Source organism: Meriones unguiculatus, chromosome 8, assembly GCF_030254825.1.
Source record: "Meriones unguiculatus strain TT.TT164.6M chromosome 8, Bangor_MerUng_6.1, whole genome shotgun sequence".
Taxonomy (NCBI): Eukaryota; Metazoa; Chordata; class Mammalia; order Rodentia; family Muridae; genus Meriones; species Meriones unguiculatus.
Genome location: NC_083356.1, coordinates 25,863,878 through 26,003,814, shown reverse-complemented (window position 1 = coordinate 26,003,814; position 139,937 = coordinate 25,863,878). Strand labels below are relative to the sequence as shown.

Below are 139,937 nucleotides of genomic sequence, written 5' to 3'. Positions count from 1 at the left end.
CCTGACCTGTACCCCAACATGTGTATGCCTACAATGGGATCACACGTGTACAGAAGGGAGGGAGGTTACTTGCGTAGCCAGTTCCTTGTTGGAATCAAGGAAGAACCAGCTGCTGCTGGCTTTGTCCTGGAGGCCAGAGCTCTGACCTTAGGTGTGCTGCAGACTTGGCTACCCTCCTAAAGCTGCAGGAGACGGGTAGCCTCAAGACAAGAGGATCACTTAGAAACCCATCCATTTGGCATTGGAGTCCTCCAACTGGAGCCCCGTACCACCAGCTTCCCACCCAACACTGTGAAGAGAGCTTGGGGTGGCTTGAGGGAGACCCCAGCTACAATATCATCATGATGACAGCTAAGTGGCCTATGAAGTCTTAGCTCTGATATGACCAGTTGGTCCCACTGCCCAGCCCAGCCTGGCCTGAGGTAAGCACTGGCCGCCCTTGTTTTGTGTTGCTGTGCAACTGTGGGTGCTTGCTCCTCTTGCTGGGCCTCAGCTCCAAGCAGGAGGAGCACATACCTGAGAGCAGAATGGGAAGGTGCTTCCAAGGAGCCTGGCATTGTGGTAAGTGCCATACAGGGTTGGCTGTCAGGTTTCATGACCTGCCCACCCCCATTTCATCCCACAGCCCTACAGTTTTTTGTTGTCGTTGTTTTCCTGAGGGTCCATCTCCCATCCATGCCATGATGGCAGTGTGGGGCCTTTCCATCTACAAGGTGGGCTAGGGCCTTCTATGTCTCATCCTGAATGACAGAGAGAAGAAAGCCTCCAGATAGCCTCATGGTGTCACCTCCGCATTCCTTCACATTTTGCCCTGCAGCACCAGGCTCCAATCTAGCTGTCCCTTCACTCACTTGTCAGGTATCTGCAAGCCACCATCAGAGCCCTAATCTCTCCTTAAGCAGACGCTGCAATGAGGGCTATGTTGCACATACCCAGACGTGAGCCCTCTGTGTCTCAGGCAAAAGGACTGGGACCCTAAATCTCCAGAATAAAAAAAATAACAGAAAGAAAGAAAGAAAGAAGAAGAAAAGCAAAAAAGGAAGAAACAAGCTGTTTTGTTTTGCTCCATCATAAATGGCAAAGAACAGGTGCAGACTGCCAGCCAAGGAGAGCACAAGGATCAGGGCTGAGGACCGAACACCCCCCCCCCCCCCCGCCAAACCGACACCCTGCCATGATGTCTGCCTCAAGTCTGCTCAGCAGCCTCCCTCTGCACCACCCCCATGACAGTGGGCCAGCACCGGGGCGGGAGGCGTTGGGGAGTATTGACGGTATTGGGTGATCGTTGCTGTATTTATAGGGTTTGGAGGGGATAAAAATAAAGTGAGGAGGAGCCCGCTGAGTCACAGCAGCATTCGCAGTGTGGTCTCTGCTTTTCGCCTGATGCCGAGCCTTGTCCAGGATGTGTGAGAGTGCAGGAGAAGAGGACCTGCTGTTGGACCTGCTGTTGCATCCAGGCAGCGATGTGTTCCTTGGGCACCCATAGCAAGCACTCCACCAAGCCCAGAGCCAGGTCTCCACAGCCACAACGTCTTCTTCTCAGATTCAAGGTCTGTGTCAATGGAAAGCCTCATGAGATGGGGTTTAGTAAGTGAGCAGGCTCAGTACCCAGTGTGACCAGGGTTGGGGCTCAGTGTATGACCATGTGTGGTCAGGGTGAAGGCTTAGCTTAATCCATGAGTAGGAGACACTGCTGCCACACGGAACCCCACGTGGGATGGTTGCCCGGGTTCTGCTCTCAGAGCCTGCCTGGCCTTGAAATGTCTATCCCCTCCCCCACAGTGTGCCTAGGCTTTCGTGTCACCATCAAGAACCTGTGCCGTCAGCGAATGTGTCTTACCCTCTCAGGCCTTCCTGCTGTGTTTCCCCCATATAGCCCTGCTCTCTTCCTGTACCTGGAACTGCCCAGTGGATCCAGCTAAGCTGAGCCTCTCTACTAAAACTGCCTTCTAGGAGTGCAGTTTCCTGCTTCTGGTCCCAATCCTGTCTCTTCCCTGGCCTCGGGGTTTAAGGTGTTTTCATAGGAACTACTGATCCCCATTAGGCTAAGGAATCTCTTCCCAGCAGCTGCAAGTGTTCCCAGCTCACAATCATAGTGGATCCTCACTGCATTTGACCTGTGATGAAAGGAACCCACTTGCTATCCACAGGACGACCCCACCCCAGGACTGCTAGTGTCTTAAGCCTGCCCCAAGGGACCCCAGATGACAGGGCTATCCCAGGTTCTCAGGATCCTCTCAGGTTGGCAGAGACCTCAGGACCCCAGAACTAGCCTTTCAGTGTCTTCCTCTGCCTTTTCAGCATTCCCAGTGAGCAACCAGTAAACTATGCCCTCAGCACTTGCCTCCTGATGGGAGCCCCTTTTTCCTGCTGGGCCCTGATACTCTCTAACCTGGTCAGGCTTCCAAGAGACCTCACTACTGAGGCAAACAATATGATGCCAATGTAAAGATGCTTGATGCTTAACAAGCTGAGTTCAGTCCTTGGGACTGAACCCATGTAAAGGTGGACAGAGAGAAGTGAGGTCACAAAGTTGTCTTCTGACCCCCACCCATGCACCTGGAACACACACCCCTCCCCTGCACAATAAAAGAGAACACTACTGTTTTTTTGCAATTTTCTGTAAGACAATTATCACTTTAAAATAAGAAGAAAAGGCGAACAAAAGTCGTAGAAAGACACTTTACCAAAAGGGATACTAGTGTGATATTTGACACCATCAGTCATTAAGGCCTCAAGATTTCAGCCACAATCAGTAACCATCTAACACGTTTAGAAAAGGTAAAGTGAAAACAGCCAAGCTGTAGGCTCCCACACTCCCATGGGAAAGCAACCTGGCCTAGTCACTCTGGGTGGCCTGGTGGTTCCTCACCAAGTTAGATTGCAGTGCCCAGGAATCCCATTTGAGGCACTTTTCTGCATGAAGTGACATCTGTGTTCACAGAAACTCACCCAGGGACCTTCACAGAACCTTCATCTGCAATAGCTTGAGCTCAGAATTGCCAGCACCTCTATGCAGGTGGGTGGCTGAGCCGATGTCAGCACATCTGTGCCATGCACCAGTGTAGAAAGTACATCAGTGACAGAGAAGCATGAGCAAGATGGTGGCTTTCAGTGGAACAGGAAGCCATCTCAGAAGGTGGCCCTCCCCACCTTCCTTTGGTCTGACAGGCTCAGAGTAATGAACCTAGCCCAGAAGAACAAAGGAGTAGCTTTGTTTCTGTCAGGCAGGTCTGGGAAAGTGAGTGGCAGGGAAGGTTGGAGTGACAGAGGTCTTCACTGTCCTAAATATACTCATCATTATACATAAAAGTATGAGGAGATGATAGAACCCCATGTTAGCGTTTGAATGTGAGATGTCCCTCAGAAAGGTTCATGTTGATGGTTTGGTCCCCAGGTGTTGGTGCTGTTGAGAGCTGGCTGGATCAAAAATTGCTAACCTAGTAAGAGGTTAACCCGTCAGAAAAGGGACAAAGAGATCCAGTGACTACCTCAAGTCCATCTTCTGGATCCTGAAGTAAGATGAGAATTTAAATAGAGAACGAAGGATGTGAACCTCTGAGCATCTAAGCAGGCAAGGTATGGTCCTGCCCACCACTGACCCATCATTTTCTGAGCTTCAGCCTCATCCTGTCGGTTGGCCTGACAAGTAATTAGAACTGTTATATCTCTTCCCAGGAAACAAGTTCCTGTCCTATTAGCACCCTTCCCTTCTCAGCAGAGATTTCTGGGGAAATTCCCATTTCTTTGGGGTACATTGCTTTAATAATCTAATAGTCACATTGAGAGACACAAGTGTCTCTTTCAAGCATCTTCATTTCTAACAAGTTGGGCATAGTGACACACACCTTTAATCACAGCACTTGGGAGACAGGCAGATCTCTGTGCATATTCCGTGCATTTGAATGCACAGTCATGTCTACATAGGGAGACCTTGCCTCAAAACAAACAAAACCCAGAATATCTTCATTTCTGCCGTGTCACTTAGAGATAGATGAACCATTAAGTGGACCATTATGGGGTGATGCCTTTGAGGGACATATTTTGTCCCTGGTCCCTTCCTGTCTGTCTGTGTCTGTCTGCCTTGCCTGCCCCCCACCTCCTGCCTACCATGAGGTGATCAGTTTGCTCCAACACACACCCACACACACACATGCACTGCCATCACCACCGTGATGCTCTGTCATGGAAGCAGCACACACTGAAGCCTCCGTAAGCAGAATCCTTCCAGCCTCAAGTTATTTTCTATTGGTTACAGCTATGAAAAAGTTGTAACAAGGCCCACAAGGGAATCAAATTGTTCAGCTGCCAGAGTTGATGGCCCCAGACCAGGAAAGCCCCCAAAGCCCAAGAAACCTCCTTAGAGGTGCTGGGGAAGCCCTGGGGTTGTCATTGTTATAATCCCATAGGTGTTGACACTACATGGCCCTACGGTGCTGCTCTCAGCCTTCACCTCTGCACCCTCCCAGGTTACCCTGGCTCCTCTATGATCATGAGACTGGATTACCTCCCAAGGATTCTAACCCACACACACCTTAAGGTGAATGTCATCAGGCCTCCCAGGTGGAGGGGGCAGCCAGAGTATGGCAGCATCTGACTGGTGTTTGAACCTAGTATTGGCCTAGTATCGTATCTCTCCTCTCCTAAGCCAGTCCTCCGCCCACCATCTACTCTGACCACATCAGAGTACTGTGGATGCTCAGGGTCACTGAGGAAGCTTGGGGTTGTTGTAGACACTTGGGCTAGGGGGTCACTGTGGGAGGTCACAGAAAGCTGGGGAAGGGCCAGGGAGATTGGTGGGAGCTAGAAACCAACGCAGAGGTCCCTCCATCACTGGGGGTGGCTTTTTGTTCATGGGGAAGCTCCTGTCTGCGGGAGGCCAGGTGTAGAAGGCTAACTAGGTTGTGCTAAAATCCCTCAGGTGCTAGAGTCAGAGACTTGCTAATTAGTTAATGACACTTGAGCACCACCTTCGTGGCCAGTGAGTGTGAATGGCCCTGCTGCTTCCAGGGATCTGGGGCAGTACCCAGGGATCTAGGGCGAGACAAAAGGCAGAAGTCTGCAGTGTGGGTGACCACAGGCTGGGGACAGAGGGCAAGATTTAGCAGTGTGGAGGGCCACAGGCTGGGGGATAAGAGGGGCTGTTCCTGTTCCTTCCTGTTGGTTTTATAGCCACCTGGCAGGCAGCTGGGCCATCCTGCATGCTTTGTGCTCCCTGTCTGCTGCAGGCCACTGTCCCCTCCTCTGAACAATCTGCCTTGCACCGCAATTGAAAGTCAGCTGACAGATCTGCTAGGCACAGCCTGGGTCAAACACAGATTCTTCCCACCCTGGTGCTCTCTGCCTGCTGCTCCTGTCCAGAGCATCTGCCTTGACTATGGGCGTCTAGAGTGACTCAGAGAGTTCACAGTGACCGTGAATACCCACAGTACCCCTGAGTTTTCCCTGAGTGGCACTGACTTGCAGAGAATCCAAGCCCATGCTTCTTCAGTGACCCTGAGCACCCACTGTGCCCATGACCTCCTCCAACCTCAACTATCTTCAGTGACCCCAAGTGTCTATAACAATTCCAAACATCCACAGTGACCTTGAGCTTTCTCAGTGGTCCTGAGTGTTCATCTTCAGTGAACCCAAACATCCACAGTGACCCCAAGAATCCACAGTGACTGTCAGCATCCTCAGCGTTAGTTCCACATCCCCCTGTCCCTGAGCTTCTCACTGTCCTCTGCCCCACATGTAAGCTCATCTTCAACCAGACTGTGTTGACATAAATGGAAGATGTTTGGGTCACCCCAGAAGCTGCCACTCTTAGCAGACACTAGAGTGGGGTGCTGAGACCCAGCTGCAAGTTGAAGACATCCACTAAGGCCTCCCTGTCTTGCAGCAAAAACTGTTCAAACTCACTACCTGGAGGCTCTCCTTGTCAGGGGCAGAATTGGGCAAGAAACTTGTAGAATGAATACATTGCCTCCCAGCCTCCCTTGCAGCTGACCAGTGAAAATGGGAAGTAAGCTTGAAGAACAGCATGAACCTTTTCTATTCCCTGCTGCTTCCTTATGGTCAAAGGAGAAACTGGACAGCTGGAGCTCCAGAAGTCTTGTTGAACCAGGAGGCACAAGACACAGGATGAGTAAAGACCACGGCCTGCTGGGGAAAGACAAGGACACTGACAGAAGTCATTTTGCTCCAAGAAGAGAGCCATCATGCAGACAAGTCAAACCGTGAAGATAGTACAGAGCCAGGAGAGACCCCAAGCAACAGAGTCAGAGATCTGACAGGATTCATCGCCTGAAGGCTACAGCAGCCTGGTCAGTCTGTTTTCAGAGCCAGTCTTCTCCCTTGGTGGCGAGCTTCCTTGCTCTGGGTTTCTGTCACAGGCCGAACACACGTGTTGTGAAGTATGCCTTGCCCTGTGGTCCTGTCATCATGTGAGGGACCTCGGGAGGGAAAAGAGCCTGGACACACAGAGATGACAGAGGAGATAGGCTAAGTGGATGACAGCGGGGGCTTCCATGTCATTGGGGCAAGGTTTGGCCAGGCAGGTCGTGGGCGTGTCCTCAGTCCTGGGACAGAACTGAGCACCTGGCGGCCCCAGAGTCCCAAGCTGGTGTACCTTACTCCTCCCCTTTTGCCCAATTTAATAGGCTCAGGTGGCTGCTTACTTGTTTCTATTCTGGAGCTGTGAGTGACAGAGTGTGGCCCTTATAATCCTTGGGACTACTTCCATAATCTTGCCTCCAGCCTCTCTGTATATACACATGCTAAGTTCACACACAAAGGATGCCCAGACCCATGGTACATAATGCATATCAATGTGCATCTGTATGACCCATGTGTACACTATAGGCATGACATGTGTTTATGCACACATACATACGTGCCCATGTGGTCTACACACACCCAAACACACATTTATGTGCTCATCTACAGTAGGGTTCATGTACACTCATGAGTGGCACATAACTGTGAATGTTCATGTGTGATCCCACATGTGATATACACACACACACACAGGGTGCATGTGAAGCCACATGGCTGAAAAAGGTACTTTTATTTGCCTACTTCAGTTGGTATCTGGAAGGCTTATTGCCTTTGTCTACTAGCCTAGGCCTAGTCCTGGAAGCTTCTAGACTCCATACAAACTAACCTAGGCCTAGAATGTTTTCAGCCTCTGAGACTTACTGCTGAATACGCTCACTCTTTCGTGTTCTCACTGAGCCCTGGGCTGGCTGGTTCAACTCAGCAGTTCTGGCTCAGACTCTTCTGCCAAATGACTTATTCAAACTGGCTTTTCTCTCAGCCTCTGAATTGCTCTGCTTGGCCTCAGACTAATGCCAACAATCTGCTCTAATCTCCTGGCTCCTTCTAAGTCTCTGGCTCATTCTGTCTTCACCTGTGTCTAGCTTGTTCTCTCACTCAACCTCTATCTGTAAAATTCTCCCAGTAAAACTGCCTCTTCTCTCTCACTCTCTGCATTGCCCCTCAAGTGGCTTCCCTTTCCTCTCTCTTCTCCTGAGAGTTTGGCATATTCTATTCTGTCAAATCTGTCTTTGATTCATCACTTTTTCTACCCCTCAAACATCACTTTCAAAAATGAGTGCTTCCTTCTACAAACTAACTTTACCTTCTTTGTTTGGAATTAAACACCATGCCTGGAGCTAAGCTTTTCTTGACCTGAAACTTGCTCTACATCAGGCTGGCTTGCCTCTGTCTCCTGGATTGAAGGCGTGTTTGCATTCCAACCAGATCACACAGACCTAGAAGGTCTTTGGATGTGATCTCTTGCCAGAACAGCCATGTTCTGAATTAAAATTCCTCCATACATGGCAGTACAAGCTTCTCTAGAAATTCATTAGAGACTAAAGCTCTGGGGCTAGGAGCATGAGATGAGTGAGAGCTCAGGTAGATGGATGGAGACTAGCTGAACGGAGAGGGAGAGGAGAGTTTAAGGCCTGCAGCAAAGGCCCTCTATCCTGCTTTGGTCTCCAGCCACCATTCTAACTCAACTTTTCTGCCTCCCTTTCAGGCTCTAGGAAGACCAGAGGTCATTTGATGTGCATGAGGGTGATTAGGGGTGTATCCTCAGTTCAGAGTGCTATCCAGCCCTCACCCCACCCACTTCTGAGGAGTTGCCCTTCTCCTGAGTTGGATTCTGACCCAAGACATCCAGACTCCTGAGCTGATGTGTCAAGGTAGACCACAGGCATTCCTGGGACCTTACAATAGCCTAACTGTCTTGTCCAAGTCCTGGAGACTCTGATGTGGTAATCTGTCAGGAACTTGATTACCTGTCTGTCTCTAAAAGAGATCAGATGGCTCCTTCTGGAGCCCAGGGGGACTCAGCCCCTATGTAGATCTCTTGAAAAGACCTCTCTAATGAAAACCAGATCCATCTTGATCAGGTTATTTACCAGGTACCCTACTACTTAGATCACATGACAACTGAGGGAAATCAGTTGTGCTGGGTGGGGAATGAGGATTAAAGCAAGCAGTCTCAGCTCGGCCTAAAAGAACAGAATGTTCAGGTTTCCACGGCTGCCCTTCCTCCACGGCCATAGACAGGGGATGAAAATGGGTGAATCCGGCCTCATGTCCTGTTCTCTTTTTCTTTGTAGAAGGTGGCCTTTCCCACCTTCTAAGGGTTGGAGAGCTGGTGCTCTTCACGCCATCTAAATCTGGGGCCCACAGGTCTCCACCGCTACAGGAACTAAAGAGGTCAGCCCAGGGGGGCCCAGTTATACAAGCTGAGCCCCAGATCCTGACCCACATTTCCTCCCTGTCCCCTCCAGGTTCTGCAGGGAGTGCAAGCAGGCAGGGTGAGATGCTGGGCTTGCAGGGAATGTGTGGGTGTGTGAGGCTGTGCGTTTTGTACACGGGGGCACACACAGTCGCTGGCATGCTGTCCTTAGAGGTTTTATCCTTCCTACCAGGTTCCTGGTGCTCTGGGCACAACATAAATTCCCCCGACATCCTCCACACATCACCCACCCTCTTTCGTTCCCCCTAAACTCCCCACCTCACTTCCCTCCTGAATCAGCCTGCCACATCCCCACCACCCACAGATCCTTGTATTCATCCCCAAACGGGACTTACTGAGAGTGAGACCTTAAGGGAAGAGATGCCCAGAGAATTGTGGGGATCAGCCCGGCCTCTGACCTTGAAGGGTTACAACGAGAACCGGACAGACAGCGTGGCGTAGTGACACTTCCCACAGCTGCATGCCCTGGATGTATGTCTATGCCTGATCACTATAACTTCCTCACCGCGGCTGGATACTTCCCAACAGCCCAGCCACCTTCACTTTTCTTTAATTGTCCAGCTGGAATCAGGGAAACACCAGAGCTGAAGTCTGTCACCATCAAGCAACAGGACCCCGTGGCATCGCCATCTCTGCCCGCCTCCATGTATTCTTATGGCCTCCATGAGCATCACAGGCTCAAACTCATCTGCCTGCAGCTGGCCTGGAAGCTCTTGGGACCTACGATGGCCCTGCCTAGGGAGGGGCTTGGCCTCCCAGCTCCAGGGATGCCAGTGGGCATATTGTCCCCACCCCAGGCTGCACAGGCTGGCTCATGAGCATCTAGCAACTTCTTGCTAATTCTCTAAATAAATAGTAATGGGAGCTGCTCAGGATAGCTGAGTTGGCCTTGTGGGCTGTTTATTTGTTTTTGTTTTTTTTTTTTTTCTTCTTTGCTATGAATTTCTTCTCTCCCCCCCCCCCAAACTGGCACGGTGTGGAGAATTCATAATTCGGTCCCCCCTGCTCCTTTTTGGCTCTACTCTGCTGCTTAATTATCTAATTTGTAATATTCCATCTACCCTTCCTTTCTTCTTCCTCCAAACATCCCAACCTGTTAAGATAAATATGTGTTTTTAATTTCAAGGTGCCTAATTCAGTCTGGCAGACAGCAGTCCCTGCTCTCCAATAGGCCCCTCTGGGTGTGAGTTGCAACACCCATCTCCAGACCCACTCTCCTTCTGCTGTTCTGCCAGTGGACACAGGCAGAGAGAAGCCTGAGGCACGGACCTGAGGCAGATGGTCTCTGTCCTGAGCCCTGGACCCCAGCTGGTCTGTCCTTTCTTTCCTTCCTGTATCTAGGTTCTGGTTTGTGTAGGCAGAAAGCACTTCCCATTAATTACCAAAGCTCTATAGCAGAGTGATCAGGCAATTCAGGTAATAGAACGTCCTCCTAACCCCCTTGTTTTCCCCAAAAGGGTGGACGCAGGGAACTGTCCCTCGTGCTATCCCAGAGGTCACTGCTGACAGCCACATCTCCCTTAGAGACCATGTCCCTCCTGCCACAGACAGATACACACACACACACACACACACCACACCACACCACACTATCCTTGGACTGGACATGAGCTCTAATAGACAGGCTGGAGAATTGAAGTCCCAGGCCTGCCACCCAGCCTACTTAGGGACTAAGATACCTGTAGGGACGAGGGAAGCAGAATCTCTCATTCTGTGCCACCTGGGCAAGCCTGGCTCTGAAACCCTGAGAAGGCTTCTCTAGGGGAGTCTTGGGACTCCACCTGCCATGCTCCTGCACAAACCCTTATGCCCAGCATGTCAGAGAACCTCCATATAAATGAGAGGTAGATGAGAATATGGTGCTGTGAGTTCTAGGGAGCAAGACAGATGTGGAACCTAGCAAAACAAATTCGTCCATTCTCAGTGTGCCACATACGATAATTTACTGTGTTTATGGAAGAATTGGTAAAGTTGACCATGCAAGAATGACATTCAGGGGCTGAGCTGGGTGAAAGAATTGGTATGCATTCTTACAGTGGATTACCATTCAGCCACAAGAATGAGTAAGCACAGAGCCAAAACTTTGCTGGAAATTGTCTTCCTACAAAGCAGATACTAGAAAAGCCTCATGTGGAAGGAGTGTGATCTGCAAACACACTATGACAGTGATTCTCAGGAACCCTAAGACTTCTCCTCGTGCTGTTCTGACTGAGATGCAGCTTAAGGAAGGTGCAACGAAGGAGGCAAGGAATGTCCCAAAGCCTTAGTCAAAGGCAGCAGGAAGAGAGACCTGAACACGGTAAATCCTGAGGCTGGATTAGAAAGTGAGAGGTGGGCTATGCAACCCACTTGCTTTTCAGTAGAGTTGAAATGTTATGTAAACTTCAAAAGAAAACTTGTACTCAGTGATCCGGAGTTGTGAGAATTTCTTCTCTGGAGAGACACAAATCCCTCCTTATAAGATTCCAACAAGAAACGAAAGAACAATTCCACCCAAATTTACCCTTGAGTTACTGGGCTCACTTACCAAATATGGGTGAGAGGACACTTGCAGATGCATGGGTGATGATAAAGCAGCAGCTATGGAGAGTCTTCACCCAGCATGGATGATGGCTTCCTCATAGCCACATCGATGGAACCCCTTCTCGATTAACTTCCCCTAGCCTAAATACTCGAAAGCCTCCACAGACTCAGGCCACCTACAGGTTGGGGAGAATTGCATACAAATAACTTAGAAGAACAACTGGAAATTGAGGTGAGGGTCCAATTGGACCCCACTTTCTTCTATGAGGTTTGCTGACAGCCCATAAGTCCGATGGGAACAGACCCTTGGCAAGGAGGCACATCTTCACGGTCTGGTGAAGACAGTGGCTATTTCATCTGGAGGACCATATCCTGTAACGCCCAGCATGCACCTGAGCCTTGGCGAGTGGATATATACAGTTGCCCTGAAGAAGAAGTTCCTGAGATCCTAAGAAGTCTTACCACCCAGTAGTGGGAAATCCGAAAGGTCATCTTCCTGGGTTTGGTGCAAATGACTCAGGCAGATGGTACCCAGGGATGTCCCATCTCTCCATCACAGCCCCTTGAAAGGACAACAGCCTTGTTTTGCTCCTTGTGCTACTGAGCCTCTGACTGCTCATAGAACTTGGGTACCTCAGCCTCAACAAGATCCTGCTGCATCCAGAGCTCCCTTTCTGGGAACCATAGGCTAAGGTAGGCCCCATTTGGGCCATACGGAGATGGAAAGCATTCAAGACACATAAGGTATAGTGCGTGTGCAGGACCGTGTAGGGCAGGAGAAGACTTGTATGATCCAAGCCATCCTCCCACCTGCATAAGGATTTGTGTACATATATGAATGCATGTGAGCTGTTGTGTGCACCTTTGCATGCTTGTACATATGAACGTCCCTGAATCTAGGCTGTGGGAGTTTCAGCTCAGAGTGGGCCAAGTGCAGGCAGATAGCCATAGGCTCTAAGGACCTGTGGAACCCAGCTCAGCTGCTTGGGCTCAGTTTTAGTTGAGAATGGAGAGAAATGGAAGGCCTTGGCTCTGCGCCATGGCTGTGGAACAGTGGACGGTGGCTGCAGAGCAGTGGAGGGTCTAAGGGTTTGGGTGAAGTGGCTAATCCCTGTCTACTTATATCTTTTCTCATCTATGTGCCAGCTTCTCTACAGTTGCTAAATCAGATGACCTGGACCAGCTCTTTGTCAAGGACTGTGATAAATGCAGAAGTAAGTGCACTCCTGACCAGCTAGGGGACTGCCAAGGGCTTGCAGGGCCTAGTACTGAGCGGGGGTCCTTCAGACTGTGGAAGAATATGGTCTTAGTATGGGTTTCTGTTGCTGTGAAGAGACCCCATGCCCATGGAAACTCTTATAAAGGGAAACATTTAATTGGGGCTGGCTTAAGTTTCAGCGGTTTAGTCCATTATCATCATGGTGGGAAGCAGGGAAGCATTCAGGCAGACATGGTGCTGGAGAAGGAGCTGAGAATTCTACATCTTGATCCACAGGTAGCAGGGAAAGAACTGTGTGCCACTGAGCCTGGGCTAAAACATCTGAGGCATCAGACCCTTCCCCATAGAGGCACACCTACTCCAACAAGGCCACACCTACTCCAGCAATACACCTCCTAATAGTGCCACTCCCTATGAGTCACACATTTAAACACATGAGCCTATGGGGCGATTCCTATTCAAACTACCACAAATATGCTGAGATGGCCACAAGCAGACTGACAAAGGCATTAAAAAGGCATCTCTGTAAGCAGGTAGAAGATCATCAGATTCCTGGCTCATTCAAACCAGGAAGGGCCATTGTTTTAACATTCTCAAGACCAATGTCATCATCCCCACTACTTTCACCACCACCACCACTGTAGCCATGACTATCACTACTATCTATCACCACTATCACAATCAAAACTACCACCATCACCACTATCACCACACTATCACCATGACCACCACCTTCATCACCACACTGTCACCATGCCCACTACCATTATCACTCTCAGCGTCACCACAAACACCGCCATCACCACCACCATTACCATCATCATTACCATCACTAACATCATCACTTCTACCACCATGACCACCACCACCACCACCACCACCACCACCACCACCACCACCAATGTTCCCCAGAAAACTATGGACAGAGAACTGCACAGACTCCCTGGAGGTCTGTATTGGCAGCTTGATGTAGAGCAGTGACTCTCAATCTTCCTAATGCTGCAATCCTTTAATACAGCTCCTCATGTTGTGGTGACCCCCAATCATTAAGTTATTATATGCCATTTCATACCTGTAATTTTGCTACCCTTATGAATTGTGGTGCAAATATCTGATCGTTGACCCCTGTGGGGGGGTCAAGACCCATGGCTTGACAAGAACTACTCTAGAAGAACATGAGAGGCTCGCTTGGCTAGCTGATCCCCATATGACCTTGTGCACAGATCTGTTACTTCTGAACCCCAGTTTCTCTACTTTTAAGAGGAAATTATGCTCCCCAACCCCTCTCTACTTCCCATGTTCTGATAGTGGAATAACTGGAATTGTTTGAATGTGTTCTGTGAGTTCTAAAGTGGGGTGCCAAGGCTCTGGCTTTTCGCTGCTCCCAGTGAGGACCTTTCCCAGCCACATCTTTCCTCAACCCCTCCTAGCACTTACACCATTGTGGGACTTGGGAGGCTGTGGTTCCAGGAATCAACCTCTGAACCTGGAAGATTCTGCCTTTGACTGGAATGAAAACAGTATGCAAATGAACATGCAAATTCTCTGAGTGCTTTGAGAGATCAACAAAGTTCTTTGGAATGGGCTGCCCTGCCTTTGGTAGAATGTGTTGTGAGGGACTGGGTTGGAGATGTCGTAGGAGGAAATAAAGGGCACTTGGACTATCAGCTGTCTTCACAGATGTCCGAGCTGCTCTTCATTGTCTCTAGTGTACCCTCCTCCTCCTCTTCCTCCTCTCCTCCCACCTCTCTCCTCACCCAGTTCCACCCTTTCCCCCCTCCCATCTCCTTCCCTTCTTAATGTCCTCAAAGGTCTTGTATTATCTACACTAGGGGAAGCTCTGCCTGCCACTTTATTATTCCACCCATGGTCCCACTTCACAGCCCCACCTCCAACTTTAAAGTCATGGAGATATAGAGGCCAGACCACACTTTTCACAATGAAAAGGAACCTTCCTCCCGAAGGTACTATGCCAAGACATGGAGACACAGGAAGAGGGAAGAGGGTGGCTTGCCCTGGAGGAACACATGATGGGAAAGATTTTTAGATGGGCAAGGACTGGTGCCTGTGGCCTCTCTGGGGCCTACACTTGTAAAAACTGTTATACTGTCATATGGACCAGTTTCAGTAGGCTAATCAACCTTGCCGGCCCCAACCCATGGCGATCACTGATCTTTGCACTGTCTTCCAGTTTGCCCTTTTCCATAATGTCGAAAGGTTAAGATTGCATGCACAGTCTGCAACCTTTTCCGCTGGCTTCCTTCACCCAGCAACATACATGCAAAGTTCTTCCAGGTCTTCTTCTGGCTTCACAGTCCTTTCTCTGTGTTGAATACTATTCCGTTATCTCCATACGGCATCATCTGCTCACTTGCCTGCTGCAGGACGCCTTGGTAGCTTCCAAGTTTGAGTCATTATGGTTAAAGCCGCTAGAAACATCCATGTCCAGGTCAGTGTGAATGTAAGTTCCCAAGTCCTGTGGGTATATGCCAAGGATCATGGCTGCTGGGTAGTAAGAAGGATCAGTTCCGTAGCAAACTGCCAGCTCTTCATAGTAGTTTTTCAGTTCTGCATTGTCACCAATGTCAGCTGAGGTTCTCGGTGACCCACATCCTGGACAGCATTCGGTGGCACAGTTCCCAAAGGTGTACTTTCTCACAGGTTCATGGTCTTCCCTTCCTCAGCTTCAGTTTGCATTTCCCAAGGACACTGACTTGAGACTGACACCCCCTAAATCCCCCAAACCATTTTTTAAGGCCAGGTCTCCAAGTACCTTCCACTGATCTGCAACTTGCTGTGTAGACCAGGCCATGAAAACTCATGGCCATCCTCCTGAGCCTGACTTCCTAGTGATGTTCTTTTGTTTTTTTGTTTTTGTTGTTTGTTTGTTTTGCTTATTTTTCAGCTGTATGTCTTTTTAGCATGGTGCACCTCTGTGTTATTGCTCATTTTTAAAATGCTTTCTTACTCTTGAGTTTGAGTTGGCTATGCCACCCTTATTTCTCCAGCAGAGCTAATTGAAGAAGATGTCTTTTCTCCCAAGTCTGTGACTTTCTTCATTCTCTCTTAACCCTGTGCCTTTTGCAGAAGAATTTTAATTTTTTTTTCACAATTTATTTTATTTGATTATTCTGGGTTACATAAGACCATTTTCATGCAACCATGGGATGAACTCTGAGCCCATTTCTCCAGTAGCCTGCTCCCCTCCCCTGTGTACACCTCCTCCTTCCCTTTAAGATCTTTGTTCCCAGATTTTGCTTCTACTTTCATGTCATCTATACATATGTGATTTTTATGAATCTATAAAGTAATACACACAAATGAGAGAAGACACGGGTCTCTGAGACCAACTTTGTTCATTTGCTATTGTCTCCAGGTGCATCTCATTTCCTACAAACAGCGTAACGTCCTTCTCCTCTGGCTTCAGTGAAGTCCCCTGTATGTATGGACCCCGTTTTTAATGCATTCCTCTGCTGACAGACGGCTAGGCTGGTTCCACAATTAGGCTGTTGTGTTCAGCACTGCAACCAACACTGACATGCAAGTGTCTCTGTGACAGGTTGCCTCATAGGCCTTTGGGGAGATGCCCAGGGCGGTATCACTGAGTCACACAGTAGATCTACTTTTCATTCCTTTAGGAACCTCCAAGCTGATCTCCGTAGTAGCTAGACAGTTTTGCCTTCCCACCAGCCATATATAAGGCTTCCCTTTTGTTCAAATATGTGCCAGCATTAGTGGTTATTTGTTTTCTTGATGCCTGTCATTCTTACAGGAGTGAGACTGACTCTCAATGTAGTTTAAATCTGCTATTCTCTAATGGCTATTGAGGGCAAGCTTTTTTTTTCATATATTTATTGGTTATTTGTAGTTCATCTTTGGAGAATCATCTGCTCATGTCATTAGAACATTTATTGTATGGATTTTTAGGGTTTAGGTTTTTGAGTTCTTTGTATATTATGGATATTAATCCCCAGGCAGATGTATAACTAGCAAATATCTTCTCTCACTTTGTAGGCAGTTTCCTTACTTGATTTCCTTTGCTGGTAGAAGCTTTCTAATGTCATGAGGTCCCATTTGTCATTTGTTGGCATTGCCTAGGTGACTGCACTCCTGTTCAGAAAGTGCTGTCTCCAAATTTGGGATCTCATATTTTCTCCTGGCTCCTCCAACGACTGTGTTTCTGTTTGTTTGTTTGTTTGTTTGGTTGGTTGGTTGGTTGGTTCATTTTGGTTTTGAGATAGGGTCTCTCTTTGTAGCCTAGGCTATCCTGGAACTCACTATGTAGACAATGCTGGCTTTGAACTCATAGAGCCTCCTAAGTGCTGGGATTAAAGGTGATGCACGCCATTGCTGCACAATGGGGGCTCTGACAGTAACTGCTCTAGCAGGTGAGTGGCCCCCACAGGCTTATGCGTTGAAGGTGGCGTTCAAAGGTGTGGCTTCGAAGAAGTGACTGGGTAGTGAGGATTCCAGCCTCAGCCATACCCTAGATGTTTTATCGCTGTGGAAAGCAAACAAAAAACAAAACCGAAAAACCTGACACAGTTTAAGAGAGACGCAGATTTACTCTGGCTGTTGGCTCATACTGTCATGGCGGAGCTAAACAACCAACATCATGGTAGGGAGGGCATGATGGAACTGAGCAACCTTCACCTCAGGGGCCGGGAAGCTGCGACAGAGAACCCCCAATATCCCCGGTGCACCCGGCTATCTCCTAGGTGCCTCTCAATCCAATCAAGTTGAAGATCAATGGTCATCATCATCATAGCTGGGTTGGTAATCGAAAGGGCTTCTGGGAGGTAGCGGAAGCTGCAGGAGGTGGGGCCTAGGTAGAAGCAGGTCACTGAATTAAACATGTGTGTCCTTGGCATGATGCTCTTGGGTGTTCCTGTTCTCTGCTGCCACCAGGGAGCAGCTTCCCTACAGTGTATGATGCTCTGCCTCACCTTGCATCAAAGCTCCGAGGCTGGCCAGCCAGGACCTGGACTCTCTGAAATCATCAGCCAAACAAATTTCTTCTGCTTCCAGATGGGTTCTGTGGGCATTCTGACATGGTGACACAAAGTTGGCAGACATTAATTGTACAAGTCACCTTTGCCTACTGGGCAGAGGTGTCAACACCATTTCTGGAAGACTCAATCTGAATTTCCAGATACCAAACTTCTGGCAGCTCAACCCTTTTGCCAAGCACCTTCTTGTTCTAGAGTGGGGAGGTATTTCTGGTCCTTCTGGCCTCCTGCAACGAGGGGGTAGCTTACACCTGGTTGACTGTTTAACCAGAATGCTCACCTATGGGTTGAATCATGTTTGACCCAGTCAAAGGAGTAACTAACTCTCTTGGGAGATGGGCCACCTGTGGCCATGTGCCCACTTATAACCAATGAGATTGTTAGGCAGAAGCTCTGTGTTAATCTCTGGGGCAACACACACACACACACACACACACACACACACACACACACACATTGGAGGACTCAGGCCGTAGAACCTTGTTGCCTCACAGTTCTGGGGATGGGATGTCCAGTTAAGTTTCTGATTGTGCTGCCGAGCTGCAGGGGAGAGTCTGTCCCATACCCTTCTCCCTCCTATTGATCTTTTTGGAGAGCCTCAGCTTGCAGACACCCCAGTTCAGTGTTTGTTCCATCTGCTCTCGGACTTTCCAGAGCCCACCTGCTTTTTTTGCTTCAGTGCAAACTCACTCTCTCTACCCCTTTTCAAAGTAAGGTCATGTCCTTGGGGCCCTCTGCATCTGCCTCTCTACATCTGCCTGCTGCAGGCCTGTCCTTCCAGGCTCTGCACTCCTCTGACTCTGACCCTAAGAAACAAGAGCTGTACACACAGAAGACCCTTCACCTTCATTACTGTGTTCTAGAGGTGGTTCTTTGTGTTTCTTAAAGAAATGTCAGTTATTCGAATCTTAGGTCCTCCTACCCTGCATCTAATGAGCAGAAGAGGGTAGAGGGTTGCCAGCAAGGGAAAGGATGGGAGTCTAAAGTTGGGTTCACATCCACGTAGGGGAACTTCATCCAAGCTGTGCCTTTTCAGGGAAGTATCAGGATCATTGGTACATGGAGGGGCCCTGGTGAGGACCCAGGCTGCCTCAACCCAAGCCAGCTTGGGGGGAGAGGGGTGACATAGACGGGAACAGATGACCACAGGTCTTATGAGGGAAAGGACTGCCTGCAAGGGCTGAAGTGGAGGCGCACTTGTCTAGCCCAGGAAGTGCCCTACACCCGTCCTCTCCAAGATGGCTCTGGGGCCCCAGCCTCACAAGGTCACATCCCCAAAGCCTTATGCCTGAGGCTTTTGTCAGAAAAGCCCTGGGGTAGAAATTGTGCCCATCTCTTTCTGTCTGTTTACCTGCCACCCAGGTTGTGTTACGATCTGGGATGCCCAGATCAGTTCCTATCCTGGGCAGCTGAAGACAGCCTACCACCTTGGTAAACTGTGGGGCTAGGACAAAGCCTAGGGTTTGGGAAACAATGTGGCTGCCCCAATAGTGTTGCTAATCTTCTGATGACAAGTTAGGTCACTGGGTAGGTGAGGATTACACAGCTGTGCCAATGGGAGCCTGAAGAGGCAGTAGGCATGGAAGGTAAGGCATGGCCTGTACCAAAGAGAGGCTGACTGTGGGTCCACATACTAAGAACCCATGCAATGCCAAGGCTGAGCAGGTGAGCACACAGAGCCGGCCAGGCCCACCTCCAGCCCTCTCCCCTTGGCTCCCAGCTCTCTGCCTGCCTGTATTGATTTTTCACTGTGCTGTTTATTAAATGCCTAAACTCCTTCCAATGAGAGCTGGCTTGGAATTCTGTATTCCTGGGGGCTTACTAAGTCCAGATATGAGGCCTGAAGGGGCAGCTGGGGCAACTGTTTGCAGAGGTCTTGAAGCCTATCGTCACAGCTTTAAGAACCAGGGTGGAAGGCTGGCTAATGTGGGCAAGCCGCCATGCCCGAAAGAGAGGCTTGATAAACTGTATGACCACGGGTGGTGCCCATCTTCAAGCACCAGTGAGATGAGGACCAGGGCTCAGTCTGTGATTATAGATCCTGGGCCAGTGAATAACCTAGATTCAGGGCTTAGGTAATGATTCTAAATATGTGCCCAGATTTAGAAATCAGTCAGAAATCAAGGGTGAGTATCTAATCAGTGATCTGGGATCAGTATGTACTCAGAGACATCTCAGTCAGTGGTGAGCTTAAGAGCAGGGATCAGCATGCACCCAGAGTCGGATCTGTTAATGAATATGAATTAGAGCTTTATCTATGGACAGGGATCAGTAGATATCCAGGGATATGAAACAAGTTCTCCCACACACAGGTGGTAACAAGGTTATAGCTCTCTCTCTAGGGATCTGGAGATGTGGCTCCACGCTAGACCACCTGCCCAGTATGCATGAAGCCCTGGGTTCCATCCTTAGCAACACACACACACACACACACACACACACACAGAGAGAGAGAGAGAGAGAGAGAGAGAGAGAGAGAGAGAGAGAGAGAGAGAGAGCTTTCTTTATAGAAAGAGGGTCAGTACTCTGGCTACTTCACAGACTGAGAACAGCTCTCTGAAGTGCCTCATGCTCTCCCCGGAACATTTCCTCTTCTTCCCTTTCTGTCCTGTCAGTCTTGAAGACCTCCTTCAAAGGACAAGTACATGACTCAGGCTCTGGAGTCTCTCCTAGACCCCGGCTGTGTGACCTTGGGCAGTCATCCCCTCTCTAGCTGCAGTTCCACCTGCTTTGGATGAGGGCCCTGCCCTGCCACCTCTCCTAGCTGTGTGAGGACAGTGGGAGGCAGAGAACAAGCCAGAAGGCCAGTGAAGCTGCCGAGGAACCTTCCAGAACCTCACCATCTGCAAGAGCCTTTATAGTCTCAGGGGACCTCCACTCCAGGAGGCCTATGGGTTTGCCACCCCCGACACACACCCTGGCTGATGCCACTGTGCTTCTCCCTGACCTGCATTCAATGTGCCTGGGCCCTGAGGGGTGTTGGGAAAACCCGCTGATCACACCTGGTTTGCACCCTGAGAAGGAGTGACTAGGAGTGGTTGGAAATAGCTCGAGCTCCTCAGGGCAGGGAGAGCAAGTCCCGAGGCAGGGGCAGGGAACTCTCCGGTTATGCACTTCTGTATCTAGTAGCCCTGGGTCCCTTGATGGTCTATTCCCTGGGGACTGGTCTGGGTGGGGCCTGTTGAAAAGGCAGTTAAGTCTTAAAGTTGACCTTGCTGGTGGCCAAGGGAGAAATGACTTAAAGCACCTGACATCCCCTCACCCTCCCTCCCCCGTTCCTCCAACAAGTGTCCATGAAATGTCTCTTCTTTTGTTTTCCTCTGCAGCCTGCTGGAGTCATAGCCAATAGGAACCCACCGTGGGTCTGAGGCCAGCACTTTCCCCTCCCTGAGCTTTTTCCGATGTGCAAGAAAATGCCACCCGCCTCAGCTTGACATGGGCAGCTGGCCAGGGAACATATGTGGACTGGATGAGCTCCTGGTCAGGACTAGCCATGCTTTTTCTAAGCTTAAACATAACTTTTTGTGTTCATCTCCCAGTAAATCAGTGGTTGAGCAACCCAGACAAGGCACCTCTGGAAGCACATTTCCTGACAGAATCCTTCCAGCCCCAGTACCCTGTATAAGCCCTGAATACTCCATCCATAAGGTCAAACAGTTGTCCCAGGACTTGGGGGCAGGCAGATCTGGCTGCTCTTGAGTCTTACACAGAGGAGGCAGAGCCATGAGAGCAAGCTGCAGCTGGGTACTTGGGCCATGCACGATCAACTCTTAAGGGCCAGGGACACAAAAAGCTGGAGCCCTGGGGAGTTCTTTGCTCAATTCTCTGATTAGGGATCGCTCAGACAGCTGGCCCAGTCTCCCAAGGGGGGCCATGGGTCTGGGCATTAACCAGGAGGGCAGTCACAGTGCCCAGGTCCTGGAGCTAAGTAGGGACAGGGAGTCTGGGTTGGGCTAGAAGAGCTAGTGGACTGAGGTCATTTGCTACAGTTATGTCTGCTGCTCCAAGGGCCAGGCAAAAGGGTCCAGCTCTGTAGACTGCACCAAGTCAGTTAGAGGCCCTTGGGCAGGGATATCAAGAAGATTGGAGAATCTGACCTGACTGGTGGCTAGGCTGAAATAGAGATGCTTGCGAAAGGCCTGGGGCACATAAGGAGACCCAGTGAGGCTTCCCAGGATAGCCTCAGAATTCAGAACCTTGTTGACGTACAGGAAGGCTTCTCTTGCAGTGATCATAGGCCTGAAGGGATCTGGAGCAGCCTTCCCTCCTCCCCCCATCCTCCATACGCACACTCAGGCCAGACAACCCATGTGCTCACTTGGTCCTGACAAAGATCACACAGGGAGGTGGCACCACTGTCCTTGTTTGCAGATGAGGCAGAGAAAGCACAGGGAGAGTGAGAGTTGGGGCTGCTCCTGCTCAGCCACCTGAGACCATAGGATTGTATTTGAGAGAGATAAGGACAAATGTAGGTCACTGTGCCCTGTGGTCTCTGAGGAGGGGGTCTGCTAAGGCCAGCGCCATCCAGAACACCCATCCAGTAGAGCAGACACCAGCTACGTGACACCTGAGGTTGTCTAAATTTAAATGAACTGAAAGTCAGAAAAATGAATTTCCATCCCCAGGCCACAAGCGACATTTCCAGTTTGTGGCCACTGTGGCACGTGGGTCATGTCAGACAGTGGAAACCAAGCTCCATCACAGTAGGACGATGTTTATCTAGAGGAAGATGTTTCCCTTGATGCTGGGACCCAAAGGCCAAACCTGGTCTGTCCCTTGTCACCCTGGAATCTAAGATGGGGAACTCGGGAAGGAGGCAGGAGAGCTGGGAGGGTAGGGCTACAAAGGCTAGACTCCTCCTCTCTCCCCACTTCTGGCCCAGAGCCCTGGGATGGTGGTTGTGAGGCCATCAGCTCCTGAGAACTGCTCTTTACCTGGACTGGCCCTGAGGAGGGATGGTACCCAGAGGGCACCCCTGAGGCCCCAGTCTGTCCCTGGCCTGGGTTGGTGGTACTGGAGAAGATGAAAGAACTCTAAGGTGCATCATAGAAGATCTGTCACCATCTTTCTCTGCGCCCAGGTAGGAACAGAGGCTCTCAGGCGGGGGGCGGGGGAGGACAAGGAAGTTTCAGAATCTGACCTGGCTGGTGGTGAGGCTGAGACAGAGGCACAGGTGACATCAGCAAACCCGTGAGGCTTCAGACCCTTGATGAGGGACCTAAGAAAAACCTGCTCTTAGCATCAGTTGCTCTGACATTCCATCTTTTCACAGCATGATGGTTTTAAGGTTGAGTTAGGTAGAAATTAGGGTTTTAGGGGGTGGGGTGGGAGCTGTCAGAGGGCCGGGTTGTAGACACCTGCTGAGTTGCAGAGTGGTGGCACTCTGTATCCTGACTGGAAAACTTGCACAAGGCATTATCATTGTCCAGCGCATAATGGGATCAACACCCAGTATGTTGTAGGGTCATGGCTCAGGCTGACTAGGGTCAGAGTTCAGGCTGTGAGTAGAGTTTCTGATCAGTGAGTTGGATGTCATGGTTGAGTCTAACTGTGGTTATAGTCTGTTTTAGCCACAGATGATGCTTAGAAGGTACCAAGAGTCTCAGTCTCTGTGGGTATATGAAGAGACCCCTGGTTGGAATCCAGCTAGGTGGGGCTTGCTCGGTAGGAGACCACTTAGGGCTTCTCAGCAAGGGATACACCCTTGGAAGGAAACAGATTTGGGTATGGAATGGTGCCTGGTAGGTCTAGGCTAGTTGTAGGTATTACGGGAAGAGCTACTGACTGTAAACTGGTGGCAAATTCCCCTGGTATGATCCTGAAGCAATTTGGCTGGAGGAATCGTTCAAAGTTACTTGTGTCTTGGGGAGAGAGGGTGACGGAGGGATGAGGAAAACCGAGGCTGCAGCTGAGTTGGTATGTGGCAGGTGGCATTCCCTGTCTCCGACATTCCTCTCATCTGTAAAGCTATAAGGGTAACTCATTGAGGTCTTACTTTCCACAGCCAGGACTCTGGATCAAAAACTTGGGTGAAGGAAAGTTGCTGAAAGCAATGGGGAAAGATTGAGTTCCCACACAGGGAAGACACGCTGGTCCCTTGTCTCCCAGAAGCTCCTCCTCTGGGGGGAAACGGGGAGGAGAGATCACTTTGCCTGATGGCTCAGTTCAAGGGGATCTTAGCCTTGCCCCAAGAGCCAAATCCCTGCCAGGGAGTTCTGCTGCCCTCCGCATCCTCAAGAAACAAGTGTGGAAAGCGCTTAGATCCTGACTTACACACAGCCTCAGTGCTGCTCGGCTGCCTCTTCGCCTGATATCAGGGGACCCCTGGTGGCCACAGGATGCTACTGCAGCAAGAACACCAAAGCAGGGCTAAACTCCAAGGGTTGGAAAGTTAAGAGGCCCAGCAAGAGCAGATGAAGGCCCTGAGAGGCCTCCAAGATACCGCCTCCTTTTTGTGATTTCAAATTCCTTGGGAAGAAGGCCATTTCTCAAAAAGGCTGAGTGAATGTGGCACTGATGAGTAGGACGGACTGGGAAGGACCTTGCTGGACTTTAGTGTGGTGCAGCTATCGTTCCCTCAGGACACCCAATAAGTTGAGGCCTTGCAGGAGTAACTGGTGTGTAGAGAGACATGTTCAGTGCCTGGGCGCCTGCTTGGCTTGATGTAACCCCCCACCCCCCAGACACAGAGTGTCGACTGTGATATTGATGGAGGATGCTAATCAGAAGTTTTGGTGGGGGCTACAGGACAGCACTTGTGGGTGCTGACACCCGGGGGGGGGGGGAGAGTATTGACAGCGGTTTTGAGTTTGTATTGTTGTTGACAGTGGCCCCGAAGACAGATGCAAACAGCTGGAGCAGATGTGTTCGTGGGTAGCAAGGGTACCAGCGGCCTGCTCAAGTGCGGGAAGTAGTGGATCCTGTGGGGAAATGTCTTGGATTCAGGGTGGGTCCCAGGTTGCGAAACAGGAGCAGGGGGTTTGGGTGCAGAAGCACCCTGGTGGAGAAGGACACAAGGAAACCTCCCTGTGATCGGGGTTCCAGGACTCTTGTTGTCAGTCTAGAAGCAGGAGTGTCCAATCTTTTGATGTTGGGACGTGGCATTGTGGTCTACAGATGTGTCAGGCCGCATCCATTGCTATCCTGGGATGTACGGAGCTGGTGAGCGCAGGTTGAACAGGTCGGGCAGAGGGACCCCTTTGGGCACCTAGCAGAGGAAGAAGCAGAGATCTTATGATGGAAGACAAAACGGCCGAGGAGGCCCATCTCCACCCGTAGAAGGAAACTGGGCCGCATGGTCACTTTAAAACCCACCTTCTTTTGACTCTGTCCCTGGCAGGCTCCCTCTCCCTCCAGTGTCACAGGACAGGCAGTCCTCCCCTAGCCAAGCCTAGACCCACCAAACTCAACTGAAGCAGTCCAGTGCCCCACCCCTGTTCTTCCTGGAAGGGCCCCCATCCCTGCCTCTGACTCCATCTCTTTGCCCATCACTCATCCAACCCACCCACCGGCTCATCCACCTATGCATGCATCACCCTCCCATCTGCATGGCCCACCCATCTACGCAGCCCCCTCCCGGTGCCACCCACCAAATCCACTTTCCCCCAGGCCTGCTTACCCTCACTCGCCTTCACAATTCCACCCACCCTGACCCTAACGGCCACCTGTCCATGCACCCGCGGACGGCCTCTACCTACATTCACCTGCTTCCTCCACCCACACACCTCTAGGTCTGCGCACAGCCCTTAATTTCTCTTCTCCATCCATCCGTTTGTTGGTCCATCACCTGTCACCCAGATGCAGCCACTCCCCTGCTGCTGGAAGAGAGCACAGTCCCAACTCTTGGCTTTGCTGCTGCGTGGGGCAGGAGCCGGCTGTCTTAGGTGCGCGCGCTCCCGTGCGTCGCACCCCTTCTCCGTGATCCCGCTCCCCTCCCCCAACCCGCCCCCCGCTCGCGCTCCCCCTCTAATGTGTGATCTGGAAGCTCTATAAAGCCTGATGTAATCCGTAATGCAGTCTCTGGCTCCCGATTCGGGATCCAGTTTCAGAGAGCGAGAGATTGGGGAGCGCCGGCAGCCGGGCGGGGGAGCAGCTTGCCTCTCTCTCTCCTCCTCCTTCCCCGCGTCCTCCGCCTCCTCCTCCTCCTGCCCGCGCCGCCCCGCCCCCGGCTCCGCTCCGCTCCCCCCCACCCCCCAGGAAGGGAAAAAAGGCGAGAAGAGCCGGGCAGGCGAGAGGACCGGAGCGGCGGCGCGGCCGGAGAGGGAGCGGCGGGCGCAGGCGGCGGCGGCGGCGGCGGCTACGGCGGGCGGCGGGCGCGGCGTTGGCGGCGGCCCCGGTAGAGCGAGCTGAGCCGGCGAGCCGGCGGCACAGGCGTCTGCGCCGCGTCCTGGCCCGACTCCGGGCCCGCGCGCCCAGCAGAGCCCGCAGCCCGGGCATCCGGACCCTCCTGGCGCCCGGGGGGCTCGGCCAGGCAGGGGGTGGGGAGGAGCCTGAGAGCGCCCGCGGGTGCGCTCTTGGGAACGTCTCGGCGGGGCCCAGAGCCTGTCGGGGGCGGCAGCGACAGTAGCCTCAGCTCCGATCCATCCGGCGCGCGCGGCTCCGCCGCTGGCGACGCGCTGCGCTCCGGGGGCTTTGCAAGTCTCTGGATCGAGTCCTCGGGCACCCGCGGGGCCTCTGCTGCTGGGGAAGGTAAGAAGGGCTCCGGAGGGGGGGTGGGGGCGCGGCGAAAGGGGGCGTCTCGCGCTGGGAGGAGGGGTGGCCTCCCGGACTTCCCAACTTCGCCGTTTGGGGTTTCTTGGCTCCCAGGATGAGGCTCTCGGAGCTCCGGAGTTTGAACACCACCACCCCAGCTCCATTCCCCCAGCCCCCTTTCTCCTCCAGCGGCGGTAACGGAATCTGGCAGGTCCCTGCGCTCCCGCATTGGCCGGGCTGAGGAGGGGGCGCCCTGGAAGGTGGGAGAGGCTTCTTGGTGCTCCCCACCTCCCCCCTCATCCTCACCGGGCAGAGCCGGGCCAATCTGGCCGACTGAGCCGGGGAAGGGACCCCGTCCTCTATCCCCAGGGCAGACCCGGGGCGCGCTGGGGAAGGCGTTTCCGTGGTGCTCCCACACATAGAGGCTGGCAGGGGTCGAAGGGGGCCCCGCCTGGCTCCCCATGCCGGCCCGAGGAGGTTCACAGGGGACAACCCGATTCCCCTATTCCCCGATCTTACCCAGAGCCCGTTATATACATTATAGGGCCCGGCTGCATACCCCCCCCACATACACACCCCACGCACAGAGCTGGAGGCGGGCAGAGAAACCCCCAGACTTCCCCTCACGGCTCTCACCTACAGACCCGACAATGGCAGAGGAGACCCCCGGAGGCTTAGCTCCGAATTCGGGAGAAGGGCTATCCTCATGCCCCCACCATCACAACTGACACGCGCATACGCCCTAGCTGTTTCCTTCCCGGTGGTTCTTTTCTGTTGGGTTGGACAGGCAGCCGCAGACAGGCTGCCCTGAACTTTAGGTCGGCCCGCTGCCCTCTCTCCAACGGAGGCAGCGGGGCTGGGCGCTGAGCACTCCCGGTTGGGTCTCTTCTCCGCTGGGCAGAGGCCACCAGCCTCCGCCGCCGCTGCGCTCTTTCGGAGCTGCGTGCCGCTGCCTCGAGGAATGAGCGCGGCCCCCGCCTCCTCCCGAGAGTCTGAGGGCTCGGGATCCGGCCGGGAGCCCTTGCCCCCTGGTCCTCTAGGAAGCCTAAGCCGAGCAGAGAGCATCCCCGGCCCAGGGGAGGTGGGCGGCGGAACCGTGAATCCGCGGCGCAGCTCGGTGGCTTGAGGGCTGGTCAGAGGCTGCAGCTCTGTACTCGAGTCCCTCCGCCTGGCCGCGGTGGCTCCTGCTTGGTCACTCCCAGGGAACCCAGAGGGCTGCACCAGCCAGGCACCCTCTCGGGCCTGTTGGGCACCCTTAGCCTTTCCACTTTTATTTGGGGCTTCCAAGTTTCTCCGGAGAGCGCACGGACGGGGCTAGGACCAGACCGGCCCTAATCCCACTCCTTCTGCGCCCCTTCCCTCCCCCAAGTCCCCATCACGTTCCTCTCCCCCTGGGTCTCGGGCGGCAACTCCGAGGGAGTTGAAAGGCTTGAAGGCGCGTGGGTGGGCACGGGGCGCGCACTCCCGCCCCAGAGGAGCCGCTTGGCATACGTGTTGGGGAGGGGGTTGGGAGGTCTGTGAGTCTGCATCGTAGGGCCCAAGGAGACCCTCCGTGGCCCGCTCTCTAGCCATAAACACACGCCCCTCCTCGTGAGAGCTACTGCAGGGGCACAAAACAGCAGGCGGAGGCGTCGGGGGGCGGGGGGGGGGAGAGGCTGGGGTCCTTTTTCATTATCTGAGAGGCGGTATCCCGTATTTGGGATGGGAGAAAGCGCATGGAACATCTCCCAGAACCTTCAGCTTTCCCATTTCACACAGACCCTTGCAGCAGTGGCAGGCAGCAGCGAGGGAGGTCGAGGAGGTAGCTGCTCCCTGCTCGACCGAGGGTGGCCTGGAAACTCCGCTCTCTCGACGCCGCCGAGGTGCCTAAGCAAGGTCAAGCAGGCGGAAAAAAAAGGGGGGAGGGAGGGCAGGGGCTCCTGGGCGCGTCCCCACGCGCGCAGCTTCGGGGCCTCCGAAGGGGGCGTGGGTTGCCCGCCGAGGCAGTCCCGCGAGCCTGCCTGCCTGCTGGCTCTCAGTCCCGAGAAGTGGACACAGCGCGAGTTCGGGGATCCCGGGGCATCTCGCGCCTCACACGGGGCCCTACGCCCTCCCTCTCCCCTTGGCCGTGGCTGCCCCGGCACTGCCTTTCAGACTTGTTGCGCCTCAATCCGTGGGGGAAACTGGAAACCGGGGGGTAGCCTCACGGCCCAGGAGGCCGGGGCAGAGCCCCAAGGCCGAAGGATATTGCCAGGGCCCGCGGACGCGCGACGCGCCGGGAGCGCGAGCACGGAGTTTCGCTGCCTCGGATCTGAGAGAAGGACGCTCGTCCCTGCCTCGATCCCGCGCGGGGGCGGAGAGAAGGCGATTTTGTCGCCTTCGGCTTCATACCGCACTCCTATGGACCTTGAGCCGCAGAGGGGCCGCCGCCAAGTTGCCGAGCCCTCCAAAACCCTTCCTTTAGCTCATAGGCTCTTGGGCCTCGGTGGCTGAGACCGCGAAATGGGAACGCGCATTTATGTTCTTGGAACGTTTGTAGCCCCGAAACCCTCGCGCTTATCCGGAGATCCCGACGTTCCGGGTCCGCAGTATGCTGGGTCTGCGGCGTCCAGGCCGGCTGGGTTCCGAGGCGGCTCTGCGCCTGCGGACACAGCGGTTAGGCCAGGGAGCAGCGGGCCCCAGGCAGGGCCCGGCGAGCGGCAGGGACCTGGGCGGCTTCCCCTGGCGCCCTGGTCTCCTGGCTGCCCGCCTAGCCCAGTTCTGCCTCCTAGAGCGGGTCTGGGGACGCGGAGTCAGTCCCCAGGGGATGCCGCGGGCTCCAGGCCCAAGCGACCGGCGCCGGGCTGCGGTGGTGGAGGGCGGGAGGGCCCGGCGCGCTGTTGCAGAGGACCAAGAGAGGGCGCCCGCGCTGCGCTGCGCCGCGCCGCGCCGGCCCTGCCCGCCCCTTCCGTCTCCTCCGCCGCGGACCCGCGCTCCAGGCCCCATCTTGGGCAACCCCTAGCTGCCCTCTCTTGTCCCTTGGTTCCTGCAATGACGCATCTGGTATCTCAGACTGAGCCCGCCTCACTCTCTCCCAAACTCGCCTTGCCTGGGTGTGCAATGCACAAGGGTGACTGTGTGTTTGTGGGCACGTGTTCATACGTGCCAATGAGTGCACGTGCTTATGGGATAATCTGCAGGCTCCAAACATATGTGTGCAAGCATGCAGCCTTCCACATGTGTGCCTGGCCTCCCTATACATGGAAGGGGCTCTGGCACCCTCCATCCCCATGCAAGTCTGGACCTGAAGGGTTCTGCAAGCGCTACCATGCCTGAAAGTTCAGTCTCGTGGCCCTTATGCTGACTGGGGTACAGCTGCACCGAGGCACAGAGCTGTGAATTCTGGGTAAACATGGGTCCTGTGGGACCCTGTGCACAGCCCACATATAGACGAGGAAGTTTTGTACAGCAAACACTGGAGCGCCCATTATTACACACATCCTGGAAGTATTGGGTGGGCAAAGTCTGCCCCACCGAATGCCTGGATAAATGGGAATATGGGACAGGGGCCTGACGAAGTCCCAGGGCCTAGGTCAGCCCAGAGGTGCAGCTCCCCTAAGAGAGTCCCAGGAGGGCCAAAACTAAAGGGCCTCACAGCAGGAGGAAGGCAGTGATAAGATCAGAGAAAGATTAAGATGAGGAATAGCTGCTCAAAGTCCCTGGGAGAATGAATACAGGTATGAGGACTAGGTAGAAACTGGAGAGGAAGGTGAGGGACAGAACCCCAAAGCCATAAGGGCTTTGGCCTGTACTCCGGAAGCCAGGAGGCCTCTGAAGGCCTGTTAGAACTATTCACTTGAGCTGAGAGATGCTGGCTAACCCTTTGGGTAGTGGGTCTCAGGGGCACCAATCAGGAGACAAAATGTATGCTCTGTTATACGGATCTGCCGTACCACTGGCTACATGGCACAGGAGATCTAGGTAAATTTGTCACACAGGAAAGTACCCAGATGTGACCCAAGGGAGCCTATGTGCCAGCATGCAACAGACATACAAATATCCCACAGAGAGGCACCTAGAGGGCTCCCATGCCACTGCCCAAACCTTTGCCCCTGTGGGGTCACCCGGACTCATGTCAACGCGGGCGCACAGCAAGTGGAACAGATTTCGAATGTGCCTGTGTGTGTCCACCCAGGTACACAGGGGAGTGTGGGAATGTGCTACGGGCTTCGGGGGGACACTGGTAGTTGCGAAGGTCCATGTCGCCTGCTCCAAGACTATCCAAGCTGGGAAAGAGCTTGTCTCTAGCCTCCTGCACCCTCTTCCAGACAGGCTGTGGCTATTTCCACTCCGCAGTCCATATATATGCTCACCTCCTTGCCCCGTTCCCTCCCTTCTCACCGTCATCACCCGACATCAAATTGGTCTCTGGGGATCTTCTCACCCAGCCCATAAGCCCTACCATCTCATGGCCACGCACAAGTGCCCATCATCGACCCACACCATCACCCCTTAGGCCCCTCCCCCAGGATGGTCTGAGGCCCCTAACTTGCCTATCACCTAGCTTCCCTCACGGGAGGTCTATGGGTCCATGCTAGGTCAAGAGTACTGTGGGTCCCCTCATCCTTGCCCCTACAGGGCCTGCAGCTACCTTTTCTTCCTTGAAGCCATCCTCTGCCTGGGCTCTTCTTATGTCCCAACCCTGCCTCTCAGTTCCCTAGAATCTACCTGGCTGAGTCAGAATGTCACTTGTCCCTGGAAAGAACAGTGGGTTAAGAAGATTGGCAGTTGAAGGCTGTTCTTGAAGGCAGTGACAGTCTGTGTGTGTGTGTGTGTGTGTGTGTGTGAGTATCACACAGTTCTGAGTATGTGGGTACACCTACGGTATATATGAGGATGTGTATATGAATATTTAATGGACAGTGTGTGCTTGCTTCCTGAGTTGTAAGTGTGTGAGCCTGCTCATGTGAGTGTGTTGTGTGTGCAGTGTACATGTGGTTTTGTGAGCATGCAGTGTGCATGCACGCACCTTTATATGCAAGTCCAAGTTGTGCAAACACAGTGTGCTGAACAGTACATGGGTGAATGGCCAGTGTGCGGGTTCAAGGAGCACGGATGTGCACAAGTCTGTGGCATGTTGGGGCGGGCTGTGACCATGGAGGTCCGTGTGCTGTGGTCACAGGATTCTGCTGCTAGGACCACCAGCATGGTGACTGGGCTGCCTGGGGTTTGGGGTCTCAGGCTAGGCGGCAGGAGCAAGTGGAAGACAGACAGGGCCAGGCTCAGGGAGCCATCTCCCCAGCAATGAAGCCATATTCTTTCCCACTCAGATCCTGAAACACTTAGTGAGTTCCCAGAGGCCCATGCCACCAAGCCTGGTCTTCCAACCTGTATGCCCATGCCCTGGCAATCTCACTTTGACCAACCCCCATCCACCCACCATGGCAGGACGGTCGCTGGTCCTGCCATGTCACAGTGCCAACAACCATGCTGAGGTCTCCGGTGTGTGACTTCGGGCCTACTATGGGTTCAGGGGCATAAAAAAAAAAAAAAAAATCAGAGCACGGATGTCAGTGGGTAGGCCTGGAACTTTGTGCCCTTCACTCAGTATCCCCTCATCCAACCTTTCCAGGTCAGCCACAAGAGTCTGGGCTGTCCTCACATGGCCTGGGGAATCCCAAGGCCACACCTTGGGGGGCCTTCCTCTATCTTTCTATCATTCCACCTGTCCTTCAGTTAAATGTCCCCAGAAGAGGTCAGCTCCCCAGAAGAGGTCAGCACGGGCATACACATCCTGGATGCTTGCTCAGTGCTTAGCTGCCCATCTGCAGCCTTGCCCTGTCTTCCTCAGCCTTGCCCTCCCAAGCAAGCTACTCCTAGTTGCCCTTGGTAGTGACTGGGGTGGGCCCTACTCCCCAGGCCACGGCCTTCCCCTAGATCCCCATCTGAGCACTGGCTTAAGGTGAGTCCTGTTGCAGCTGGAGAGGAACGGCCACTTAGGAGACTTGCCAAAGGTCCTGTCTCAGGAGCACCCTCCCCTGTTTCCTCCACCTAGCACCCGAGATCTGCTAGCAGGAGCCCTGCCTGCCTGCCATGGCCTCAGATCTGCCCCGCATCTCTTGAGCCTCAGCCATAGGAAGGAGACATGGTATGGGCACAGGCCAAGGGAGTGGGGCATGGGGAGTGGCTTTATTGCCAGGTGAGCTGGCATGATGACTACTAGAGAGGAAGGAGTGCAATGATGCAGGGGCCAAGGAACAATGGTCAGTGGGGTGGGATGGGGAAAGGCCTGACAGTCTCTTTCTTCCCAATGACTTGGAGCTATTACTCAGCTCCCCTGTGGTGGAGGTGACTGTTGTGCTGCCCTCTCTGGGTGGTCTAAGCCAAGGCAGATAATGCGCTGGCGTAGAGAAGAGCTGGGCACAGGCATAGCACCCCTCGACACTGCCCAAGTAGCCCCACGTTCTGTCTGATCTTGCATCCTGACAGTTCGGCATGGTTCCGAGCCACACCCACTGAGTGGCTCCTGTGTCATGGAGAGCAGTGGCTTGCTGGATCTGGGTGTGCTGAGTCTGAGGAACTGGTGGCTCCTACTTCTGTCTTAGGGTCTTCTGTCTCTGGTGGGACTGATGCATGCGCCACCCCGCCTCTCTGCTATGGGTGGAGCTTCAAAGGGCCTCACCGGCCCAGGCCACACCAGGCTGGTTGAGCCTGAGGCCATGGCTGGAGAGCAAGCCACGTGGGCTCTCCCTCTTTATCTTTGTCCCCCTGGAAGGCCTTTCACAGGTTCTTGGCCCCCTCTGGCCCTGAGTCCTGAGGGCTTTACACACATCAGAGGCCCCACTAGGACCCCAGAGGCACATGGTAGGCCCACCTCTGCAACTGGTGACTGAGGCTTGGGAGCCCCACAGGAGCGGGGGTAGGGAGGGCACTGTAAGCCAAGAGGACACCCCCTCCTCCTAGTCTCCTGGGCAGTCCTCAGTGCCCAGGGCGCCTGCCCCTCCCCCATTGCAGCCTCTTCTAGGACACAGGCAAGCACTGTTTGGATGCCGCAGGACTACAGAGTGGCTTTTGTGGCTGGTGTCTAGGATGCCATGGGCAGCCTGGGGTGGGGAGGGGACACCAGGCCCAGGCCCCTCGTTGATCTGTTGATATGGGCTAGCGCAGGGCCTTGAGAAGAGATGGACACGCTAAGGCTCGAGAAGGCCCTCTGACAGCACCCCATCCATAACCCTGGAACATGATGTGGAGACCAAGTGACTGGGCCTGATGGCTCTGTGTGAGTGTGTGTTGTTTGAGTTTACACTGGAGTGGTTGCTTCCCAGGCGGGGGTGGATCTAGGCAGGAATCTCTGGTCTTTGGGTATGGCCTGGAGCAGTTAGCTGCCTCCCCCAGTGCGCCAAAGATTTGGAATCTAGGGCCAGGTGCTATGCTTATTCTTGCCTGCAGGTGGCACTTAGGGAGCCAAGTCACCCGTTCCCCTTTATCCTGATTCCTGCTCTTCACCAACTGAGGCATCCTTGAATTCCATCAGTGGGACCTCCCATTGACACCCTAAAACCACCTCCAACCCCCACAGGCTTCTCTGGGGACCCCTATAAGATGCCTTATCCTTAGACACTGGCCAGCCTTCTTCGTAAAACAATGGCGGGTGGACACGAGGAAGAGCTTCCTGGAAGTAGAACAATTGGGCCTTGGGAAAGGTTGCTGAGGATTTGGAACAAATTGGACACTTGCCCTGGGAACCAGAGTGGGTAGAAGGCATATATACTTCCCAGTGTTACTCAGACCTGGAGATGGGTACTCTTTGTCAGAGAGGTGGCCTGTGATTCATGAGGCAAAGACAGTCATTCCTTTTCCCGGAGAGTGGGCCAATGACAGCCTTATATTAAGTCAGGAACATTTAACCTGAGGCTCCCTCAACACTTGGGATAGGAGACACGAACCATCTCTAGCCTGTCTTAAAGCCTGTAGGCTCTAAAATTGTGTGGGTGCCCACGACAGGCCAGGCTGCAGCTTTTGGGGTTTCTGGCAAATGCTTGGATCATCTCTGGGGGAATGAGTCTGGCGAGCTCCTACAAGAGCTGCCAGGCATTCACCAGGGAAGTACAGAGAGTGGCCTTGGGGGTGGGGGTGTAACCTAGGGAGCCTGGTCCAGCACTGAGGAACCCAGGAACCCTCTCAAGGAGCAACCTATATGCTAGCTGTGGCAGAGGAGAGAGACACAGGCTCCGTAGGGCAGAGGATCTCTGTGCATGCTACAGTGGCTGCAGGGCCACTTCCTCTGGGAGGACATATGACTCAGCTGTCCTCTTTCCCTAGCTCCTGGCCACCAACACTCTCTGAACCTTGCAGCCCAGGTGAGTCCTCTGTTCTCCCAGCCTGACTGGTTCAGCTCCCTCCGGACAGCCTAGTGGGTGTAGCCCTGAGGCTGCTCTTCAGCACTCACATACATGCACACGTGTGTGTGTGTGTGTGTGTGTGTGTGTGTGTGTGTGTGTGTGGACAGGGCTTACACAGACACATGTAGATGTAGTCACAAAAAGGACACATGACTGCTTTACCTCTTCATCTCAGTGAGGACCACCAGCTGCCTTCCTGTGATGCTCTGTCTCTACTCATAAAGGTCCCCACCACCACCACTGTGTCCCCTGAAGCCACAGACGCCTCTAATGAAGATCAGATGAAGCCTGAGTCACACCTTGCTCCCAGAACTCCACTTGGGCTCTGTCCTCCAACACGTCAACTATAGGTGACCTATCCCCTACCAGCAGGAAGCCAATCCCTGTCGTGTCCCACACAGCGTTCTCTACTAGAGAGCTTGCTTGGGCTGAGAAGGACAGGTGGGAGGAGCCGGGCAGGTGGGTGCAGAGGCCTCTGCTGAAGGGGACAGGCTGGAGTGTAGGCGGAGACCCAGCATGCTGACACCCTGACTTCTTCCTATACCTGCCTTGTGACAGAGGAGAGCCAGGTCACACTCTGGCTCTCTCCTGTGTTGGCTGTGATGCCTTTGGGTCAGCCGTGCCTTTTCCAAAGCCGAGGGTGAGGCAAGCTCACGCGTAAGAGGCTTTAGAGTAATGGTTCTCAACCTGTGGGTCGTGACTCCCTTGGGGAAATCACATATCAGCCGTTTACGTTACGATTCATAACAGTAGCAAGAATTACGGTTATAAGCTATCGATGAAATAATCTTACGGCTGGGGGTAGCCACAACATGAGGAACTGTAGTAAAGGGTTGCAGCATCAGGAAGGCTGAAAACCACTGCTTTCGAGTATGCCGAGGCATCTGGAAGAGGCCTGAGCCTCAGCACCTCCTTCCCTTGGTGTCCTTGTGCCTCCCTACAGAAGTGTTAGGGACCCTGTTTGAGGACCCCATAGTGGCGCTTGTTGAAGGCCTGGAGGGGGGGTGTCCAGGGGTTGCCTGAGAGGACACTGGGCACTCTTCTTGCCTGCTCCTTCTCCCATCTCTCTCACTATGACCTCCTACATCCTTAACAGCCAGTCCAGAAATGTTCCGCCTCAGTCCTTTACCTTAATTGGCTCTGGCCCTGGGCCCTTCTTCCTGCCTCCTCCGTGGCCTCTTATGTCCCCCAGCCTGCAGGTGAGTCCCTGGATGTCTGGTGGACCATTTAAGGGACAGTTCTGTGGCTACAGTTCCACTGGCCTCCATAGACACCTCCCGCCCCTGGAACAGACATTGGGAACCTATGTCCCTGGCCAGTACTCAAGAGGTAATTGGCCATCCTACAGGAGTTGATCAGCGCCCAAGAATCTGGCCAGCAGGGACACTGGGAGGCCCTGTGCTCAGCTAGTGCCCTGAGGTCCTGGGACGGTGGAAAGTAATGGCAAGGAAAGGGTCCTCTGTGGGCCTTATCCGCCATCTGTGAAGTGGGCCCCTTGGGCTCACTGCTGAAATGACAGAGTATCGGCATAGGGCAATGTGTACCATGCACTGTCCTTCAAGAACTCAGATGAGCTTGCCTGTGTTTCTCACCAAGCTGACCCTTAGAGGCCAGTGCCACAGTCCACACGGCTCTATGGACACCATTGATACCCCTGCTCTATCTGGCTAGGTTGGGAGTGAAGCATACACTCCAGGTCATGCCCGTGCCAGTGGCTTGGGGGTGAGTGCTTGTGTCTGACCTCGGATCTGGAGGTGGGGGCTCCAGAGCCAATGCCCTCCTGTGAGGAGAGAGCCCGGGAGCCAGTGGTCCTACCAAGCTTTGTAGGCACCTCGGTAAAAGGCAATGGATTTGTGGATGATCTCAGCAATGAGTTGTGTCTCACAAGATGGCCTGGGCTTCTCATGGGTGCCATGAGTCCAGCTGGGCAGAGTAAGGGCGGCTAGCCTGGGGTGGAGTAGCGTTGGCATGGGAGGTTGTACCAGGCTGGGCTGGATGTTTCCTCCAGACCTTACCCGTGTCACCCTAGGCCTGGAGCTGACTTTTGCTTTTCATAGGGGGAGATTATGCCCCTGGGTAGGGCTCTTCTAGGGACTGGTATCAGTCTAGGAACAACAGAGTAAGGGGCAGACTGTGGGTCTCAGACCATGGCTTCTCTGGTTCCATAAGAGGGAGGGTGGTCGAGGAGGCTCTGTGAGGTCACATCAAAGATCACCCCAAAGTGGTTTACCCCTCAGAGCTGGCAGGAGGTAGGAGACATGGAGAAGCCTGCCTGGGGATGCCAGGGTTAGAAGCTAATGATGCAGATTTGGACTTTTTAAAAGAGCATGATGGGGCTAGTGTGTGTGTGTGTGTGTGTGTGTGTGTGTGTGTGCGTGTGTGTGTGTGTGTGTGTGCTTTGATCCTCCTTCTGGGAGCAGTTGGGGCCTTGCCCATTCTATAGAGGCACAAAAACTGAGGCTTTGGGAGGACTGTCCAGCTTCAGATTTCTTGGCTTCCATCAGCTCAGAAACCTCCACCCAGGCTGGGGCTGGGCCTAGTGGCTGCTGCCTGCCCAAGAGGCAGTCCAGGAAGGACGCCAGGATGGAATGCAGAGCTGTGGCTGACCTTGAATCACTGGTCAGTTGGGCCCAGGCTGCAGGACATGGAGAGTTCCTGGGGTGGGGACAGGCTGCCAGGATCAGGGGAATCAGCAGAGCCAAAACGTCTGCACCTAGAGGCTGAGGGGGCAAGGAAGGAGGGGTTTGGCTGTGACCTTCCTTCTTTCCCTACTGGCTTGTCTGGGGGACACTGATGTCTCCAACCAGTAAGTGGGTGGCCCACAGCATGGTGGCACGAGGAATCACCTTATGCACTCCAGCAGACAGATGGAAGGCATTTCCCAGAGGCACTATCTCACGCTCACTGCAGGTTTTGGGTTGTGTGTTCTTACCCACTTCCTGTGACCTTGAGGAAGCCTACATATTCTCTGTCTCAGCTTCCTCATCGTGAAATGTAGGGTAACTGTATAGCCGCACAGAGCTAGAGGCAGGTAGGAGAGTGAGGAAGGGAATCCCCAGCTGGAGTGCGTGGGGCGGGGACTGTTGTGATGGGATGAATCAGGTAACGGGTGCTGTCAGAGCAACACCTTGTCTGAGGCCCTTTGCCTCCAGGGCTGCACCGTACCTCCTTCTATGGCAGTCTTTACTCCTCCAGATTTATGGAAAAGTATGGGGTCTGTTGGGAGCCCTGGCTGATGCCACGGTGACCTGTCTTTCTTCTCTCTTGCCTGCTTCCATGCCTGTCTGATTGGCTGCTTTTCAGGAAGGAGAAAGGCCATGGAGAGAAGGAAGAGTGGGTCTGAGAGAGCCAGGCTTCCGCTTCCGGGGGTCCAGAGGATGTGAACAGATCCAGAGCCCATGATTAACCAAGCGTGACAGGAAGAGTAGCTATCCTCCTCACTCAGGAAGAGAAAGGTGGAGGACCCCTGGGTGGACACAGAGGAGCAGGTAGACAGTGCAAGTACCTGGGAGTCCTACCAGAGGCACTTATTGCCCAAAGCCTCATGCCTCACTAGCCCTACTGAGTTCCTGCCTCTTTAAGCCCTGAGACCATGCTTTTTCTTTCAGCTACCACTGGAGGCTTCAGGCAAACACCAGGATCCCGGACTTTAGGAGCCATCGCTGCTCTCACTGTCTCCTGAAACACTGCCCTACCCCCACCTTGCCTTCACCCAGCCCCTGCCTCTGGCCCACTGCCCTGGACGGCCCTGCCTGCTGCCGGACCCTGGCATGTCAAGGCCTGGCCTGCACTTGCCTGCCCAGCCCGCGGAACCCCAGCGGCCCCGCGAGCTAGGATGAGGGGCCAGGCTGCTGCCCCGGGCCCCGTCTGGATCCTTGCTCCACTCCTGCTGCTACTATTGCTACTGGGGCGCCGGGCACGTGCTGCATCTGGGGCAGACATAGGGCCTGTGACAGAGCAGTGCACCACATTGGTGCAGGGCAAGTTCTTCGGCTACTTCTCAGCGGCTGCTGTGTTTCCAGCCAACGCCTCACGCTGCTCTTGGACCCTCCGCAACCCCGACCCTCGCCGTTACACGCTCTACATGAAGGTGGCCAAGGCGCCCTCGCCCTGCAGTGGCCCTGGCCGTGTCCGTACCTACCAGTTCGACTCTTTCCTGGAGTCCACGCGCACCTACCTGGGCGTGGAGAGCTTTGACGAAGTTCTGCGGCTCTGCGATCCCTCTGCGCCCCTGGCCTTCCTGCAGGCCAGCAAGCAGTTTCTACAGATGCAGCGCCAGCAGCCACCCCAAGATGGCCTCGGTCCCCAGGGTGAATCCCCCAGCTCCGCTGACGACTTCTCTGTGGAGTACTTGGTGGTGGGCAATCGCAACCCCAGCCATGCGGCCTGTCAGATGCTGTGCCGCTGGCTGGATGCCTGTCTGGCCGGCAGCCAAAGCTCACACCCCTGTGGCATCATGCAGACTCCCTGCGCCTGCCTGGGCGGAGATGCTGGAGACCCTGCTTCCAGCCCCTTGGTCCCCCGTGGGGATGTCTGCTTGAGGGACGGCGTAGCAGGTGGCCCTGAGAACTGCCTCACCAGCCTGACCCAGGACCGGGGTGGGCACAGCTCGGCAGGTGAGTGGCAGAAAGGGGGACCCCACAGTGTTGCAACAGAGGGAGCGAGGGCGTGAGGGGAAAGTGCAGCCCTCAAGGCTGCCCAGGCTCGCTCTTGTCATCTGGGTTGAGAGAGCATGTGTGGAATTCAAGTTCACCAATGGCTCTTCATTTCCAGGATAGCCTGGTCCTCGCAGGGTGGCACGTGAGTGGACGGGGGAACAAAGGATCGGTAGCCATTTTCCTCAATCCACCTCCACAGTGGGAGGACACTACTTGTCTTCAACAATGACATTTGCAACCATCCCTGGGCTGCAGTGCCTGGTGTCTAGGGACTAAAGTGGAGGGTGGAGAATGGGAGAGTACATAGAGTATTGGTAGGGCTGTTGCCAGGAGGTGAGGTTTGGGCGTTCAGTGTAGCATGTCTACAGCAGCTGCCACTGAGGTATAAGTAATGAGAGCAGGGACAAAAATGCCAACTTGTTCCAGTGGCCACAGGAAGGAGGAAGATGCACCACCCAACAATCTGTAGCCCTCACAGGCAGGATCGGAGTGTCAAGGACACCCAGAAGCCCAGGATTGAGGGAATCAAGGCTAGAGAGGTCCCATGGACTGGAGACCTGAGGACAGTGGCCCTGGAGGGAAGATGGCAAGGTCCAGGCCTGATGGGGATAGGTGGGGTTGATGGAGCTATCTTTATGTATCTTTATGAGTGTCCGGCCTGTAATGGGAGGTGGGCCCTGCCTGCTGTGACCTGGGGGAAAGAAGAGACAGGGGTGCCCAAGATTTGATCTGGAGACCTGAGCTGAGTCCACATAAGGGGATATGGGGCACAAGAAGTCAAGTCTGTTCCTTGCCTGGTGTGCAGGGCCAAGGTGAGGCTTGGCTGAGGACTTGATGCCAAGGAGGGCCAGAGGGATGGTGAAGCCGTTAGGGCATCCAGGAGCCTTAGCATTTCTGAGACCGTGAAGCCATACAGTCTGAAAAAAAAAAAAAAAAAAACAACTCCCAACCCCGAGCACATTTCTGGTCAAGACCCTGTGGCAGATTCCCAGGTCAGGACCTCTGCAAAACTGAGGCTGAGCTGACCTCTCCAGGGTCCTCAGAGGAAATTCTGCACGCGTCGTTGTGATGGGAAGAAAGGTGGAGGACCGGCCTTCCTGCTGGGTAGCCTGGATGTCATTGTGACCTTGACAAGGGCAGGTTTCATTGTGTGGCGGGAATGGGAGTGGGCCCATGGGGAACCCTGGAAGAACGGAGTGCTCACTGGAAGACTAGAGACATGGGGTGGCGAAGACACAGGACGACAGGGCCCGTTGTCACAGGCCGATCTGGCCATGTGCCCTGCTCGGCCACTCCCCATCATTTAACTGTGTGAGCCTTGGTTCCTGCATCTGCAACAATGCTTCTCAGGGTTGCACCATCGCCTCGGTTTTATTTGTTTCTGGCTGGGGCCACATCATACCCCCTGGGCAGGAGCCTGTCCTCAGTGGCATATTGGGGCAGCTACTGTGCCAGAGAGCTGCTGAATGCTGCTCCAAATCCCTTGGCATAGCTGTCTGCAGCAAAGGCCTCTAAGGCTGACACGATAGATGCTGGGGCCACCAAATAGAGGTGCTTGTGTGCTGTGGGGCTGGAGGAAGCATGTAGCTGCATCTATTTCCTCAGGAATGACTATGTGAGCACCTTGCTGCAGGAGCTGTGAAGGGGCCAGGCTTCTCTGTGGAGCGTTTATGTGACCTTGAGAACAGAAGGACTTTGGGAGGGCTCAGTGCAAAGCAGGGATGTACCCGAGCTCCTCACAGGAACCAGGATGGGGAGGTGGCCGATGTTGGCCTGGTCAGGGTGCAGTGGGAAGGAGGAAGGATGAGGAGAGCCTTTGGTGCAGCTGACGGACTCTGGATGAAAGGGTGTGGGTGTGAATGCAGAAGAGCAGGCCTGCCCCCCAGAATCCTGTCAGGAATGAGGACGTCCATGTGGGACAGAGGAAGCAGGACTGCAAGATGCAGCCTGAGGACGATTCTGAGGTCAGAGTGGAACCTGAGGCTGAGATGTGCGTGAAACAGGTCATGCGGTATGTGAGCACAGCTCTGGTGCTATGGGCCCAGGCTGGAGCAGTGGCCCTGGAGCCTTGGGCCTGAGCCTGGCTCACCTGTGTTTCTAGGCCAGCCCCTCAGTTCTCATCTCTGGAGGCCTGAGAAGGCCTTCTTCTGTCTCTGGGAGGATAAGAAGTAGCGTGACGCAGCCAATGATGGAGAATCAGTGTTTTTGTTTATTGCTAGGCAGACTCCTGGGGCCCAGGAGCAGAGGCAAGGGCTGTCTATGGATTGAGCTTGGGCAGTTTGAGGTGTGTGTATGGATTCTGACACAAGTGGTACTCAGAGGCAAGTGGGGGGGGGGGTTGTGCGTGTGAGTGTACATGCATGAATTATACACACGCATGTAGAGGTACAGTGCACTGTTTGTGTACACACATGCTCGTTTATGCATATCTGTATGATGGCTGCACCCATGTATGTGTCCATATGTAGACTGAGTTTTGCACATATGTGTTCATGCAATCATGTGTGGACATGAATGACACATGAAACCTAATGGGTCCACTGATTGGATTATTATGTTTGCAATGTTTTTGCAGATGTGTGTGCCCTCTCATGCATGTATGTATCGGCTTTATGTGAGCCCATACTTGTTTATTGCTAGGCAGACTCCTATGTATGCATGGGCTCATGGGCACTCGTGGCACATCATGTTCATGCTTGAACACATGCAAAAAAACTGTGTGTACACGTGTGAACACATTGTGACTGTATGTGTGTCAGTGGGTGTGTGTAGACATGCGCGGTACATGTGTACCATGCACTGAACATGTGAATACCTGTTTATCCAGGGAGGGAGGGGCTCCGTCCATTTGACTTGCCTAGGCTGCTGGTCTGTTGGAAGACTGGGCCCCAGGATACGAGGCAGGGGGTGCATTCTTGTGGGTAGGGCCGGCCACGGCCACTCAGCTCAGGTCGGGTGCCTGTGTCCAGAAGACTCTGCCACTTCCTGGCCACGGGAGGGGAAGGAGCCGAACAGTGACAGCAACGTGTGACAGCAACGTCTGGTCACTGAGTGCCGACTTGGTTCTGGAAGTCACCGATGATGAGTCCCCATTCACGTGGCCATGAGTCAGGCCCCAGAGCAGAGACTGTCCCTGCCTTGCTCAGACCTTCACAGGGGCTCTGCCTCCCCAAGACGCCCTCCTTAGGCCCTCGATAGGCTCTTCCCTGGAGTCCTGCTTATGTGTGCCCTGCCCAGAGAGGCACTTGACCTCTCTCTGCCTTCCCTGACAAGTCTTACTTTCAAGCATGTCACACAGTTCTTCCGGTGGGCCTCTGACCGTCGGTTAAGATGTGAGCACCGAAGATGATGGGCATCTGCCCTGATCACCGATGCTTCCTTACTGTGAAGGACAGGTCCAGGCCCAAAGTGGGCACTCAGTACATGCTCGTGAAATCAGGCCCAGAGATGTCAAGGTGGGCCGTGCCACACAGTGTGTGAGGGATGGACCGACAGCAGAGCAGGTGGCATCACGTGTACTGAGCTCTACTTTGGGTGGCGGCGGTGGCTAAGGACACAAGTTGGGCAACCCTTCGGCAGACTGTGCCAGGATTTGCAGCGGATGCCCTGCTCTTTTGCCCAGGGCCTTTGGCCTCACTGTCTCCTGGGAGCAGGCAAGCTTGGGCGCCCATGCCCTCCTAAGACAAGCTGAGTTGGGGAGTCAGTAGGCGTCCCACTGACTGTGTGGCCTATTTTCAGCCCCGCCCCCCCAACAAGGCTTGTCCAAATGCCACACGGCAGTGGCACACGTTGGATTCCAGGCCAGGACACCTGTCCCCGATGCCTGCTCTCTGAGGCTGCCAAGCCCTGGCACCCACCCTTTCCTTGCACAATCTCCAATTCTCTGTCTCTCTGTTTCCTCCTCCGTCTCTCCTGTCTCTGCCTCTGGTGAGATAGATCATTCTTCTCAAGGGTTGCTTTAAATATTCATGTTTTAATTAAAGAATATTATTGCAGAAATGACATGTAAGATAATGAAAAAGCAAGATTCTGGGGTTGGGGGCCCATGAGTTCCTGTGAGTGTGCGAACCTGTGAGTGTGTCTCTGAGTGTTCCTGTGTGTCTTTGTGTGTCATCATGAGCGTGCTGCCGTGAGTGTACTGTGGGTGGGTCCCTGTGTGTGTGGCCCATGAACCCTTGTATGTCCCTGTGAGCTTGTCCCTGTGAGTTCCTGTGTGTCCTGTGTGTGAGTCCATGTGTGTGTCCCTGTGAGTGTACCCTGTGTGAGTCCTTGTGTGAGTACTGTGTGTGAGTCCCTGAGTGTGAGTTCCTGTGAGTGTGTCCCTGTGAGTCTCTGTGAGTTTCTGAGTCCCTGTGTGTGAGTCCTTGTGAGTGTGTGCTTGTGGGTGTGTCCTGCGTGCAAGTTCCTGTGGGTGTGTCCTTGTGAGTCCCTGTGAATTCGTCTCTGTGTGCTCCTGTGAGTGTGAGTCCCACTGAGCCTCTGAAATGTCCTCACGAGTCCTTGTGAGTGTGTACCAGTAAGTCCCTGTGAGTGTGTGCCTGTGTGAGCCACTATCAGTGTGTTCTTGTGTGTCCTTGTTACTATGTTTTGTGGCTATGTCCCGTGAGTCCTTGGGTATCCCTGTGACTATGTCTCTGTGTCCCCCCATGTGCTCCCATGAGTATGTCCGTGTGTTTCCCTGTGAGTATTCTTGAATGTGTAACCCTGTGGCTGAGTCCCTGTGAGTGTGTTCCTGTGAGGGCTGCTGTGGGTGTGTATTCCAGCACACACATGCATCCCTGTATATATGTAAATGTGCTGAATGTGTCTGTGTGCACACGCCTGAGGTGGCGGGCTGGGCTGAGTTTCCATGTCAGGGTGTTTACACATACATTAGCCTGGGGGTCCTGGAGTGCTTGGAAACTGTTGCACTTGCTTGATTTGCTCACTGGTGAGAGCCTGTAGGTATGGTTTGGGCTGGAGCGGGGTTGTGAGGTGATGAGGGTAATAGAGAGCCACATGGTCAGCCATGGAGAGTCTGGTGCCATCTTGGCAGTGTGTGTATTTATGTGCGCACATTTATTTTAGAGAACAGGATTCAGTGCACATCACAAGCAACGCCCCTAGAATGAACGAACAGCACAGGGCCCTGTGGAGATGCTGGGTGTGGGTACCGTCATCCGGCGGGAAATTCCCATGTGCCCTAGCTTTTACCGTGTCACCTGCCTCAGCTTTGTGCCAGAGCTCCACCTGCTCAGCCGGTGGCGAGAAGTCCTCATGACCTGAACTTGGGTCATGCGCCCCGAGACGATGGGAGGAGGCTGAGCAGCCTCTGCCACCCACTCTGGCGACAGAGGACAGAGGCCGCTTGTCTAAGGTCTCCGGCGTAGACCAGACGTTTGGGGCCTTTAACTAGGACACCTTCTCGGGACACGGAATACCCGGCAGCAAGAATTTCCTACAGATGTGGCTTGCTTGCTCTTCCAGTGCCTTGTTGTCACGCCACCGTCCTCCCCCCACCCCACCCACCCTGAGAACTGGGGTTGGGACAGTACTCATTTGTAGAAAAGGCCTGAGGCCTAAAAGGAGGTTGTGTGGCTGTGGGACCATGGACAGTGGACAGTGGACTTGGCCTCTCAGTCTATCCTGGGATCTGAGTGCCCTTCACTGCCAGCCCTGACCGTGGCTGGCAGCCTGCAGCTGGCTGAGTCAGGATCTTGTGGGTGGAGGACTGTGTGGACAGGTTCCTCCAGCAGCCCCTGCTCTGCCCTTAGTGTCTCCCTTGTTCCTGGTCCAGGAGCTCCAGACCCAGCTGTCTAAGCACTTCGTGACAGTCCTGATCCAGCTAGGTCCCTGGGTAGGCAGGGGTCTTGCTAGCCTCCAGAGTGGGGACTGTCGCTGGACCTGATGATGTGAGAGTCTGGAGAGCTGAGTGGCAATGTGCAGGAACTATCCGCTGCCCAACCTGCTGGAGTAGGGCTCCCTCTGCTGGGAGAAAGCGGAAGTGCATGGTTGCTCTCCTCCTCCAAAGGGGATCCCAGGAACTGCGGAGAGACTGGCTGGGGGAGGGGGAGTCTCCTTCCTTCCCCGTTTCAGCCCACTTGGGGTTCAGGATCAGGGGAACCCACCACCCTCAAACCAGGGTATTAGGGTTGGAAGAGTACCAACGCCTCCTCACTGCGTACCCTCCCTCCTGGGTGGCCGGCCTGCCTGGCCGATAATTGGCTCTATTCATGCCTGTAATGAGATGGAAATGAGGCCGCCAGACAGAGGAAGCATTGAGTGAGGAAGAATGACAGCTTCTTTCCGGGGCCTGAAGGGGCAGCCCACCCCTGAGCCCTGCCTGCTCCTCCGCTGCCCCCTCGTGCCCACCCAACCCTGACGCACCTCTGTGTCCCCTGGTGCCCTTCACTCTGGCCCCAGGACTTCTTCCTTCGTAATGCTCTCTCTGGCATGGATGCTTGCAGTCTGGGCAAACATTTATCATGTCAGCTGTGTGTGAGGACACACATTAAAAATGAAAATGATAATAAAAACAGCAGTTACCGTTTTTCTGAACATTCATTAGCGGAAGGAGTGTGGCCAACGCTAGAGAATCAGTCTGTGGCTGAGATCAGGGCCCAGTATGTAATGGAGAATCAGGGATCCTATGCCTAGGAACCAAGGTCTACGATAAGGATGAGGGACAAGTGTTACCAGGGAGAGATATTGGTCTGCGACGAGTATGAGGAATCAGTATATGTCTCGGATCAGGGCTTAGTATACAACCAAAATCAGGACTCCTGTATGACTAGGGTTAGGAATCTGTGTGTGGCCTGGCTCAGTGGGACTAGAGTATCAGGGCTGGACCAGAGGAGGGCATCCATCCTCAGACACAGGGTCCCCTCTCCCCCAGCTTCTGATATGCCCCACCTCTTCTCTCCCCCCCTCCCACATCCTCACCACCTGGGTCACCAAGGTAACCAGCCCCGAAATAGTGGGTGTTTTGGCAGCTGAGGCCTAACCTGGGTCTATCCTGAAAGGCTGTGTGCTGCAGTAGTTGCCATGGGAACTGAGTGGCATCCTCCGATTAGCCCAGCTTGGACACCCTCTCTCCCACCCACTGCCAGTTTTCACATCACTCGGGCTTCCTTGTGGGGGCTGGGTTGGAGCAGTGAGGGGGGGGGGTGGCACGGGCAGGATACAGAACCCTGACCCCACCCTAGGCCTGCCTCCAAGACTCCTGGCTCCTTTGTCTGGAATCAAGAGATGGGGCTGGTTGTGGCAGGTGAGACTCCTGAGGGCAGAAAGCTGGACGGTTGGTCCCAGCAGGTGGCCTTCCTGGGGCTGGTGGGTGGGGCAGAGATCTGGAATCAGACTTGATTCAGGACCTGGAGTCTGACCTGGTTGAGAGCTGCTTTTGCTTGTCCTGGGTTACAGCATGTGACCGGCAGCCTCAGAGCAGCCACCTGGGCCCGTTCTGTGAACAGCTGCTGTCCTGTCCTACCTAGTATGCGTGTGGGGCTGTGCCGGAGACTCTCTGCCTTCTGCTTTCAACTTTGTCTTGTTGTGGGTATCACTGCTTACCTTCTCCGGTACCCTTGTTGTGCCCTTGCCCCCCACGCCCAGGGCCCTCCTGGTGAAGGTGGAGATGGTATTGAGACAGCATCCTCTGTGCTTAGAGCTATTGCTCAGATCTTGCAACCCCGACTCTCTAGCTTGGCACTTCAGCAGAGGTGGGGTTTGGGGGCTCTGCAACAGGTATGGAGCATGGGAGACGGCCCTTCCCATCCTACCCACCTCAAAAGAGAGAGAGAGCTCTCGCCAGAGGGCCAGTCGCTCCCTGGGATCCCAGCGCCCCCTGCTGGTCAAGATGAGCACACGCAAGGGGAGAAGGGCTGTCTCTGGCTGTGATCCCTTCGAGAGCCCTGGAAGTTGGCTCTCTGAGGCCAAGGAGATGGTCCATGGGGCCACTAGGTGGGACTGCTCACAGCCGCTCACACACTGGGACCTACCATCTCTAAGTTCTCAGCTCAGGAGATGGGGCCTCTGCCCACCACCACTCAGGCCTGGTGTAGCTCTGAGTAGCCTGGACTCATTTATCCTGGCCTTACGCAGTTGGTGGGCCCATCTGTAGTTTGAGCTACTAGTTATGAGGGTGGCTCTTCCCTACCCCGCCTTGGTAGTGGAGATGTGCAGGCCTTGGCAATGACCTCGCCTGTACAGGAATGCCAGGAAACAATCTCAGGGCTTTGAGGGACCATGGCGAGGCTGTATCCAGGTATTTCTGAATGGCGGCCCACACTGGTCACCAGGCCTCACACTATGAGGCAGCATGGGGAGAGCAGGAGGTTTACTCAGCAAGTCAGCCTGGGGCCACAGAGTGTACTTGTCCCAGACCTACTTAGGACCTCCTGACTCAGGGCTGATGCCAGCTCTCTAGAGGGAGTCTCCATGGCCTTCCCCTACCTTGCTGTCCAGCCCCATTCGCCCCCCCCCCCTCTCTAGGGCTGGCTCCTGCTTACTCTTTAAAAGCTCATAGCTACTTCTTCCGGCCTCCACTGGATACCAAAGATGGCAGGACCCTGAGCCTCACTCACTCTTGTTCCCCCAGGTGGCTGGAAGCTGTGGTCCTTGTGGGGTGAATGTACGCGGGACTGCGGGGGAGGCTTGCAAACTCGAACCCGCACCTGCTTGCCCACCCTCGGCGTGGAGGGCGGAGGCTGTGAGGGCGTTCTGGAAGAAGGACGTCTGTGCAACCGAAAGGCTTGTGGCCGTAAGTGGGCGGGGCAAGGGTGGAGCTAAAGTGGTGGGTGGGACCAAGCAAGGGAGGAGTCAGGGTCTGAAAGGGGCAGGGTAGGGCTTCGATAGGAAGAAGGTTTTGAGGAGATGAACTTGGTTGGGGACATGGCTGCTAAGAGGTGGAGCCGTGAAAGCCCTGCCCGGTCCAGACTAGGTAGGACCCAGGAGGAGGCAGGGTACCTGAAGCTAGATGTGGGTTGGGATTGTTCAAGCTGCCTACAAGCAAGCTGCAGCCAAGCCAGCCAGCGCCAGCAGGATGGGCCTCCGGGATGTATTTCTCTAATAAGGCTTTCTAATGACCTCATGCATTTTTTAGCTGCTTCCATAAAGTTAAATCAAGTTCTAATGAGACTGTCATTCTTCAGGTTTTGGTTTTCTTTCTTTCTTTCTTTCTTTTTTTTTTTTTTTTTTTGGATGCTCTTTCCTGAGGACACAGATCTTCTCAGGAACCTGGAGAGGCCTCCCTGTATCTCACAGGGAGGGAGGGAGGGAGGGAGGGAGGGAGGGAGGGAGGGAGGGAGGGAGGGAGGGAGGGGATGTCAGGTAGGAGGAGGCTAAGGAGTTGTTCCTGGAGGGTCACTTTCCTGGAGGCTGAGAAGGAGGAGAGGCAGGGGACTTATAGAGGGACCCATAGTGACCCAAGGAGAGTTGGCTCCAGGAAAAGTGCTCTGTGTAAGGCCTCCCAGTTATTTCTTGGGGTTAGACTGCTCTGGAGACAGTAGGTGGCCAGCTGTGGCCAAGGACAGAGGGAATCACACAGGGATGCTGACCTGAGCCCATCCCACAGCCACGGGGCGCACCAGCTCACGGAGCCAGTCCCTGAGGTCCACGGATGCCCGGCGACGTGAGGAGTTTGGGGATGAGCTGCAGCAGTTTGGGTTCCCATCTCCCCAGACTGGTGAGCTGGCAGGGTGGGTAGGGCTGGCCCCCACACAGCCCAAGGCAGGGAGGGGAGAGTGCTGGCTTCTGGGACCAGGTTAGTGATGGCTGCTAGTTGCCAGCAGTAATTCTAGTAAGCTATTGCTATAATTCACCTCATGGAGTTGGTGCAAGACTCCTGGCTTAGGGGAGCTGATAGGAGAGTAGAAGCCAGACCCAGACCTTCTGGAACCTAGCCAGTGGGGGGGGAGTCGGCCATCTTGAAGCCTACAGAGCCCCAGCCTGTGGCCTGTTGCCTCGCAGCCAAGTTCTGCCTCCCCAGGGGGCCTCCAGATCTGCCACTGCCCTATGTGTGGGAAGGGGCGTGGCAGGTCCGTGATGCTGCAGGACTGGACCCGCAGGTGACCCAGCAGCCGAGGAGTGGTCCCCATGGAGCGTGTGCTCCAGTACCTGCGGCGAGGGCTGGCAGACCCGCACCCGCTTCTGCGTGTCATCCTCCTACAGCACCCAGTGCAGCGGGCCTCTGAGGGAGCAGCGGCTCTGCAACAACTCGGCCGTGTGTCCAGGTGGGTGGGACAGGGCTCAGGGTGGGACTCGGGGTGGTGGGTTGGGACCTCTGGGCAAAGCGACAGCTGCGGCTTCCTGTCTCTCCACAGTGCACGGGGCCTGGGACGAGTGGTCACCCTGGAGCCTCTGCTCCAGCACCTGTGGCCGTGGCTTCCGTGACCGAACTCGCACCTGCAGGCCCCCTCAGTTTGGAGGCAACCCCTGCGAGGGTCCCGAGAAGCAAACCAAGTTCTGCAACATCGCTCTGTGCCCTGGTAGGTGAGAGGGAGGGAGTGGCTGGGGCTTGTGGATGGACCTAGCAGGCCACTTTGCCAGTTCAGGGACCCAGCTTGACTCACCTTCAGTTCCCCTCAGGGTGGTCTGGGTGCTCGGAGGTTCAAACCTCAGGGCACGCTAGTTTGAGGTGTGAACTTGTGGTATTCCTTTCCTAAATCCCAGGTGGGTTATTGCGTGGTGCCCCTGGGGGTGTTCTTGTGTGACCTGGCCAGGCCTTGGGGTGCTGGGTATTCACACTCGCTTCATATTCCCTTCCTCCCCCGGGCCGGGCAGTGGATGGAAACTGGAATGAATGGTCCAGCTGGAGCACCTGCTCTGCCAGTTGCTCCCAAGGCCGCCAGCAGCGGACACGAGAGTGCAATGGTCCTTCCTATGGAGGTGCTGAGTGCCAGGGCCACTGGGTAGAGACACGAGATTGCTTCCTGCAGCAGTGCCCAGGTCAGGATGCCCTCTCAAGGCTCAGGGCGAAAGGGTGGGGTCCATTTGGGGGGTGTGGCTGTGGGGTTGGTGTAGGGTAGAGGTGGAGTGCAGTTAGGGTGTTGGAGTGAAGGTAGAGGGTGGAAATGGCGGGGTTGAGTGCAGTTTAAAGTGATGGGTTCGGGTGAGAGGTTAATCAGGTTCAGGATAGAGCAGTGGGGTCAAGGTCAGGTGGCAGAAGTCAGCTGCACATGAGACCCGGCTTCTTTTCTGAGTCAAGCCGATTTCAGACCTGTCCTCCGCTGAAATCAACTTTCCGTGTCTTCACGGACCTTGCTTCAACACTGCTGAATCTTTTGTCTTCTATGTCCTCCTCTCCCCACTTTCCTGCTGACCCTGGGCCCTGCCTTCTCTTCCTGCTCTGCTGTCTGTGCCTTATGTTTGGCCACCCTCGCAGTGGATGGCAGGTGGCAGGCCTGGGCATCGTGGGGCAGCTGCAGTGTCACGTGTGGAGGTGGAAGCCAGCGGCGGGAGCGCTTGTGCTCTGGGCCTTTCTTTGGGGGAGCAGCCTGCCAGGGTCCCCAGGATGAGTACCGGCAGTGCGGTGCCCAACGATGTCCTGGTGAGACCCTTCCCGCTGCGTTTTAGCTCAAAGGGATTGGGAGCAACTGAGGATCACAGCTCCCCACCCCCATCCCAAACTCCGTCTGGCCCTTTGCAGAGCCCCATGAGATTTGTGATGAGGACAACTTTGGGACAGTGGTCTGGAAGGAGACCCCGGCTGGAGAGGTGGCTTCAGTCCGGTGTCCCCGCAATGCCACAGGTAAGAGTGGTGGTCTGAGAGTCTCTGCCCTGTCTTTGGACAGCTGAGACCCACAGTTCATGAAGCTCCTGTGTGTTCTCCTGCCGGCTGGCACCAGATAGGAGAGTAAGGCCAACATGGCAGCCACTTGTGTCCTGAGTTCACCAGGGGCAGGACACAGGCCAAGTCCTCTGCTTGAGAGGTCCCTTTGAGCATAGACCTTATACCTTATACCATTGAACCTTACACCACTGCCCCTTTATAGGTGGGAAGCAGACAGAGGGCAAGCAATGTCCCTACCCTGGGTTTGTACTCTATAAGAGGGAGATTGCCTTTGAACTCCTCTGTTAGCCCTGGGGACTGACGAGGTGCTTTCAGAGGATATGAAAAACAGGGTGAAAGGGGCCTTTCCTCCCGTATGCATTGGTCTTCTTCACTCTGTTTGAAAGAATGTGGGCAGTTTCTGTGCCAGGGAGGCTCAGGGAGGGAGGTTGGGAGCCCAGTTCATACCTTGACTCTGCCCTTGTTTGCTGCATTGCTTCTGGGAAGGGACTTAGTTGAGCTTCCGTTTTCCCTTCTATAAAATGAGGACTTCAGGTGACCCTCTGCACTGGACTGCTGTGGGCAGTGGGCGAATTGGCCCAAAGGGGGGTACAGAGGTTGGGGGTGGGGCATTGAGTGCTGAATATTGAGCCATTCTTGCTGTCCCTATCCTGGGCGACACCTTCTTGCCGGCATATTGAAATCCCAGAGATGTAAAGACATGATTTGCCCAGGTTTCTGCATCGGGCCACCCTATAGGTTCCTGTCTGGCAACAGGGCTTGAAACATTCATTCCATGTGGTTGTCACCGTGTAGTTATTTACTCTGCTGTCTCTGCTCAGAAGTCTTCCTGGGGTCTCTTCTCTCTGAGAGTGAGCTTGTGTTTCAGGCTGTTGGGTTTTGGTACCAAGTGGGCCCTAAAGGCTGTACCAGTTTCCAGGGTCCAGAAAGTCCCCTGAATGTGCCAGGGTGTGGCAAGGGGCCATAAGACAGCCGTCCTTAGCTCTCTAGATTGCAGGGAACTCCAAGAGTGTCTCTGGCTGAGCATCCCACCCTCATGTAGTGGGATACCCTGAAGATACGGTACCCGTTAGGTCCCCAGGACCTGGAATAGGGCAGAAGTATGTGTCGCACAGAAACAAAGCCAGCATGGCCTGCTTCTAGGCCCCTGGGTCCCAAATAGAGCACACCTGCCCCGGGGGTTGTGGGTGGGACCCCAGAGCTTCCCGGTGAGCAGTGATGTGAGGAGTGTGTTTCCCCAGGCCTCATCCTGCGCCGCTGTGAGCTGGACGAGGAGGGCATCGCCTACTGGGAGCCCCCGACCTACATCCGCTGTGTCTCCATTGACTACCGGAACATCCAAATGATGGTGAGGCTGTCCCCAGGGGCTCCAGGAAAACCACCCTCCACCCTTTGGACACGAGGTTGGGGGCCGTAGGGACCTTCAGACATCAGAGGTCCCTGGCCCCCACCTGGCCTGTGACCTGCAGTGGTGACAGCAGCCAGCCCTTTCCGTCTCCCCAGACCCGAGAGCACCTGGCCAAGGCTCAACGGGGGCTGCCAGGGGAAGGGGTCTCGGAGGTCATCCAGACGCTGCTGGAGATCTCGCAGGACGGCACCAGCTACAGCGGCGACCTGCTCTCCACCATCGATGTCCTGAGGAACATGACAGAGATCTTCCGCAGGGCTTACTACAGCCCCACACCTGGGGATGTGCAGGTGGCTCCAAGGGGCAGCCCCCGGGGAGGACACTTGGGGAACTGTCAGAGGAACCAACCCGGGCCCTAGTCAGAGATGAAGTCCTCAATGCTGAGTGTGGGCATGGCTGAGACGCCACCATAATAATGAGCCTTAAACACTGTCACACCCTGAATCCCGGCCTGGTCATAGGATGATTTTTTTGTTGTTGTTGTTGTTCCACTCATATGATCCTGGTCACAAACTCTGAGTCCCGACCTTGACTCATGTCATACTAGTCATGGATTAAGTCATCATCCTGGAATCTGCTCACACACTGAGCCCTGGCCTTGGTCACACACTGAGCCTTGATCTGATCCTGGTTACTGACCGAGTCCTGATCTTGGTCATTCACTGAGCCCTGGCCCTGGTATAAACTGGGCCCTTATCCTAGTCAGAGGCTGAGCTGTGATCATCACACACCGATGTCTCGTTCCCTTTCACTGGTTCACTGGTTCTTCTTATTTCCAGAACTTTGTCCAGATCATCAGCAACCTGCTGGCTGAGGAGAACCGGGACAAGTGGGAGGAGGCACAGCTGGTATGTGTGGAGGTCTGGAACCCTTGGTGCCAACCATGGCATCAGGATAGGAGCAGGCAGCTGTAGGCCTCCTACACCCCAGGCCAGCCAAGGTGGGGCCTTGCTGGGTCTTCTGTATGAGTCTCAATACTGCTTCCTGTTGATTACACGACTTTGAAAAAGCCACCTAGCCTCGTGGGTTTTGTTTCTCCACCCATGGGGGTACAGTGGCTTTTCCCCAGGAAACTGTTGAGATCACTGAGTATGTCCAGAGGAAGGGGGTCTGGTGACTCTTCCTTCCAGCTGACCCTACACCTCCTCTCACACTAACCCCAGGGTGGTAGCCCTCATGGGGAGTATTTGGAACACTCCCCTTCCTCCAGCTTAGGAATCCCTGCGGTGTGCACAGCTTCTCTGAGATTGTCCATAAAATGCAAGTGGACACCCAGAGGACAGCAGCCTGCTACCCTGCTCTGCAAGGGAATGACCCACAGGGCCCAGAAAAAGAGGTGGCAGAGGAGGGAAGGAGGCAGGACAACAAGGGAGGACACAGGCACCTTCCCCAGCTTGGGCCTCCCTACCTTTCTCCTCCCCAGATGGGCCCCAATGCCAAGGAGCTCTTTCGGCTGGTGGAGGACTTTGTGGACGTCATCGGCTTCCGCATGAAGGATTTGAGGGATGCCTACCAGGTGACAGACAATCTGGGTAAGCCCCCTCCATGGCCTGGTCCTGTGACTCTTGGCAGACGTTCTGCCTTATTTTCCTCCTCTATAAGGGACCAATGACCACAGCCTTCTGTAGCCACATATTAGCGTGGGGCTCTGAGGTCAAGTCAAGAGGGTTGGTATCGTGAGCCCTTTGGGACCTCAGACCCAGGCAGGGACCTGGAGATCTCATGCCAAGGACACCTTCAGGAACCCAACCCCCCACCCCTGGAGTTGAGGCTCACTTCATCCTGTCACCCCAGAGCCACCTCTGCAGCAGCTGTTTCTCAGCCCTCCAGTTCTACAAAGCCTAGGTGCAGTGGGGCAGAGACTGGTGTTTGCCTAATTGCTGTTTCCTCCTTCCTGTATCATAAGAGTGGGTATGTAGTGGACCTGAGGGTAATGGGTAGCTATTCTCACAAACATATGCCGATTGCTTGAGATGTTCCTCTGTCTAGGCTCCACCTCTGCGTCCCCCTAAGGATGTGACTCCAGCCTCCCACTCTGAGTCCCCCCCACCACTTGGCCTTACTCTTCCTCCAGCTCTGTCCCCAGCTCATTCACTAGTGCCCGCTCTTCCAGCACCAGGCTGCTGTTTTCTGGCCTTGGAATCCCTACACCACCCCAGATGGACACTTGTCTCTGCTCTCATTCCTTTCTCTACCTCCACCAGTCAAACTGGCCTTTTGTACTGCAGGCTAACTGATCCCTTCTTCCTCACTAGGCCTCTTGCCTACCTGACCCTCCAGCCAAGGCCCCAGGCTCCATGGGCCTTTAGTGCCATGCCTTTCCAAACTATATGCCCGTGACCTCATGCTTTCAGGGCCTGAAAGCCAACTGGGCCAAAAGCTCAGCTCCATCTGAGCCTGCCATCCTAGGTGCAGGGAAACCCTGCCATGCCATCCCAGGTCTCTAAATCCCAGGTCTGGGCCCCTGACTCTGCTCCCCCTCACAGGATTTAGGAGTCACATGCTTCTGCCTCTGTACCTCCCTGCCTTCCACCCACAGGACCATCTTTCAAAGTGTCACTGTCATACTCTGATCTCATGCCCTGCTTTCTCTCACTTCTAGGCTCTTTTCTCCCTTCTCTCTCCTCTCCTCTTTTTCCTGTCCTCCAGGGTTTATGCTGAATTGCCTCTGCAGGGGGTTTCCCCGGCTACTCTGTATGGGAGCATCACCCCCCTTCGTTGCCACCACTGACAGGCCTTGCCCCTATTCCATGTGCATACCTAGAGGGTCCTGCTGCCCACATATCCTTCTTAACACCTGTAATGAATTGCCCTGCATGCAGACTCAGAACATGTGCCAAATAGGGCAGTGTGCTCATTTTCCCCAGGAAGCTCTGAGCACCAAGGGCCAGCTGGGTGCTGGCATTCAGGGGAAGGCTTGTCTCTGTCCCATGGCCTCTGGTAAGACAGATACCTTATGGAACACTGTGGCAGAACCCTCGAGCTCCCGAGGCCTTGTAGTTCCAGGAGGGCAGGGCCAGATGGGAAGGCGGCTGGCCTGGCCAAGCAGGGTAGGTAGGACAGAGCAAAGGTGGAAAGGACAGCGAGCATGCCTGGGGGTGTGGCCGAGAGCTCGGCAGCTCCCCCTGTCCCACAACTTCACAAGTAGCCCCAACCTGTGGTTTGAAGGGTGTGCCTAGAGTGCGTTGCAGGGAATGGAAGGGAGCTGGGAAAGCTACTTCTCTTACAAGGGCCCTCCCTCCATCTCCCAGCCCTGTCCCTCTGGGCCTTCCATCACTGGGCCAGAGCACATGTACTAGAGGGAGATGGGATGGCAGGCGGGGAGGTCCTCTAGGATGTCCCCTGAGATGGAGATGGGTCCGTCCTGCTGAGGTTGGTGCTGGGTCTGGTCTTGAGGGAACTGGGGGAGCTCTAAGGACCGGTTCCTCTAGTAGAGGCTTACCAGGGTGGGCTGCAGGAGAGTAACATGCTACCTGACTTCACTACTCTGAATTCTTCCTCCATACCTGCTGCTTCTCCCTCACCAAGACCTCCCACCCAAATAGAGACCCTATGCCTGAAGCGCTCAGTCCAATCTCTCTCTCTCTCTCTCTCTCTCTCTCTCTCTCTCTCTCTCTCCCTCTCCCTCTCCCTTGGTAGCGGGAGAGGAGGCTGGAGAATGGGTCTCAGAGCTGATCCATGACCCCAGTGAGGTGGGGAGGGTGGTAGGAACCAAGACGGGTACCTAGCTCGTGTAGATCTTTCTGTGCCCAAAGAATCCATCTTTGACTTCTTCCTAACCATAATGACTGATTTTGAGCCTCAGTACTCACCAGGCTCGACAGGGCCTGGTCGGGTCTGAATCCCCAAGAATAAGACTTCCTACAGGGATTCTGGCCTAATGTCTCATACAATCCCCAGAAGTCAGCCCTGGGCTCTGGGGAATTTGCTCATCTGGAAGTAGGGGGTCTGTGGAGAATCTAGTGTGTGTATGAATTAGAACCTACATGCTTGATGCTCATGCCTAACAGAAGCCTGGCCATGTGGGCCCTGCCCACCTCTAGCCTTAGGAAATTTGTGCCTTATACCATGGCCCTGGGTCCATGGCTGCCTGGGTCCCAGCTGATACTCCATTGGGTGATGCTCTGTTTGTGTCACCCCTACCCTGCCTCAGTGCTCAGCATCCACAAGCTTCCGGCCAGTGGGGCCACGGACATCAGCTTCCCTATGAAGGGCTGGCGTGCCACAGGAGACTGGGCCAAGGTGCCAGAGGACAGGGTCACCGTGTCCAAGAGTGTGTTTTCCACAGGGCTGGCAGGTGAGGCTTGGGAGTGGCATGGACCTACTAAGAACTAGGGTGCTAGAGCCTGAGGCTCCTCATCCTGAAATATTTCTTGTAGGGTTCAGTACATTGTCTCCAGTGACGGGGAGCATCCTTGGTCCTCCTTGCTTTCCCTGGGGTCATCTCCTTGCTGGAAGCTGTCCTTTTCCTCCATGGGAGCGTGTCTTAACCAGAAGGCTAAGCAGAGTAGAAGCAGTTGGGTGGATCACACAATGAGGGCACAGGTTCCCAGGGAGAGAAGTGTATCCTGCCCGCCCGTATCTCCTGTGGGGTCACTTGAGATAAACTTAAGTTCCCCCTGTCTAGGTCCAGCCTGGTGCCCCGGGTCCCGGCTGCACCTCCGCATCTGTGGTAGGATAGACCTTCTTTTGTCAGGACCTTGGGCATGACCCTATATATGGGGCAAGGCCCTGGGGCAAGGTCCAGGCTAGTGGGCAGTAGCAGGGTTGGGGTAACCTGTGCTCCCTTCCAGAGGCTGATGACTCATCTGTGTTCGTGGTTGGTACTGTGCTCTACCGAAACTTGGGCAGCTTCCTGGCCCTGCAGAGGTGGGTGACTTGGGAAGGGGGTAGCCTGAGCTCCTACGGGAGGCCAGCAAGAGTCTGGTAGGCCGGGCATGGGGGGACTGGTGGCATGGGACAAAGCGCCCTCCCCCAGGGGGGGCTGGGGCTGGGCTCCAGAGCTGGCTCAGTGCTACCCCATACCTCTGACAGCCTTTGCTCCTTTGATGCCTCCAGGAACACAACTGTCCTCAACTCCAAGGTCATCTCCGTGACTGTGAAGCCTCCGCCCCGATCCCTGCTCACGCCCTTGGAGATCGAGTTTGCCCACATGTACAATGTGAGTGCTACCCCCGTGTGTGGGTGCGCGGGCACCCTCATCAGTTCTGCGTGCATCCCCGCACCCTCCTCTCAGGCAGTAGCTTTTGGGGTCACGAGCAGAGTGGCTCTCAGATGAATTCCAAGTGAGGAAAGTGTGTCTTAGAGTCATGGGACTCCGAAGATTGATGTGGATAGTGAGATTCAGTTCATTTCTGGCATGCCCCCTGACCCTATCCCCATGCCCTAGGCCTCCACTCCAGACCCTGGTCCCTGAAGAGGATCTGCTTGCTATTTCCTGTGTCCATAGCCCAGCATCCTGGGGAACTGTGTGACAGGTCATCTACCCCAAAGCAGGTCTCCAAACCCTTCCCTGTCCAGGTTGCTGGGAACATGACATGTGACAGCCACCTTCTGCCAGAGTCAGGGCTGACCACCAGGCCATACTATGCAGGACCTCTGGGATGACAGTGCCAAGAGCGTCCTTCCAGAACTCTCTAGGACTCCAGGCCACTATTGCTGCGTGACCCTGACAGGTCCCCAGCTCCAGGGAAGCTTGGATACCTTGACAGGCATGAGGAGACCTGTCATGGTGGCTTGGTGGCTTGGTGGCTGCAGTCCTCGTGTACGGCTTTTCAGAGACTGGAGCTGAATCTCCTGCAGCCCCCTGTCTCTGCTACTGGTTGGGTTGAGTAAGAACCCCAAGTGGGGTAAAGCGACTGCATCACTCAGCCAGGATATGGCAGGGCCAGGCCCTAGTCCTCAGGCCAGGGGTATGGGAAATCTCAGCAGGAACTCAAACCTGTGGTCTCCTGTGTGATCTTGCGGGAGTTGCTTACCTTCTCTATGCCTTGGCTTCCTTCCCTTATCAAGCAGGAACAAGCAACTCCCATGAATGTTCAGGGCACGTAGCTGCTGTGAGCATAGACAAACCCCACTGTGGCTGCTCCCCTCCCTCCAGTGCTGAGCCCAGTAGTTCAGGGATGGTGATCTCCAATGCTCTTTCAGTCCTGCTTCCAGAGCCAAGGAGAACAGCAGGGCAGCTTCCCCTTAGGAGGATCTACCCCTTCCCCGACAAGACATGGCTTTGTCCTTCCAGCTATCACAGGGTCAGGATCAAAGAGGGGACAGGAACTGTCTAAAGCCATGTCTTGGGCACTGGTGGCAGGAGGGAGGGGGTCAAGCCAGGCCTAACTGACACAGAACCACTTCTTTCTGCTCAGAACGTCAGGGTTCTTGTTTGGTTGGTTGGTTGGTTGGTTGATTTGGTTTGGGGTTTGTTTTATTTTTAAATTTTTACTTTACTTTTGTTTTACTTTACAGCCTGATCCCAGTCCCCTTCTTCCTCTCCTCTCAGTCCTGTCCTTATGCCCTCCTCTCCCTCATTTCCTCCTCTCCTTCTCAGAGAAAGAGAGGCCTCTAAAGGGTACCAACCCACTCTGGCAACCTCATGTCACAGCAGTGCTTTACGCCATGTTCTTCCACTGAGGCCAGACAAGGTAGCCCAGCTAGGGAGAAGGGGTCCAGAGGCAGGCAACAAAGTCAGAGACAGCTCCTACTCCTGTTGTTAGGAGAGCCACATGACGACCCTGCTGTACATCTACTACCTATGTGTAGGGTTTTTGGTTTTTTTTTTTCTTCACACAAGGCAGTCTTTTGGGAAAAGGCCCCAGCAGCATGTGTAGCACCCCCATGAGTGGATTCAGTGACCCAGGTTGGAGCTAAAGGTAGCAGTGACTCTGACCACACCCCCCTTTTCTCTTAGGGCACCACCAACCAGACCTGTATCCTGTGGGATGAGACAGATGGGTAAGTGCTTTTGGGCCTGGTAGCCCTGGAGCCCTGGGGTGATGGGAGAAGCTTGCAGCATGCTTGGGTAGTGGAAGGCGGTTTTTAGGTGGTGGAGCCACTATTCGCTCTGGTCACTGGTACATCTACATGGTCCTCCCTGTCTCCCTGCAAAGGCCTGGCTTCAGACCAATTGACCTGCCCTCCTCATTCTCCTAGGCTCAGAGAAAGAGGGCCATTGAGACGTGCCCTAGCTAGGTGCTGGCGTGGGGCATCCAGGGTAGCCTCTCATGGTATTGGTTTGGGGTAGGTGTCAAGCACTTAAGAACGGGGAATGTGGCTGTGTGGACTAAAACAGCTTCAGGGGTGAGGACCCAGAGTCTCCAAATAATCAGGTGGAGTGAGGGCTCCAGGTGTCCCTAGCAGCATCCTATGACTCTGGGCCCTGAGCTCAGACCTTTTCAAGCACAGAGTGGTCACCCGTCTGCTCCAGGGCACTCTGTCACCGAGTAGAGCTTCCTGGCTGGCATTAGGGTCCCAGGTGACGTGAAGGGGAATCAGGAGGGATGTCCTGAGGGAGAAGGAAGTAGGTGACAGGCTGGAACAGTGTTCATGGAAGCCAGGAAGGCCACTGTGCTTGGCATGAAGGCTTTCAAGATGGAGGCCTGGTGGTGGGGCTGTGCCATTGGGCCTTGATGTGTTTTTAGGATGGTCTGGGTGGAAGTGAGGTACAGAGACCTTGTTTCTTTCCCCGGACTGGGTGGCATGGGAGCTCAAGCGGTCCCAGATAATGGCAGTATGTGTAGCAAGCCTGGGTGTTGCGGGTTTCGTAGTTATGGTTGTGTTCTAGGCATCTGGAAAGGTCTCTTAAGTGACTGGCCTGAGAGAGGAAAAGTGTTCTAAGAGAGGTGCAACTGAGGCATGAGCAGGAAGGCTTGGAGGGCTCAGGGAAGCTCATGGGCAAGAGACAGCATAGAAGGGTGATGGTGGGAAATAGTTAAACAGCTGTTGTGTGAGACACCCATTTTCTGGTGACTGTGACCACTGATGACTGTCCTGATGTCCCCACCCTCATTTTCTCCATCTCAGGGAAGAGGGACAGTACATAGTTAAATACACACACACACACACACACACACACACACACACACACACACATATATATCAGTCCAAATGAGTGTCGGGTCCTGTACTACTCCAAGAGGAGTTCAGAGGCTGTGCAGCAGGTTGTTTGGTACCCTCCTGAGCAAGGGCATAGTGGCCTGTGTGTGTGTGTGTGTGTGTGTGTGTGTGTGTGTGTGTGTGTTGTGGGGGAGGCTGATTTCTACACAGGGTTCTGGCAAGCTCTGTGGTGGGTGTTTAAGGACTGCCAACCTCTTCATCCTCTTAGTCCTCTTCCTAGTAATGTAAAAACTGGCCTTCTGGTGGGGACAGCCCCACCAATGTTTCTGACTTCCCAGATGAGTCAAGGTCACTGTCCCTCACCAGGCTACAGCCCATCAACCACCCCTTGAGCTGAGGCTCCTACCCTCAGGTAGGACCAGGGAAGCCAAAAAACTCTACCGAGCCTCCATCTGCCCTATTCTTCCAGCTGTGGACAGTGACCTCTACTTCACCCAGTGTTCTGCCCTAGCCCTGGAGAATTGGACCATGGACAATCAGGCCCCAGAACAGCAGAATGGTACCTAGTCAGTTGAGTGGCCCAGTGGTGATTGAGGAGACTGCTCAGAACAGGCATCTAGAACCCTTAAATTGAGGTTAAAGGAAGACTGAGTGGTGGTTAGACCGGCTTAAGTAACTTCCCCATGCCCTAGCCACCCTGCTGCTCTCTGTTGAGCGGCTCTTCATGCCACAGCCTGTAGCTATTATTTTTACTATGAGTTGTGAATGTCAGTGTTTTCCTCTTGGCCTAAAGGGGGATGAATGTCAGAGCACTGTCCCACTTCCACCAGTGTGCCTGACCTGCCTGGTGTGTGGCCGGTGCTTGCCTGTGCTTGGCTGAGAACAGGCCTAGGGACCAAGGAATGGCCTGGCCACTAGGGGGAGAGGGCAGCCTTCTGTGACAGTCACCTCATAGAGGGTGACCTTTTTGTACTGCAGTTGTGACCCATAACCAAACCATCCTAATCTAGGGTAGAGTCCAGATCCCTAATTGGAAGTGGGCAGAGACCAGACCCTGGCCATATCCTGAGTGCTGACCCTAACCGAGACGTTGAACCATAATCCTGGTCAAACACCATCACGGTCACAGGTTAACTCTAAGCTTTAACTCTAGTCACACACCGAGCCCCTGTTCAGACACTAACCTGCTGATTCTCACCACAAACTGAGCCGTGACCTGGGCTACACGTTTATTCCTAATTCTGTACAGAAACTGAGCCTTGACCTGTCTCACACACTGAATACCAATTCTCATCACACACCGAGTCCCGGTCCTGATCACTCACTGAGAACTGACCCTGGGCACACTCGGAGCCCTGGCCTTGTCCACACTCTGACCCTTGTCATGCCCTGAGCTGTGACCCTGGTCACACCCTGGATGCTTACCCTCATCACACACTGAACCCTGATCTTGGTCCTAGGGTGAGCCCTGCTCCTCATCTCTGCTGGAACCATTCCTGCCTGTTTACACTTATTCCATGTATGTCACATACCGAGAGGATCACCCTCTCTTCCAGTCACATGTGATCACCGATAGTGTGACACATTCATGCAGAGAACAAGCCAGAGGCTTGCGCCTGCATCGGAGCCCGTCCTCCTGCCTTTCCTCTAGGAACCCACCTACCTGCACAGACTCTGGCAGTGTCCACAGTGGAGAGGTCTGTCTAGGCATCTGACGTAAGCTAGTCCTTCATGCAATGTCCGTCATCCATGTCTCTGGATCTGGGTCTTGAACTCTAGGTTGGCAACAGGATTCGAGAGCTCTGTCTCTTTGCACACCTATAGAAGCATGACCGGTGAATGTGAGAACCTGGGGTAAGAAATAAGGGAAGAGGAGGCACTTGCCTGAATGTGCTAACCACGCTGCATCCCCAGAGAGTCCCAGCTTGGTGTGTCTCCAAAGAGGGGGACAGTGGCAGTCACCTGTGTATTCCCAGGCTCTCCTGCCACCTGTTAGGATGAGAAATGATTTATGAGTGTGAATGGGCGTCATGGCTAGATGGGTGAGTGGGTCATGGTAGTCAGTGCTGGGCAAGTAGTGAGCAAGGTAGGAGGCTCAGGAGTGGGATGGAGTGGAGTGTGGATGTTGGGGTCTAGGGTAAACGATTAAATGGAGGATGAGATCCAGAGGACAAACAGTGCCCAAGGAGGGGCCAGATGTTATAGGGAGTGAATGAGCCCTTGTAAGTGCAGGAAGGTCAGAGCTCTGACCTCGGGCATCGCCAGGACTGTCTCTCTCCACAAAGTGTTCCTTTTCAAACTCTTGATCTTTTCTTGGGTGGATCTCCCAAGTCCGATTAGGTCCACCCATTTCCCTCAGAGCACTTCCTGCCCCATTGCCCTTTGCCAGCCAGGTTCACAGACAAAGAGTCTGACCTTAGGCCTGAAGGTTCCCAGTGAACCCAGTACTATCTTCAGGAAGCCTCTCTGGATACCTTGCCAAAAGCATATCTTAAGAGTCTTCCACCTCTTTTGTTGGTTTGTTTGAGACAGGGTTTCTCTCGGGTAGCCCTGGCTGTCCTAGAACAGTAGACTAGGCTGGCCTCAAACTCAGATATCTGCCTGCCCCTGCTTCCTAAGTGCTGGTATTAAAAGGTATGTTCAACACTGCCCAGCCCAAGAGTCTGCGCCTTTGACAGTCCATCTTACTCTTCACTGGGCTTGTTCCTTAGTGGGGCAAAGGAAGCAGAAGGGAGCAGGGTGGGGTGAGTTTAAGGTGCCTTCCTACAGGGTCCTCTGGGTTAGAGAGCTAGAGGGGATACACAGGGTCATGAAGTCACATACAGAAACAAGACCCCCACGCCATCCAGAATTTGGGGTGGGCTGAAAGCATCTGCCGCCCTGAGCCCACGTTTCTGCAGATTCCCATCTTCTGGTCTCCCTCCTCCCAGCAGTGATGCAGTTTGTCTCTGCTCTTACCCCCTGGGGTAGGCCATGGGTCTTATCCACAGGGTCCTGGCCGTAAGGCACACAGTGTCCTTGCAACAGATGTTCTTCAGGAGTGTGCCTCATCTTAATACCTACCCCTGGGGAGAATGTTAACTCACCTACTCATTCATCCACTCCATCATTTACTCCTCGAACACAGGACAAAGCCTAGTAGTCCATCTCCCTGTCCCCCCTCCCACCTTTGAACACACCCAGAAGGGTGCCCCTGAGTGCCAGCTGAATCCGGTCCTGAGGGCTGCAGAGCTTTGGGATCCTGTAATCCAGCCTCTTCCAGCTACAGAGTACTTGATTCTACCCACAATGGCCATGCAAACCCATACTTCAGTTCTCCAATTCTATGATGGGACAGGAAGGGGGGGAGACTCATTTTCATGACTTATGTAAGGTTCTCAGGCTAAGGAGGTGCTACTGTCCCCAAGCTGCCCCTGCCTGACTTGCCTTCCTCCTCACCATCCTCTGTACTCTTTTGTCTTCTCTCCTGTCATTTCTTCCCTCTTTTGAGACAGGATCACAGCCAGTAACCCAGGTGGCCTGGAACTCATGGCAATTCTTCTGCCTCAGCTAGGATTTCAAGGCTTTCTGAGAAAAGCCTTACCCTGATGCTTGGCTTGCAGCTGCCTCCTTTAAAGCGTGGCTGAGGAGGACCTTCAGAGTAGATGGAGGCTTTGAGTTGGGGAGGAACTGAGGGGATTTCCCACCTTCCTCTGCCACTCCAGGGAGCCACTTGATCTGCAAGTTCCCACCTTGCCCCAGACTGCTGGGCCTTTGTCTGCAATGTCCCCATCCACTCCCATGGGGCATGTGGACTCATAATGCCCACCACAAGGGAACCCTGGCCTGTACCTGTACAGAGGCCTTTGTCTGACTACCTGGTTACATGGGCAAGCTCCCATCATGTTGAACCTTGGCTTCTACACCTATGAAATGGGCTGCTGTCATGGTTGATGATGTGCTGAGTGTCAGGAGGGCATCTCAGCAGGAAGCCACATAGACACAGTGCCATCTCACAGGCCAGAGGGCCATGCTGGCTGGCCTGCACCTTGGCTGGAGGGTGTAGGAGCCCAAGACCACAGCATAGGGTGCACAGAAGCCCAGCAGAGCACAACTGGAGTTAGTGAAGCCGCAAGGAGAGGGAGGTGGAGAGCAGGGCAGAGAGTATGCAGGGTAGCGGCATGGGGGTCCACTTCTGTAACCACCATATCTATTTGTAGCTGTGGAGACTAGGTTCTCTGGCCTCAGAAATGACTTAGCAGGGGTAGAATTGGTGTGGGTCCTATTCTCAGATTGCAGGGCAGAGGGAAAGGAAGACACAAGGGAAATACTTTCCAATTAGCTGGGAGGCTTGAGTGATGTGGGAGCCTGCTCCTGGCCCTTGCCTGGAAGTGGTGGAATGATGGAGGTGACCAGGTCTGCTGGATCAAGTGAGCAGTGAGGTGCAGAAAAGAGGGTGGTAGGGCACAGAAAATTGTGCAGGCTGTCTGTCTGTCTGCTTTTACTGCCCTGGCTGATGAGGGAGCATATTGAGGCTTCTGAGACAGGATGCACCAGCACTGGGCTGGGTGTGTCCAGCTGAAGAAGACTGCTGAATTCTGGGTGCCGTGTTCATCCTCAAGACAGGCTGTTGTTGCCAGCAGGGCAGTGCCATACTCATGGCAAGCAAGTGGGCACTGGTGCCTAGCACAGTGGACAAGGCGATGCAACCACGTTGTAGAACTTTGCCTGGCTCGGATGGTCTCAGCATTGGTGATACATGCAGCTGACTGCACGTGGGGACATGGTGATGGTATCTGTGCCGTTGGAGATGATGCTCGTGCCAGCCTAAGGATGTGGTGGTTGAGGGAGGAGAAGGGTTGTGTAATGTCTATGGTGATAGGGACCAAATAGTACTGCTGGGGTCTGTGCACTGAGTGGGAACAGTGGGGAATGTGGGGTGGTGAAAGAGACGCCGATGACAGGGTGGTGGTGGTCACAGCCACGTGGTCCGTGATGCTCATGCTGGCGAATCCGGGGCTTCTAGTGGCGAGTGATGCGCCATCGTTCACGGTAGTGACGTTGTGGATGGGAGTGGTGGAGTGATGGGTGTGGAGGGGTGCATTGATAAGGTAATGATGACAGTGTTCTTCTATGGATAATGGCATTGGCGATGATGGGGTGCTGGTCCTGGTGATGTGATAGGAATGATGGCAGTGGTGATGGTATTGACCGTGTAAGAGACATGTTGGCAACGTGGAGCTGGCTGTGGAGGTTATGGCTGTTACATGATGGTGGCCACAGAGGGGGAGTGTCAGAATAAGGTGGTGGTCATGAAAGAAGTGTGGGTGGAGCAGCAGTGACTTTGGAGGTGGTGTCATAATGGAACAGTGGTTATGGAGGTGGGGTGCTGTCGGTGAGGAGGTGCTATCAGAGATGGGGTGAGCATGCAGGGGGTGTGGGTGATGCAGTGCTGGTTGTGGAGGTGGTGATGATACCATAGTGGCTCTGGTGGCCATGGTGGTGATGATGTGATAGCAGCTGTGGTGGTGGCAGTGATGGTGGTGACATGGCAGCAGTAATATAGTGGTTTTGGTAACATGGAGGCAGTGGTAGACATGGTGGAGGTCGTGGGAGTGTGTGTGTGTTGGCAGAGGGTGCGGTTAGTGGTAAATCCTGGCTAACTGCAGATGCTATTGGCCTTGGTTTATTCAATGTCTTGGTGGCAGTTTTGAGGGTGAAGGTGGTAGGCACAGGTATTGTGGGAGGTGGCTCGCTCTGGAAAGATTTGCATGCCCCCTGTGGACATCAGCTCCCTTTTCCCATAGCACAGGTCATGAGTCAGGTCACAGCAACCATATGGGCATGCCAGGGCAAGTAGGAGAGGAAGGCTTACACCTGGAATCCTGGGAAGATGTCTTGGAGATGAGGCTAGATTGGCTAGGGTGGGTGTGAGGTATGCATCATCCTAAGCTAGGGGAACACCAGGAGTGAGTGCCCAGTGCCCAGCTGGCATCAAACCTGGTGGAATGTGAAGGCTGTGGAGTCTGGGCAGGAGCCTTTTGACTGGCAGAAGGATGACAGGCCAGGTGGATATCTCCCTAGGAACCATAGACAGGAGCCTAGGAGAGTCGCAGAGGCTCGGGGCATCAAGGACCTTCCTGAGCCAGGTGCAGTCAGCAGGAACCTGTTCTCCAGACCAGGTCATTTTTGCCAGGCCATGGAGATGTGTCCACTGTCCCACAGACAGCCATGACCTAAGTGTCCTGCCTGGGTAATTTGAGAGGAGCCACTAGGCATAGAGGGGACAGTCTGAGACCAGAAACCCCAGTACAGAGTGTCTGGCGCCATGTAGGAGAGAAGAAGAGATTAGCGTCTGGGTGGGGGTAACAGGAGAAGCTCCAAAGGCCCTGCACAGACCTGAGGTGCAAAGAGGGGCTCAGGTGGTCCCCATCTCCATAGTTAAGGGAACCAGACTACAGGTGTTTGGATGTCAGAAACCCAGGCCAGGACTAGAGTCTCAAAAACAGCAAAGGAAGGGTGCCAACTCAGCAGAAGGGTGGAGTGGCCCAGGGGCTGGGCATAGTGGTCCAGCCCTCCCAGGAAGAAAAGACTGAGAGCTTGGGCACTTGACTGGGCCTTCTGGAGGCAGCAGCACCCACCTTTATGTGCAGTAAGAAGGTGGTAGATGGGTCTGGGAGATGGACACTCCTGATGGAGGAGGTGTGACTAAACAGAGTGGGACCTGAGATGGAGATGGATCAGGGAGCGATTTCTGGGCTGCAGGTGGAAGCCGGCTCCTGAAGACTCTCGGGGGCCCAGTTGAGAGCCCCTCAACCGCAGAGGCTTCAGTCGCACTCCTGCCCAGAACCCAAGATCCCCCACTGGGGTGCACTGTGCCCACTCCTGGCTGTTTTATACCCTGTGGGTGGACACCTTATGAGTCATTCATACTGGGGTGTGAATTAGCCCATCAGATCCAAGGGGACCCCGACAGGCACAGTCCCAGAATAGCACCTGCTCGTGGGCTGGCAGGAGGCATCACGATGCAGTAAGGGCCCTTGCTTAGTGGGTGGGAGGTGGGCTCCATGCACTCTGTGTGCACTGTCCCCTCATGTTCCTCGAACACACGGGCCCTACAGAATCTATCATTCTATGAGCAAGTACAGGTTACTGCTTATCTCTACTGTCTAGCAGGTGGCTGAGCTCCGAGTTGGGTAGGGTCAAGACTCTGTTCACTTCTCCCTTCTAGGCTGGGCTGGGCTGGCAGAGAGCAGGAGAGCAGGGCCGGAAGCTGAGCGTGTGGTCAGCTGCAGGGCTTGTCATAACCCTGAAGGTCTTCCAAACTTCTTGGATCCGCCTCTTTTGGACACTACTGGAGGTGTCTGTAGGGAGATTCTGGGCGGTCGATTGGTAATGCCTTTCTTGTACCACTGTCCCTGGAACCTGGGGATAGGGTTGTGACACCTGCTCTTGGAGCTGAGGGTGTGGGAGGCTACACTGGCTTGGGGGCTACAATGGGAGTTGTGACTGTTCCCAGGTTTAGAGAGGGCTACCTGGAGCTAAGGTTCTTGACCAGTGTGGCTGTGGTCTGGAAGATTGGAGCCGGTCCCCAGTGGTCCTGTACGACTGTGGGGAGCAGTATGGCCTTGGATTTGTGTGAGGATAGAGCCTGGGAAGTCCTTCGGGCAGAGGATGAATGATGTGGGATGGCCTGTGGAAAGCGGGGCTAAGGATGATCAGGGAAGCAGAAGCCAGGTGACCGATCCCAGCAGGTTCCCTTGGAGGGCCAGGCTAACAGGAGGCAACCACCCTAACAGAGGCTGCTGGGGCAGGTGAGCTACAGCAGGTGCAGGTGCTGGGGAGGCAGGGAGTGGGCACATTCATCATAGAAATAATAAGTGAGTTATATTCACAGAATCTTACTGGGCCTTCATCCTTCCTTTCTGCCTTACTTGCCTGGGGTCTGTACTGTATACCTTACCTTATATCTGCAAGGCAGGCACTGACTGGGACCTGTCAGGACCTAAGCTTGGGGTAGTGGAAGTCGGATCAGGCCAGGAGACCATTGGAAGTGGAGTGATGGGACAGAAACTTTTCTCCAGGGCCGCATTTGCTGACATGTACATCATTGGGCATCATAGCAGCAGCCAAATCATAGCAGCAGAATCTCCATGATGGGGAAAGGTCATTAGTGTCATTGAGAGAAGTGGGCAGTATCCAGACCCATCCTGGGGCCCTGGGACAGGAGACCCTTTCCTGAGACTTGACTGAGGGTTACAGGCCTCCACTTACACAGGAGGAGGCTTATGACCTCAGACCCTTGCTATTCCGTGCCCAGGAAGGTTTCATTGTCCCAGCTGCTTGCCTAGTCTTGGATCTGTTGCCAGGACATGGGGGCAAGTATGACTGACCCAGATTCCTTACTTCTGGTCTAGAATGGGGACCTGGTTGGGTGACCCAGATCACGTTTCTGAGGCTCAGAGGAGAGGTGTCAACAGCCTCCATTGTGGGAACAGCAAGCAAGCAAGAAAAGGATGCTTGTGTGTGCCGCAGCTGAGAATAGACATCCCTGCAGCAGGATGATTTTAAGTCAGACTTGGGGAAGAACTTCCAGATGTTAGGAATCAGGATCTGTATATAAGAAGATATCTTGCTGAAATCTTTTGGAAGGAGGGATGAGAGTTTTCCCCTACCTTCAACAGGTGGGGTGTCAAAAGTACAAAAGTCTACCCGCTAGGGCAACCTCCACATCTGTGCTGAAATGGCTGTGGTCTGGGGCTTCAGGGATGGCTCCCTGGATTCTCAGACAGAACTCTCCTCCTGGCTTGGGGCCCATCAGGGATTCTGGGTTGCTGAAAGGGCCTGACCAGATCTACCTTCAGCCAGGGTTCAGATGGGGACAGTTGCGGGCAGCAATAGAGAAAAGCTGGAATCTAGGCCCCACTGCCATCTTGCTGTGTGGTCAGCTGTACCCCCACAGCTTCCTTTTAGTATCTACAAAGCTGACCTGGAGCTGTGGCAGAGAATGGAAGATGAAACACACAGGTGCCTCAGAGCAGAACGGATGTTGGGGAGGGAGGTGAGGAGAGGACTTGTCCCCGGGCTGCACGTGGGGTGCCCACGATACTCCTGACACACGTGGCACTTGACTAGAAGGGTAGGCAGGCAGAGGCGGGCCCATATGGCAGTCTGGGCAGCTTACAGAGGCTAGTTCTGCCCTCTTTCCCCGCCAGCCTCAGTGGCTGGCTGGTCTTCTGGGTCCACACAGGTACTTTCTCTGCTCCCCACAGCCTGGGACTAGAGAGTCTGGCCCCAGTGACCCTCAGCTGGGTAAGGCAGCAGCCACTCTCCTGCCCCTGGGAGGCTAAGCTAATTGGTGCCACAGCACTGGTCCTGGGCAGCACTGGCTCTCAGGCTGGCAGTCTACCAGGAGGTGGCCAGCAGCTGTCGGTCTGGCGCCCTGTGGACCCGACAGGGCTTCTGGGAAACTGCCAGGCTACCAGCCAAGCTCCCCTCACCCTGTCTCAGGGCGCTGTCTCCTGAAGTCTCCCCATCAACAGTCAGGCAGGTAGGAGAGCCAAGAGCTCGGTGGCCTGTTCTAAAGAGCTACCGCATGGCCAACAACATGGACAGGCCAGTGGTGGCATGCTGGCCCAGCACACAAGGCTTTCTTGGAACATGTGCATGCTGGTGATATTTGTTAGTCTGTGCTGGCCTTCTGTGTCTGGTCTGGTTTTGTGGTATGGGACTGTCCCTATGCTACCCCTAAAACTTGAGAGAGGGTACAGCCAACCAGGACTCCATGGCTCCTGACCTGAAGGGTGGGCATGGAGGAAAATAGCTAGAAGCATGTCTGGCACACAGTGTGATCTTAGAAAGTCTCTGGGAATGGTGAAGAACCTGGGCTGCTGTTCAGAGCAAGGGTCTTTTGGGGAACCCGCATTCCCTTTCCTGTCCCCTTTGTATCTTAGCTCCTTCCCTATAGGACCTGTAGTCTTCTTTAGTGAGGAAGATGTATTTTCATCCTGGGCTGTTATCAGGGTTGTGTACTGCTAGGTAGGCAGGGCAGCTGGCTGGGGGAAAGGCTCCTTGAGTAGGAGTCATCTTGGTTCCATGGAGTTGGTACTGTGACTGCCCTTTGGGGACCTGCAAAGTTCTGATGGGACGGGGTCTCAAGGCGCAGAGGCGCTCCTCAGGGCAACGATCCTGTAAGTGGAGGACCTATACTTGGCCTGTGTCTACTTCGTATTCTTTCACCTTCTGTGGAAAAAAGAGGGCCCTCAGGGAGAACCCTGGGCCTCAAACCCTGGCATTCATGGGCCAGGGACCTGGTGGCTCGACTTGTACTGTACCTCAGAGTGAGTTGAGGGGATGGGGAGGAGCTCACGTGTGGCAGCCTCTGGGCTAGCCCCAAACCTAAGTACTTCTGTGCCTTAATTCTCTCTGAGCAGCAGAGGGACCCTGAGGGAAATGCAGATTCTATGGGTCCTGTCTCCCTGGGCCTGACTCACCGGGATCTGAGAAGAGGGGGAAGGAAGGAAGGAAGGAAGGAAGGAGTCACTAGGAATTAAGGGAGGACTCGGGCTACTGACAGCTAGAGCTGTGTTGGCTGCCAGCATGCATTCCAGCCAGGCACTGAATTGTGCAGCCCTGTGCTGGGTTGGGGTCCACTCCCTCTTTAGAGACGAGGAAGCTGAGGCAAAGGGGTGAATGGAACTGTGCTCCTTCAGGTAGGAAGCAGCTGAGGCGTTGTTGGAACCCAGGTGTCTGGCTAGTCTTTCCATTCCTAGTGTGTGTATAGTTCGGGCTATGTGTTGGTCAGGGCTGTGCACAGGGTGGTGCCGCCAGGGAAAGCAGCCAGACAAAGAAAACCCACCAACAGTGTAGATAGGAAGGCCCATTCTTGTCTGTGCACTTTACAGTCTTCACTGGCACTGTGGAGGTGGCCTGAAAGAGGCCCCCTGGCCATTGTTCTGGCTGGGAATGGAAGCTACAGCCTGAAGGCTTCCTAAGTACACAGAGAGGACCTCTGGCTAGCCTCCCAAAGCCTTGGACTGGGAAGGAGTGAAGCCTTTCTGGCCTTGGGTTTAAGAGACCACTCCCACCTGTGACTCTAGGAAGCCCAAATTCTGGGGTGCTTCTGGGACAGGAACAGACCCAGTCCCAGAGAGGTGGCCCCTGGCATTTCCTACAGGGCAAGCCCAGCCCTAGCACCAGAGGGTGAAGGATGGAAGCTGGCAACTTTCTGTTCAGAGAGCTGCCTGGTAGGCCCCAGGGGGTGTGAGGGTAGAAAGAGGAGGAGGGGGCATATTCTGGAATCCTTCAGATCCCGGTGCACCCAGAACATAGCTAGCACGTTGCTTAACTGAAATGGGGCCAGTGGAGGCCTGGAGGCAGCAGGAGGGGCCAGGGTCAGCGCGCAGAGGGAAGTTTCCAGCGGCTGGCCAGCTCCCTGCAGGGAGGGCTGTTCTAGTCCAGGACTTGGAGCCGCAGATACCCTGGCGGCCTGGCCTGGAGGATGCGGCCACGCTGCCGCGCGGGATGGAGCCATCCCAAGGTCACCAGCTCCGAAGGGCCCTGGGCTGTGGGGCTGGGGTACTCTGGGGCGGCCCCTCGCGCGCCCCCGCGCCAAGGCCTCGGGCTCGCGCGGGCTCGCGGCCCGGCAAGCTGGCGGGCGGGGCGGCCGGGCCCCGGGCCAGCTCCCGCCTCCCTCCCGCCGCTCCCGCGGCCCGCGCTCCCGCGGGCCGCGCTCCGCGTCTCCAGCGCGCGGCGGGCGGTGCAGAGCGCGGCCATGGGCGCCGGGGCGGCGGGTCCTGGCGGCCGGGCGGTCGCGCGGCGGGCGCAGGTGCGGGCCGGGCCGGGCCGGGCGGGCGCGGGGCCCGCGCGCCGCCGCTGACGCTGTCTCCCGTCCCGCCGCCCGCAGACCCTCCTCCTCCGCCCCCCCGCAGCTCGGGCCCTGGTCGTGGCGCGGCTGCCGCACGGTGCCCCTCGACGCCCTCCGGACGCGCTGCCTGTGTGACCGGCTCTCCACCTTCGCCATCTTAGCCCAGCTCAGCGCCGACGCGGTGAGACCCGGGCGGCGGGGGGCGCGGGGCACGGGATGCAGGCGGGGACAGGAGCGCGGGCGGGCGGGAGGCGCAGGGCCCGACTCGGGCCCCCAGGGGTCCCAACGCCGGGCAGTTACGGCGTCCCGTTGAAGTCCTGGAAAGGGTGAGTGGGAGCCTGGTGGGTGGCAGTGTGGAGTTTTAGAGACCCCCAGGAAGTGACTGCCAGCTGGGTCCTGTCTCAGCTCTCCTTGGAGGCCTGGGGCCTTGAAGACCTTAGAACTGGGGCTGGGAGGCGGGCCTGTGGACCCCTTCATTTGGCTTGCCAGAGAACAGGGGAAGAGGAGCTCCTTCACACAGCGCTTCTGCCTGCCCCCGCCCCAGTGGAGCCTGGGCTGCGGAGGTGGCTGTGTCCCCAGGCAGGGTTCTGGGGGTGGCTGAGGCTGCTGGGCCCGGCCCAAGTCCCTAGACAGGCCCCATGGTCTCAGGGGCCTCTTTTTTTGTTTCTGTGATTCTTGTGGGGGCTGCTGGTTTCTATGGTGACAGCATCTCAGGCCAGCTTGCTGCCTGGGGCTCTGGGTGCTGGCCCAGCCCTCGAGACTGGTGGGCTTTCCTACGGAGAGTGGGGGTAGGAGCTGGAGCTGTAGAGTTCCTGAGCCAGACTGCCCCAAGAAGGGAAAGAGCCAGGGTCGGAACTCTGGCCCCCAGCCCAGCCCAGCTCTCTTGTGGAAGGTGCCTCCGGCTGGAATGGAGGACTCTGGGGACAGGACTTGGCTCTCCTCGATGTGGGCAGACAGATCCTGGCCTTCTAAGAGCTCAAACTCCATGTAGATGCTTGGCCACCCCATTACTTACTCTCTGGAAAGCTGGGGGTCTCATGGCGGGCCAGAATCAGCGGGACTTCAGCAGTTGATCTCGAACTCTTCTTTGTCAGGCATGAAATCTGAGGCCCAAGAAGGGCCAGCTCCAGGTCCTATGGTGAGATCCTTCAGTGGGATTGCCTAGGTTGGCAGGCCTGTGAGCAAGACGAGGGCAGTGGCTGGGCCCACCCTGGAAACTCCCTGCAAGAGGTTGCTTCTGTCTCAATGGCCACTCACGTACATTTCAGGGCTTCTAGAGGCTGGCCTGGACAACGGAGGTCCAGCCTGGGCACCTATGCTGCTGTACGTTAGGACATGAAAGCAGGACCAGAACAGGGGGAATGGCAGAGGCCATGTCCCCACTTCCTTTCTCCCAGGCTGTAAGAGATCAGACTAGGAAAAAAAAAAGGCTTGCTCCTTACACACAGCATTGTCCTGAGTCAGCCTTCCGTCTGTTAGGGTCTCAGTCTCCCTTTGTCCTTATGGAGGAACACTGCTGTTGTGAGTTGGACCCCTGGAGCGGCCGTAGCTGGTGCGATGCTCCTGATGCTGGGAGTGAGCAAGAGGGTTTGAGGGCCGGATCTTCACAGGTAGAGATGACCATAATAGGTGCCTGGGACGGGGAGAATGAGGCCACCCTGAGGGGGGGAGGAGAAGATGGACTGTCCCAGCTGTGCTTTGTGCGGCAGGCATCCATGGATACCCTGGGGGCTTCTCGCTCATCAGGTCAGTGGCCACAAAACAGTGTCTCCGCAGGGTGTCCTTTCAGAGCTCCCTGTCTCTGTAGCCCAGACGAGGCCGCAGAAGCTGAGTTCAGAGCCAGGCGGTACTTCTTTTTCCTCGCTTGTGTGATGGGATAATCATGGGACCTTCCTAACTGAAGGACTCCTCCCACCCACCCCCAAAGCAGCCTGTGTTCAGTGTTGGGCTTGAGCAGGGGGTTGGGGGAGCGACCATTGTGGGTGTGGCTTTTGCTTACTTCCCACCACCAGAATCCATTTTGATCTTTCCACCTGACCCTCCTATCTCACCCACACTGGCTGCCCTAGGGATGAGACCCCACTTCAGATGCTGAGAGAGAAGGGGGAAGGTACCAGAAAGTGCTCCTGTATAAGGTGCTCCTGACCTCCAGCTGGCTTACTTGGCCCCTGCTGACACTTGAATGCCCAGGGCTGGGGGCTTAGGAAAATCCTGGTGGTGCCCTCCAGGGAGGCTGGGTCCACTGGAAGCAGGCAGCAGTTCCCTTCTTCCCAGGGCACATCTAGAAGGAGCATGTAAAGAAGAGGTTTGAAGTGAGGTCCTGGGGGTGCACGGGAGAGCACTAGCCTCGCTTGGGGTAGCGGGTAACAGCCATCCCATTTAGGTGAGAAAGGCACAGAGCTGCCAGGGATATGGCAGATGTGAAAGAACCCTGGGGCACAGGACAAGAGAGAAAATGTGGGTAGGGTGAGAGAGGAAGGGCTTAGCTCCCTGCCAAGGGAAGGAAGGGCAGGAAGGACAGGGCAAAGCCCAGCAGGGGAGAGTGGGACCCTGGCAGGAACAAGCGAAGGACAACCTGGCTGGCTACAGAGAGGTGGCCAGAGCTGAGTTGGTGGCGGCGGAGAAAGACAGGTGTTCCTCTCCCTGGCCGACAGGGCTGGACCAGATAGTTGGAAGCCGCCTCAGCACACCTCAGTCACAGTGACTCGGGGGACTCTTGTCTAAAGGGCCTGAGGTGGCGGCAGAGTGTGCGGCACCCGAGGCTGGGGTTGCAAACTGGTCCAGGCATGTTATGAGGGAGACAGACCTCAGAGCCGGGAGCTGGCTGGGAGCCAGGGTGTGGGCGCAGAGGCTGCTGGGCTGCGGCTGAGGGAGGTGAGTAACTGCTCTGAGTCACACCTGTGAGTGGCGTGTACCACCTGCCTGAGCTTTGTGGCTGGACCGGGCGGTGTGTTTATGGTGCCCGACACAGCCTGGCCATAGTAAACAGAATTCGAGGCCAGTCACCGGTGTCACTGCTTCTGGGACATGCCTCAGACTTAGCCGGTGGTGGACCAGGCCTGGTGTGTAAGTAACCAGGACTATCAGCATGTAACCTGACTCAAGGCTCAGCATGTGACCAGGGTGAGGGCAGGTGTGTGAGTAGGGTCAGGGGCCAGGTGTGGCAGGGTCAGGTAGTGTAACCATGGTTACACTCAGAGTATGATCAGGGACATGTTTCAAAGCATAATTAGGAATCGGACTCTGTGTATGAGTAGAGCCAGGGTTCAGAGTGTAACCAGGATCAGGGCTCGGCATGTGCATGGTCTGAGTTCAACTTGTGACCATCGTCAGGACTCAGTATGTGACTATGGCCAGAGCTCCACCTATGGCAAGGATTGAGGCTCAATGTCTAGCTGGTATCAGTTCTCAGAGTGTGCCTAAGATCAAGGAGCAGAGTGCAATATATCTGGGATCAAGACTTAACATGTGTTCTTGGTGAGGAGAAACATGATAGAGTTTAGATCTTAGTCTCTGAGGTGGGGTTAGTGTGTGGGTACCTGAGAGCTGTAGGTAAAGTGGGACAGGAACAGGAAGATGCTGGCGTTGTGGGCTAGAAGCTACTCTTCAGGAGGTGAGGTGTGGAGACTCAGAGTAGGGAATTCATCAGGCAGCAAACTGACGGCAACTGTGTAAAGTGCAACCAAGGCAGGCCATTGGTGACTTAGGAAACCATTATTCTGAGTGCTTGAGGAACAGTGACAGGCAGAGAACCTGAGGCTGGTTCAGATGGAATGTTCTGACGGTCTCCAGAAGGTGGTGACTTCTTAGCCAGACACATGAAGGTCAGAGGGACAGTGACGGGTGATGGGAACAGCCTGTGCAAAGGCCCTGGGGCATACTGAGCCTGGCATTGGAGCTGATCTCCCACAGTGGGTCAGCCTGGTCCTGTCTCCTCTCTCCAATTTGGGGCCCATTTCTTGTCCTTGGGGGTCTCCAGTCTGACCCTCCTAATAAGGCCTGACATTCTCTTGACACTCCTGCTTTACAGATTGCTGCTATCTCCCAACTCCCATGGCTTGCAGAGTTAACGTTTTTGTGAGTGACCCCGAGCAAACAGGGAGAAGCAAGTGGGCTAGGGGTGTCCGGCGGCTGCCAGGTCTAATGAGGGCAGACAAGGCAGATGGCCACAGAGGTCGAAAGTGGACTCAGTCATGGCATGGGTGCGAGCCACTTGTTCAATTGACTGTGACCTTCCCAGAGCCTTGGAATATCTGCTGGCCACAACCCCACCTGTCCCTGTCCACCTGGCCTCTTCTCACCTCCGACCCAGGTTCTTCACTGGTAAAGGAAAGTGTGATGGGGCTGTGATCCTAGAGGGCTCACGCCTGGAGAATGATGCCCAGCACCTCACCATAGGGATACAGTGCTGTCTCCACTTGCCCTTCACAATTATGCAGAGACAGAGGGCTGGTCACCAGGTCTCCTGCAAGACCCAGAGGCCTAGGGTAATTAGAGGGGCCCGCTACTTCAGAGTAGGTTTGGCTGGAGCGTAGGTGGCCAGCATGTGTGAAGAGCAGGCTTGGTGTTTAGGGCCAGAGCACAAGTCTGCCGGGAGTATATGTGTCTGTATAGATCAGGTAGGTGGGTGTCTGTGGATGAGATAAGCGTGCGGTCTGTGTCACTCTCGGGGTAGAGCCTAGTTAGGCCACTTCCAACCTCTTCTTATTTTGGGATGGGTGGCCACAGGGTTAGGGGTGTTGGCTGTCTGCCCAGTTAGATACAGTGGGAGCTGGGAATAGACGCCGTCCTGGGGCCCCAGTAGTGCAGAGCCACAGCCTGGGAGCTGACTGTGGGGGCAAGCTTGAGTCTGTGCCTCCATCAACCTACCTGTGATGTGGGGTGAAGCCTCCTGGGGATAAGAAGCTGTGACGTGAAGGAGGTGAGGACCATTGCCAGGCATGGCCTATGACTGCCATTATACTGGTGAGGGTTTGTCCTCATCAGGGGACAAAAACTGCCCCTAGGGACTTCCCAGCCGAGAAAGTCAGAGAACTGGGGTGGAAGGGCACAACACCCCGGGGCTCCGTGGGGCCTGGGCCAGACCTCTGTCTACTTGCCATGGTCAGGTCTCACTCCTTGTCTCCCCTGCTCCCCAGAACATGGATAAGGTGACCGTGCCATCTGTGACGCTCATCGTGGGCTGTGGCGTGTCTTCCCTAACCCTTCTCATGCTGGTCATCATCTATGTGTCTGTGTGGAGGTAGGTGCCTTCTCCGCAATCCAGAGGTCCAGCACCCCCTTTCTCTCCCTTGTACCATCTACTCTGGACCATGCTGACCCCTTCGTCCCGTGCTGCCCCCGTTTCTACTCCAGGTTCCTGATTGCTGTGTGTCTTGGGGGATGGAGGCAGAATAGGGTATGTGCTGAATATATGGGTCCCCACTCCTACTGTCACCTGACTACATTCTCTACATACCAGTTATGAGCCCAGGCGCCAGCTGGGTGCATAGAGCAGTTTTCCTTGGCTTACTTGGATTCCTGTGGCTAGTCAGTATCCCTGCGTACCCCTTGATACACTCCCTGGGGTCAGGAATAACTGCCTGCCTCAGGATCCCAAGACTCCAAGGATCAGCAGGAACCCCCGTGTCCACTTCAGGCCCTGCCTGCCCATGTGTAGGCTTTAGGGTGACACAGCCTGACTAAATCCCGGGCAAGTGTGGGTATAGGAGGCTTGCATTGTGTGAATTCTCTTCTGGTTAAAGCATTAGAAGCCCACTCAGGTCACAGATGTGTCTGCACAGATGCCCCCCCCCCGCCCCAGTAGGTCTGTTTAACCATGGGCATGTACCAGTGCGATGGTCTTTTCCCTGCTCAGCAGCAGCCAGCCCCATGCAGTAGTTTACACTGAGGTACATTCATACGTTCAAGGACATTGTACACAGAGCTGCTGTTCTAGGGCTCCCCATGTGATAGCTGGCCCCTGCGACTGGCTATTTCAATTCTCTACCCCGTGTGATGGTAGCCAGTAATCGAAAGTGATGCGCCAGTCACTGCCTGCAGTCAGACAGCAAGAGATCGATGTGACTGCTGGGAGAGGGGCGGTCTAAGTGGCCTCTAGCATCAGGTGCCCTCTGCGTTCTTCCCAAAGGCAGAGCATCCAGAATGCTTCCCATAAGGCTCCCTCTCACCAGCCTCTCGGGATCTCAGAGCATCTGGAGCTTGGAGCTCAGAGGCTGAATCCAACTCTAACGTGGAGAGGAGGCAACTTGGTGTTTAAAGCACCTCTCCTAGCAAGCGCTGTTGGCATCACTATGCCTATGAGCCGCAGACAGGGACTGTTCCAATGGCCAGTCAGGGAGTGGGGGACAGATGAAATAAGGGCTATGCCTACCTCAAGCATGTCAGCCCCCCACCCCACCCCTAAGGCTTAGTTGAGGACCCTCTGCTCTCTACTAGAGTGGTTCTCATTTCCCAGTGGCTGGTGGTGGTTCATGATGATGATGGGTGATGATGGTTATGGCAGTGATGGTGGTGGTGGTAGCCACAGCGACGGTGCTGTTGTTGATGACAGTAGTGGGGTTGATTGTCATGGCAGTAGTAGTGTGGTTGATGATGGTGATTAATAATAATGTGATTATAATAATTAATGATGAATGTGATTAATAATGGTGATTGTGGTAGTGATGATGAGGGTTATGATGGGTGGTGGTTACGGTAGTGATGGTACTGGTGATGGAGATGATGGTGGTGATGATTGGGGGTGTTAATGGTGGTATAGTGATGGTGGTGGTAGTGATGGGAATAGTGATGATAATGATGGTGCTAGTGGCGATGGTGATGATGGTAATGATAGAGGCAGGAATTTGGGGGAGGAAATGGATCTCTGGTTCTCAGGCAGGCTACATGACCCTTGGTCCCTAGTAGATGCTGACCTCAGGCCCTGACCCCTCTCACAGGTACATTCGCTCAGAGCGGTCCGTCATCCTCATCAACTTCTGCCTGTCCATCATCTCCTCTAACGCTCTCATCCTCATCGGGCAGACTCAGACCCGCAACAAGGTAGGCAGCCTTCTGTCCTGCCCTGCACAGCCTTCTACTTCCTGGTGTGTTGAAGATGGCCCCTCCATCACGGGCTCCCACCCTGGCCAGCCTTGAGCTGGGCAGCTCAGTGTGTAGATCCCCTGTTTGCCTTTCCTAGAATGCCCTTCCTCATTCTCCACCCAAATGGAGAATGGACCCAGAGGCTAGGCTTTGGGAAAGGGTCTTTATAGGCCGCCCTAATGTGTTGGAGACAGAGAAGAGGCTGAGCCCCGGGCACTGATTGTTGTGTGCCGTGGCAGAACTCAGTCACAGAGGGCTTGCCTGTGACTTGATGTGAGTCTTCGGGTATGACTCCCTCTGACTCCTGGGCCTCAGATTCAGCCCTGCCAAAGGATAGAACTGACTAAAGCTTCTCAGTGGCCTGCTGGGCCCAGTTTGCTTGCAGCTGGGGGAGAAAGATGAGCATCTACCCCAGGCCTTGGGCTTCAGTGGTCCACCTCAGGGTGAGGACCAGGTTGCTTCTTGCCCAGGAACTTGGCTGGTCTCAAAGTCACTGGGTGCTGGTTCTTTCTCATCTGTTGCCGCATGCACATGTGGGTGGGTGAGAGCCATCGAGCCCCTGCCCAGTGCCCTTGGCCCCTGCCTGCCCAGGTGGTGTGCACTCTGGTGGCTGCCTTCCTGCACTTCTTCTTCCTGTCCTCCTTCTGCTGGGTGCTCACCGAGGCCTGGCAGTCCTACATGGCCGTGACTGGCCGCCTCCGGAGCCGGCTCGTCCGCAAGCGCTTTCTCTGCCTGGGCTGGGGTGAGCAGGGCAGCTGGGGTTGGGAGACGAGGGTGGACTGTGGTTAGGGCTCTTGGGGTATAAATTGGCAGCTGGGAGTGAGGGCGGGCAGTAGGCTGGGGTGAGTGACCAGGAGGGAGGGTATACAGCTGGAGAGAGGGTATGCAGTGGGCTGGGGTAAGCAAAGCCTCAGTGGGACAGGCAGCTTGGATAAGATGATGGGCTATCTGTGTCCTTGGCATTCTTGTCCTGTCCCCTCTTCTTGTTCCTAACACTCCTAGAGTCTCCATTTGTCATTCTGCCTTCTCCCTTTGGGCCTCCATTCTTTTATAAGGTTGCCAGAAAATGCAGCCCAACCCGTCCGTCCAATTAGCATTCAGATGACAATAATAGTATACTATATATTTCATAGTACTTGGGTCACAGGCTCTAAAAAACGATACCCTCTTTCTGTAAGATTGAGTGGTAACAGGCTGTGTCTTGCCCTCTGATCTGCAGTCCTGTAGCATTCTCCTCGCCTTCGGCATCCCACCCCTGTCCCCCTCTTCCCTGTAGTACTGCCCTCATCTGGGTCTTCCCTCATGTGGCTTGTCCCTTGACCCATGCGGGAAGGGGATTTCAGGACTGACCCCCTTTCTTCTGGTCCTCTTCTAGGGCTCCCTGCACTGGTGGTAGCCATTTCCGTGGGATTTACCAAGGCCAAGGGGTACAGCACCATGAACTAGTGAGTTGGACAGATGGGGACAGATCTGGCAGATGCCCCACCCTGCTGGCATTGGATCAGCAAGCCTTGGGAGGGTGGGCCATTAGGCAGCTCTTTCACTTCTAAGCAGTCATGCCCTGCCCACCCTGTGGCCAGGGAGATGAGAAGAATGCCAGGGGCCGTCAGAGCCTCCTGCTTCTTCAGAGGGTGACTTTGGTGGCCATGAACCTCTGGAGTCATCATCTCTATGTGTGAGTGTTGAGGATAACCCCAGAGGGCAGCAGTTGCACCCTCCCCGTGGGCATGAGAGGGGTGAGTCAGTTTCACAGATGAAGCCCCTGGGGCCTCAACACCTGACCTCAAGCAGTGTGGGCTCCATGGGCAGAGCAGGAATAAGAACAAAAATTCTAATGGAAATGGCTTGGGGTGGGGTTAGAAAGGGGAACAGAGGCCTAAGGGGTTGGCTCACACCAGATGGGAACCAGGAGGCTAAAAACCAGCAGGCTGTGAGGGTCGGAGCAGACCTGAATTAAGCTGAAGCCCTGGGGAGGTAGGTGGTAGGGCTTTGGAGCCCCTGTATCTGAAGAGAAGTGTGTTGAGCAGCGTTGACTAGAAATGCCCAGGCCAGAGCGGGGGACAAGCATGCAGCATGCTGAGTATCCTCTATGGTGGTGGTTCTCAACCTGTGGGTTGTTGATCCCCACAGGAGTCTCCATTCAGATATTTACCTTACAATTCGTAACAGTGGCAAAACTACAGTTATGAAGTGACAATAAAATGATTTTATGGTTGGGGGTCACCACAACATGAAGAACTGTGTTAAAGGGTCATAGCACTAGGAAGGTTGAGAACACTGCTCTATGGTTTTTGATCTCCTACTGGTATCACAGATGGTATCCAGGGGCTGATGGTGGTATGGGCTGTGGAGGGCTAGGCAAGTGAGCATAGGGCTAGTGGCCTAGGCCAGGAACTTCAAATCAAGCACAGTCTGCTAGAGACTCTGAGAGAAGAGCCAGAAATGGCCCCTCTCACAGAAGACAAAGGGGTGTGCAAACTTTCCCATTTCTCTCATGGCCACCCAGCTCATATACTCCTCCCTGACACACTGGTTGCCTACCCTCCCCTGGGCCTGGGACTGGGTACTGACAGCTTGTTTCTTCCTCAGCTGCTGGCTCTCCCTGGAGGGGGGACTTCTGTATGCCTTCGTGGGACCAGCTGCTGCAGTTGTGCTGGTACTGGCCCAGCCCCTCTCCTCCCCTACCTCCCAGGCTGGACCCCCCGGGTCCTGTCCTACCCCTTGGCTGGCCTGTGGGGATCTGGTCAGCACCATTGGCAGCTCCCTCACCCCACTCCAGTCATTCAGTGTGGCACCCCATCGTCCTCTCAGCTCCAGGAGCATGGCTTGCCTGGGCATTTGGGCATTGATTATATACCTGCCAGGAGGCCTTTGCAGGTTTGGTGAGTAACAGGGAGGTGGGGACAGATGGACGGATGGACAGCTGAAGCTGCAGGGATTGAGCAGACTTGGCTCAGGTCATGCATGTCCACCACAGCTGTGAGCACCCAGAGTGCCAGGAGCTGAGGCTGCTTGTTTCGTGGTGTCAGAAGGACCTTGCCTCTTCCTGGTCCTTCAGTTGACATGCCCATTTGGAGAGGAGTCCAAAGCTCTAGCTGGGGGCTGACCCAGAGCCAAGACCAGCCTGGCTCAGCATGGGAGTAGATGCTCTCTCTCTAGTCCTTGTCACCCCCCTCTTGCCCTCTGTGGGGGAGAGGCGGTCAGGGAGCTTGGCTCGGGTCAGTATGGTAGACAGGCGGCACAGGAGTAACTGACCCTTCAGAGTGTGAGCAGTGAGTCTGGGGTGAGTGTGTAGGTGGGTAGAGACGATTGGGTGGCTGTAGGAATTCCCGCTACTTACTCCTCAAAGGCACCCAAACGGAAGTGGATATAACTGGTCTCTGACCAGGTGGCTGCTGGGCCAGCTGGACCAGGTGTCATTTAAGAACAGGCTCCAGGGGCCACATCACAGGAGCCTGTGTCTTAACCACTCAGCCAAGCAGAGCCTGTTGAAGGAGCCTAAGCAGGCCTAGAATACCTGCAGCCCAGCTGTGTGGTCAGCAAGCTATGAGGCTACACCAGGACGCAGGGCCCTGTGTGCCGAAGCCTGACTATGCAGAGCCATGGAAACTGTCAGCCCCTGGGCCTCTGGTCATGGCATAAGCGTCCAGAGTATCTCCCCACCTTGACCTTTGCCCCGTGGATCCAGGCCAAGGCCTTGGGGTCATGGCAGCCTTTCTAAAAAAAGGAAATTTTACCTAGAGGCCCTAGGGAATTCTTTGAAAGTAAGGGTGAGAAGTAAGATTTGAGCAAGGCCTTATCCCTTGTCCCACACCCTGGCCAAGATAACCAAAGAGAAACAAGGTGCCAGGGGCCCCAGGGCATGGAGGCTCTGATGGTGGATTTAGGAATGATTCTTATCTTGGGTAGTAAATTGGTCAGTAGTTTGGAAGATGCATCTGAGACCCTAAGAAGTCCTCAGGAGGCACCCAGTGGAAATTGTTGGCGGGGTTGAAGGTCAGTGGGATTGGGGGAGATCAGGAACAAGGGGTGCCCAATATCAGCTGGTGACGCCATCATTGGCCCTGGGCTAGGAGCTCACCATTATCAGAAGTCAGGGGAAGGGCATCGGTGGTATAGGGCTACACTGAGGATAGAGCTCTGGATGAATCCACCTGGCCAGCACTGGGGTCGTGAGTTGTGGGGGCTCGTGAGTAACCCTTGGAGGACTGTGGACATTCTGGGCATGGCCGCTGCTGATCTGGGCACCCATGGGCTCTGGCCCACTCCTGCCTCTGCCCGGCAGGTGAACATGGTGATCGGAATCCTGGTGTTCAACAAGCTCGTGTCCAAGGACGGCATCACGGACAAGAAGCTGAAGGAGCGGGCAGGGTAGGCCCTGTGGCCCTGGCACCTTGCCCTTCTTGGCTGGAAAGACCCAGAGCCCACCCACCATTAAGTCCCAAAGCCAGTCTGACAGTTTAGGTGTCCTGGAGCAGATTGGGAAACTGGGGCATAGAATACAAAGGCTTTTTTCCCCCTAGCCAGTTGCTCTCTGCCTTGCTCTTTGCCCCAGTTTCTCTCTCTGACCCGAAACAAGGTGGGACCCTGCAGAATCTCCAGAAACAGTAAGACTCATTTCTCAAAGAGAGTCCCCCTGCTGGGCTCAGGGCTGGTGGGAGGACACCCCAGGCTGGGAGCGCCTCTTCCCTGTTCCCTGAATCTCACCAGAGGCCTTGCCTATCCGATGCCTATATCACTGGAGGATAGCTAGGGAGAGGTGGGACAGTGCTCCTCCCACACTGCTCAGGCACCTACTCTGTGGGTTGTCCTGGGAGTGAGGGATGACATGGAGTCACTGCGGCCTCTGCTCAGGGACATGTGGGGGTGGGGGAGAGTCACTAGAAACTTGCCTTGCCCTGCCCAGAGTCATCCCTGTCCAGCCTTCTACATCCTGCAGCTGGTGTGCTGGTGTCTTTGTGGGGGGTCCTACCCCTGCCCCTCCCCCCTGTGCCTGTCTTGCTTGGTGTCTTTCTCTGTCTCTCACTGTCTCTCTTTTTCTGGTTTCTCCTTCTCTGCCCAGTGCCTGGTGGGCTCTGCCCCTGGCTAGAGCTCTTGAGTGGGCTAGGGAGCTCTGTCACTGTGCCTAGAGTACCTCTGTGGCGGAGAGCTTGGGCCTGAGCTCCTAGCTTCAGCCTGCTGTCCACCCCAGAACAGTGGGCCGACATCAGAGTCCGAGCCCCACACCACATGTGGGTTGAACTGTGGCTGGTGGTGTAAGTGTGGAGGTCCCCTTGGACTCTCCAGCGCTGGCCTGCTCCATTTGCTCATAGAATAGCCACGGGGTAAAATTCCATGTCTATATCCCCTCATAGCAGAACAAACAGAGTTTTAGAAAATGGAGAGAGCTGGCGGAGCTGGAATCAGACCCCAGTTTTGGGTGTCCTGGGCCAATGACTGGAAGGGGGGTGGGTGCCTACCCACTGTGTGTGCATGCACAACTCCCTCACACATCCACGGGCATTCATGGAGAGGGCTGCCATACAGCTCAGCCTGTCTATTTCTGCTCTCCTTGTGAGGCCAGCCCATGCGATAACATCTGGTGTGCCTATGTGGGAGGAGGAAGGATAGCAAAGCCTCCTTCAGAGCTTGCTGCTCTCCACACGTGGAGAATGGGGCGTGCTGTCAGTCAGCAGATGCTGGCAGCCCGTGGCCCTGCCCATCTTACTCCCTGCCCCAGGCTTGGGTCCTGTAGATGACTGAGAGCCTCAGGCTGCCTCTCTACTCCTTGCCTCGCGGTTTCGAGGGAACCTGTTTGCTTTTGTTTCAGCCTTTGATTTCACTTGCAGTCAGCTGCCCGCGCCCCCCCTCGGGCGTGCCCTCACGTGTGCTGAGTGCGGAGTCCTCTCTGCGGCCGAAGCCACCTCCGACGCTACCAGTAATGCCATGTTAGTGCCTTGCTGCCACCTCGGAGCAGCCCTGCATGGGCTCTGCTCTCTCCTGACTCACATTTATTTGTTTTTATGTTTTTCTTTCATTTCTTTCATTTCTGCGGCCCCCTCTGGGTTTCCAAGGCAGCCCTGCCCTCTACTCACCCTCTGCCTGCAGGCTTGTCTTTCTCAGTTCAAGGCCTGCCTGCTATGCAGCATATAAAACACCTGGGAGGCAAGGAGTGGGTCAGCTAAGGTCATAGAACGGGACTGGATCCAAGGACAGTTGGGGTGGGCCTGCACCGCTCCCTGCTGCTTCCTGAGTCCCCCCAAGAATGCTGGCGCAGAACCTGGCCGCAGTCCCCACCGCCATAAGACAAATGGATAGAGGCTGGAGTCATGTGCATGTGTCTATATGAGTGTTTGGGTGGGTATGAACCTATTCGCATTGCTCACCTCTAAGAGAGGTTGGATATATATACAGTACATATGTGCCAGTGTGAGTAGGGGTGCCCATGTGTGGGAGTGAGTGTATTTGCAGTCTGCAGGTGTGCATTAGAGGTTCTGTTTGTGATGGTAGCTGGGTGTGTAGACAGTGTGCTGTGCATAGCAGTGAGAGTGACTGGTATGTATGGACATGAGGGAAAAGTATGCAAGTGTGAACTTGCAAGCAAGTGAATGGTGAGCAGGTGTGGGGGGGGGCGTAACTGTAAGACTGTAACTGGGAATGGGCAAATGTGTATAGACGCATGTGTAACTGAGATGTGTTATCCCCTGTGAGTATATGTGTTGTGTGTCTGCATGGGTGCACAGGAAGGTACAACCGTGAGAAGAGGATACTAAGCCCAAGGCGTGTTGATCCCCTGACTTGGCTGTGACATAGTTATGTTTTGGGTGGGTGGAGCTCAGCGTAGAAGGTCCAACTCCAAAAGTCATCTTGTCCAGGCCCCTGCCTCCTTCAGGTCACAGCAGTAACAACAGCAGAGACCCCAAGCACTAACCCTCTTGTGCAGACACTGGAACACAGGACTCTTGGTTTCTCAGGAAGATATTAGGCTGGGTAGGTGAGAAGAGATGTATGGTTTGGGCACCAGGCAGGTAGACTAGCCTGTTCCCATGCTGATCCCACACTGCTGTGAGCCCTGGAGCCCATCTTTTGGAGCAGCAGTTTTTCTGGGTAGAGGTCCAGCCTGAGCCAAACAGCTGAGGGTCAGGATCCCAAAGGTCAGCAGCAGCTAAAAGTGGTGACACCCAGGCCTCACTATAGCTCTTCTTCTGCCCTGGGTTATCTGAGTCACTAGGGAGCATAGACTCCTGTTCCTCAGGGGTCCTGGGGAAATGATTTGGAAACTGGTGGCCTGGTAGAGAAATGGCAGAGCTGACCTTGTGGGAAGCCAAGGTGGGTCTGCTGATGGGGAACTCTGTTCCTACATCAGAAACAGGTGACATGAAGTGTCAGGGGTCCTGCTCAAAGAATGTCTGCTTTGAAGGATAGGGGAGACGTTAGTGGGCCCAGAGCAGTGGTGGGAACAAGTCTAGAGCTGAGAAAGGTCCTGCCAGTGACAGGAAGTGATTTACTAGCGGGCCAGCCTGCCATTGTTCTGTTCTAAGCCTCTGGGACTGGTGAGCTCACAGCAGGCGGCGGGAGGGTACTGCTGGCTTCTGCAGCCATAGGCGAGGGAGGTGGAGTTGCTGGCACTGTGCAAGGAGGCTCCACTTCATCCTTCATCCAAAAGTACGGGTGGGGTCAGCAGGGACCCAGGAATTGGGGCTTTGTGCCTCACATGGGTTCCTCCTGTGAAGGGGATGATAGACTGCATAGTTGACTGGAAGTGGAGCTCTATAAGGTACAGTTTAGGAGCCCGTATTTCAGGGCACTGAGGGAGGCATGGATCATCAAGGTTGTTTCACGGCTTGGGCCTGAGTTGGGGAAGATGAGCCGGCAGAGGGCTGCACAGGGCTCTGAGAGCCAGTCCTGAGTGCCCTGGCTACAGAAAGCTCCTATGTTCACCAAGTGGTGATAGCCATCGCTGAGGGCAGGGAGACTCCTGGGGTCAGCATAGCATGGCTTCAGAAGGCACAAAGGTAGGCCTAGAAGAGGCCATGGTAGAGGGCAACTGTAGCCAGCCATATGGCTTCAGAGGCCAGGAAGGTGAGGAGGGCTGTGTCCTTGCAAGGCCAGACCCTACATTGGACCCTTGCCAGGGCTCTGCTCTTCGGTTTGGTGGGGCTCTGCCTAACTGGGCCCTCAGATCCTCTAGCCTGTCCCAATAGTTCCACTTCCCTAGATCGCACTCTGTATGCTGTCCCCTTCTCTCATCTGCTCCTTTGGGAGGGACAACAGGATGCCTCCCCTAAAAGAGGAGGGACAAATACTCCTGATGTCACCCCTGAATTCTGGCAATGACAGGGGCTACCGACAAGCAACAGTGGCTCCTGGGAACCACAGGGGTACTGAGATTGGAGTCAAGGCACTCATGTATCCCACAACCTTGAGGCAGTATCATGTCTCCACCTGAGCATGGGGACAAGCTTGGTGGTAGACGTGCAGGCCAGGTACTGATGGAGGGCTCAGGCTGTTAGACTCCCTGTGCCAGCCTGGTGCTCCAAGAAGAGACTGAGGTCTGAAGGCAGGGGTGGCTCAGGTCAGGGCCACAGGACGGCTCTAAGGCTCGGGAGGGTAACTGCAGCTCCAGAAGAGGAAGAACACCCTTCGTGTCTGTTCTCTCTGTCTTGGTCTCTCCTTTGACCCTCTGGCCTTGTCCAACTGTCCACTGTCTGTCCTGTCTCTCCCTCGCGGTTTCTCTCTCTCCTTCTCTCAGTACCTTCCCCCAACTCCTGTCCCCCCACAGCCATCTTGTCTTGCAGTTGGGACCCTGGATCTCTAGATCCAGGGCCCAGGGCCTGGAAGATGGAATCAGGGGCTGCCTTGCTCCATGAATCTCTCTCGTCCCTGTGCCCTTCCTGTCTGTCTCCCTTCTGTCACCTTCTGGACAGGGTCCAAGTTCTCTCCCAAAGAGCTCCTCTACTTTGCTGGGTCCCTTCCAAGCCCTCAGGCCTGGGGATGGGGGAAAGGGATATCCTCAGGAGAGGTGGAGCACCCATGGGGCCGCCCTGATGCCCTCCATCCCCAGGGCCTCCCTGTGGAGCTCCTGCGTGGTGCTGCCGCTGCTGGCGTTGACCTGGATGTCTGCTGTGCTTGCCGTCACCGACCGCCGCTCCGCCCTCTTCCAGATCCTCTTTGCTGTCTTTGACTCGCTGGAGGGCTTCGTCATCGTGATGGTACACTGCATTCTGCGCAGAGAGGTGGGCGTCCTGGGCCTAGGACCCAGCATGTAGCCAGGGATGTTGGGAATGGCTCCCCTTTTGGAGGAGACCTCATCAGCTATGGGAGGTCTGCCACTGACAGGGCAGAGTAGGAGAGCCAGTGCTAGATCCTTCTAGCATTTCAGAAGGGGAGAACCTTTCAGAAGGTGAGAACATAAGCTTCCTAAACAACTATGTCTTCATGGCCACCAGCAAGAGGCAGTAATGAGACTAGCTAACTGTCCTGACCTCAGAGAGGCTGCTCTGTGGATGAAGTGCATCTTACCTTGATAGACCAACCTAGGCTCCAAATGGAGCCAGGACATGGCTGGGGCCTAGAAGGAACCTGCTGGTGCCCAGAGCCTTGCTGCCTCCATTCTCTTCAGAACCTTCTAGAATGCTGCTGCTGAGGGACTCGAAAAGCAGCAGGTACAAGAAGACATCGTCAACTGTAGTTGCGGAACCAGGGTGGGGACCTCAGGTGACAGAAGGCAGCGAGGAGTCCAGATCCTACTGTTCTCTAGGGAGGTTCTGGAGGAGCACCCTGGGAAAATGAGGACTGCCTGAAGTTACAAAAATATTCCCACAAAGGAACCCTCCTTCCACCTCCCTGTGCTCCCTAGTATTGTGTCACTCAGCTGTAGGAAGCTACTTTGAGAAGCCACCAAGAACCGTGGCAGCTTCCAGGGAGAAAAGAGACTTCTGGGCCCACTTACCTTGGCCACCTAAGCACTGCATCCACAATTCTCGATAGCACCACGGTACTATGACTTTCAGCCCACAGGCAGCCCACTGGCCTCGTGTTCTAAGGCCACTGATCTGCTCTGAAGTCACACTCTTGCCCTCTGCTCCTCCCTCGCTGTCCTGGCTTCTACGAGATGAGCAGTGGCCTGTGTGTGAGGAACAGGGGCATTGTACACAGAGAAGGAACTTGAGCATTCCTAACTCCAGAACAGCAACTTCAGAGCTAGGCCAGCGAGAGTGAGGTGTCTCCTGCCCAGCATATAAGATAAGAAGAAAGATTACAAGATCAGTTGGAAGGTGAGATCCAGGGGACCAGCTGGCTCAAAGAAGGCAACTCCAGGAAGGTAGCAGGACAGATGTCAGTAAAAGAGCAGAACATCCCCCAAAGATCTGGCCCTAGTTGTGGAATCTGCACAATGCCTGTGGTCAGGAAGTTGAGATTCGAACAGTATCCAGAGGGCCCAGAGCTCCGTGTTGGGTAGGATGAGCACACGAAGCCAGCTTCAGCCCTTCTGTGTGGTTCTTGATGCAGATCCCATCACCTCACTGCTGTCCAGAGCTTAGACCTCAGGGTGCTTGATCCCGTGTCCTTCCTCACGCTGATCATCCTGGGCCACTTCCTCCTGGTGCTACTTGCCAAGATTTATGCTGGCCGAAGCCTTGCCAGTACAGCCCATCACCAGCAGTTAGGATGGGTGTTTGGGGTGCAAGCTGGACCTGAAGCCAGGTGCTTCCTCCAGCCAGTGGAGTCTGCAGCTCCCTCCCAGCATCAGGAACTCCGAATGTCTTCATCTTATCTCCTTTGTCCTCCTAGCAGGAGAGGCGCTACTGTGCTCCAACGAGGCTTCTTGCAGAGGTGCTGTGTGGGGCCATGGTTCCCCGCTGACCTCCTTTCCCTCCTCCAGGTCCAGGATGCTGTGAAGTGCCGTGTAGTAGACCGCCAAGAGGAGGGCAACGGGGACTCTGGGGGCTCCTTCCAGAATGGCCATGCCCAGCTCATGGTAGGACTGATTGCCTGGAGATACAAGCTGTCCCCTTAGGGACCTCTAGGTTCTCCCTGTGCCTGGAGTTCTGCTGGCTTCTGGCAGCCCTGTTAGATGAATTCTGACCTCAGTTTGTGTTGGGGAAACTGAGGCCAACTAAAATCCTTGATCCAGTGTTTCGAGCTGGGACAGGCTGTTGGTGAGTTGGGGGTGGGGGCGGGGGTGGAGGCTGGTGTGCATTCTCGACTTCCTCAAAGCTGGCCCTTCCTGAACTGTGCACAAGTCAACTGTGAGTTAACTCATGCAGAATGCTTCAGCCACGGGATTTAGGCACAGCAGCCTCTGAGCTGAGCCCCTGGGCTCTGCTGGCCAACTTCCTGCCCCTCTGGCATCACCTGTACATTGTCCCAAGTGTCCAGCACACCCAGGGGTGAGGCACTGGGGAGCATCTCTGGGTGGTGTCTACACAGAGCCAATCCTCTGGGCGTCAGTGCCACCATCTAGAGGGAACAGGAACTTTGTCATCTAGAGGGTGTCAGCTGGACAGGAACTTTGTCGTTTGGGGGATACTGTTTTCCCTCCTCTTGATGTTTCTCCTGGCCTGACCTCTGACCTCAGGGGAAGACGGCCACCTTCCCAGCATCTTGGCTCCTGCATTTCAGGGAAAGACCTCCAGTTTGAGATTAAAGGCCAGACTGACCCCCCTGGAGCCCTGTGGCCTCTGGATGGGTCTTGTAGACCCAAGCTCCTAAGGTGGTCCTGGGTCACCACTCTGGCCTCCCCAGCTGCTGTCCTCAGAGATGCAGGGGGGACCATGTCTCTGCTCTAGGGGAGGCTGGTGCTGGCCCAGGTCTGTGTCTGTCCCCTGCTGTCTGTCTTGGATGGAATGGCAGAGGCTCTGGAAGCCCTGGTGGCTGCATGGCTTTGGGGGAGCATGGCCAGAGGGGCAGAGGCCGGCTGCTCCGTGCTGCCTTGGAGGGAGAGCACGCATGGTTGATCGCACGCACCTCCAGGCATATACAAACACATGCATGGAGAAACATGTGCGGATGCGCCTTCACATGAATTCGTCGAAGTAAGCTCTGACTCGTGTGTGAGTCACACAGTGCTCCCCTCAACATACATGTTCATGCCCACACAGCATCCTCCTCTGCACTCACAAAGGCAAAGGCACCGCAAACACAGGGAAACACAGCTCACACATGCATGTGAATGCTGACGGCCACAGCCATGCTCGCACAGACAAGCTGTACAGATGCATGGCCACACCATGTGGCCCCTCATAGTGTGGTCTGGGATTACTGGTGACAGTGTCGGTATATTTGTGACCTCTGAGGTGTGGGTGTGGCTTTAGTGGCCCCCTTCCTACTACCCTGCAGCTTGCAGCCCCACCTGTTCCCAATCCTGCCCTCATCTCGCCCTCGGTCTCTGTCTTGCAGACCGACTTTGAGAAGGATGTGGATCTGGCCTGTAGATCAGGTGAGCGCCTGACAGGTGAGAGCCATGGTGGCCAGTCGGCCCATCTGCTTCTTTCTTTACTCCCAGCATTTGTGTGCCTTACCTGTCCCCATCCCACACCTGCTGCCACATGGCCCAGCCTGGGCTCCCTCTTCCTCCTCCTCAAGGGCGTCAGGAGGCCTGTGGGTGTGACTGAGGGAGCCCCAGAAAGCTGTTGTGGAGCCCATGCTGGGCTGGGACCATCTTTGGTAGCCCCTCACCTGTCTGTCTCTCCGTTCTTCCCTCATAGGGCAGAGCAGATGGGCCAGAGTGTGCGACCCAGCCCTGCTCCTGCCTCTGTCTGTACACTCACTGTCACCTGCCTCCTGCCTGCCCTCCCCCCCAAGCACCCATGTTCTGTGTTGTCTTCGTTTCTTCATTGTTAACCTGGGGTGGTGGATGGGCAGGTTGCGCTTTGAGAGTGCGAGATTTCTGTGGAGCAGGGAGAAAGTAAGAGAAAGGAACTGCTACTGGGGGTCCCAGCTAAAGCTGAGCTTCCTGGAAGCAGAGTTGAGAAGGTACTCTGCCTCCCCCCATGTTCCTACTGTCAGGCCATAGCCCCTGTGAACCAGGGTCTAGGGCAATGGCAGACAGTCTCTGGCTGTGGAGGGGCCATCTGCCTTTGCTCCATCTGCTTCCCAAGTGGGGAATGTCAGCTGCTGTTTTGAGTGGAATTCCTGAAGGAGGTGACTTTGGGATGGAAAAATCCTTCCTTGGTCGTCAAAGGTCCAGCTCCGCAGCCTACCCAAGAGATGACCCCGGCAGTAGGGGCTGGGGGCTGGCTGAGCCCTGGTAGTGTGCTCCAGGCTCCCTGTACCCAGCTGTGCCTCTTAGAGCACACAGTGCTATGGGCTGGATGGATGTGGCTGGTGGGCACACAATGGGTGCCTGCGTATAGATGTCCACGGTGGGGCAGAGTTCCTGCTAGAAGGGCTTGGGATGAGTCGTGTGCAGGGCGAGGTGTTGACCCTTGGAAAGGGGCATACAAATTGATAGGAAAGATGGCTGGTCCACTGCTGGGGTGCTGAAGAAGGGCTGGAGGAGGACAGTGCTGGCTTCCTTAGTCAGTATACTTTTGCTGTGAAGACACCATGAGCAAGGCAGCTCTAATAAAAGAAAGCATTTAGTTGGGGGCTGGCTTACAGTTTCAGAGTTTTAGTCCAGCACCGTGGTGAGGAGCATCATGGCCTGCAAGCAGGCACTGGAGCAGTAGCTGAGAGCTACATCATGATCCATAGGCAGAGACTCTGGGCCTGCAATGGGGTTTTGAAACCTATCCCTAGTGACACAAGTCCTCACACAAGGCCACACCTCCTAATCCTTTTCAAGTAGTGTCCCTCCCTGAGGACTAAGAATTCAAGTGCACGAGCCTCTGTATTTGAATTCTTATTCAAAACACTGGGTGATAGAATGGAAGAGCCAAACGTCATCATTGGAGGTGAGCTGGGAGGGCTAGGGAGCTATGGCCTGGGAATCTGCAATGTTGCGGGCGATCGTAGTTGATGAGCTGGCAAGAGCTGCTGGTGGGCCCCAAGGCTGTGTGAGCTAGGCGTGACCAGAACTGGCAGTGTGCAGACCTGGGCCAGGCTCCTTAAGGAGGGGCTGTGACATTGCTGTGAGCTAGTCGGGTTCTCTCCTGACCGGTAGAGCTGGGCTGATGGGCAAGTGACAGGTGGGATGTGTGGTGAGCTGGAGCTCAGGCCAGATGTTGGACAGCCTGAGATGTTTAACCCAAGAGAGGTGACAGGGTGGAAACGTCAGGAAAAGGGGCCTTGTCAAGGCTCAGGACAGTCAAAGCAGGGGAGAACCCTTCAGAGGGGTTGGGCTCATGTGCTAGGCCTCGTGGTACTTAGGACTGATGTGTCTATGCCAATCAAGCACACCCTCCCGCAAGCCCGCGTGTGCCAGGAATACTGGAGGGGAAAGAAGGGGCCGCTCATTGGAAGAGGCTGTTCTTTCCAGCTGGAGGTACCTCGCCGCTGTGCTTTCCAGCAGAGGGCGCCCTCACTTGCCTTTCAGAATTGCCATGGTAGGCTGTGAATGAGTGGCAATCTTTAGTTGCCTTGGGAGGCAGACCAGAGGACCCCCACAGGCCAGCCTCATTAGAAAAGGCAAAGGAATTTTTGGCTGCCCAAGTGCCAGCATGTGTCTGGAGTGGATGTCCAGGGCTGCTGTGGGTGGAGGCCAGGGTGGCAGCAGTGTCGGCTAGACTGAGCCCCTGCTGCTGCAGACCATCCTCGACACTCTGACCCCCTTTTCCTATCTGCCGTCTTTTCCGATGCTCCCCATTAGTGCTGAACAAAGACATTGCAGCCTGCCGCACAGCCACCATCACAGGCACCTTCAAGCGACCGTCACTGCCTGAAGAGGAGAAGCTGAAGCTGGCCAAGGGCCCACCCCCCACGTTCAACAGCCTGCCAGCTAATGTGTCCAAGCTGCACCTGCATGGCTCACCCCGCTACCCCGGTGGGCCACTGCCTGACTTCCCCAACCATTCACTCACCCTCAAAAAGGACAAGGCCCCCAAGTCCTCTTTTATTGGCGACGGGGACATCTTCAAGAAACTGGACTCAGAGCTGAGCCGGGCCCAGGAGAAGGCTCTGGACACGAGCTACGTGATCCTGCCCACAGCCACGGCCACACTCCGGCCCAAACCCAAGGAGGAACCCAAGTACAGCATAAACATTGACCAGATGCCCCAAACCCGTCTCATCCACCTCAGCATGGCGCCTGATGCCAGCTTCCCCACCCGCAGCCCACCTGCCCGTGAGCCCCCAGGTGGTGCACCCCCGGAGGTGCCCCCTGTCCAGCCCCCTCCCCCTCCCCCTCCACCACCCCCTCCACCCCAACAGCCCCTACCCCCACCACCCACCCTGGAGCCTGCACCTCCCAGCCTTGGGGACACAGGGGAGCCTGCGGCCCACCCGGGACCCAGTTCAGGTGCTGGGACCAAGAATGAGAACGTGGCCACCTTGTCAGTGAGCTCCCTAGAGGTGAGGGTGGTTCAGAGTCTGCAGAGGCAGAGATGGGTGGACCCCCAGCCAAGGGCTGGTACTTCCCTGCCCTGTAGGCTCTGGGCATGCTAGAAATGGGTAGGGCTGGCTCAGGGACAGGATCCTTATGCAATCCGGCCCATTTCATAGTTGGTAACACATAACAACAGTCTGTGGTCAGCCTAGTGCTTATGCCCCCCCCCCCCCCCGCCTTGTCAACCTTTAGGAGGTGAGACTGAGGGCAGGATAAGACCCTTAGGGGAACCCCTGCCCCACCCTAGGATGTGCCACCACCTCGCCTTCATCTTCTTGGGTACAGCCAGCACCCTGAGTTTGCTGTTGGGGGTCCAACCATGTGGTCCCATGGTCAGATCTTGACCAGGGTGGCCTGGCTGAGCTGGACACTGAGGGAGGGCAAGGGCCAACAGGCCTAGAGCAGGGAGGGAAGACCTCGCTTCCCACAGAGAACTTGGGGTACGGCCTCTGATACCCCATTCACATTTCATTGTCGTCAGGGGGTTTCCCTTTGGTCTCGGCACATTCTCCAAACCCAGAGCTGGGCCTTGTCCCTAGGGAACAGGAAGCCTGGGTTCTTGGTATACCCTCACCATGCCCCTTAAAGACAGGTTGGTGTCTCCCCAATTCTCAGGCCAGAGGGCCTGGACTTGAGGTCTAGGAAGTTTTAGGGAACGCGTTGACCATGAGCACAACCCCTTTCTCCTGCAGCGGCGGAAGTCACGGTACGCAGAACTGGACTTTGAGGTAAGTGCAGCTGCCTCTCGCTGGACAGACAGGCTGGGTACTAGGGCCATTTCGGCAAGTGGGGGCTGGGGAGGGGCTCAAGCTGGGGGGCCAACAGTCAAGTGGGACAAAGGGGTGGCTGTGGATGCCCATCCTGGCTCAGGACTCGTGGCCCCAACCCACAGAAGATCATGCACACACGGAAGCGGCACCAGGACATGTTCCAGGACCTGAACCGGAAGCTGCAGCATGCGGCTGAGAAGGAGAAGGAAGTGCCAGGCATTGACAGCAAGGTCAGGAGGGTGGGCTCTGCTCCAGCCACCATGGACTTCTGTCCACCTTCTACGCATCCCCAGTCACTGGGTTCTCTGGTTGGCCTTCCCCTGTGCTATCTGTCTCTTCTCCGACATGCAAATGGGTGGGGCAGGAGGATCCCGAGCCTGGGTATCCATCTGGCAGGTTCCAGACTGTCCTTCCCCACAGCACTGAGCCCATCATGGGAACTGCAGCCACTGCCAAGACAGGGGCTGTGGGATGATGGGTGGCTGCTCTCTCTGGGAATCCCCTTTCTAAGAGCCCTCCTTTCTCTTCTTCCTCCTCTCCCATGGCATCACTCCCATTCGCCTCTGCCCTGCCTACGCTCTTGGCCTTGAGTAGCCAGAGAAGCAGCAGACTCCCAACAAAAGGGCCTGGGAGAGCCTCCGCAAGCCCCACGGGACACCCGCCTGGGTAAAGAAGGAGCTGGAACCACTGCCCCCTTCTCCACTGGAGCTGCGGAGTGTGGAGTGGGAGAAGGCGGGTGCCACCATCCCACTGGTTGGCCAGGACATCATTGACCTCCAGACCGAGGTCTGAGCGGGCGGGCCGTGGCCCCGCACCGGGCCAGGAGGTGGGATGCTGCTCTGCCCGCTCCACCATAGGACGGGCACGGATGCGCTCGCGGTGACGGCCGGGTCCAGCCCCGGCCTCAGGGCGCTCAGAGGCGGCCAGGCAGAGGGCCCGCGGTGCTGGGACCAGAGCCAGACACAGGACAGGAGGTGGCATGGCCCGCGGGCACAGGGCTCCAGAGGCCAGATGGTGCCTCAGACTCTGCCCTCCTTGGGCAAGCCCGGGCAGGCAGGCGGGCGGCTGTGGACATGGACAGGCCTGGTGTGGCCAGCGTCGCCAGGATGCCCACCTCAGCCACCGCTGCAGAGGACTGCCTGTGGCCCACCAGCCTGGCTCCGATTTTTAGACACCCCTACCCCTTGGGAAGCAGCCAGACCCCTCACTCCCTTCCAGGACCTTGGGCCCCTCTCAGACCCAGGCGGAGCATGGTCCTGACCCAGACCCCCAGGGGCAGGACTGAGACCCCTCTGGAAAGAAGCGGGGTGGGGAATCTATTTTTTCTCTCCTTTTCTTTTCTTCAATAAAAAGAATTAAAAACCCACCTTTGTGGTCTGTTTTCTTCTTTGTAGCAGCCTGACTCCTCTTCAGTGGTAGGCGGGTAGCTCTGGCCCTGCCCTGCCCTAGGTGCCTGCCTTCTACATGGTCCTATGAGGCTAGATTTACGTCAGTGTCAGTTCTCCACCTCAGGAGCATTAGACTCCCTGCCTCCCCCAAGTCACCTGGGAAGGACAGAGTTAACAGATGCCAACATTAAAAACTACTTGAAGTGGTAAGAAAAGAAAAAAAATGGGGTGTAGCTGGGCTCTAGGGTTCCCCTTTCACCTGAGCCCATCTTCACATGCCTGCTCCACTGTTTTGTACAGCTCAGTACTGACTCCTTTTGTATGTCACTAAGTCCCCAGGCCATGATGGACCTATCTATTCATGGGGTGAACTTGGGGTGGTGAGGGAATGTGACAAGGTTGGATCATCAGCATTCTTGAATTTCCCAGAAATTCCAGCAGGGGGCAGCCTAGGCCACTCAAGGGGTCTGGCTGGGAAGCCAGGAGGGCCCTCCTTTCCCAGAACTTTAGGACTGCACAAACCTGGACCTCAGCCGACAGAACCCTTCAGGCCTCTCCTTCAGACCGCAACATGAGCTGGAACCCAGATGTAGACCATTGGCCCTGAGAGGCATGATTTGCCGCTCACACCCCAAAGAAAGTGCTTAGAGCTGGGAAAGGAGTACAACCCTGACCGGGTTCCATTTATACTCTCGCCTGAATCTTCTCCCTTCATTCCTTTGCTGTGGCGTGTCCTCCCTTCCCAAGCACCGTTTTTAACAGGCAGAAACAGGATAGGGATATAGTGCCTGTTGGTCTAGTGACCACAGTGAGCTCAGGTAATTGTGATGGCCACGCATAACCCTGGGTGCACAAACATAGTTGGGTGAATGGTAAGTGAGGAATGACACGTCCACAGATGCCCAGAGAAGGGTATATAGTGCCCAGCAGAGACCCTAGCTACAGAACACAAACAACAACAATAAAGCAAAAAATAAACACCACCACCAACAAAAACCAAACAACACACACATACGCACGCACGCACACGCGCACGCACGCACACACACAAATATGGTCCAGCCCGGACCATATGCTGGGGCTAATGTGAACTGTGGGCACCAGTGCCTACGTTCTGCAATGGAAGGCTTCTGAGCCTTATCACAGCGCCTCCTGCAGGTTACTTGGAATATCACTCACAATGCACAACAGTCTGGGCCGCAGAAGCCCTACCTTCCAGGACTGGAGGGCTTCCTGTGAGTTGAGTGGCCATGGTCTCCTCCTCACCCCTGACTATTACAGAATGAAAGAAGCTGGGAGGGACGATGGGTGCAAGTAGAGAAAGCCCTGAGGTCCCAGCACCCTGCCTATGAAGATAGAATGTGCATACCGGCCAGGCCTGGGTCTGGAGGGCAGAACTCTGCTCAGACTGACTTACCACTGTTCTCATGGAGTGACCAAGCACCCTTAGCCAGCTCTCTAACCTCCCTGTCCCTGCCCATCCAACACCACACACAACAAAACACAAGCGACAAGGAGTAGCCTAGCCCCTCACACCCTGAGGAGAGAGGAGAGGCTCAGAACAGTGGCAACTGTTGGAGTCAAAGCTCTGTCATGGTGCAGGGGGTGCCCAGAGGCAGCTCGCTCCTCCCCTGCAGGCCCTCCCTCTGGAGGAACATTTGGGCTAAGAGATGCTAGGACTCGTGGCTGTCCAGGATTCCACCACCTCTTCCTAGAGTGACTCATAACAGAAATTGCTATCTACTTCTGGCCTTGGCATAGGAAGCAGGCCAGCGAACGCCCTACTTCATCAGCACCCCGAGCCTTGCTCCAGCGGGCCCCACTCCAGCAGTTTCCCTGCACATTCCAAGCAGAGCCCTGTACTGAGTGTTGCCTTTTGGCCCAGAAGCCTTCTGGGGACAGGAGCCTTCTCATGAACCTCTTTCAGGTCCCTGTTCTCTCCCTCAATCTTTTGGGGTGCTGTGCTCCTAAAACCTGATAAGCAGGGCCATGATCCCATCTATAGCAAAGAGCCAGACTCGGGAGTGATTAGAAGATGCTTCTGGTGCCTTACAGGCCAGGAAGGGCTTTGCCTGGAACTTGGCTCTCCTGGCACCTGTTCCTGGATGCTCCCCCAAAGGTTGTCTTTCCTGAGGCCGCCGACACCATCCTTACCTGCTGCTGCCACCACAAGACCACAGATGGCTGGGCCTCTAGAAGGATCTTCCCAGGCCCTCCTTGCATGACTTGGCTGTCCTAGTCTCTCATTACGCAGGCCACCCTTTTTATCAACCTGTCACAAGTGAACGCTAGAGTACTCTCTGCCTCCCTCAACCTGCCATTGTTAGTACCTACCTTCTCTTCGAAGATGTGAGTCTTCAGACAATCGTGGTCACCGTTATGACTGAAACACAGTGGGGCTAAAGTCAGTGGTGACAGTTTGGTTTATAGACACAGAACTGGAGGGTTTACGGTGATGAGGGGGAATGAGATGATGACAGTTGGGAGAGGGAGAGTGATGATAGGGTTGGTGATGGTGATAGTTATGAGAATGATTTAGTAAGGTTAACAACAGTAATAACAGTGACGTCATGATGGTAGTGTCAATGATGTTAGTGAGGTGATAGCTGTAATGGTGAGGATGGTGATGATGTTGATGGGGAGAGTGATAGAAATGGTGATGGTTAGGTTGGTGATGACGGTGTTGGCGATGAGGTGATGATGACGGTGGTAGAGATAAAAACAGCAATAGTGAAACAGCAATAGACAGTTATGTTGGTAGTGGCGATGATGCCAGTGAGGTAAGGGGTGGTGGTGATGCTGGTGGTCATCCTGGTGGTGGTGATGGTTGTGACTGACATTTGTCCTGGTGGTGCCGAAGACAGTAGCTACAGTGATCTCTGTGGAAAGTAAAGGTGCTGACGGCATTCGGACCTGGGTTTTACAGTCCATTGGTTCCTGACTCCTGTGGACTCGGGAATGTGAAGGAAAAAAGACACATGAGGACAGCGAGTTTCTGCATCAGCTGGGGCGCTGCCAGCGGAAGCAGCTGCCGGCAAGTACTGAGTTCATATCAACACCCACACCCCTACCATCCGGAAGATGCCCCTCCTTACCTGATCTGTGTTCATTACCACCTGGGGCCTTGGAGGTGCTCTAGTCCTTCCCATGATGCCTTGCCTGTAGATAAGCTGGAGACCTTCATGGCAAAGCTCTACAATGACCTCTCGTCCACTTTCTGGCCCCAACCTGGAAAAGAGACTCACTATGAGCAAGCCCTCCACGTCTAACCTGTTTGCCTCGTGCTCCATCATATGAGGGTTCCCGCTGCCCTGGAAAAGTCCACCCTTCAGTTTGCCCCTGTGCCCCATTCTCTTCCCCAGGCCCTGCTTCCCATGGCTGGCCCCTGATGGGAGCAAATGTACAGGATGTTACTGGTTCTAGGACTTGTTCCAGAATCTTTGGCTAGATAGAATTTCCTTTTTAGCCAACCCTCATCTCTCTCTGTGATGGCCTTGGGAAGTGAGATTCTGTTGGACGTGAGGGCTGAGAACCAGCTCCTCATGGCTTCCTGAATGTCCATGAGGTTATAAGGCAGCTGATGAACCCCCCCCCCCAAAGGTCCGGTAACTGTTGCTCCCACCTGGGCTCAACCAGACCTTGGCTTTTTGCATGGACAGAGGTGCCCAAGTAGTCTGCTTACATGTAAAGTTCTGTGGGTCCTGCTTTATGGTGCCCTCAGATTCTTGCTAGTGCCTTGGTCCCAAGGAATCAGCCTCCTGAGGACTCTGGAGGCACCTCAGACTTGGCTTCAGAGCACCTGCCCTTTAAGGGTCCCAGCTGGGTTTGTGTAGAGCAACCCTGCTAAGAGTGGCGTCTGCTGCCTCCTTGGCTACCCAGGGCTGACCAGGGAGAGGAGGTCAGGCCTGCTCTTCACCATGCCTCCCATGACCCCTCTGGGTCCAAGGTTTCCTCTTGGGGCCATGAGTTCCTAGAGACTCCCAGGGCCCTGGATTTTTAATTCAGAGCTTCTTGGGTAGTCGAGAAGCTTCGGGCTCCCCTTTGTCAGGCCCTAAAAATAACCAGGCAGGAGGAACTCTGAGTAGCTAGCAAATGTGCCAGCCAGCACCCCACGCAGCGGAAGCACCTCCAAATAAGGGCTAGGCGAAGAGAAAGACAGCACCCAAGCTCATCACCACTGACGTGGATTCCAAACCTTCTCTCCCTGCACCTCAGAGTCTCCTCCGGAACCCTGTGACTCAGGGACCTCGGATTCTGACTCGTTCCGGGTGCCCAGAGCTTACTGGGAAATTCATTAAAATTAATGGTCTTGGATCCTGGAACGTCTAAGGTCAATTAGGGTGCCTTAGAAGCTGCTATCTGAGGTCGTGAACTTAGAGGTATGGAACCTCAGGACAGTCAGTCACCCCTTCCAAATCTCAGTGGACATTGCATGGGTTCACACAAATACCATGGGGTCCCAGGGGCTTCCCCTCACCACTACCACGGCCTTGCTGGGAAATGGGACCAGATGGGTGTAAGGAGGCCGACATGGGGTGGGACAGTGACACACAGCTGTCCCTGAGCAGAGGAGGTGTTGCTGGGTTCCTTATGGCTTCCTGGGAACACCATATGCACCTCACTCAAGGATGGGGGAGGCTAGAGGCAGCATCCCATTAACATCCTCCTCTTCTCCCTCCCTGGAGTTCCTGGAGCTTCAGGAGAGGACTTCCGAGTTCTGAGTGGCCTCTCTGGCTGAGCCTTACTGAGTTCACAGTGAGCATTGGGCTTTGGCCACTCCTTCTCAGCCAACACTCCCATGGACCTTACCTGTCCTCCGTATCTGCTGGTGCAACCCAGGCCCTGCCGAGGTGCAAGGATTCTCTCAGAAGCTCCTCTGCTCATCTCTCTGTGGGGCATACTTAACGCCCGGTGGACAAAGATCAAAATGGGAGAAAGGGAAGGTGGACATGGGCTACTGGGAGTAAGCGTGTATGACTCAACCAAAGCGAGTCATACATGACTCTTCCTATACCAGGACTTTCTCTCAGTCTGCCTGCATCCTCAGCAAGCACCCAGCCCCAGACTTTGCTAAGATCTCCCTCTCATGTCCTGGCCTGGCCTGGCCCCACCCCTAGTTCACTCCCCTGGTTTAAACTCATCATATGCCGTCTTGGGACGTGGACCTTGAACCAAGCACACAGGATGATGTACTCAAAGGAAGCTCTTGACAGCACAGTGGCCGAGAGGGACCCTGGTGTGGAGAACACACAGGCGGATCCTAATAGTGGCTCCCAGTAGAGAATCCCAAGAAGGGATTGACCTGGACCTAGTATTTCCATGTCTGTCGCCTTGTGCTGAACCTTGTGGTGAGGGCATATGCTTGTGACGATGAGGGTCAGGGACCAATCGAAGGAGGAGGGTGGGTGGGTGGCACCCAGCCAAACGTGGGGAGTTAAGCCAGCGGGGTGCCGGCAGGCACTGCCAGCCCTCCCTCCCCACAGCAGGTTCCCTGCACATATGTAATGAAGCTGGGAAAGTTCACAATTTCCATTCCCAGACTGACACCAAAGCTGGAGCTAAGACAAGCGCTGACCTGGGCGTGGGCTTCTCATGGGCTGGCAAATCCGAAGTATGTCTGAGTCAGGGTCGTTCAACACAGGGTCAGGTAGGAGAGCTCAATCTCCCTCCCAAAGACACACACACCCCAGCCCGCCAGTTGCCCCACTTCCTGCTTCTGTTGGGTTCAGACCCTTCCAGACCACCCATCTTAGAACCCCTCACTGGACCCTTCCCCCAAGACTGTCCCTACCCCACACTCTTCCACGACTCCCACCCCTTAACTAGATCTTTCTCATCGATTAATCATAGCTCTCTGCAGGCTTTGGGGCTTTTGTAAAATCACTTTTAGCTCCTCTGATTTCTTTGGGAATCTACCTCGGTCACATTGCCTTGCGGTGCTCATGATAACCTCTCGTTACTCTCAGAACAGCTGGCATGTCAGGTCCCTCTTGTCATCCCCAGCATGGGAACTGTGCTTTCCCTGGGTCACCTTGCTTTGGAAGCAGCTGTGTGCCCCTCTGGGCCCCTTTGCTAATTCCCGGTTCTGCTTGTCCTTTTCCTTCTTTGCCTGAGTGCAGCAGTGAACACCAACGGGCAGCTCAAGTTGGATTCCGCCCACGTTAGTTATTAGCCTTTCTTAGCGTCTATCATAAGCATTTCAGGCCACCAGTTTCTGTCAACGTGTCACTTGAGTTCCATCCTACAGGTTCCCATACACATTATTTTTATCGTTCAGTTGTAATTATTTCTCTAATTTTATCAACAATACTTCCTCAGATAGACAAGTCATTTTATACGCGTTTTAAGAATTCTAAACTGTAGGATTTTGAAAAACAAATCTATCAGTTTATGATTTTTTTTTTCTGACAGGGGTCTTTCTTCTTAGGTACCCCAGGCCTAGTCTGGAACTAAACTCTCGGTCATCTGATCTCCCCCTCTCAAGTGCTGGGATCAGAGGCGTACACCCCCACTTGTGATTCCTAATTTAACTATCGTGCTGGTAGAATGTAGTCTGTATGACAAACGCTCTGTTACATAAGATGTGGCCATTCTCATAAATATTCAGCACACATTTGCTCAACCCAGAGCAGTCAGTCACATGTTCACTGAGTCAAGATGGTCAATTTAAGGGCTCAAATCTTTACTTCCGTGATCTGATCAAATCTGGTCCCTGTCTTTGCTTTGCTTTTTTGACACACAGGCTTGGCTCCTGGGACTTTCGGTGTCTGAGGGGGAGGGGTGACGAGTGTCTTTAGTAAAGTTAATGAAATGGCTGCTGGCTGGGAGCAACCCGACAGCCTGAGGAAGGGGCTACTCACTGGGAAGCCCAAGGTAGACCTAGGGGATGGAGAGTGCCAGTCTCCTAAAACATCCAGGAAGGGGGAAAGGACTTAAAGTAAAAGTGAAATTGACCACCAGTGGCCAAACAATTAATTGCGATGGGCATGTTCTCAGATTTCTGGAGGCTGCAGTTCAAGATCAATGTGTGGGTAGGGCTGGCTTATGGATGGCTAATCTTCTTCCTGTGTCCTTGTGATCTTCCTTCTGCTCTGGTTGGTGATTTATTAACCACGCCTACAAAATGACACCCCCATGAAACCCTCAAAAGACAGAGTTTAGGAAGTTTCCAAGTGGCCAGCCATGGAGTCCCCTATGTGTGGTGCCTAAGAAGGGGCTGGGAGACTGCAAATGGGGCATGGGAGCCGGGTGCTTAGAAGCCCCAGAGGACTTTATACAGCCGAGCAGTTTGGGGGATGGAGCCCTCAGCTTGTGGGGATCTGGCACTTTGTCCAGGTGCGAGGTGTGGGATGGAATTGTAATGAAGGGCACTGGGCCACTAAGGACACAGCCTCTGCCCCTCTGGTGGCGGAAGTGACTAGTCATCCAGGAGATTCTTTCCTGCTGTTTTTCTCATAACCTTTCAGTATTTTGTATCTGCTCATCCATTCAGTAACTGCAAAAGACATATGGAAAATCCCCACTGCCGCAGTGGAAAATTCCCTGCAGTCCTCATCAAATGCTGCTTTGTGTGTTTTTGAGGAATGCAAGTTGAGGACAGCTATGTCTTTCTGGAGCACAGAGGTTGTGGGTCATTCTGAACCAGCCATCTCTCTAACGGGGTGGTTGCTTTTTGACTTCAAGCCTACCTGAAACTAACTTGAAGCCCCTCTGTCCTTTGTTGGTATTTCCAGGCTATTCTTCAGGAGATAGCACACAACTGCACTTAGAATTCAGTTGCACTGGCTTTGAAAAATCTTTTCCTAAGTTTGTTGCCCTTACTGACATCTCTTGGTTTTCTCCTTTATCTCTGTTCTCTAGATCTGTTCATCTTTTGTGGTAGCTTTAAAAGGTACCCCTTCTTGACCCAGAGGAGACAGGAGCTCCACAAGAAGACCAACAGGACCAACTAACCAGAGCCCGGGGTGGGGAAGGCTGTGGAGACTGAAACACCAACCAAGGGCCATGCATAGACTGGACCTAAGCCCCCTACACAGATGTAGCCAATGGGAAGCTCGGTCCTCATATGGGTCCCCTAGTAAGGGGTATGGAGGCTGGCTCTGACATGGACTCTGTTGCCTGCTTTTTGATCACTTTCCCCTTGCCAGGCCACAGGGGAAGAGGGTGCACTCAGAACATCTTAATATGCTGGGGTGGGTTGATGGGGGGGGGAGTCCCTTTCTCCGAGGAGTAGGGGATGAGGTATAGGGGAAACAGGAGGGTGGGTGGGACTGGGAGGAAAGTAGGGAGGAGGCTATTAATGGTATGCAAAAGGAATAAAAATTAAAACAGAAAAGTATGATTCGAAAAATTTTATGTAGTACTTGTATCTTGTACAATTTCATATGCACTCTCATTGGGACTGGTGTGGAGAACACAGGGGCTCTTTCTGCTCCATCTTGGCAGTTCCAAATCCTACCGGCCAGAGCTAAGATGTGTCAAGGTGGCACACACGCACCACTTCCAACAGCACAAGAATCTCAGAACCTTGCTCTGGTCCCTGGCCTCACCCAGGGACTCTATCTGCTGTTTCATTCCTGTCGTTTGATAACTCTGCAGGGAGGACACTGTTGTCTTACTCTGTAGGCAGCGTAAGGTGTTACCTATGTGTGGGCTTCTTCTGGGTGCACTGGTCCAGTTCTCAGGCTGGTCTCAGGGGAGACACCTGCAGTGAGTGGCTGTTGGGTTGTTCTTGATCCTTCCCTCCCTTCATCGCTCCATCTCTCCCTCCCTCTATCTCTTTCCCTCCCTCCCTCTCCCTCAGTCTGTCTCTCTGCTGTTGAAGATTTGAGTTAATGACAGCCACCCATTGGCCCCTTCTATTACTAACCTTTGAGAAGCCCCAGGCTTTATTTGTGGCCCCAGAACCCTGCCCAAGTTGGTGTGTGGCTCCTGTTTAAAGGCTTCTTTGCGATTTTTGTGAGCATTCCAGGCTCAGAGAGGTGCAAAGAGAGTGTGGTAAGTTTGGTGGCCCACTCCCAAGCTTCTCCTCCCACTAGCACCTTGCATAACCAGGGCCCAGTGATCAAAGCACCAGCTCATTTCAATATTGCTCTATATCTTAACCCATATCTTAAAATTTTCCACTAAGCGCATTTTGAAAACCGCCCATCTGGTTGTTACGTGTGCATCCGATCTGTTGCTTTTTCCTCTTTTCCTTTCTCAACATGGGTTATTTTAATAAAAAATATATAGCCAAGAACATAGCTCAAATTACACAAAGCTATACTCAACAGCTTTCTCTGCACATAGTGACGAATGCGGCCATAGGATCTTGGATTTCAGAGTTTCATTCAAGTGTAGCAGGGGCGCCATTTAGATGCGTACGGTGAACGGTACGCTTGGATTGTTCAATGAGCTTTGTTAAGTCTGTGCTCGCCTGCTCCATGGTTCTGTGAGTTGGGCTTGGGTAACTGTAGCAATGGGCAGGACACAGAAGAGGGTCCCAAACCTCCAATCTGTTTTCTCATCAAGTCCTCCCCTGGAACCCAGGTCTGTTTGTTTGTTTGTTTGTTTGTTTGTTTGTTTTTGTTTTCTTAATGCTTCAGAACTGTGGTTGAACCCAAGGCCTCAAGCAGTGCAGGCAAACACCCTATCACTGAGCCACACTCTGCTTGTTCTTTCAGCCTTGAGTCAGGGTCTCAGAGAGCTTCCCAGGTTGGCCTGGCATAAAGATCCTCTAGCCTCAGCCTTCTGGTCTCTGAACTTGTGAGGTCGGCAGCCTATTCAGGCAGATGTGTATGTGCTCATGTGCATACACCCCTGTATGTGAAGGTAGATGTCAGAGGAGGACATTGTCTTCCTCTATTGCTCTCCATATTATATATATACATATAATTATATATATATATATACATATAATTATAATACATAATTATTATATTGCTGCCATTAGAGTCTTTCACTAAATCTGAACTTACCGTTTGCCTAGCCCAGTGAGCTCTGGGATCAGCCTATCTCCACAACACTGAGGTTACAGGTATGTATGGCCAAGCCTGGCTTTCACATGAGTGCTGGATTTAAACTCAGCCTCTTCCCCCGCCCCCACTCTTGCCCAATGTACCACCTCCCCAACTCTAGGCTGCTGTTTTTTACTTTGGAATCTATGTGTAAGGCTCCTGCCATGGCTTAGCATGTTGCATGTTTTAGCAAACAAAGGCCCATTGTTTGAACACATCTCAGCTAATTCACTCTGCCACTGAGAGGTGTCTTGATTGGGGAAGTTATGGAGCTATAGTAAAAATCTTTTTTTCCCCCACGTGGTCATAAGTTTCCGCCTCCTTCTGGTAAATAGCTTGGACTGGGACGTCTACACCAGAAGGTCAAGGCTGTATTTGCTTTGTCTTCCTCAGCAGCCTTTTCACCTGCCTCCCCCTCACCAGCAGTTGTTGGTGCTCTCTGCCTTGTGTTTTAGTGGTTTTCAGCCATCTTACTACATACACACAGGGTGTCTATTTCTATTGCTGTCTTAACTTGGTGCTTCCTCCATTGTTTCCCAGCCGGGGCCAACCTCTTTATTCTCCAAGCAATGTTTGTTTGTTTGTTTGTTTGTTTGTTTTGTAGAGCAGAATGTTCTGTGAAGAGATCTTTTTTTTTTTTTTTTTTTTTTTTCCCAGCCTGGGTGTCTTTTTTGTGTGTTGACTCTAAATTACTAAATTCAAGGTCATGACTTTTTTCCTATTCTAGAAGTTTTTCATTTTTGCATACTCTAACATCCATTCTGATGGCTTTGGTTTTAAAACAGCACCTAATTCTTTAGTCTAGGTTGGCCTGGAACAGAATATGTGGTCCAGGCTGGCCCGAGTCCATTGGCACTCCTCCTGGCTCAGGCACTCAAGCGCTGGAACTACAGGTGTGAGCCTCTACCCCTACACTGCCAATCCCATAAAATTACACCTTTATTTTTAGTGTGTGGGGGTGTTCTGCTTGCGTGCACGTCTGTGCACTAAGTGTGTGTGGTGCCTACAAATTTCAGAAGAGGGTCCCCTGGAACTAAAGTCACAGCTGATCGTGAGCCACACATGTGCATGCCAGGAACTGAACCCGGGTCCCCCGAGAAAAGCCACAAGTGCTCTTAACCCCTGAGCCATCTTTCTAGCCATGCCCCCATTTTGATAACTTCTGTGCAAGAAGGAAAATACGAGCACCCGAGCTGCGCCGCGCTGCCTTTGTCCCTTCGTTCAAGCTCGGGTAACTGCATGCAGGGCTCCGTCTGGGGTCTAGTTGGCTCTTCCACCCATCGGTTTGTCTCCAACCAACACCACAGATTTGGGCTTTCTCTCTGTCCTGTTTCTCTGCTTGATTATTGTTTTCTCCCTGCCTTGTCCTCCTATTAGATTCCTTTCTCTCTCCTGTCTGATTTTTCTTTCTAGTCCCTGTCTTGTTTCTCTATTTGGTTCTTGTTTTCTGTCTTGTTTTTCCGCTTGATCCTTCTGTCCTTCCTGTCCCTCTGATACCTGTTTCTTCAGCCTTCTATTCTTCTGTTGCAATGTCTCTGCTCTCTGTTCACCATATTACTTCTCAGATGCTTAAAGGCTTTTTGAAAATGTGCCCTCCGGACCCTGCCTTGCCTGGTATCTGTCACGTGTTCTTTCCCCTGAAGTTGTTGAGGGTTTCCAGATCCCTCATAGGTCACTTAGTTTTGCAAAACTGGCTTTCCAAATGGAGGCTTTAGATTCTTGGCTCTACGAGGCATCTGTGCAACTGGAGTCTGCTAGCTTTGTGAGAAAAGAGAAAACAGGAAATCCAGGGCATCCCCTGGTTCTCTCAGTCCCCACTCCTGCCTGTGAGCAGGGCTAGTGTCTTCAGCTCTGGTACTGATTACTTGATTTCCCAAGACTGGAGCACCATATAGAGAAGCACACAGGAGGCAGAGATACTTACTTCCTATAGGAGCCATCTCTAACTCCTGGACCACAAACAGGTGGCTTCTCCTGAAGCTGTTTCTGTCTACGCCTGATGACTATGTCTAAGTTTTACATGGCCTTTGAGTACTGCCATGAAATAGCAGAGAAAAAGTGAAGTCTGAGACCAGTCCAGGGCATTTTAAGGTTGTACAGTATGCTGGATACAACTGCATCTATCGGCAGAGATATGTCACCCAGTCCCCGTCGCTGCCTCACGATGCTTTGTGCGTGCGTTCCCCCGGCTTTCTCTGATTATCTCAGACACTATCGCACCAGCACTCCTGCTGGACACATCCTCATGCAGGCTTGCTGTAGCCTGGTGGGAGAACTCAAGACTTGGACCACTGGCCAGCTGTACTCTGCGGTCCTCATCTGGCCATGCGGCACCACACTGTGCTCCAATGGTACCCTGAAGTGATCTACCACCACCTGACCGACACTAGGCACCAGCTGACTGTCAAGACATACCAAAGAAGCACGGAAGGATTTCGGGCTTTGTTACAGGCACATCTCCTCTCATAACTCCCAAGCTTCTGTTTTGTTTTGTTTTTTTCCCTGCATTCCTTGGTCCTGAGTCTTCTGTGAGCTGCCCGCTGTGTTCTTGACCCATTTCTCTGCTGCACTCGCTGCTTGTCCTGGCCTGCTCATGTATTCCGTAACCTCTCTGTAGTAGTTCCTTCTCTCCTTGCTGTGACAGAAACATGACAGAAGCAGCTTGGGGAAGAAGGGGTCACTGTGGCGGGAAAGGCCCTGTGGCACGAGTGCGATGCTGGCGCTCAGTGGGCTGTCTCCTTTTCACTCAGCCTGGGACCCCAGTCCTCGGGATGGTGCCACCCCTAATCCAGGGTGAGTCTTTCCTCTTCTGTTAGACCTTTCTGGTTTCATCCACACAGCCACACAGATGTACCCAGATGTGTTTCCATGGTGATATCAAGTCATCAGTGGAGAACCACGGCAGCTATTGCAGCTTCTTGACTTCATCCATATATCTGTCAGTAAACACAAACCCAGACGTGGTGATACTTCCCAGGATAACAGCTCTGGCTGCCTGACACTTGTGATCCTCCTGCCTCAGCCTCCTGAATAATTTGAATAAATTATGCTTTTGAGGTTTCATACTTTTGTTCACACAAAGGTGACATCAGTCTTCTCTACCAAATCCTGCAACCTTGGAAGCTTTTCTTTGTACAGACTACCTTATCCTGGCGCTGGTAATGGCTTTAGTGTAGCCTTTCCAGAGAAGAAGTCCATTAGGGTTTCTGCATGTGTGGATAGCTAATTGGTCCCTTTTTAAAGGGACACTGAAATAATTCTTCCTGTCTCCACTGACTTTTGCCCTTCTGCTTGGGAGTTAAGTGCTTATACTCCTGGACCGCAGTTAAGAAGTGTGACTGTACTTTCTCTCAGTGACATGCCACTGCTCAATAGCTATCCGTTAGCCCTGAGGGTAGGAGTGCCGCCTCCTTTCTGGCCACTTGCAAGATTTTGAGTTCTTTACATGGCTTTCTGTTATTTGGTATATACCGCTCCTTTCAGGATTATGGGTTGGTGTGCTTCTTCTGTTCGGGAGAATTTCTCAGCGTCTCATCTCCTTCTAACGTTTCACGCATGGGTGTTTTGACTGCTGCGGTGCTCATTGTGGTATCTCAAGTTCCTGGGAGCTGAAATCTGCTGCGACCTCTCTCTCAGCTCCCATGGTGAGGCTTCTGACCTCCTGACTCTTTAAGTGACTGTCAGGGGTCCCTGTGTGGTTTAACCCTGCCATCTGCATGAAGACAGCATATGGAGGGAGCGCCTCACTGCGGGGTAGCTCTGTACCTGTCTCCTGGGAAGGGTGGATGGCCTGAGGACCCTTTGGAGTCCTGGCCCAATAGAGCCTGGGTTCAGCACCCTTTCCCGTGGGAACCAGGGCCTGTCTCCTAACCCCAGCCGCATGTTCTCATCAGTCCCAGTGACCCTGGATTTCCCCATGCCTTCCCTCTCCGTTCTTGTATCAGATCACCGTTCGGGGCTCTTAACTGTATTTTAAGCCTTTAGAATTTTCCAACAACACATAAGAACACAGTTATTATGACATGCCCAAGATGGAGGCATACTGTCGTGTAGTGAAAGCCTCTACCACAAACGCTGCAAAAGCTGCCCTTCCCCCCAAAACAGGCTCATGTCCCTACTTGTCCTCTAGTGCTCTTGAGGGACATGGCCATCCCTTCCTTTCCTCAGCCAAGCCTCTTGTGGGCATCTCAGCTGGCAGTGGCCTGCCCTTTTCGTGCTGTCTCTGCTCTTGGCTCCCATGGCCCACTCAGCCTCCAGCTTTCTCTTCTTGCTCTGGCTGTTTATCCCTGAATGTTGTCTGTGGGGCCATTCTGCTCCAGCTACACCAAGACTTTTAATTGAGATGCCCACTGTTGTGGATAGAGCCTGGCCCTGGGCTTTACCCACTGCAAAGAGTCAGCAGCTGGACAAGCCTTCTCTAACTTTAGGGCTGACTTGGAAGTTCTGGGGCTAGGAGGCATTCCAAGAGGCATCTGGAGCCTCTTCAGCTCCTTCCTGCTTCTGATTCCTCCTCAGTCCTGCTGGCTTCCCTTAATTCAGGCCCCACCTTGTCCAGCCTCCCCTTTGGGGACATGGCTGTCAGGTGGGAGTTTGTAGTAATTTCTGGGCATCTGATATGACTCAGCACATGTACCCTGAACAGCCAGCTACTCAGTACATCCAAGCATCTTTTAAGAGGCTATGTTCCCTTGAAGAGCCACACCCAAAGCACTGGCTGTATCTACATTCAGTGTCTCCTCGCTGTCTGGTGGCTATGATCCAAGAACACCCTGAGTCTACCCTGGTAGCCTCCAAAGTCTACTAATGCCGCTGTGAGCAGCAAGGGCACTGGGCATAAATGAAGGACCTGGATGGGCTTGGAGAAGGGTGACTTTGCCAGAGAGAAAGGGAACCACATGCAGCAGAAAAGCAGACAAGCCGAGGGTGGGAAGGCTAGCCCCAGAAGTCTGGAAGTCCCACCAAGGCCTGTATATCAGCTAAGTAAAGGTCCTGGGAAAGTGTGAGAGGTTCAGTGGCCAGTAGAGACAGGTAGGTGATTAAGCAGGTTCACATAAGACTTACTTGAGGGCAAAATGGTTGTGGACTGGCAGAGAAAAAGGGTAAAAATAGGTCAAGTGGGCACGTGGGACAGCCTGGTCTATCTGAGGGCTGGAGAAGGGGCTGCTGAGGATAGCTCCTGGGGTCCTAGACTCTGCTTGGGTATGGTAATGCCTGTTCTGAATCCCCTAGCTCTTGCTACCAATGGAACACTGTGGTAATTTCTGGAGCTCTTGAGTCATGAACCCTTCCCACCCAACAGCCCGTGGAGTTGAGATTCAGTGGAGAACTGGCCTGGCCTTTTGCACACATGATTGGGGAGAGACAAGAGATACTTGGTGGCGTTTAATAAAGAAAGGACTCAACAGAGACAAGAATAAGAACAAGTGCAGGCTCAGTTAATCACGTAGTGGGATAGCTCCACGACATCATTCCAATAGTTCAGGAAGAACTTTCGTGCCCTGGAGTCTGAGTCATAGCTGAAGGCCTCCAAATCTGCAGCAGAGACCCCCATACCCCACCAGAAGCTTGCTGTGGAGCTGAGGGGCCCAGTGAACCCACAGTCTGGAGTGGAAAGTGAGTTGTCCTCCCCCCCCTCCCGAGGTATCTCCCCACCAGAAATCTCTCTCAAGTGTCAGGGAAGACAGGCCTCAGCCACCCCAGGGCACAAAGGCTCCACATGCTCACAGTTCTTAAGGATGATCACATCGTCCTTCGTCAAGTAGAAGCAGAGGTCAGTGAAATAGTCCTGAAGCAACCCCCCTGGGGCAGTCAAGGAAGCAGTTAACGGTGGCAACTCTTGTCCACTGAAAGCACTGGCCAGCAAGGGCACCTCCAGCCCACCCCCTACACACACACACACACACACACACACACACACAGGCCTAGATCCACTACTGGCCCCTGCAGCAGACCCAGGACAGGTGAACCTGACCACCCACTGTGGCAGCCCAGGCTGGGGGACGCAGGCATGGGGGTTGAAGCTGCTGGGTCAGGGCCTACCGATGAACTTCATGGCTGCCAGTTTTAGGGCCCTGTGGGGGCTGTTTAGATACGTCAAGGCCTGACTGAGAAACTTCTGGTAGCTGCCAAAGTTGCTTTCCATCTGAGGAGAGAAGAGAGGGCCTATGGCCATATTGAGGGTCTGGGTGGAGCCTCACTTCAGGGACATGGCTTTCCTGAGGGACCCCCACACACTGAACTCCACTTCCAGTGCCTAGAGCCACACCCCCAACCTCCTTGGGTCCCCTGCCAGGCCCATGTCATGAAGAGGGAAAAAAAGGCTCATCACTTGGCAGCTTCTGTACCCTGCTGCTTCTCTGCTGAGGGAGCAAAGTCACCTTTGGGGGTGGAGGTTTAGGGGAGGTTCTGTGAGCACTCACCTTGGGGCGTGGCTATCATGCATTGCAGACATGACACAAGAGCCCACATTATATACGGGTTCTGCTGCTCCGTGTTGTCCAATGGCCTTTGACCTTTCCGTTTCTAGCTGCCCGGTTCCCTATCCTCCCTGCTGTGCTTTATTCTTTAAACCTTCGCTGTTTCAGGAGCCCTAACAGCACCTGATTCTTAAAGATGGGACCGTGTGAAACAGCTGGAGGCCGAAGCCCTGGGTCTCTCAAGGGCCGTGCTTCTGCTGTCACCATCGTCAGGGTGCCACAGGTGCACTGTGTAGGATGGGTAAGCAGGGGAGTTCCATATCCCCACCCTGTCCAAAGATCACCTTGAGATCTTTGCAGCTACATTTCTAGGCATGTCCTGCCTTGCCCATGTGACACTGGTCCTGTTCAAGAGTCTGGGGTTATGGCCCTGACATCCTAGATCCAGAAAGGCAGAAGAATCTGGGGCCAAAGATTGAACTGGCTGCTAGGCAGCAAGGGGTGGCATTTACTGCTGGTCTCCCACTCCTGGGCCCTACAATGCATGGAGTGTGACCGCCTAGACCTGCACTGGAACACCAGGGGGCGCTGTGTCCTCAGAGGCATTGCTGGCATGGCCTTGGGCACACTCTAGGCACATGCTAGAAGCTCTCTCATCCCTCCCGGACAGTCCCTTTCAGAGAATCTGAGATCTGTTTTGAAGGGGAAATGTTCCTCACAGAGGCCCACTATAAACACTCCCAGGACTGCCTCTCTCATCATCATCCCCCATCCTCAGAGAGGTCTGGGGTGACCACACAGCCACCACCTCCCCGGCCCCAAGCCCTCCCCTGTAAAGGTACCCACACCTTACCATGTAGACAAAAATGTCGTTTTCAGCGCCCAGCCCTTGGCCCCATGCCAGCTTGCCGAACAGCTCTCTCCGGAACTCCCACTTTAGCAAGATGGCGCAGCGCAGGAAGGTGGACTTGGCCTTCTGTAGGTGGAGAACAGAGTGCCCGTGCTTCGACCCGTCCTTATCCCTCTCAGCTCAGACAGACCCCAAGGAGAGGCTTCCGCAGCAGTACCATCCCTGGGCTCCTACGGTCCAGAGAAGTACAGTCTGCGGGGGCACGAGGAGGGAATGCAACACCAGAGGAAGGGGCAACTAACTCACTCCCCCGAAACTAGAGTATTCTGCCCTAATTCACATACAGCTTCTAGAAAAGCTTCCTAGGCTTCCTTCTGAGGAACCAGCTTAGAATAGCAGCCTCAGAGAGCTGAAGACTTATTCTAAGTTTGGGAAGGGACCTGACTTCCCACGGTGACTATGGGCCTGGACCGGGTTTGGGTTGTTAGACACAAGACCTTCCTTACTCTCAGAAGCCTGGGAGAGCTTATTCCCCGGGCTGGGAAGAGGCTAGGCTTGGCCTGTGGGTAGTGATTATAGGCCAGACTAGCTCTAGGGAGAAGCAGAGGTAGGGGATGGTTCCTGATGAGGGTGCCTTGCAAAGGCATGGCCCACAAAACAAAAGGCCCTCGTGACATGGCTAAGTGTTTCAGGGCCACCCAAGGGAGAGTGGCACAAAATTCCTCTGGGGTGGGGTTGTGGCACTAGGCAGGCAGGGTACAATTAGGTCCTCTGGTGTGGCACACAGACACACCGCTGGCTGGAGAGGGGAGAGTAGAGGTAGACAGGTCCTGAATGGCAGATTTCTGCAGCTTATTTTAGATGGTGGAGGGGAGGTCTTCAGCCGGAAGAGGTAGGCTACCCAAGGGCCTGATGGATAGGAGTGAGGAATCTGAAGCAGGTGACTGAGGATATAACCACCGAGATGGATAGCACTCTTTTTCTGGGGCTGCTGAGTTGGCCGACAAACCCAGCGCCAGCTTTCTCTGTGGCCTAAGTGGCCCCTCCTAAATGTGAGTCTCACTCTGGCCTCCACCTGGGTCCTTTTTCAGCCTGGCTTTCCTTGCTGCCCCAGCTGAGCTGGAGCACACTCACCATGGCTACTTCTGGGCAGGGATCAACCATATGGAAGAGGAGGGGTATTATAGCCTGGAAAGCTAGGTTCTTGAGGCTGTGTTGAAACTTCTTGCTGCCATGGTGGATGACATCTCCGAACAGGAAGATGGCACCTTTCCGAACTTCCGCCCTTTCCTGGGGGAAACGAATCACATGCTCAGGCACGCAACAGGCTGGCCTTCTCCCTTCCCTCTCTTCTCATGACTTCTGGTTGCCTCACTTTGGCCCTGCACTGCTCAGGACCAGCTTTCATTGTCCCTAATGATGCCACAAGCCACTCAGCCCCTGACTCTCACTGAGTTCTTCTGCCCTGTGGTCTTCTCGTTTTCTCCATTTCCTCAGCTTCGTTCATCCTTTGGCAGATTTCTCCAATTTATATATTCTTCCTGGCTTCTCATCTCTGGCTTTCTCTGCAAGTCTCTGGGGTGACAGAGGCCATATCTCCACTCCTAAGCAGACCTGACTATTGGATCTGTGGCATTCTAGCTTTATGACCCTGAGTGAGGCTCCTTCCTTGCACTCTGTTTCACCTTTTATAAACAGTAGCTAACAACAGCACCTTTGTCCTTGGGTTGAGGAAATTGCAGAACCCAGCACCCAAATGAGTGCCTGCTAATGCCACCATTTCTCCGTCTACTATCCCCATCAGGACTCAGCCTCCCTTCCATGAAAGGCAGAGCCACCTTCTGCCCCAAGCTGGACTGGCTGCCTCCTCCTCAATTCCAAATGTGCAGTGACCACTGACTGCCTACCTACCCCAACTGGGGCTCATCCTAGCTATCATCTCGCTGGCTCTAATCCATTTCAGAGGTACCTTATGGCAGTCCTCCTGGGACGGCCCATGCCAAGTTCAAGCCTTCCTTGTTCCCAGCCTCAACCCCCTGAAATCACTTAGCCCTATTTCACAATATGAGGAGTTCATGTTGCTTTCAAGTGCAGTCATTGGTCCTGATGACCTGGGAGGGAGAATCCTGAGAACAGGGCTCGGTACCATCACAAACTTCAACCAGTGCCAGTCTGCAGAGTCTTTACACTCAGGTGGCTTCTGGGGATGGTGCGGATTACAGCCTCTAGTTTCTGATTGCTGTCTGCAGCCCTGGCTTGCCCTGCCTTCCACCCACCCCTCCCCCTGCCAAGCTCACATCTGTGAAGAGGCTGAGAAGGTGCTGAGCGATTTTGAGGATGACCATTCCAATGCCCTGGCAGCCTAGACAGTGCAGGACTTGTCCCATGATCTCCATCAGGCCCACAGGGTCCTTGAACTCAGGCTTTTGGAGGTTGTCAAATAGCTCCATCAACTTACTTTTCAGCAGATTTACCTGCAGGGAGATCACCACCCTCCAATGGGACCTTTCACCAGTTTCTGCCGGCTGCCCTGTGAGGCAGGTCATAGCTCTGGGCAGCTACTGGGGTTCCTGGCCTTCTCAGAAGGTGTTACCAACCCATCTCTGAGCCAGTCTAGATGGGGAAGAGGTCTGAGTGCCGAAGCTGGCTGTTCCCAGGTCCGCTCCCTACCTCCCCTAAAGGCTGGACAGAAAAACAGACAAAACCACACCATGTATCTGGGTAAGTCCAAATCCGCAGCTGCATTCCAGTCCTGTCATGAGGGCCATCTCAGAACAGGCCTGCTCTGGGAGGTTCAAAAGGGCAGGATATCGAGAACCTGACAGGAGGTTATCATACGAAGGACTCCTACCTAGAAGGAGGCAAAGGGTCCAGTTCAGAGCCCCACCTGAAGTAGTTAAGCAGGCCCAACCAGGCCTGCCAGTCACCATCCCTTGCAAGGAGATACCCTTCCGTACCCTTCCTTTGTGCCTAGCCCTCCCTGTGATCCTTCTTAGATGGCAGAGGGCACCTCTCTCAAGGTCTTGCCCCCTCACCTTTTTAGGGTGCAGCAGGGTGCTGCCCAGCCCCTTCAGGCTCATAGCCCGCACCATGTGGTTGCGATTGGAAAGACCCATTTTCAGGGAGTTGTCCACCGTCTTCCAGGACATATACTGGGAGATATCTGGGCTGTTGAGAAACTGGGTAGGGGTCAGCACCGTCAGCCCACCTGTTAACCAAGGCTGGCAAGGAATCAGTCTGCCCCAGGCCACGAGAATGGAGTTAGACCTAAAGATGCAAATCCAGCGGCAAGCATAGCTGACACATGAACCAGGTGCCTGGAAGGGAAGTCCACTGGGGCGGCTGGGGAGAGGCTGACCTCGGTGATGATGCAGATGCCCACGATGTTGTCTCGCTCTTCGCTGCTCTTCAGGGAGATGAGAGCCTGCCCCAAGACAGCCTTGACCTCGCAGTTATAGTGAGCCATGACCCTATCACAGGCAAGAGGCACGCACAGAGTCCCAGAGGGCTCCATTCTCTAGCGAGGCCTCAGAACTGGCCAGGTTTCTGAGTTTGGAGTCAGGGTCCAGTGTAAGGAGAGTGGGCTGGGCTGTGATTCTAGTCCCTCCCAGGCAGAGGATGGCCAAGCTGAGGGCTCACCTGGCCAAAAGGGCCACTCCTTCTGGGAAAGTTTCCAACTGCCCAAAGAGCTCCCAGCCCTGGACCATCTTCACAACAGCAAACACTTCCCAGTACTTGTTGGTCCAAAAGAGGCCCTTGAGTGCTTCCAGGCAGGTCCTGGGCAGGGAGGAATAAAGCAGGAGATTTGAAACCTGTCAGCTGCCACTAACTAGGCTCCCGTTGCTCAGGAGTCTTCCTACTGGCCAGGTTGGGAGCTCCATCCTACCCCTAGGCCATCTCCACTCAAGCTGCTTTCCTTCTTGGGTCCACAGAATCAGCATGGCTCAGTGGGCACAAGGGAGGGGCCCATAGCTATCACAGCTCACCTGCAGGGCCCGAGAGGCTTAGAGGCTAGATTGTCTTCCTCGTAGTCAAAGATGCCCTCCACCAAGCCCACCTCCAGAAGGTAGTACAACTCTGTGAGGAGGCCCAGAAGGATCCCTGCGAAGGCCCAGAGGACTGTCTCCCTGTACTCCGGGGTGTAGAGGAGCTCATAAATGGTACCCAGAGCCTGCAGTGGGTGACAGAGCAAAGCCTGGAGAGGGAGCACCGGGCGGAAGAGCGGAGACAGCTGCTACAAAGCCACTCTAGTCCAGGCCTCACCGCCTTCATCTGACCCCCTGGGGTTCACCCCTTGGATAAACCCCTGAAGCTCCTTGCAGTAACCCTGAGGATCAACCAGGGCCCCCTGCTGTCTCTGGGGCTGGACCCTGACCTCCAGGCTTTGCTCAGCCTGCCTTTCATACCGTTTATTGCACTCCACCTTCTGGGGAGCTGAATCTCTCCGGGTACCCATCTTCTAGGCCATCCTTTCTCAGACCCTCCTTGATGAAGACCTCTCCTGGTCCCATTGTCTTTTCATCCCTGGCCCTGAGTTTCTGGCTGTTGGCCCCATCCAGTCCTATTTCTTTGAGGTTGGGCCCTGTTTGGCTATAGAGTCCTCTGGCTCTTACCCTAGCCATCCCCTAGCCAGTCCTGTGGTACAATATCCACTGCTCCAGTTGATCCTCTGCCCCTTGTAAAGGCCTCTTGGAAAGGAGCAGAGATAAAACGTGGGTCACTGCTAAGTGTGGCCCTTCCAACCTCGGGGGAAGTCCAGGTGCTAGCCTTGACTTCTAATCAGTGCTGGGCATCTTCACCTCCCACCCCTGTCCTGCTTTCTCTGCCAGGAATCCTTCTGCCTTCCTTAGATCCTTCTGGAGGCCTTTCATCTCTCCTCCATCTCTGCTGTTCTTGTCCCCACACACAGCCAAGCATAACCCAGTGCATGGTCACTGTGTCTCTGAGTGTCACTGTCTCAGGTCAGCCCAGACCTTTTCCTACTTCCCATTGTGTCTAGGGATCACTTGCTAAGAGCTCATGGGGGTTTTCAGTTCTGTTGTGGTCTATGATGGGGCAGCCACATGGAGAATCAGCAGGGTTCTGCAGACAGTTGGCTGGTCCATCGGCGAGCACCTCAGACACCTAGTGGGGCCGTGCATGCGGGGTGGGAGACTCATGAGGAGCAGGTGAAATGCACTGTCCACCTCCACCAATGACCACAAATCCTGATAAAGGCCCGAAAATGGGACCCTTGGAGGCAGCACAATGCCTCCCTGGGAGCCCACTGAGGCCCTGAATACTTCTGCTGCCACTGGGGGGAACCATGCTAGCTAGCAGCATAGTACCAGGTGCTGCTCACCATCAGGGAGACCAGGTTGGTGGGACAGTTGAACTCGAGAAAACTCCTGCACGGCCGCAGTCTCATCTTTATGTAGAGCAGGATTATAACCCCACGCGCCACATGGCAGTTGGTGGCCATAGCCTTCCACAGCGTTAGGATCCACCTGATGAGACAGGCCCAGGCCATCATGGGGAACACTGGGCACAGCACTGCAGAGAAGCCTCTTATGAATGCTGGCCGTTTGGAGGCTGTGAGAAAGTGAGCCCTCCAGAGCAGCGGGTGAGGGGCCCTCAGATCTATATTCATTTGATATCTGCAAGTCTTGCAGCCCCTCTCTCCAGGACCCCAAGGAAATGGCTGCCCTATAACCCGTCTTTTGTGTTGGGAAGTAGGGACAAGCCCCATCTGAGCCCTTGAAAAGAAGAAGGAAGCCAGCAGAGCCAGGAAGCACTCCAGGCAGAGCTCATGAGACCCCAGTTGCACTTGGCTCCCTGTCAACGGCAAAGTGTTCTGAGATCAGTCAGTGTGCCTGCCATCTCTCACACTGCTAACTGTATACATATATTCATCAGCTGCTTAAAACATGGCTGGCTACCTAACTCATAAGCTGATAGGCTTATGAGTTCCTGACAGGCTTATGGCTGTGCTGCTGTTGCCAGCCCCACAGCCATGTTCTGATTTAGCGAGGCTTCATTTGTCAACAGGCTGTCACTTGAAAGCCTATCTAGTGTGACCACTGGAAATGAGACCCAGTGGGACCCTGGGACCATGAGGCACCTGTGGATAGGTGGAGGGGTGTCATGTGTGTTTTCATGGCCTCTGACTGGTCTGTGGCTCTGCTTACAGGATGGCCTCTGGAGACTATGAATCTGATATTGTTTCTACACCGATGCCCCTCCCGGAACTTCTAGAGCCCCGCTTAATCCCCCAAACACTTTCAGAGCCCCTCTGGCTGTAATCAGAAGTCAGGAAGGAGACAGAACCCTCCAGTGCCTGTTCTTGCCTGGCGTGTTAAGTAAATAACTATGGCCGAGGAAGGAGGACGACCACATGCCTCGATGATGACCACACTGGGGAGCCTGGGTCAAGGGAAGAGCTACCTCTCTGAGGGATGACATAGGGACAAGACCACCTCCACCACCTCCTGAATATGCTGGGTCCCCAGAGCCATAGTGGCCAGACTTATGGTGTGCTGGACACTCTTGGAGTGGATGTTCGGCAGCTCCTTGAACAGGCCTTGCAAGATCTCGGCCACCTGCAAGGGGGAGTGCAGCTTCAGATGGGGCAAAGCCCTCTGAGTTCCTGGGAGGACTTTACAGCTCAGCTCCCCCGCCCCACCCCTGTCTGAAGGAAAGTAGGGTGAACAAGCCAAGAGGAGGGCTCGGTTGACCCTGTAAGAGCACCCAAGTGGATGGGGCCTGACAGTCCCCAAGGGTGAATTTTTAAAATTTAGTTGGCCAAGCCAAACTGGAGGGCAGTTACATCTTTCCTCTCCCATAGGCCACCCGTGAGTCAGCAGAAGGTGGGCCCGGATCCTGCTGGACAATGGCAGCTAGCCGGAAGTACATTGGGATCACACTCAAGGGCTACTAGGCTCATCACCCATTGTCTCTGTGATTACATGTGAATGAACGGATGTGGGTGTATGCCCACATAGACATGCACACAGTGAGAAGGGAGCCACACACACCCAGCCTCACCTGCTCCTTCCTAAAGCCAGGCTCCTCACAGATCATCAGTAGGAGCTTGGCAGCAAGGTTACAGCGGAGGTAATTACAGCTGCTTAGATTGTGCACTAGCGTGAGGATCAGTTGTGTGTGCTGTGCCACCGTCAGGCTGTCCTTGAAGGCCTATGAAGAAGCAAAGGTTGGGGAATGGGGAATCTCTGGTTAGCAGTGGCTCAGACCAGGCAGGGGGTCCAGCCTCTTAACAGAGAGGGAATGAAGGTCAGGCACACAGTTAAGTGCTGTGGACAAAAGCTTGCAGGGTCCCAAAGGGCCTATCCTGCCCTTGTCCCAGGCTAATATGAACTATAGTTCCCCCAGCTTGGGGCCATTGCTGGATGGCTGCAAGTGTGCCTGTCATAAGTGCCTAGCTATGTCATGTCTGAAAACTTCTCCTGGGGACAATGGTGGCAAACAGCCTCGCAAAGAGTCAGAGCATTCAGTTCCTACTGGATCCAAATGATGGCCAACTCCTGCTCAGCTCTAGCCCTCCTCTGCCTTGCTGCCCGATCCCACTGCCTCTGAAATATGTGACCCAAATTGCCATCTACTTTCTCTTAGGAGGGACCACTGGGACAACAGACCCAACCTAGGGCATGGCTCAGGAGACACAAGATGCTGCAAGTTGTCACTGCTTCTGACCCAGCCTGTCTCAGGAGCAGCTGGATCCAGACCCCAAGTGATTCTCACTTGGAAGGTAGGACAATGGGTAAGGAAGGGCCAGGAAGATGGAGTGACTGACCTGACGGAGGTCACCCAGTCATGGAGCTTCAACAAACCCCACCCCTCTCTTCTCAGTTTATTGTAACAGGCAGGGCAAGCCTGAGACAAACAGGAGGGGTGTGTCATAAAAGGCCAGAGAGGGGGTGTCTTGGGCACATGGGTTCAAAGGTCCTATCTGAGCAGAGGCTGGATGTGGAGGTACAGAGACTAAGAACTTTCTGGAAAGAGCAGAAGTCCATCCCATCCCAGGTCTGCCCAACGTACTTGCCTGAACAGGTCCCTGGGACTGTTTGGCCCCATCCTTTCAGGGCTGAGAGCGGGGAGGAGGGCACATAACCACTATGCTCTGGGGCAAACAGAGGCCCAGGCCACAGCCTGAGGAGCCTCACCTTCACCATGTTGCAGAGCTTCATCTCCCACTCTCTAGACACGCTGCTTTCCAAGGACTTCACCTTATTCCACTGGGAGGACTCCACCAACCTCCCTGTGTACAGGTTGTGCTCAGGAGGGCTGCTGGGCTGGGAGGTGGCCTCCTCCCTCCCCCACCCCCGCCCCACAGTCAGGCCAAAGGAGAGCTTACCTCGAACCACTGCGCACCACCCACCCTCTCCCCCATGCCCTCCCCGCAACCCCACCTCCCCCGGCCCTGCTCCACTCACCCTTCTGCTGGTACACAAGATACACGAGGAGGGAGACAGAGCGGTAAGAATGCTGTTGGGTGGACTCATCCTGGTCTTGCCAAAGCAGACTCAGTAGGCCTATCTGGTGGCCCAGCATGGACGGCACGGCCTCTTTCTGGGGAGAGCGGGACAGTGAGCAAAGCCAGGTCTGGCTTTCCTTTCAGTCTTGTTCTCGAGGGTTCGAGAGGGGCTCCTCCACCACCTGGGGAAGCCCTTCACCTCTCTGACCTGTCTTCTCATTGGGAAAAGACATTTCTGCTTTTAACCATAAAAGGCTGGGTATGCCTATCACGCCCTTCAGGTGGGTGTGCCTGTGGATGTGTATACGTGCCTGCGTGCTTGTGTGCATGTGTGTACACTAGTGTGTATATACGCATGCAGGCATGCCAATATGTGCATACGGGCCTGTACAATGGTATGTGTACATGCGTGTGAGCCAGTGTGTATACATACCTGGCTGTGTGAATATGCACATGCCTGTGAGCATGTGTACAAGTATGCCTGCATAGATGTGCATGTGTGTACCAGTGTATATCCATGTGTGTTGGTGTGTATGTATGATTCATTTCCCTGGGCTGCTTTAGGATTTTTCCTGTCTCTCACTGGTCTTTAACAACTTGGGCTATGGTGTGTTCTCTGTGTCTTTCTCTGTGTGTGTCCTGATTGGGATTTCTTGATATTTCTATCTATAGGTGTGTGTGTGTGTGTGTGTGTGTGTGTGTGTGTGTGAGTGTGTGTGTGTGTGTTTAGCCAATGTGAGCAGTTTCCACCATGGCAATGCCGCCTACTCTGCCCTAATCGCCTGTGTCCCTTTCTCCTGGGATTCTACTTCCGGTTCACATTGCTTGGCAACTACTGGGCTTTTGTTGTTGTCCTGGGGCTTTCTTTTCCCTTTGGTCTCCGCGGGGTCCTTTGTCCTGGTTCCAACTCTGTTTCTTTCTGTGCAAGCTGAGCTGCTGGTGAGTGGAACCAGCAGCTTTTCATTTCAGATTCATGCTTTTTTACAGTTCTAGAATGGCCCTCCATCTCTTTCTTGTGGTCACCGTGTATCTCTTAGTATCGCAGTTTTCCCTTTTAGTTGTGTGCCTCTTTAAGTTCCTGAACTCAGCACACACTGCTAGACTATTTCCTCCGTTCCTTTTGCCGTGTACAGAGTGGTAGTGACAGACCTCCCTCGGTCCTCACAGACTATAGGGGCGCCATTTGCAATCTCCTCTGAATGTCTTGCCCTCTGACATTTAGAAGGTCACATAGGTGGAGCTTGACTTTGGTGACTTCCTGTGCCCAGGTTAGGTTGGACCCAAACAGAAGCCATCCAGGGCTGGGCCATTCTACACTGGCTGGCAGTGAGTCTGTGGTTTGGAAAGTGGTCTGATGAGGAGTGTGAAACCATGGGGGACAGGGACTTGGGATGGCCACAGTCCTGATCTGCAGAGGCTCTTTCTTTCTGTGTAGTCCATACTGCTGCCCTCTCAAAGTGAAGCTTCTGCTCCGGGCTTGGGGGAAGACAGGCCAGAATACCCTCCTGTCAACTTAGGACCTTTTGTACTGCTTGTGGATTCCACTGCCCTGTGAAGCCAGTGTTGGATGCTTTTTCTCAGCTCCCTGCCAGATCCCAACACCCAGATGAGCACCTCGGCCTGAGTGTGCAGCGACAGTCACACACCTGGCTAGCCCACCCCACCTGGAGGAACACATCCTGTGCCTATTCACAAGGCCTCCTGTGGTATCTGCCTATATAGCGCTCGGGGTCCACCAATCATTGGTACCAACCCAAGCCTCAAGTCCACTCTGGCAAGGCTCCTTAGCAGGGCCTTTCTACCTCCCCTGGCTGTCCACTCCCTCCTGGAGGTCTGAGTATGACCCTGAGTATACCTCTTACCCCTCTCTAAAGGCCAGGTCCTGAGTAGGACTGGCTGAATGGGCCTCACTGCCCCAGCTAGGCCCTGTCAGCTTTGAAAGGTCCGACTCATTTTCCAGTAAAGTCCTCACCCACCTCAAACCTCTGTCAGGTCTAACTGTTCTGTGAGGACCTTATTAGCCATTTTATTTTTAATATGTATCTTTAATTTTTATTTCATTATTCCTAATTATCTGAGGAAGTGCCAGATTGACTTCCAAAGTGGTTGCACAAGTTTACATTCCCACCAGCAGTGGAGGAGGATTCCCCTTTCTCCACATCCTCTCCAGCCTGTGCTGTCACTTGAGTTTTTGATCTTAGCCATTCTGATGGGTGTTAGGTGAAATCTCAGGTTTGTTTTGATTTGCATTTCCCTGATGGTTAATGAGGTTGAGCATTTCTTTAAGTGTTTCTCTGCCATTCGATATTCCTCTACAGAGATTTCTCTGTTTAGCTCTGTTCCCCATTTTTAAATTGGATTACTTGACTTGTTGCTTTTTAACTTCTTGAGTTCTTTATATATTCTGGATATTAGCCCTCTGTCAGATATAGGGTTGGTGAAGATCCTTTCCCAGTCTGTAGGCTGTCATTTTGTTCTGATAACAGTGTCTTTTGTTTTACAGAAGATTTTCAGTTTCATGAGGTCCCATTTATTGATTGTTGATCTTAGAGCCTGTGCTGTTGGTGTTCTGCTCAGGAAGTTGTTTCCTGTGCCAATGAGTTCAAGGCTCTTTCCCAGGTTTAGTGTGTCTGGTTTTATGTTGAGGTCTTTGATCTACTTGGACTTTAGTTTTCAATCTGGCACTTTCTCAGATAATTAGGAATAGTGTTACCTCAAGATTCAGCCATACCACTCCTAGGCATATATCCAAAATATGCTCAACTATACAACAAGGACCATGTTTGTAGCAGCTTTATTAGTAATAGCCAGAAGCTGGAAACATCCTAGATGTTCCTCAGTTGAGGAGTGGATACAGAAATTGTGGTACATTTACACAATGGAATATTAATCAGAAATTAAAAACAAGGAAATCATGAAATTTGCAGGCAAATGGTGGGAGCTGGAAAAGATCATCCTGAGTGAGGTATCCCATAAGCAGAAAGACACACATGGTATACACTCACTTACAAATGGATAGACATTTAATATAGGATAATCATACTAAAACCTGTACACCTAAAGAAGCTAAACAAGAAGGAGGACCCTGGGTAAGATGATCAATCCTCATTCAGAAAGGCAAATGGGATAGACATCACAAGAGGGAGAAAACAGGAAACGGGCAGGAGCCTACCACAGAGAGCCTCTGAAAGATTCTACTCTGCAGGGTATCATAGCCAAACTTTAGGCAGAGTGCAGGGAATCTTATGAAAGAAGGGGGAGATGAAATATCTGGAGGGGACAGGAGCTCCACAAGGAGATCAATAGAACCAAAAAATCTGGGCCCAGGATTCTTTTCTGAGATTGATACTCCAACCAAGGACCATGCATGGAGATAACCTAGAACCCCTGCACAGATGTGGCCCATGGTAGCTCAGTGTCCAAGCGGGTTTCCAAGTGGGAACAAGGCCTGTCTCTGACATGAACTCAGTGGCTGGCTCTTTGATCACCTCCCCCTGAGGCTGGGAGGGGCAGCCTTACCAGGCCACAGAGGGAGACAATGCAGACAGTCCTGATGAGACCTGATAGGCTAGGGTCAGATGGAAGGGGAGGAGGACCTCCCCTATCAGTGGACATGGGAGGAGAAGAGGGAGGGAGGGCAGGATTGGGATGGGGAGAGGGAGGGGACTACAGCTGGAATATAAAGTGAATAAATTGTAATAAATTTAAAAAAAAAATCTCAAAAAAATTTTTATTTCACTTTAGACATATAGAAGAATAGCTCAGAGTTCCCATGTGTCCTCAAGCCAGTGTTTCCCCTTAGCTACATCTGCTCTGTTTGGTTCCCTCTGTCCCCCTCCTTTTTTCTGACTGGAGACACTGGGCATTTTACCACAAACACTCCACTGTCTGTTTCATAAGGATGATGGCACTTAGTGCCAAAAGCACAGAGCAACAGTCATAGTTACAAAAACTGAATCCATCAACAATATCATTATCTAATCCACAGTCTATATCCTAACTTCATCAGATGTCCCAACGTAGTCATACTTTACACACACAGCACACTCCACACAAACACACTGGTCCCATGCAACATTCTTCACATGAACAACATTCTTCCCATAAACATGGCACTCCTCACACATATGGCACCCCTCACTCCCCAACACCCCTTGTTCATTGTTCACACACCACTACACACACACAGAGTACCCCCCACACACTCTTACACGACTCACAAACACACCACACAAAGCCCCATACATGCTGAAACAGCTACATGTACATACATAGACATCCAAGTGTCTCAAGAGACTCAAGCGTCTGGTTCCTACGCTAGTACAAAACCACATTCTCTTTCTCTCTGATGAAGGTCCTCTGATGATGGACCCCTGCTTCCAGATCCTCCGTACCGCCTGTCATTTAGACTTGTAGAAAAAAATTCAGAATACTTAGAATATTGTACAGAATTGACTTTCAAGCCGATATTACTGCAAAAACCAAATTGTAGAATTTTTAGCAGCTTTTGTGGTGATTTTTATTGAAGATTACAGTTAGAGAGGTTGCAAATATTAAGTGTTAAATTCAATAGCTTTAGAAATTTGAATAGATTCTCATGTCTGCCTCCTCTTTCTGCTGCTACAACAGAGTGCCTGAGGCTGAGCCACTGACTGATTTCTTTAGCTTACAGTTCCGGATGCTAGCAAGTCCAGCATCAAGTAGCGGCTTCTGGAGAGGGCCTCTTGCTGTCCCACAGTGTGTTGGATGACACATGGCAGAGGGCATGTCAGCACAGTGTGTGGGTGGCAAAGGAGCCTTCCAGTCCCTCAAGGGACTCCAGCTTCAAGACAAAGACATGATTCCCTCCGACGGACCTCACCTCCCAAATCTCTATTTGTCTCCACACGTCAAGCACAGCACCCCACACTCGGTTTCTCTACTCTATCTCTTCAGTTCACCCCTGCGCACGGCTGGGTGGGCGTTGCCACAGTTGCTTGCCCGTTATTATCGCTGGGTGTCTACAGGGCTCCTAGCTTGGCTCCAGTACGAATAAAATCATACAGGTATTCTTGCATAAGTCTCTACACACACACACACACACACACACACACACACACACACACATATATATATATATATATATATATATATATATATATATATATGTTTGTTCCTTTTTGGTAAAAACCTAGGATCAGACCTTTGTGGTGAGGGAATGGGTGTGTGCTTAACTTCCAAAGGAACTGCTGGAAGTTCTGCCAGGCAGTTTTAACATCCTACACTCCCAGCGCTCAAGTAAGACATTTCTGGGACTCCACACCTTGGCCAGCACTTGCTATTCCCAGCCTTTAATTTTACCCTTCCAGTGGGTGGGTGGTGGTACCTCTTGGTGGTTTTCTTTGCATTTCCTTTATGATCAGTTCTGTGGGGGCACATTCCTTTTCATGGCCTCTGCAATGTCTCTCGACATCTGCTGCCCATTTTAAGAGCTGGTTCGCTTTTCACTGAGTTATAGTTGATTTTGATCACATGTTCTAGATACAAGTCCTCTGTGAGATCCACAGATTGCACATATTTCTTGCCCATCTGTGTCCTGTGTCTGGTGGGTGAACACAAGTTCTTCATTTTGATGAGGCTAATTATATCAATTTTGTTTTGGGCATGGGGTCTTGTATGGTCCAGTCTGGCCTCAAACTCAATAGATAGCCAAGGATAACCTTGAACCTCTGTTCTTCCTGTCTCCACCTGAGTCCTGGAGGCATACGCCATCACACCTATTTCATGTAGTGCTGGGGGTCCAACTTAGGACTTGATTTGTGCTAAGTAAGCACTCAACTAACTGAGATGCATATGGCCCCAGCCATTTTATCTTATTTGTAGCTACTGCCTTCTGAATGCTGTCCTGCCCTCCCTTTATGAGGAGGGTCTGTCCTCTAGAGACCCAGAAGTTCTCAGCTTGCATTTAGTCATCCTTACCCTCTTCCTTTTTTTGTTTCTCTTTCTCCCCTCTTCCTCTCCCAACTCCTTCCTGACAGGCTTTCATTATATAGTTCATGCTGGCCTCATACGATTCTGTCTTTCTTCTTGAGCACTGAGCTAACCACACATGGCCTGTGAGAAGCCTGTTTACAATTTTCCTGAGGTGTGGGGCTGAGGCCCACTCCCCTAAGGAACTTGGCTTGACTCAGTCTTTCCCATCTAAGCCTGAAGCCTCCAACCGAAGCAGCTGGAGCAGAGGAACACAAGGACAGTGTGACTTTCTTTCAGCTTCTCTATCCCCAGCTCTCAGATTAGCTGTTTCCCGGACTGTTTGAAACCTGGGTCTTCCACACTGCAGCTTTCCTGTTCAGGCCCAAGCTATTTCCTCAGAGTCCCTACCCCTCTCACTCCTCCAGTCTCTTCCCTCTATTGGTTGTGCTCTCGGCTTAGGGATGTGCTCAGGCCACCCTGCTGAGCTGTAGCCACAGTCCTCAGCCTGAGGGCTCAGAGAGTGTCTATAATAAGACTCCACCATGTTCCTGGATGCTCACCTCCATCCATCCCGCCCCATCATGTGCTCCCCAAGGCTTTGGGGTAGAGGAAACTCACAGCGAGCTTCAAAGAGTCCACCACAAACTGCAGAAGCAGGAAGATGGACTGTAGGGCCCGACTGCGCTCGTGGCTCTTGTCAGATTCCAGCCAGTGCTCTGTGTGCTGGGATGAGCAGAGCAGTGCATGAGAAGCTAGGTCCACGGACCCCGTCACACCCAGCTCAAGGTGGGCCCAGTGTAGGGCTGCCAAGAAGAATGACAGCCACCCAGCCAGATCGTTGGCCTCCTTGTCTGCTCTGGGGTGCCTCAGAGGTTTGGGCCATCTGACATACAGGGAAAACCCAACAAACCTTCCTAGTATTACACAGCCAGCATGATTCTTCTGACACCGGCCAAACAATCCTATGGTAGACCAGGAGTGGAGCATCTTTCAACTCAACTAAATGCCAATATTATTTGCCTGGAAGTCATGCCAGATCCCACAGGTAAAGGGCTCTGTCCCCAAGACTTCCCTGATTCTGAAGCCAATCACAAGTGCCAGCTGCGGCTCATGTTTCAATCCAACTCACTATAGATTATGTTAATTCACCTTTCATTACTATACCAAAATACTCAAGGCAGACTACTTTACATGGCTCTGGAGGTCTTAGAGTGGTGATGGCCTTCTTGGTGACAGTCTTAAGGTGTTACGGGATACCACATCATAGAGAGAGGAAACACATATGTGCCTGTTTCTACTGAACTCCCTCCACTTCTCATAAAGCCTGTCGCAGGAGAGCTGGGGGTGTGTCTCAGTGTTAGAGCACCTACCTAGCATGTTGAAGATCCATGTATAAGGGTCTAGGTTCAGTCTCTACCTAGTACTACACATACACACAAAGAGAGAGACAGACAGACAGACAGACAGAGACAGAGACAAAGACAGAGATCCACCAGGGTCCAACCATGGGGTTTTCAGCCTCACTCCCAACACTTTGTCTGGCTTAGGTTCTAGTCTTGAAGTACCTCACACTGGGGACCAGGATCCAACACAGAGACCAAAGGACACTAAATCTGTGTTTTACCCACACCCTTGGAGGCCCTGCCACTCCTTCCTTGGGGTCAATTTACTGGAGCAATGCACAGAACTTGGCAACATTCAGGTGTGTTTGCCCATTGATGGAGTACACGGCAAAGTCACCAACAGATATCAGACAGAAAGGGCCACAAAGCTCCCATGCTGTTCCTGGTCTTGTGTGAGGTCTGGATCTCAAAGGTTCAGCCATTGGGAAGCCTGCTAGGCCTTGAGTTCTGGGGATCTCGGGAGGCTTTAGGATATACACATGGTTGGTCAACCCGCAGTGCATACACCATGCCAAAACTGTCATGCCCTTCAGGTGGGGGATGGAACAAAAAAAGAAGAGCCCTCCAGGAGCCCAGGATGCCAGGCCTCACCCTCACGTACAGGTGCTCATCAGCTCCCAAGCCAAGGACAGGAGCTGTATAAGGAGTCGTGCAGAGGACCAGCTATTGATTCAAAACCACACAGGAGCATGGTGCTTTCTGAATGCTTAGGAAAAACTGAATTCATGGTCAGCTCAGTAGGTGAATGGCTTGAAGTTTGGTCTGTCACTTGAGGGAGTCTTTCTTCCCTGAGCAGTGCCTCCTAAGCCACTTCAGAGATAGCCGCTGACCTGAGCCACATTTTCTCAGATGATGCCTGGGGCCATCTGCTTCCAGCGACCTGATCCTTCTTTTTTTTTCAGTCCCATGTTCCGGGCCAGTTCCCTGATGTTGGCTCTATCACTGGTCCCAGACTGTCAGGGACAGACACTGATCTCTAACCCACATGTGCCCCTCCCCCAGGGGTTCTGACAAGGTCCCTGCTCAACATGGCTGGGATAGAGAGACATATATCTAGACTGAATGGATCACCAGAGGATACTGATTGGAATCAGTCAAGCCTTGAGGCAACAGGAAGCTCTGGCTAGTGGTATGTGGGGTGGCCTTGTTGGCTTGGCACAACCTCAAACTAAAATATGCTTTTAATGGTGGATTCTGACTTTGTTGGTGGCCCAGCTCAGCCTCCCTCATACTCTTTCTGAAGTACTAATTGGAGCTATAAAGAGAAGCCAGTCCCAACTGGCTGTGCTCAGGCCTCTGGCCCCATCCTGGCCTCCATCTTCCTTTCTGAAACCCACAAGCCATCTCACCTGATGTCAAGAGCAGCACAGCACTGCTCTGCCAATGCCTTTCAGAGCTGAGTAAAGGGCCCAGTCTCAGGCCTAGAACCCTCTAGGGACACACCTGTATTCTGGCGTTATGCTAGGGGGAGGGGGAGGCTGGGGGTTACAGAATGGGGACCCTTTCTTTGTCATCAAGTGGCCAGCAAGTCAGTGGCCTCAAGCCAGGTTTCCTTAGTTACACAGCAGAGGGCATTATGTCATCCTAGTTTATGGGGTACCCAGAGCTGGCAAGGGTACTGCAACCCTTCGGTGAGGGGTCTGCCCTGGCTACACCCACCAGAATAGAATAGTACAAAGAGGAGGACTATGGAGGTGGACTGTGGAGACTTTCCTTCTAAGATTCCGCAATCATAGTAGTCCTAAGGCTCCTAACTCCCCAGATAATAGTCTTCAAGAATGGGGAGCTCAAAGAGGCAACAGAAAGGCCATAAGGGGTACCAGGGAAAAGTGCTGTGACCTTGTTTCCAGTTGGTAGTGATCTCTTTCTTTTCTATCTCTCTGCCTCTGTCCATCTGTTTATGTATCTGTCTCTGTCTTTTTACCTTCTGCTATGTCTCTGTCTCACAGGTCTCACCTGCAGGAGAAAGCAAATCTCATCCATGCTTGGGTTCTCAGAGATGAAGTTCTGGAGAAGCAAGTCTAGGGCACGAAACGTCTTCCTGTACAGCACCTGACAAAGGACAGGGCCAGCTCACATCACACAGCCAGGTCACCTCATGGTCTCTCCAGCTCCTCCATGAGGGCTGAGAGCTACCTGCTTCCCTGGGCCCAACTCTGGAAGGTGAGGCCAGACCACACCATTGGTGGTGGCTGGACCAGGCTGGTTTTTGTTGCTGTTGTTGTTGTTTTTTAAGAGAGAATTTGGTGTGAGCATGCATGTCCCTTTAGCTGCTCAGTCACTGAAAGGAGTCAAGAATTCCAGCACAGCCAACACCATCTAATACCATCCAACTGTGACAGCTTCTGACATGGAGGCAATACTCTTATGTAGAGATATTTCAAATAAGAATGTAACATAGTAAATTCCAGGACAGCCAGGGCCTGTGCCCCACCCCCACAAAAGTTAAAACCGAAATGAGCATGCTTAAGGCTGGGCAGATCTGAGGATGTCCTTACTTCTTTCCCAAACTATAGTCTTATAATTTGCTAGGCATCTCACAAGCAAGATAGGAGAATCCATTCCCAGTAAAAGATGCAGCTTAGCTCCCCTGTGTAACCCTAGCAATCCATGGCCTCACCCTATCAGACTGCAGTCCTACCCACTTCTAGAAGCACCTAAAAATCTCATTTACCAAAAAGGAGTGGAGGAAGGTTCTTAGTAATCATCCGAGATGGAGCTTGAGCACCATGGATATCACTTGTGTGCCCATAGCTAAAGTCAAGCTATTTAAGCCTGACTTTTTCACACTTGGGTGTGTCTTATGTGTCTTTGGGTGGCACTATTTCTATCAACTTCATGCTAAGTCTGTACCTAACTCTGCTTCAAACTGTATCATCTTGAAATTCTTTTCTGTGCAAAGTCAAGAATCTTGGCTTTCCCTGAGTATGTGTCCCTGAAAGAAATCCCTCAGGCCTCCGAAGGCAGCAGTGTGGACCTGTGGGCCATGACGTCATTTTCCACCGGCCAGCAACAGATGGGTTACTTTGCTGTTGTGCCCAAATACCTGATAGAAGCAACTTGGAGATTTGTTTGGGCTCACGGCTCAGCCCGTGGCACACTATGTGGCAAGGCACGGAGGGAAGGCATGGGGACTGTAGCTAGCTACTTGGCTTGCGGTGGCAGGAGCTTACGGCACATTTTGTCTCCTGACTCAGAGAAAAGAGAAAGCTCGGGCTGGAAGCAGAGCCAGGCTCACCCCAGTGACCCACTTCCTGCATGCGGTCTCCAGATTCCAAAACAGCACCACCAGCTGGAGAACACAGAGACGGGAGGACAACTGGAGCCTCCAGGGCTGTGGGCAGCAGCATTCTGGTCTTTACAGCTATGGTGCTTCTCTCGGCTGACCGACCCCACAAAATACAGCAGAACCCTCGAACTACAAAACTTCCAACAGAAAAAACCCAGGCAGCCTTTGCAACCCTGGATTATCCTAGACATCACATCCAAAGCACAGGTCATAAAAGAAAAAAAATGTTAGATTTTTCTAACCAGTGGCAGCTTTTCCCTTCAGCAGTCACAAGAGAAAGGATCTAAGAAAGCCTGAACTTGGAAAAAAAAATTTCAACTGCAGACTACAGGTTTACATCTAGGGTGCAAAAGGCGCTTTGAAAACTGCATAGTAGGACTAGTGAGATGTCTCATGGGGGTAAAGGCCTTTGTTGTCAAACCTAGAGACCTGAGTTAGAGCCCTAGGACCCACATGGTGGAAGGAGAGAAACAGTTTCTTCCAATTCTCCTCTGATCTCCACGTGTTCACCACTGTATGTATAGATAGACAGAGACACACAGACAGGCACATAGACAAACACATGCACATAGACACATAGACTCAGACATACACACACAGAGACCCAGACAGACACATAGACACACACACATACAAATAAAAACTACATAGTAGCCCATTTCAAAGCTAGTTGTGCAAGCTGAATATACATTTCACCAACAACAAGCACATGACAAGGTGCCCAGCCCAGTGGCCACAATGAAGGAAACAAAGAGTAAAAGACATGGAATCAGCTGCCAAGAATCAGCTGATGCGGTCACAGGTGGTCCCAGCTGAACCCCACACAGGAATGGCTGCCACCTCCCTTGTGCCCACATGGAGGTGAATTTCCCATGAGCCTTCTCCATCTTTCTCAGTTCCCTGGGCTCTCCCAGCATGGTGCTAGACTATCCACACGGCAATGCCTTGTGTGTGTGTGTGTGTGTGTGTGTGTGTGTGTGTGTGTGTGTGTGTTCTGGGAGCCTAACCCAAAACCACACACGGCCTCTTGGGCTAAGCTGGTTCCAGGCCCAGGAACCAGCCAGTGTCCACCTGGCCTCTTGGGCTAAGCTGATTCCAGGCCCAGGAAACAAACTGCCTTTAGAGGCTTTGTTTCTTTCCTTGCTTATTCTGCTGAAAAAGCTTAGACACCCTCAGAAGCCAGATGGCTTCTTTTTTTCCAAAACAGGCCTCCACCCAGCAACACTGTATCCTCCCTTCACTTGGGAACAGAGCTGGCCTTGGGGATAGCCTGGAACGGGGCATGGTTGAGCTGTGTGCTGAGTACCAACAAGGGTGATCAGAGGCATGTGAGTGACAGTCAGCCATGTACTTGCTTCATTTCCCCTAGAGACAGCCTGAGACAGGAGGGTAGGCTTGCGAGGCCAAGGATTGGGATGCCTCACAGCACTTTGAGGGTTGTCAGCTCACTAGAAGTCAGTGAGTACAAGGCACAGGAAGGCACACTTCTGAGGATGCTGCCAGAGCAGCACTGAGACCAGGGTCTATCTGAGCAGAAAATCTCCAAGGCCCTGGGCTTTCTCAGATTAACGCAAGCCTGTGCCCCAGGCAAGATGGGTCTAAACCCAGGAAGAGCTCCTCCTCCTGCCAATCACCAGCCAAGGATAACCCCTGGCCTAGCACTAGGAGCCCACACCTCTGGAAGGGAGACATGCTAAGCACAGGGCATCACCATGATATCCGGGGTTTGCTCCAAAGAAGGTGAGCCACTCTTCAAGGCCTCGGTAACGGGAAGCATGTATACGCTGCGCAGACAAGCGTGCAGGACCTGGGACTTGAGCAGGGGTTTGAATCTGGGCTTCAGGTTACTGCAAGAGAACAAAGTGACAGGCTGGGGTGCAAGGATGGCCCCAGGGGCTCCCAGCAAAGATATGCCAGCACAATCAGAATATGAGAATAGGCACTGTCTTGGCTCAGTGTGATGAGAAGAGCTAACACAACAGGAGCTGCGGTGAGCTGTTCAAATTCGCTGCACTTGGGGGAAACCTAGATACTTTCTGGTGTCAGCCAAAGCAACGAATAGGTCAGGTCCAAACAGACAGCAGTGAGATCAAGATCTAGGGGTGAAAGCCAGGTTTTGTGTATGACGCCGGTTAGGGCCCAGTCTGTGCTCAGGACTATGTTCAGTGTGTGACTATGGCCATGGCTTAGTTTTTGCCAGTATTAACAATCTATCTTGGCTGTGAAAGAAAGCTTAATCTCTTAGGCACAATACACAGGGCCTCAGAACATCCAGCATTCTGGTGCCCCCTTAAGACCCAGCACCTCACACACTCACTGCCACCACAAACCCAGGACCTTGCCTGTCCTCCTTCCCATACTCTAGCACAGTTACCTCATGCCTGTGATGACCAGTATGACCTTCTGCTGGAAGAAGGTAGTCAGGGAGATGGGTTCCTTCTGGAGGATGTCCTGGAGGGCAGAGGAAGGGTAAGTGTAACAACAGACTCTGGCTGTCCACCCTGGCCCTTGGGAGCATCCACAGTGGACCCCAGTGCCACTCACCAAGAGGCAATGGGTGAGCTCTGGGATCTGAGTGAACCTGTAGCTCTCGGTGCAGTACGCTTCCTGGAGTGATCTCATGAGCAGAATGGTCGCAGAGAGAAAGCTTGACTTCAGGACCTCATCCTGTGCCCCACAGATGAACCAAAGGCCAAGTCAGGGAACACCTCCCGAAAATCCTGTCCCATAACCCAAGCAGCCCCCTCAGTCAGGGGACCAGTAAGGTATGTACCTCACACACACAACACACGCACACACACTTACACAAGATAAACAACACACATCATACACAGGACATAGAGCTAACCCATACACACAACAACCATCCCCACATATATACACAACTTCTCTGCCAAGTGAGGAAGCTAAGTACAGGGCTCCTTTCTCCCTGGGTCAGCCTCGATGTGCGGGCCTGACCCAGCCCTATCCCAGCCACCTGTAGCCAAATCACTAGACCCGGGAGTGTAGGGAGCAGACCCCCAAGTGGGCTATGGTCCTGGTACACTAGGGATGCCCTGTGAGCACTTCTTGGGTGAGTTACCCCAGGTGCCCTGTTCACCCTGCGTTTCTACGGGGAGGTGGGGCGGGCCTCACACGGGGGCCACAGGAGAAGTAGTACACCATCCTCGAGGCGATGTTGTCCACCCAGGGCAGGATCTGCTCCTTGGAATGTTTGGCTATCTGGCCATAGCACAGCAGGGAGGTGCTGCTGACCCATCTCCATCGAAGGTTGCTGTCTGATGGCTGTGGGCAGGTGACAGCTAGGCTGGAGGGAGCCAAGCTCTCACCCCTCCCAAGCTCCCAACCCCACCCCCACCCCCCCACCAAGGAGAAAGTTGAAGCCTCTGTAGTGACTTAGAGTGGTGGCCAGCAGTCTCCCTCCTCCCAAGGGCCAGGCCTAGCATTGCCACTAGTCCTCCTATCTAGAAAGTCTCTCTACTGGTTTCCCCAGGTGAGCCGCCTTGGCTTACTTGTTGACTCCACCCAGCACAGCTACCAGGGTCGGAACTGGCCAGGAAAGTGGAGCTGCTCAATGTATCTACTGGGCCAAGGGCCCAGGTGAGAACTTTAGACCCAGGCCTGGCATAGCACTCAAAGTCTTGGGAGGCTCCCTGGCCCAAGATCCTTAGCTCAATAGTTTCCACCCCTGAGGTCCTGGAGAGGGGATGCCTATGAAGCAGGGGCACAGAGTAGATACTTCATCCATCTGTGTCCCCCACACCCGTCCCCTAAGGGAAGCTGGCCAGGCAAAAGCCCTGGTGTCATGGGCATGTGGTGGCTGGCACCTGGTCTGTCCAGCGCTGCCTTGTTCAACATGCTCTGGTACTCGGGGCCTCCCTACCTGGCTGTCTTCATACAAGAGAGCTGAACGCAGAAACTTGGTGTGGCCCAGGTGCTCCAGCAGGGACCACACCTCCTGCAAGTGCTTGGTGGAGGCCAGGCCCACAGCCAGCGCAATGCCCTGCGTACCAGACGACCCTGTGAGGCAGCCCACACATGACCGTGCAGGCCCCCGTCCGGCTCTCTGGTGCCTGTTCTACTAGGGCTGCCCACCAGGGCCTGGGCTGGTGGAAATCTGGTATATTGTCCCATGCCGTGAGAGCCACACAAGGCCACGGTGATGCTGAATTGGGTGTGAGGGCTGGAAACTGGTAGGGAGGCACAAGGCACTATCCTGAGGGTGCTCACCTACCTCCCGCTGGCTGGAGTGCTGGTGGGACAGTTCCAGGAGGCTGGCCAGGTGGCACTGTACTTGCTCGATGCTGAGGCACTCACGCAAGATCAGCCCATAGAGATAGAAGAGGAAGGCCTAAGGCAGGGCAGGGTAGAGAGCAGGCTAATGCTGCTCAGAAAGCCACCCAAGCAAACACAGCAGAGCTGTGTGGCCAGAGCTACTCCATTCCCAAGAGGGAGCCCTTTCTCCTCCCTCTGTGTAGGACAAGGCATGGGAGGTCACCCTCCTGAAGGATTTCCACAGGGCTGAAGCAGCTACAGGCTGCCCGTGAGCCACTGACCTTATCAGCAGCCCTCCTGGAGTCCAGGCTGAGGAACTCTAGGAGCTTTTGCACGGGGGCGTTCCTGTATGACACCTCCTGCCTTTCCCAGAGCTGTGGGAAAACTGGTACTCAGGCTCTGCTTGTCCCTACCCAACCACCAGGGTAAGACGAATTCTAGAGCCAACAGGGTAAAGGTAGCTCTACCAGGACCCTGAGTGGAGGGAGGACAGCCTGCTCTCAAACGGATAAGAAAACGACAAAGGTAAAGAGTCTCCAAGGAGCTAGAGCCTCAATTTTAAGTAAGTAAATCTGGCCATGCCCACTTCTGCTGTAGTGTTCTGAGACCCTTAGGACAGAGAGTGACATTCTTAGCAGACACGGAGGGTATATTGTCATCTGGACCTGTCCCCTGTTTACTGTGCCTCTGTGTTGACCCCGCTGGGCCTTTGCCCACTCTGTTCTGACTGGATGGTTTCCCCTCTCACCTAAGCTTAGGTTCTCAGGCCTACTGACCAGCTATGAGTGCTTGGGTAGTTTCCCTAGCTTCCCTCTATAAGCACACAGGCCTGCCGTGGCCCTCAAAGGATGTTTCACGCTGATTGGCCCAAGGAAATGGACAGCAGCTGTGGCCAAGGAATTGGCCATAAAAATTTGATGGTGAATAGCCACCTATATCTCAAGACCTCGATCACTCTGGGTATTATCTCTGGCGTTAGAGGACAGGGGGACTTCCAGGGAGACAGTCTGGCAGCACACTGCCATGAAGGCTTTCAGAGCAGTCAGGGGCCTGGGAATGCATTGGCCAAACCCTGGCAGAAGGAGACCCTGGGTAGACTCTGCCTTCCTACCAGTAGCTGGGAAGTGAGACCCTGTCCCCGAAGCCCTCCAACACCTTCTCACAGAACGTCAGGGGCTTCAGGGATAGGGGAGTCCGGGAGAGGTGGTTGATGAGCTCAACAGAATGACTTGGAACAGGTCCTGGAGGGTGCCTTGACTTCCCCCAAGGTCCCATGAATCTCCCGCCCAGTGGGAAGCATAAGTCTCCCTGATCCTACCTGGCTGTGCTTGTCTAGGAAGTGACAGATGGTGTCCAGTGCCAGGTTCTGATCCGTGATCTTCATGTTCCTGATCTTACTGGCCACTGTGTTTTCCCAGGGTGGGTGGATTTTCAAGTACTCTCCCAAGAGCCCCAGGTTCAAGTTGCCTGAAGAGATTGCAGAAACCAAGGGGTAGTACAAGCCCTAACCCATCAGTCCCTCAAGACCTAAGGACCAATAACCTCCCTGGCCTTGGTGCTAAGGAGAAGGAGGTGGCCAGAGACTACACAGAGCCCAAGGGATATGGCAGCAACTACTGGTTATTTGGAGCGATACACTGACATGGTTCCTGCCTAGCCTTGATAATGAAACAGCTAGCACCTCTCTTGTTTAGATCACAAAGCTGAAAGCAAGCATCCCTAACCCATCATGGGTTTGTCATCTACAAGCCTAAGCGGAACTCCAAAGGACACCTGCTTCCACGATCAGCAGGCCCAAACTTCCTGGGACCTGGCCATCCACCATGGTGAAGAAGAGCCAAAAAGAAGTTGGCTGCTTCTATGGCAAGAGCTATGTGGGCATGCGGAGGTCTCTAGCTAACCAGCCAGTCAGGGCTCCCACTGCCATATACACATCCAAAAGAGCCATGTGTACTATCAATGGCATGGAAAGGTGGCCCCTGGAGCTGTGATTTGCCATTTACTTGTGAGACAAAGACAAGAATGTTAAGGGAAGACAGTGGCTACATACATGCGGCTGGGAAGTTAAGTCTTTCTCTGAAAAACCCCTCAGTAGCTATCTCCAAGTGCAAACAGGAAGGCGTATCTAGAAGCAAACACCATTATGGCTTCCGTGTACCCACCCCCCAAAGGCTCATGGGATGAAGTCTTGGTCCACACAGATGACAAGGTCACGAGGGCTCTGACCCACTCAGTGACCTCATCTGCTGCTGGTGGTGTCAGAGTTGATACTGTTATTGGGAGATGCGGCCTG

General features: G+C 53.9%; 3 protein-coding genes across 4 annotated transcripts; 1 reads left to right on the top strand and 2 right to left on the bottom strand.

The window, feature by feature from the left end:
- Positions 1 to 24,214: 24,214 nt before the first annotated feature.
- LOC132655814 (WAS/WASL-interacting protein family member 1-like) lies at positions 24,215 to 28,717 on the bottom strand. Its single transcript, XM_060389281.1, has 2 exons — positions 25,234 to 28,717; positions 24,215 to 24,716 (listed from the first exon to the last, which is right to left on the bottom strand). The coding sequence occupies exon 1, from the start codon at positions 26,661 to 26,663 to the stop codon at positions 25,806 to 25,808; it is 858 nt and encodes a 285-aa protein (XP_060245264.1). The 5' UTR covers positions 26,664 to 28,717; the 3' UTR covers positions 24,215 to 24,716; positions 25,234 to 25,805.
- Adgrb1 (adhesion G protein-coupled receptor B1) lies at positions 26,058 to 96,969 on the top strand. 2 transcript variants are annotated; one of them, XM_060389279.1, is made up of 32 exons: positions 26,058 to 26,197; positions 38,169 to 39,176; positions 47,791 to 47,952; positions 48,766 to 48,876; positions 49,259 to 49,423; positions 49,514 to 49,678; positions 49,974 to 50,138; positions 50,575 to 50,739; positions 50,839 to 50,940; positions 52,224 to 52,330; positions 52,486 to 52,680; positions 53,170 to 53,238; positions 53,814 to 53,922; positions 56,544 to 56,687; positions 57,184 to 57,259; positions 57,449 to 57,551; positions 59,295 to 59,338; positions 72,324 to 72,465; positions 77,423 to 77,526; positions 79,223 to 79,325; positions 79,959 to 80,109; positions 80,743 to 80,812; positions 81,957 to 82,023; positions 83,653 to 83,738; positions 85,196 to 85,294; positions 88,411 to 88,582; positions 90,232 to 90,327; positions 91,749 to 91,803; positions 94,099 to 94,799; positions 95,526 to 95,561; positions 95,726 to 95,833; positions 96,198 to 96,969. In XM_060389279.1, the coding sequence occupies exons 2-32, from the start codon at positions 38,396 to 38,398 to the stop codon at positions 96,393 to 96,395; spliced, it is 4,851 nt and encodes a 1,616-aa protein (XP_060245262.1). In that variant the 5' UTR covers positions 26,058 to 26,197; positions 38,169 to 38,395; the 3' UTR covers positions 96,396 to 96,969. The 2 variants fall into 2 exon arrangements, with proteins under 2 accessions (XP_060245262.1, XP_060245263.1); XM_060389280.1 differs by lacking the exon at positions 85,196 to 85,294 and having other exon boundaries at positions 91,749 to 91,788.
- A 15,451-nt stretch (positions 96,970 to 112,420) lies between these two features.
- LOC110562797 (maestro heat-like repeat family member 5) lies at positions 112,421 to 139,469 on the bottom strand. The gene is made up of 25 exons (XM_021659679.1): positions 139,418 to 139,469; positions 138,963 to 139,111; positions 137,926 to 138,018; positions 137,604 to 137,720; positions 137,253 to 137,372; positions 135,914 to 136,036; positions 135,744 to 135,820; positions 135,081 to 135,216; positions 132,037 to 132,132; positions 129,296 to 129,400; positions 122,685 to 122,820; positions 122,415 to 122,509; positions 121,279 to 121,428; positions 120,679 to 120,833; positions 119,597 to 119,741; positions 118,242 to 118,426; positions 117,895 to 118,032; positions 117,614 to 117,725; positions 117,291 to 117,434; positions 116,553 to 116,729; positions 115,390 to 115,545; positions 114,259 to 114,381; positions 113,029 to 113,131; positions 112,714 to 112,788; positions 112,421 to 112,521 (listed from the first exon to the last, which is right to left on the bottom strand). Exons 1-25 carry the CDS (start codon positions 139,467 to 139,469, stop codon positions 112,421 to 112,423), a joined length of 3,063 nt encoding a protein of 1,020 aa, XP_021515354.1.
- Between the last annotated feature and the right edge of the window lie 468 nt (positions 139,470 to 139,937).

Coding starts and splice junctions, on each gene's coding strand:
- LOC132655814 (XM_060389281.1), bottom strand. CDS start 26,663: ATGGGGAGCCAGGCGGGGCCCCCTTCGACCCCTGCCAGCCTCTATGTG.
- Adgrb1 (XM_060389279.1), top strand. CDS start 38,396: ATGAGGGGCCAGGCTGCTGCCCCGGGCCCCGTCTGGATCCTTGCTCCA. Junction 79,326..79,958: donor AGACTCAGACCCGCAACAAG/GTAGGCAGCCTT, acceptor CTGCCTGCCCAG/GTGGTGTGCACTCTGGTGGC. Junction 82,024..83,652: donor CAGCTGCTGCAGTTGTGCTG/GTACTGGCCCAG, acceptor TCTGCCCGGCAG/GTGAACATGGTGATCGGAAT.
- LOC110562797 (XM_021659679.1), bottom strand. CDS start 139,469: ATGGTGGATGGCCAGGTCCCAGGAAGTTTGGGCCTGCTGATCGTGGAA. Junction 121,429..122,414: donor AGCTCTGCAACATGGTGAAG/GTGAGGCTCCTC, acceptor GCTTCTTCATAG/GCCTTCAAGGACAGCCTGAC. Junction 119,742..120,678: donor CTATGTCATCCCTCAGAGAG/GTAGCTCTTCCC, acceptor CTGTCTCATCAG/GTGGATCCTAACGCTGTGGA.